At 34.9% G+C, this 144,179-nt stretch overlaps 4 protein-coding genes and 2 long non-coding RNA genes across 7 annotated transcripts; 2 read left to right on the forward strand and 4 right to left on the reverse strand.

Annotated features, from left to right (window-relative positions):
• Window positions 1–10,497: 10,497 nt before the first annotated feature.
• LOC122406350 (uncharacterized protein DDB_G0289917-like) lies at window positions 10,498–12,243 on the reverse strand. The gene has a single exon (XM_043411749.1). The coding sequence runs from the start codon at window positions 12,241–12,243 to the stop codon at window positions 10,498–10,500; it is 1,746 nt and encodes a 581-aa protein (XP_043267684.1).
• Window positions 12,244–34,467: 22,224 nt separating this feature from the next.
• On the forward strand, window positions 34,468–76,951 carry LOC122406631 (uncharacterized). The gene is made up of 6 exons (XR_006260030.1): window positions 34,468–34,738; window positions 35,025–35,219; window positions 35,322–35,518; window positions 76,342–76,559; window positions 76,653–76,802; window positions 76,900–76,951. It is a non-coding gene; the product is annotated as an uncharacterized lncRNA (long non-coding RNA).
• A 1,369-nt stretch (window positions 76,952–78,320) lies between these two features.
• Window positions 78,321–81,039, reverse strand: LOC122406630 (uncharacterized). Of its 2 annotated transcripts, XR_006260029.1 has the most exons (6): window positions 80,702–81,039; window positions 80,080–80,283; window positions 79,838–79,927; window positions 79,492–79,751; window positions 78,928–79,144; window positions 78,321–78,821 (listed from the first exon to the last, which is right to left on the reverse strand). It is a non-coding gene; the product is annotated as an uncharacterized lncRNA (long non-coding RNA). The 2 variants fall into 2 exon arrangements; XR_006260028.1 differs by having other exon boundaries at window positions 79,492–79,927.
• A 7,604-nt stretch (window positions 81,040–88,643) lies between these two features.
• LOC122406770 (uncharacterized) lies at window positions 88,644–89,236 on the forward strand. The gene is made up of 3 exons (XM_043412472.1): window positions 88,644–88,679; window positions 88,790–88,979; window positions 89,085–89,236. The coding sequence occupies exons 2-3, from the start codon at window positions 88,790–88,792 to the stop codon at window positions 89,234–89,236; spliced, it is 342 nt and encodes a 113-aa protein (XP_043268407.1). The 5' UTR covers window positions 88,644–88,679.
• A 1,072-nt stretch (window positions 89,237–90,308) lies between these two features.
• Window positions 90,309–94,893, reverse strand: LOC122406351 (uncharacterized). The gene is made up of 2 exons (XM_043411750.1): window positions 94,672–94,893; window positions 90,309–92,546 (listed from the first exon to the last, which is right to left on the reverse strand). Exons 1-2 carry the CDS (start codon window positions 94,891–94,893, stop codon window positions 92,073–92,075), a joined length of 696 nt encoding a protein of 231 aa, XP_043267685.1. The 3' UTR covers window positions 90,309–92,072.
• LOC122405857 (uncharacterized) lies at window positions 94,739–98,060 on the reverse strand. Its single transcript, XM_043410878.1, has 5 exons — window positions 97,667–98,060; window positions 96,220–97,535; window positions 96,005–96,110; window positions 95,480–95,711; window positions 94,739–94,849 (listed from the first exon to the last, which is right to left on the reverse strand). Exons 2-4 carry the CDS (start codon window positions 96,924–96,926, stop codon window positions 95,697–95,699), a joined length of 828 nt encoding a protein of 275 aa, XP_043266813.1. The 5' UTR covers window positions 96,927–97,535; window positions 97,667–98,060; the 3' UTR covers window positions 94,739–94,849; window positions 95,480–95,696.
• Window positions 98,061–144,179: the final 46,119 nt, after the last annotated feature.

Here is a 144,179-nt window from a genome sequence, read left to right on the forward strand (position 1 = left end):
TTGTGTTAAACACTGATATATCAGTAAGGAATAAGGCTCTAAACTAAAATAGATACGGCAAAAGTTGAAATGGCAAATTTATTCATTTTTCAGTGCTCTGCAATAATATGTAATCGTTAATTGTATAGCTTTTAATAATTACATAAAAAAACGTGTTTGTTGTACATTTTTCTTTATTTTATCGTCGAAAAAGTTTTTACTTTACCTGAAAATAAAACAAGATTAGAAAAATTGTCAAATATAAAATGAGTGTATCCAGGTATGCGTTCTACTCTTGCCTTAAAATACTCATGAATCATTTACCTTTAGTTTAGTTTTGTGCATCCATTAATTGTAGTACAAGCGAATAACTATCAGATGATGTTTTCCATTTTATATAAAACTTTATTCAATATATTGTAACGGTACGTTTGTGCTTGTGCACACCGTCACGCCAAGATTCGAGCAATTCGATAATAAAGAAGAGCGGGCATGAAGGAAAAACAAAAGTAAAATGAAATTAGATTGAAATGACAAATGTTTTATTCAATTTTTAATTGTTTTAAACCAAATTACAAAAATAAAGGCTTTTTATTTGAAATCGAGTTTTTCCGCTTTATTTTAATCACATGTAAAATTTTATTTCCGGTATTTTTCTCCACACAAAAAGAAAATAATTTTCGCAGAATGAATTTCGCAATGAATTTAAGCTCGCTTTTATTTGAATATTGATAGTTTCGTTTGCAATAATAATAATTCAATAATTCTCGCCAACGCTGGTCTTGATAAATTTTTAATTAATTTTGTTTGATAATTCGATCATTTGATAATTTGATAATTTGATAATTGAGCTATAATTCTTAGAAACTCACTTTTTGATTCTATACAATCCAAATTAATTGTTCCAGTGGATTTTTCTGATCGATCTCACTCTTTTGACTCGATATAATTCAAATAAATTGTTTTCAGTGAGTTATTTCGCTTTTTGAAATAATTTAATTGGCTCTAAATGACTCGCAATTGTCTCGTTATGAGAATAAAGAAAACTTGTTTGGTTTTAATGATTTTTAATGAATTTAAAAGAGAATTAATTGAATCGCCACTCAGAAAACAATGACTCATTGATGGAAAAGAATCCACCCAGAGTTCTTGAGACAGAACGAAACCGAACTGTCCCGGCCCCTCTGGCGTGGAAAGGTAGGAGTCCTACCCAAGAATCTTGTGACCGAACGAAATCGAACGGCCACGGCCCTCTTGGATAGAAAAAGGATTGGAAATCTACCAGGAATCTTGAGACAGAACGGAATCGAACTGTCCCGGCCCTCCTGGATAGATCGGAAACTCTCACCTAAGAATCTTGAGTTCAAACGAAATCGAATGAACCCGGCCCTCTTAGCGTGAGAGAGGAAAGGTGTTATTCTGTTTGAATTCTGAGTGGGATAATAGCGATGTTATTTTACTCTTTGTTTTTAGAGCTATTTTTGAAATGAGTGAAAATTCTATGTTTCTTTATTCTCGATTTTATGGCGAGTTCACGCGGCGAGATCCGGAGGCAAGACTGGCTTTTTGTTTTGGCATGCGAGTCGAGCTCTCAGGGATTCGAGACGTGACTGGCTCTTAGCGTGGCGAGATTCGAGACGAGACTAGCTACCGGAGCTTCTGCGCTCGGGTTTTTATACTCTCCCGAACAAAGGAAATAATAATAATAACGCGCTTGGACTTTGTCCCTTACTCCAATTCGCTGCGCGACTTAATCTCGAACCAGGGACTCCCGCTCTAAATTCTCTGATTGGTGTGCTAACTCCCCCGCGTGGGTCCCAATTGGCCGAGTCGAGCTGCAGTCACACTGCGCATGTGCGAGAATTTAATGAAATTTAATAAACTCAATTTTTATTGTTTTTATGCGCAATTCGTATCTTTTTCAATTGTTTTGCTATGATTCCTAACAAATTTCTAAACAATAACATTTTTATTTCATTTTAATTAATTATTTGCTCGTGACTGCGCCTATTGCACGTGCCTGTGAAAGTAGGTCATCGCGCATGCGCATTGTGCACGCTCGATCTTTCAAAGAAAAGTTTTCTTAAAAATTTAAATAATTTTATCCTGAAATTTTCACCCATTTGTTCAAAAGACGTTTCTTTAATGATCAGCATTAATTTTCTAAACAAGAAAAGGTTTATTTAATTAAAATTGAATAAAATAAAGAATTTCACGAATCTAGGGAATTTTGTGGAATGGAAATTGAGTTGGCAGCACTGAGCGCCTCGCTTCCCGAGCGCCGCTTCGCGAAGTGACAGTTTTTCAACATGGCCGCCGGTGTAAACACTCGTGCGTGCCATGTCGTTGAAATAAAGTTCTCGAGTCGGTGTTTCGCTTCAACGCCCCCCAGAACAAAAAGAAATTTTGAGACTCTAAATTGATTTTTGTTCTCAACAGAAAATAATAAAAAAAATGAAATTTGATTTGGGATAGTGGGAGGACAGGGCGATGATCTTCTTAAGATGATGATGATTTTGATGATTTGCAGTTTTGCAGGCTCGATGATCTTGATTGTTTTTCAGCTTGGCTCTAGATGACAGCGGTATTGATTTTCAGCGGAGTTCTCGATGGTGATTAGTCGCTCCAAAAATCGACCTCTCTCTCCTGCTCTTCCTCCAAGTCCATAAATTGCAGATGTTCTAATTGCCTCAGCTCAGCCTCGATTGGATCGAAAGGTTCCTGCCGTTGCTCTACATTTACCAGTCTCTGTATTTCTTCTGGTGTTGCACATTTGATGTCATCTCGAAGCGAAAATGCATATTCGCCTTCTGTAGCGTATCCACGTTGAATGAGGCTTTCCCGCAGGTTGACGTAGTGTGGAGTGATAAAAAGATCGACCTCATGTCCATCTAGGGTTGGATGATCCCTGAGGATGTTGACTTTTGCCCTTTGATTGACTAGCTTTCGTTGATAGTGAAGGCTGCAAACCATATCCCATCGATCCCCAATGTACGGTTTAATGTTGGTGATGTATGCCTTTGTACAGAAAGGTGGCACGCTGGCATATTGATGTGGTAAATTATGAAGTTCATCAACCGGATGCATGAGCGTCATCCCTCGATCAATGAGCATCAAGGTAGCTTCTTCATCCTCGACGTTGGTCAATCTCCCACGACAGGCACGGTCACCATTTATAACAGCGTACATTCGATCTGTTTTTAGAGACACCCTTTGATCGTGTCGTCTGTTTGTGAGTTCGATGAATAATTTTTCTTCGAAAATACGCAGCTCTTCAAATTTTGAAGGAGTTGTATACGAAAAGTTGGTTGGATTAAGAAATTCCAAGATTTTGACGTCATGAACGCCCTCCCAAGTCGCTGGCCATGGAGAAGGTGTTGGAACTCCCGGAATGACTTGTTCGATTCTCATTTTGAGATGGTTTTGGCAATTGGGAGTGAGCTGGTAGAAGGTTCGACTCGAGGTGTTGCTTGTAGCTCGTCTCGATGTGGACTGAAGGATCGCTGCTCCGCTCGGCTGCTTTTATACCGCTCTGGCTTCCCCCACTCCTCGCTCGGTGGTGCTGCCCTCTGGTGGCCCATGATGAGTTGATTTGGTGGTTTGGGGGATAGGGGAACGATGATTTTACCCCTACTCCTACTTTTGAGTACTGCCCTCTTATTTTCCCCTTAAATGTTTCCCTTTATATTTTTTTTTTTTTTTTTTTTTTTCTTTTTGTTCTTTCAGGTAGCGAGGTAAGTATAATTTTTCCGTTTTTCATTTCTCTTAAAATAAAATTTGTTTTTCAAGTACAGGTGAAAATTTCAGGTAAGTATCGCTTTTTATATTTCGTTTTATCATAATTTATAATAATAGTAATAATAATAATCCTTTTTCAGGTTGCGCAGAAATAAAGAAAAACACCGGAAATTTTGTTGGTAACAGAAAATAGAAATAACAATATTTATTCAATTGTTTGTTTAGTTTTCAACAATGTTCGTTTGTTTATTTTAATTTGAAACAATGATTTTTGTTTGATTCACAATAATGATAATAAACTTAGTTATTAGAATAACAATAATAAATTTTGTAACAAAAATAAATAATAAAAAAAAAAATTACTCGAAATCCTTATTCTATTTGGCCTTGAATTAAACTTTTTTTTATTATTTGGCGTTTTGCCGCCATGTCCTTTTGACAAAAATCAATTTTGCGCCCCGCCGCCTCATATTCGGCAAAACAGCAAACAAATACCCCACAATCATAATTGTTTGATTGTCTGGGAATATCCTTCTTTATTTTAATTGACCATTGATTTAGATTGAATGAGGTCTGCTTCTTGCTAGCAGCTTCCCTAATCAAATACTCCAAAATGATTGTTGGATATTCTGGATTGTCACCCATCAAACTATCGAAATAGTTTATTGTTGTATTTTTTAAATCAATAGTGACAAGACACCAGTGGGCTCCTAGATGAAGAGGAATGACAACCAGGTCGAAATTAAAAATATTGAATTTCCTTGTCCAGCGTTGGACCGCCGTAAAACCCCCCGATAATAGTCTCGAGAAGAAAAATGTCCCAAAAGCGTACGTTTTCTTATTTTTCTTTACGATCAATTCCAAATATCTGTTGATTACTTCATCATTCAGCCATCTTTTTCCTTCTAGCGTCTCTAAATCTATGTCTTTTATCGTTTGACCCTCATTTCCCTCTTTTACTTCAGTCTTCTTGTTTGCATCTTTCTTTTCTTCCTTCGAGAAGTTATCTTCTTTCTCAATTTTCTTTGTTTCTCTCTCTTTTTTTTTTTTCGACGTTTGTGATCTTTTCTTCTGTTCCGATGTTCTCGTCTTTCCCTTTTTCCTCTATGTTCACCGTTTTTTTTACTTTCTCAATATTTTTCCCTTCCGTCTTTCTTTTGAGGTTTTTATCTATCTTCTGAATGTCAATTTCTTTCTTGGTCTTGAGGTTATCTTCTTTTCCTACTTCAATTTTTCTTTGTTCTTCATACGCTTGTTTCCCCTTTTCCTCAATGATCCTCCCGCTCGTCTTTTTCTCTATATTTTCGTCATCCCTCTTGCTTTTTGGTTTTTTCTTTATCTCGATGTCATTCCCTCTTTTCTTTGTTTCGGTGCTTGTTTGTACTTGATCGTTGTTATCGTCCTCGTCTTCCCTCTTTCTTTTTGGTTGTTTATGTGCACTTTCTTGTTGTTTTTCGTTTTCCTTCTCTGCATCATCCCAATGAAATTCTCCTATCCTCCATCCCATCCATTCCTTACCATTCCTGGCAACCTCCTCCCTGTACTCTTCTCTCGCCTTTCTCTCGGTTTCCCTTCTTTTCTTTCTCCAATCCTCCGTTGAAATTGGTGTTTTAAAATTTTCCTCCTCTTGTGGAACGTGGATGATGGGCGTCAACAACTCGGGAATTGCGAATTCTCGAGGAATTTCTTCAAATTTTTTAAAAGCTCGAACAAATTCCTCGATTCGTTGCCGATTTGATTTTTTGTTTTCAGGGACATCGATGGGAATTAGTCGCCACATAAAGACTTGTGTGGACTTGTTTTTAGAAGGCGCCGTCTGTGTCCCCGTTGTTTGTTTCGGAATCTTGCCCTTTTTTATCGTTCGGTTTGCGCTTTTGAAATGGTCCACTTCTTTTATGGAATTGGATTGTTCCAATGCCTCCCAAATGCCATTTTCTCCGGTTTGCATTGAAAAATGCATTTTGGCACCCCTATCGACCGTTTGCGTTGATGCATCCATATTTCGCTATTAAATAGCATAATTTTTGTTCAAATGGGTTCGAAATGCTTAATTAAATCTTTTCAATTACATTTTACAGCAAAATTTTACCTTATTCCGTCCGTTTCTCGTGTTTTTATTCGAAAAGAATCGCTCCCGCTTGAAAGATACGCGTCGTTCGAAATTTTTGGATGAGAGTATGCAAATTTTCCCTAGATGGGTAGACTTGCATGTAAATACAGGGTTCGCTAGTCGACTTCAGCGACGGTGGCGAACATGGGAACTACATTTCAAGAACTTTTGACCGGATGAAATAAACTTTGTTTTCTCTTGTTTTGATTGTTAATTTAGATTAAATAAATGTGTTTTTTTGATAGTATTTATTGTTTTGAGCATAAATATGCATATTTTGAGTGAATAAATGTAAAAATTAGATGATTTTCTGTCAGATTTTTGACTTTTGAAACTTTTAATAGACTTCTAGGGTTTTCCTCATGAGATTAATTCTTCCTTATTGTTTTCTCGTAAAATTTGTGCAACAAGGTGAATTTTGCTATTATGATTATTTTTACTGTTTTTTCGATTTTTCTCTTGAAAAATCTTTTTCCCAAATTAAATAACTAATGTCATTAATTGTCTTATACTATTCCCAAACTATTTGGAGTAATTTGAACAAGATCTTTTTAGTAATTTTTCAGATTCATGACCTATGACTAAATTTATTTTTTCTTTTATTTTCGCTTTTATAAATTTTTTTTTCTTGTGATTTTCTTTGTTTTCTATAAAATTGATAGCGATTTGAGCTCAAAATAGCCATTTAAGGAGAGATAATCGTAATTTCGATTCTATTGAACTAATTATTATTTGATAATAAAAATTTTTACTTTTTATCGAATTTGTTTGTTATTCTTTTGTAAATAAAAGGTAGTTTATTCGTTTTCATTAATCTTCCAAATCCTGATTGTTGTTGTCGTTTTCGGCTTTATTTTTGTATTTTTTCAAGTTTGCAGCATGGTACATGCCCCTTTCAATACCGTTTTCTGGATTTTCCAGAATATAAGTCGCGGCTGCTATTTGTTTTTTGATTCTATACGGGCCCTCGTAAATTGAGAAAAATTTTGCCATTTTTTTATTGATTGGGTCGCTTACGTTGCACGCTTTTGCGAGTACTAAATCTCCTACCTGAAATTGAACCAATTTATGTTTTTGATCAAATTTTTCGGCTCTTTTTCGGCCTTTTCTCTGAATTCGATCTCTTGCAAGCATTAATTTTGCATCGATTTCCTGTTCATCTAAATTTTCGTTTCTTTCGATTTTTAACCAATTTTTCCAGATTCTTTGAGGTTTTTGATTTTTCTGAATTTCAAGGGGAGTCATTTCTGTTGTCTCGTGATAAGTTTCATTCATACAGTCTTCTATTACTTTGACCCATTTTACCCAATCGGTGTGTTTGTCTGTTAAGAATGTTCTGAAAAATCTACCGATTTCGCGATTTACTCTTTCCACGATGTTTCCCTGAGGATGTCTGATTGACGAGAAAACAGGTTGAATACCCTCACTTGCTAATTTCCCTAGCCATAAACGCGATGTAAATTGAGTACCGTGATCGAACTGTAATTTCCTGGGTTTGCCAAATTCTGGAATATAATGATTGAAAATTTTGTTTATTGTCGCTGGAGCAGTTGCGGCTTTTAATGGATACAAAACTACAAATTTGGAAAAGGCATCGATTGTAACAAGAATGTGTTTCATTCCGCCCTGAGAGGCTGGCAAAGGACCGAAAAAATCGATTGACACAATATCTCCAGGTCCTTCTGGAATGATATTTTGCTGTGCGGCATACGAATGCTGATTCGGAACTTTGTTCCTTTGACAAGAGTCACAAAAAGAGAGAATTTGTCTGACTGAATGGTACATTCTTGGGTAAGTAAAATCTTCGCTAATTATTTTCCATACTTTTTTAGCCCCAATATGACCGTACATTTCGTGTGTTTCAGATACTAAGCGCTGGAAAATCTCTTTTGGAATTACGACTTTACAAGAATTCGGATTGATTGTCTTGAATAAAATGTTATTTTTGATTTGAAATTTATCGTTTTCTTCATTTTCAACCCTTTCTTTAATTTCCCGAATTTTATTATCTCTCGTTTGCCAATCTGCAATGTTTTTGATCATGGATTCTAATTCTCTTGATGGTTTTGTAGCTAGCATTGTATTAATAATTAATTCCCTGCCTTTTCTGCCCCCCGTATCAGGTGGATTTAAACGACTCAAAACGTCTGCAACAATGTTTCTAGCTCCAGGACAATATTCAAAATTGATGTTGTAATCCTGAATAGCTAGGATCCATCTGGTTAATCGTTCGCTCAATAATTGACTATTTTTCAAGAAAGTTATAGCTTGATGATCGGTTATGACTCGAATTTTAGCTCCCAGCAAATAAGTTCTTAATTTCTTTAAAGACCATACGATCGCAAGCAATTCTTTTTCTGTTGTCGTGTAAGCTAGCTCTGGCCCTTTAAGAGTTCTACTCGCGAACATTATCACCCCTAAATCTCCATTTTCATCTTTTTGAGCCAGAGTGCCCCCCAAAGCATAATTGCTCGCGTCTGTCTGCAAAATGTACTCTTTTTTCGGATCAGGATGTTTTAATAGCACGTTATTTACGAACAAATCTTTAACTCTCTGGAAAGCAATTTTTTCGTTCTCACCCCAATGCCATTTAGTTTCTTTTTTCAACAATTTTAATAGAGGAATTGTTTCCTCGGCATGATTTCTCGTAAATTTCGTATAATAATTTATTAGACCAAGGAAACCCCTTAATTGCTTCAAATTTCGCGGAGCTGGAAAGTCATGAATTGCCTTAATTTTTTCAGGTTGTGGTTTAATCCCTTCTGTTGTTAAAATGTGTCCCAAAAACTCTACTTCTTTCCTGAAAAATTTAGCTTTTTTGAGTTTAATTGTCATTCCGTGATTCTCTAATCGTTCAAGCAATTCATCTAAGTGTTGCATGTGTTCTTCGAAACTAGTTGAAATACAAAGCAAATCGTCTACAAAATTGATTACGTGGTCACCGAGACCATGAAGAACAATATCTAAACCTCTTAACAAAGCAGCAGTGCTTGTTTTTAAACCGAATGGGGTTACTGTGAACTCGTAAACTTTACCGCGATATCGAAATGCCGTAAACTTCATAGAATCTGGATGTAATGGTATTTGCCAAAAACTGTTAGTTAAATCGAGAGTTGTCATTACTTTCGCGGAATGACATTTTTGAAAGACTTCTTCTATATTTGGAACTGATTCATGATCGTCCTCCATAACTTGATTCAATTTTCGGGCGTCAAGACATAATCTAACTGAACCGTCTTTTTTAATAACTGGGATAATCGGATTGATCCATGGACTACTGGATCTCTGAATAATACCATAATCTAATAATTTTTCTATTTCTTTGTCAACCTTTTCACGATGCATTAATGGTACCTCGTATGCATGAGCTACTATCGGTTTTTCCGATGTAATATTCAATTGATGCTCATAAACGGAAATTCGGCCAGTGTCCTTGCGAAAAACATTTCGTCTATTCCAAAGCACCTGTTTATGAATTTCTTTTTGATTTTCAGGGAGAGCGGTTTGATCTACGATTTCTTCTATCTCTTCAATTGTAATTTGATCATTGTTATTTTGATTATCATTAAAAATCAAATTTTGTATTGGCTGAACATTTTTTTCACTAATAATTTCTTTCGATTTTAATTTTGGCATCGGCTTAATAATTTTCTCTCTATTTTGAATTTCTTGGTTTGATTCACTTTCTAAATCTTTAATTTTTTCTTTGATTTGAAAAGTTTTGATTTCCCTCCTGTTAACAAAATTCCTTTCTACTTCAACAACATTTTCTTCCATTACTTTAACTTCACTTTCAACATTTTCCTCTTCATTAACATTTTTCTCAACATCAACTTCAATTACTTCTATTTCTACTTCTTCATTTTCAACTTCTTCACCAATAACTTCATCATTAACTTTTTCTCCCACTTCAATAACTTTTTCAATTTTTTTAATTCCTCCCAAAACATTAACTTCTTCAACTTCATCATCTTCAATTACTGCTCCTTCGTCAATCAAAACTGTTTCCAAATTTTCCTCCATTTTTTCTTTCTTCTCCTTTTCACAGGGTCCCACTGAGGGAATTACATCAACTACATCATTATATTTGACCTGGAGACTCATTTCTCCCAAATCAATCAAACTTTTCAAGGGTTGGAGTGAATCTACTCCCAACAATACGTCTCTTATTAAGCCAGGAATAATTAGATATTTGATAAACGTTTTTATTTTGCCAATTTGAGTTACAGCCATAATTTGATGTTTAATTTTTGTCATTTTGCCTTTAATGGCACCTTTTACCGTGACCCCCGTCACAGGCAAAAGAGGACAATTTTTCAAAATTTCTCGATTTTCGAGATAAAACTCCTCCGAAATCGTAGTCACTTTCGATCCCGAGTCAACGAGAGCTGTCACCGGAATGCCTTCAATTTTCGCATAAATTTCTGGACATTCAATAATCGGGACTGCTTCACCGTTGATCTCCTCTCCCATCAAAAATTCTCTAGTATCTGTGAAAATTGTGTTAATCGGAATTTGATTCTCACTGTTGAGGTCCATTTTTAATGCGTCGTGCGGGTAATTTTTAATTTTATTCCTTTGATTTTCATTATTGTTCTCCGTTGTACCTCGCACTTTTATATCATTTTTGTTTTCTCGATTATCGTTTTTGTTTATTGCGGGTACAACGCCTACGCGTTTCCCGCTTTCGATGTTGATGGTTGAGGTTCTTTTTGCGCCTCAATCGTTTGAATCGGTGGTTGCTGCGTATTATTATTCGCAGGTGGCCGATATCCCCCGTTGTTTTGAGGTGGTCCTCTATTTTGGTTTGGCGAACCCCAATTTTGATTTTGATTTTGTGGAGGATTGTAATTTGGGCGATTGTTTCCTCTGTTTTGCCCGCCATTTTGTTGATTCCGATTGAAATTGCTGTTATTCGGCCGCTGGTTATAGTTGGGATTGTAGCCCCTATTTTGTTGCTGATTCCAACTGTTGTTTTGGTAACCGCCACCATTGTTACTTCGGTTATTTTGGAATCCTCCGTTGTTCTGGTTCCAATTTTGGCGATTATTTTGCCAGTTTTGATTGCCGCGATTGAAATTATTGTTGTTCTGGTAACCATTGTTGTTCCAGTTATTTTGCGGAGGCATTTTGAATGGCCGTTGCTCATTTTTATCATTGTTTGGTTTTTGATTTTGAGGTTTTCCTTCCTCAGTTCCCGTGTTGACAGGCCCACTTTGATCGAGTTTTTCCAGAAACTCGATCAATTGCTCGAGGGTTTCGAACCCACGACTTATGATCGTGGCTCTAATCTCCTCGGTGAAGTGCTGAGAAAGCGATGCAACAATATCCGGATCGCTCGGTGGTGGAATCAAATCACGGGCCGCTCCGAACGTCCGAGTTGCATATTCCACTTTTGTTAATTTGCCTGGCTTTTCAGGATATTTCCCGAATTCCAGGTCTTTACGCACTCTTCGTTGCACGTCGTGACTCCAAAATCGATTTGTAAATCGTTTTTCGATGTCTTCAAAACTATTAACCTGGTCCTCGACCAGTTCCCACCATTCCTTGGCGGCTTTCTCAAGTGATTGGATGAGTAGATATTTCATTTCGGTGAACGTCGGGTTCGTCACCTCGCAATAATGTCGAAATTCATTTATGAATTTAATCGGTCGTTTATTGCTCGATCCATCGAATGTTGGAGGCTTGATTTTAATTTTGTTGGTCGATGTGATCTCGTTCCGGAACGTTTGCCTCTGTTGTTGTTGCTCCTCATCGTCATCCGATTCTTCATCTTCGTTTTCTTCCGGGATGTCCGTCAATCGTGGATGAATCCGGGTACTCTCGGTATTTGGACTGCGTAATTTGTCCGTATTTTCCAGATTTTCGACCCTTTTTTTAATTGCACTCACGTCGAGTTGGATTTGAGCAACGTTTACTTCCACAACGGCACTTTTGGCCTCGTTTTCTTGCACGATTCTAGTGAGACCCGTAACATGGCGTTTTATTGGTTCGTAAATCTTGTGAACGTCACTAGCAATTTTAGCTTCCATCACTGTTAATCTGCTTGAAAACTCTGTTTTTAATTCATGATACGCCTGGTTATTTTTCGCGACTTCGTTCGCCATGCACTGCATCTGGGATTTCATCTCTTGGATTGATTCTATTAAATTAATTAGCAACTGATTGTTTACTTCTACAGTGTTGATTTTAACCCGATCGGATTTCGGCGTGCCAAATTCCTCTAATCTTTCTTCTTTATTTTCATCAATTTTATTTTCAAAATCTTCCCCAAAGTTAGCTCTAGATTCATTGAAAATATCCCCCGCACCGGGTGGAGGCAACGTGGTCGTGAAATCGCTTTGAATATCATGCTCTGGATTTTGAATTCCCGAATCGCCAGTGGCGCTATCAATTTGTTCTTTATTTTCAGCCATTTTGAGATTTCGAATAATTTTCATGTATTAAATTTATTGACCCTTGTTTTTCCTACGCAATGCCCGTCCCTGTTCGGGCGCCAATAGTTGTAACGGTACGTTTGTGCTTGTGCACACCGTCACGCCAAGATTCGAGCAATTCGATAATAAAGAAGAGCGGGCATGAAGGAAAAACAAAAGTAAAATGAAATTAGATTGAAATGACAAATGTTTTATTCAATTTTTAATTGTTTTAAACCAAATTACAAAAATAAAGGCTTTTTATTTGAAATCGAGTTTTTCCGCTTTATTTTAATCACATGTAAAATTTTATTTCCGGTATTTTTCTCCACACAAAAAGAAAATAATTTTCGCAGAATGAATTTCGCAATGAATTTAAGCTCGCTTTTATTTGAATATTGATAGTTTCGTTTGCAATAATAATAATTCAATAATTCTCGCCAACGCTGGTCTTGATAAATTTTTAATTAATTTTGTTTGATAATTCGATCATTTGATAATTTGATAATTTGATAATTGAGCTATAATTCTTAGAAACTCACTTTTTGATTCTATACAATCCAAATTAATTGTTCCAGTGGATTTTTCTGATCGATCTCACTCTTTTGACTCGATATAATTCAAATAAATTGTTTTCAGTGAGTTATTTCGCTTTTTGAAATAATTTAATTGGCTCTAAATGACTCGCAATTGTCTCGTTATGAGAATAAAGAAAACTTGTTTGGTTTTAATGATTTTTAATGAATTTAAAAGAGAATTAATTGAATCGCCACTCAGAAAACAATGACTCATTGATGGAAAAGAATCCACCCAGAGTTCTTGAGACAGAACGAAACCGAACTGTCCCGGCCCCTCTGGCGTGGAAAGGTAGGAGTCCTACCCAAGAATCTTGTGACCGAACGAAATCGAACGGCCACGGCCCTCTTGGATAGAAAAAGGATTGGAAATCTACCAGGAATCTTGAGACAGAACGGAATCGAACTGTCCCGGCCCTCCTGGATAGATCGGAAACTCTCACCTAAGAATCTTGAGTTCAAACGAAATCGAATGAACCCGGCCCTCTTAGCGTGAGAGAGGAAAGGTGTTATTCTGTTTGAATTCTGAGTGGGATAATAGCGATGTTATTTTACTCTTTGTTTTTAGAGCTATTTTTGAAATGAGTGAAAATTCTATGTTTCTTTATTCTCGATTTTATGGCGAGTTCACGCGGCGAGATCCGGAGGCAAGACTGGCTTTTTGTTTTGGCATGCGAGTCGAGCTCTCAGGGATTCGAGACGTGACTGGCTCTTAGCGTGGCGAGATTCGAGACGAGACTAGCTACCGGAGCTTCTGCGCTCGGGTTTTTATACTCTCCCGAACAAAGGAAATAATAATAATAACGCGCTTGGACTTTGTCCCTTACTCCAATTCGCTGCGCGACTTAATCTCGAACCAGGGACTCCCGCTCTAAATTCTCTGATTGGTGTGCTAACTCCCCCGCGTGGGTCCCAATTGGCCGAGTCGAGCTGCAGTCACACTGCGCATGTGCGAGAATTTAATGAAATTTAATAAACTCAATTTTTATTGTTTTTATGCGCAATTCGTATCTTTTTCAATTGTTTTGCTATGATTCCTAACAAATTTCTAAACAATAACATTTTTATTTCATTTTAATTAATTATTTGCTCGTGACTGCGCCTATTGCACGTGCCTGTGAAAGTAGGTCATCGCGCATGCGCATTGTGCACGCTCGATCTTTCAAAGAAAAGTTTTCTTAAAAATTTAAATAATTTTATCCTGAAATTTTCACCCATTTGTTCAAAAGACGTTTCTTTAATGATCAGCATTAATTTTCTAAACAAGAAAAGGTTTATTTAATTAAAATTGAATAAAATAAAGAATTTCACGAATCTAGGGAATTTTGTGGAATGGAAATTGAGTTGGCAGCACTGAGCGCCTCGCTTCCCGAGCGCCGCTTCGCGAAGTGACAGTTTTTCAACATGGCCGCCGGTGTAAACACTCGTGCGTGCCATGTCGTTGAAATAAAGTTCTCGAGTCGGTGTTTCGCTTCAATATATATTTCCATATTATTTCCTAGAAACCTTCAATTCATGTATTCTTGTTATTACGATGTCTAGGACACATGACAAGTAGAATAGAAAACCCTGCCATGCACTTATTAGTTCATTTACCTTCGTATTATAGAATCATTACAATAATGATACTCCTCAAAGAAATGTTTGAGACACAAAGTTTTTTGCACCACGCACATGTTATAACAGCTAAATCACCACACATGTGACATCGTGGTTTCGAATTATCTCCAAAACCAAACATCACAGGATTAATAAATTCAGGGGGTACTTTTTCTATATAGCCACTTTTGTACCATGCATATTTAAATATATTAACATAACGTGGAGAAGACAGTTGATTGTGAACAAGTGACTGCAGTTTAATAATGTTATTCCTTAAATGTAGATTTATATCGCTACAGGAAAGAATAGCTATGTCTGAAAAGTGCCTTACAAAATTTTTCCATATTCGAAAACCAAACACATCTAATGGTTGTATTTGTCCTGTTGTTTCTATTGGAATAATTTCTAATACAATTTTTTCATGAAGAGGAGTTACTTCATTAACTATCCCTGGACAGTGTCCACTTCAAGAGTCGATCAAGAGCGCTCTGCTGTCACCAACATTCGGAAAATAGATTTCTGTTAGCCACTCTTTGAAATGATCTGTCGAAAAAACGAAATATTTAGTATGATTTGGTTTGCTATATTTAATTTGCCGCCCGAATATATAACTTGAATAGTTCGTACCTGATGTTAACTTTCCCGATTTTGATGCCGAAACAAAAACGTTTCTGGGTTTAAACAACGTTTTTTCTACACGTGGGCCAAAGTCACCACCGATTTCTTTTATTACAAGATATAACGGTGAAAGTAATTTTCCATCGGCCGATATCATTGGTTGAATCGTATACGAATGGGTTGTCGAAGATATGTATTAAGCAACGCATTCAATCTCTTTTGATCCTTGGTTTGCAAGAGTGCGACCGGAATGCATTTCAAATTGGAATCCACTTTGGTCCGAATTATAAATGTTTTCCAGACCAATGTCGTTGATAACAGATTTAACGTTATTTATAAACTCTTCAGCCGTTTTTGCAAGATTTTTTGAGTCTTTTAACCCAATTTTTTGATGCTTTGAATCGTGCATCGGAATTCATGAAATCTTTATGTGCGGTCAAAGCCCATCGTTGCAAATCAATATCATATATGATCTTGCCACATTCAGTTACTTCAGTGAAGCGATTTAAAGTATATTGAGATATTTTATTCAATCCCACCTTTATTTATTTGATGAGCCCAACGCTTTAATTGTGTTTTAGAAATTACTTTTCTAAAACGATATGCCACCGTACGAATATTTAAATTTTTTGTTTTTTCACTTCTCCAATACTCCACAGCTTTCTTCTTGTAATCAAATGAGAGTTCATCTTCATTTTTTGTACAATGAGATCCATCTGCTTCATCGGATGAAATTGAATCCCATTCCAATTCACTATCTTCTACACTTTCAGGCTCATGGTGTTTGAATTGTTCTTGAAAGTGTAGAGTTTCGTCTTCTTCAATTTCAATTCCCGTGTATTCGTTAATGCTTTCAATTAAAAACTCTTTAATGGTATTGGCTAATTTCATTTCACTTTCATTCACCGGTGTTTCGGGCAAATTCATCGTCATAAAATAAGTCGACAAAATATGTATGACATTCATTGGATTGATATGCATTTTTAAAAAAGTTCGTAGTATTCAATACGTACTCAACAATGCACACCTATGATCAGAGAACCTTAGAGAACGGGAACCGCTTTAAAACTAACTTAAATGTGACAACAATGAGATTATATAGAGTCTGATCTTTTACTGATATATTACTGTTTAACACAATAGATAGGATATCATAGAAAAATAAAACGTATTTTAAAAAACCCACCTCATAGTTTGATGAAAACATGTTATCAGTTGAAATTGATAAAAAAATTTGCGTTTGGGAAAATTGACTCCTTTTAATGAGCGCTTGTGTCGGAAAAAAACCAACCAATGTAGATTGATATGATTGAATTTCGAATCGGAATAATTAGGTTTATAATGGAAAAGTAGAGAAAAATGTACAAAAAAACACGTTTTTTTATAAAAATAAAATGAATAAAAAGCTATAAAATTAACGATTATATATTATTGCAAAGCACTGAAAAATGAATAAATTTGCCATTTAAACTTTTGCCGTATCCATTTTAGTTACGGAGATATCAACGAAAAACGAAAAAACGACCGATTTTGAGGAATTAATTTCACCCCTTAAATATGCGAGTGGGCAGCTAATTTTTTGTGAGTGTTTATACTTTGATGTGAACTACAAAATGTAATTTTTTCAACCCAGGTTGTGGGGGTACACTAAGGTGACTTTCCTTGTAAGTTAAAGAATTTTTAAGAATTATATCAAATAATAAGGAAATGAATCACAGCAGAATTCCTTCCTTTTCAAATGAGGTTATGAATTGATATACTTCAACCAAAACAGTGCCAAAAATATAAATCCAAGACAAGTTGCTAATTCCCTTGGTCATTTTTCGCAGATAGTGGGAGTGTATATGTCACGATTTTCCGTAAAAATAGATAGAAGAACAATGTATTATACGTCTTGTTCTACTCATCTGTGACAGTTTTAATTTTTCTTTTTTGCAGATTATTCCTACGTTTGAAGACATCTCTTGGAGAGATTTTCTTCCCTCCCTTTCCCCACTTCTCCTCTTTCCTGTTTTTCCACTTAAAAAAAAGCTGCTTCGTGCGCTATATAAAAAGCTGCTTCGTGCGCTATATAAAAAGCTGCTTCGTGCGCTATATTGAAGGCTGCTTCGTGCACTATATAAAAAGCTGCTTCGTGCGCTATATCAAAAGCTGCTTCGTGCATTGTATCGCAAGCTACTACGTTCGCTATAACGAAAATTTCTACTGGTGTTGTATGGGAATTCGCTGTTAGCTATTAACAACAACAATTGTCTATTCCTAATATGGATATGAAAAAATTAAAATTCGAAGATCGAATGATCATATCCAGAGGAGAGTGGCTCACTGGAGATCATATTGACACCTTTGGCCGGATTTTAGCGAAACATTCTTCATCTGAATTTGTGATGCAAGAAACATGGAAGGTACAATTGCCCCATAATATTACTGAAGAGAGGGCTGATCATAAATTCATTCAAATTTTGCACAGTTCAGAAGGAATCAACAATAGAGGGGGGCATTGGGTGTGCGCTTATTACGATACCCGCTCCATTTTTATATTTGATTCCATGAACAAAAAAAAGTTACATTCACATCATAAGTTGTATCTTCAGCGTCTGTTTCCGAAATATTCGTTTGATCGACAACCTGTTAAATTTCCAGTCGTGACAAATCAACCGAATTCGAACGACTGTGGAGTATTTGCTATTGCTTTCGCAATAACGCTTTTTTTTGGTGTAAAACCAGAAAAAATTGAATACGATGTGAAAAAAATGCGTCAACATTTGTTACAAATATTTGACACAGGGTTGATTAGTCATTTTCCGCGCATAGTTAAGGAAGGCGATTCTGTCAATATATGCTCATTGGAACAACTGAAAAAACGGAGACAAAAAGTATTGGGAAATATTATTCGGCGAAAAATTTCTAATCAGCATTTGCAAGGAAAGAACACAACCAAAGATCATGATGGTGTCAAGAGGAATATAATGAAACAAGAACCGACTATTATAGGCATAATAAACCACGTTCCTCACGAACTTAATCTTGCGCAAGTAGCGAAGAATTGCGAAGTCTCCAGTTTTCAACCGGTGACTTCTACTGAGACTAATAAGATGATATATAAGTCGAATAAAAAGATCTTAATCGACCCGAAAATTGTTAAAAAAGGTGAAACCTTCGACAATATGAATGGTAAAAAATGTTTAATCAACACTATAATAAAAAACACTACTGTTCCACTGGTTATTAACCATTGTGATGACAGGAATGAGTGTAAGCAATCGATTTTAATAGATTCTGTAGTTGTGAATCATCAGCAACTATCAAATGTTCCGCCTTCGGTTTGTTCTTCGCATATTATAAAAAAACAAAAAATGACAACGGAACAATGTAAAAAGCGAAAGTATCCAATGTTGAATGGTCCGGTACTTCCGCATTCCCCAAAACGCCGAAAGCTTGTAGGTAAAAATAAATCTTGTGCAGCTAAAAAAAATCACCGCGAAATTCAACAGTGCATCGATATTAAAATTAAGTTACAGAAGGCAAAACAATTATCCCGGAAGTATTACCGAATTCGTGAAAGCAATGATACTATAAAATTATCGAATACTAGAAGAGAGTACGTTAATCTATTAATGAAAAAATTACGTTCGCATTCGTTGGATCAATGTCTCTTCGAAGCTGAGTGTATTATTAAATGGAATTTAAGACTTAGGGGTAAAAAGATTTTCGCCCTCAAGCAAGCGCTGCAAAAGCTAAAACGTAGAGCTGAAATTTGTTTAACGCTCCAATCAGCCGTATTAAACTGTGATATTAACAGTAGAACAGCTGCTCTATGTGGCTCGAATAGGAAGCATACAGCACCGTCTGAACCTTACTATGAAGAAACTGCTTACGTTCATCCCAGAAAAATCACCGAACCTATTGCTTTGGATATCAAATCTAAAGCAACGAATGTTCTTCCGTTAATTGTTACAAAAAAAACTCGCCGTGGTTTTCGAGCGTGGAATTGTTCTAAGCATTGCAGAGTTCCAGATGAGATTGTTTTGAATAAGTTTGAGAAGTTTCTGACCATCATGCGTGATATATCAGTGCGTAGATTGAATAAAGTCTTACCTAAAATTCGCAAATGTACAGTGAAATACACTGATAAAATGTTGGGACATAGCCAAGCATGTTATATACAGCCTTCTCTATGCGAATCGTTGTTATTATCTTTAGAATTCTTATCACCACATTTTCCACTAGTGAGGTTGGTGAAGCGATTATTTTATACTGTATCAGCATTGCTCCAAAAAGTGATGCAGATTGATATTGTATTGAATACGACGGATGTTGCAAACTTGCAAAAATTTGCGGAAGAAGCAAAAGAAAATGCAACACATTTCCAACATACCGACGAAATACTTTTAGACGAAGATGCCATACTTCACAAGTATGCAGACGCATTCCGATCTTTTCAGAAAAAAGCTTTTAATCTTCCACATTTTCCTTGCCTTTCGTGTCAAAAGCTTTGTTGCTTGACCGATGTCAGGAAACTTGATAACTTACGCGTCGTTCCGGTTGGAAAGATTTGGGAAGATTTGAAGCTGTTCATTGCTAGTCATAAAGATTGTGATTCAGAATATATCTGTCAGTATTGTTTAACCAAGCTTCGCGCTGGTGTTATACCTCCCACATGCGTTCTTAATAATTTATACGTTCGACCTACACCTACTCCACTTAAAGATTTGAATGAATTTGAAAAAATTTTGATCCAGAGGGCAAAAGTATTTCAAACAGTAGTGAAGATGGGTACTGTACACAAAAAAAATATACCACACCGAAAAATGTTAGTTAAAGCTCAGGGGCGAGCTTTCCACTTGCCTTTACCGTTAGAAAAAACATTGGAAAAAATTTGTCCTCCGACCAAAGCAATTAATTCAGATCATGAACTATACATGTTAGTACGTGGCGTTCCAACTAAGAGTAAAAAAGTTTGGGAATCGATTGTGAACAAACAAAAAGTATTTCGCGCCCTTTTGACTCTGAAAGAACACAATATCCTATACGGTGAAATAAATTTACCAGAGCGATATTCAGATTTGCTGGACGCGGATTTACGTGAAACTGAATTCCAAATATCCCAAGAATGTGACAGTGATGAAGATGTTGATGACCCAGATATTAAGCTTGTTGGACGAGAAAAACAAAAGAAACAAGGGGACGGTATTCAAAAAGTAGGTGTAAACAAGAAAATCGATGGCCGCGCAGCGGCTTTGTTGACGCAAATGACACCATCTGATTGTTATTATGAACAGTACACTATTCAAAGAATGCACGCTCCGAAGGAGAATAAAACTGCCACAGAACTTTATCAGATGTTGAAGGTTCACGCTGAACCATTAGATAACCGATATAAGTTGTTGGATTTATTATGTTTTCCGTGCGAATATCCTAATGGTGTTAATGGAGAATATGAAGAAAGGCCTGTCCATCTTTCCTCATTTGAATATGCTAAAGTCCGAATTTTGTCACGAAACAATCAATTTCGGTTAAATCAACAATACTTGTTTTTCCTTTTGAATGCTCAAACTATTCGACAATTATCGAGTGGTATATATCATAAACTTAACGTTACCGATGGACGCGTGCGATATACTTCTGCTTCTTACTTGGATCAATTGAGAAAAGGGGAGCTGGAAGGAAATTTATCAACAATATTTTCTAAACTTCCGAATACCGAACAGTATTGGAAAAAACCGCGTAGTGATTTGAATTGCATGCTCTTTTATTATGGACCTCCAACGTGGTTTTTTACATTGAGCCCGAGTGAATGGCAATGGGATAGACTTTCTGAATTTTTACAAGAAAGGAACCCCTCAGTTGGAAGCGGAAAATCAATGAGCGAACTCATAGCTGCCGATCCCATATCAGCTGCAATATTCATTGATAATGAATTCAAAGCAATGGTAAAATTCCTCGAATCAGATGACCATCCCATCGGAAAAATTATACATTTTGTTATAAGGAGAGAATATCAGGGAAGAGGTATGGTACATTTCCATTTTCTTATATGGATAGAGGGTGCCCCTGTTCTCGGAAAAAACTCGAAAGAAGAAGTCTCTGAATTCATCAAAACGTATGTGACTTGCAGAATACCGAATCCTGATATTTCACCCATGTTGTATCGTAGAGTTACTACCCATCAATATCATCATCACAATTCCTACTGTATGCGTAGCAAATCAGTAGGAGTAAAAGATAAGGGTAGTAGTCGTAAAGTTTGTCGATTTGCATTTCCGAAACCGGTCACTAACGAGTGGATTATCAGAGATGTTCAAACATCCATTGCTGGACGGCGAAAGTTAAAGTCTAAATGCCAATTGTATGATAATCCTCGTAGTCTTGACGAAGTTAATATAAATAACTACAACCCTGCTGTTTTGACAGCCTGGGAGGGTAATATGGATATTTCATTTGTAGGAGAAAAATCGTCGGCGCTGGCTTGGTATCTTACCAAGTATTTGTCGAAATCAGAAAAAACGCATGTCGGGGAAACTTTTGAACAAATTAACAGTACGAAATCTGTAGCCAGTAAGCTATGGAATATTGGAATACGTGCATTGAACCATCGAGAATGTGGTGCACTTGAAGCAGCCGATAGATTATTGGGGTATCCGTTGTTTATGACGGATCCAGACACTGTAATAAGGTGGGTTGATATCAATATTGTCAGAAGTAGGCGAGTGAAAACCCGCAAAGTAATAGAGACCATGGACGCAGAATCTACGGATATTTTCTACGAAGGTTTGATTGAAAATTATCCAAATAGACCAATTGAATTGAACGATGTGTGTCTTTACGATTACGCAAAGTGGTATGACATTGTAAAAGCCATGCCTCAACGGAAAGACGTTGTATTTTATAAACTTAAACCAGGCTCGTATCTACGGAAACGCGAACGCGGATATTTGATTAATCATTATCATTATGATCCCATGACGAACCCTGAAAATTACTTTCACTCGTTGTTGTTATTATTCCAGCCATGGCGATGTGTGGCCGAGCTTAAAAACGGTGAAGAGACATATACTGCGTCGTATTTTTCAGTACATGCTAAATTGCCAATGGCCGCAGAATATCACGAGCGTTTAGCGGAAATTGCCAAAAACACGAAGGAAATGAAAGAATTGATACAGCAAAAAATTGATGAAATGGAAAAAGACCAAGAAAATCATCCCGTTTCTGATAATATTCCACGAGGATGTGATCCCATCGAAGCAGATGAAGCGATGAAAGATTTCGTCAATTTAGGCGCGAATGAAGCTCATAAAGATCTCAATATTAGAGAAATGATTGCAGAATTGAACGAAGACCAGAAACGTGTGTTTGATTTGGTTACCAGCACGATGGATTCTGATGAAATATTACGTTTGTACGTGAGCGGAGAGGGCGGAACGGGCAAAAGTTTCTTAATAAAAACCATAACCTGTTGGCTCAAGCAAATAAAAGGTAAGGATTCGGCTGTTACCGCTCCCACTGGGATTGCTGCTTTTAACATAGATGGATTAACTTTACATAGGTTGTTCCAATTGCCCGTTGAACATAATAAAACACCAAAATATAAGGAGCTGTCCGATGCAGCTTTAGAGGTTATTAGAGTTAATTTGAAGAACGTTGATCTTATAATTATTGACGAAATATCCATGGTCTCAAATATCACTTTAATGTACATTCATCTGAGACTAACAGAAATTTTTAACACCACTGATGTTGAAGATGGTTGGTTTGGTAAAAAACATATCATAGTTTTTGGCGATCTTTTACAATTACCACCTGTTCGAGAAGAACCAGTGTTCATGAAACTTTCGAAAGAGAAGGTTGAAAAATTGATTGGTTCATTGTGCAGCACAAATTTGTGGGGTAATTTATTCAAATATGACGAACTATCAATCAACATGCGTCAAAAAAATGATTCATCTTATCGAGAAATGCTCTCAAAAATACGCTTGGGTTATATAGATACCGAAAGTATACAAATGTTGGAGTCTAGAAAAATTGAATTGCTATCTTCAAATATTCCTGATAGAATTAGAGAATTGTGCGATTATATAAGTACATTAGCAACCGATGTAGTTTGCTTGATGCCCACAAATCGAATGTGTGATGTGTTAAATGAGGCAATGTTAGATCGGATTCCGTCAACAGAAATTAATTTAATAGCTGAAGATTTAATCGATAAACCATCAGTCAAGACTAGGGTTATAAAGATTTTACAACGGTGGGAAGATGACATAAGTCAAACTGCAGGGCTCGCTAGGGTGATCCCCATAAAAATCGGTGCCAAAGTTATGCTTCGACGGAATATCGATGTAACAGTAGGTCTCGTAAATGGAACAATTGGCGAGGTACTTTCAGTTTCCGAGTCATTGAATAAGAATTCAATTGAGAGAGTCACAATTAAACTCGCAAATGGTGCGCAATATGATATAGAGCGTGTGAGCGTTAAATTCGAAGTGATTGACGGTGTATACGTAATTAGGAAACAATTTCCTTTGTGTGTTAGTTATGCCATTTCATTCCACAAAAGTCAAGGATTGAGTCTAAAATGTGTTGTCATGGATTGTGGGAACACGATATTCAGCTGTGGCCAAATTTATGTAGGTTTGTCGCGAGTTACGTCTCTTAATGGCTTACATTTAATAAACTTCGACCCATATTCGGTTCATGCTAATCGTTTATGTATTGATGAGTACAATAGGTTGAGGAATTTGTATCGACCCGATCTTGGCGACCTAAAGGTTCCAGACACTCGGGGACCTAAAACACGCGATGTCATTTGGGCCGTCCCTAAAGGAATGACCGATGTGCAAATACAAGACAGCGAAACATGTCATCGGCAGGAAAATTCTTCCATTACCGGATTTTTGAACTCTGATGGCATATCTTGTTATGCTAATACTGTCATTCAATGTATTTTCAGCTGTGACCCCATTGTGAAATCGGTTCAGAAAGCAAACGATTGTCGACCTCTGTCGATTGCATTGGAGATTAATAAAACAAAGAATAACCCCCCATTCGCTTTAAATGAAGTGCGAAAGTTTATTGGTGACAAATTCGTTCAACCCATTCAACAAGATGCATCAGATTTCTTTGATGCTCTATGTCAAGTCGTGCCATCGATCAAAAACCTTGTTCAATGTAAACTTTTGAAAAAAGTTGTTTGCAAATCCTGCGGGTATACGACAACTTTAACGGAGGAATTTAGAAATTTTTTAACCATAGATGTGTTTATTAACACGAAAACAACATTAACGCTCCAAGAAGTAATTGATCGAAATTTAGCAGAATGGAAATCAGCTGATATTCCTTGCGACAATTGTTCTGCAATGACAAGGAATGTACGATACTCTTTGAGCTCAGTGTCAAAGATATTGGTAATTGTATTAGCATTACCGGTAGTTAATGAAAAAACGGGTAAAATAACAAAAAAACAGTGTAAAATCAAGGCTGTCCCTAGCTCTAAGATAAAACTATGCGGACATACATTTAAAGTTATGAGCGCGATACTTCATCATGGTGAACATGTCACCACAGGCCACTATACCTGCATGATCAGACATGGCCGTTCATCTTGGATAAACGTTGATGATGCAACAATTAAAAAGAGAACATGGCCTGTTAATGCCAAAGATTCTTATATATTTTTTTTGATGAGAGAGTAAATTAAACATATCGTTCGGAAAATAATTGTTAGTACGTTTTATATATTTTCTTTTTACTAACGTACAAATATAAGGTCTATACTTTCATTGTATAACGCATAACCACATTCAACTGCACAGGTTCTCCTTTTTACATTTTCAGTTCACTAGAACACTTATCAGTTGACGTGTTTGGTACAGGGATAAGGAAGAAAGACACTGACCAATTTAGCCTTGAATTGCAGAGCCACGTTTCTCATTGGACGATAAATTGTGCTTAAAGTTCACCAACTCACTCATTTGATGAAATATAACTCCAGCTGTGGTAGCTAGGTAAATACGATTTTTAAAAACCGCTGATACTCTAGCCAGCATCAAGATTCAACTTTAGTTTTCATTGTTTTTTGTAGCATGTCAACTCAAATCTTATTGGTGACACTAGTCGTTACTCGTATCATCGTGCAGAGATGGTCCAGCTACGGTAGAATAAGAAACGAGTTTACAAGCGATGAGATGTGGATTAGGCCTCTCGGGGAAACCACGTTAAAAAAAACGCGCCTGGAACTTTACCCCTGTGGTGGTGCGGAAAAGAGTTCGCAATATTCATGTCATACCTTCATCATGAGTATATAATCATAAAAAATAACTACAAACAGAATAATAATCTTAATCTTAAAAAATATACTAACAGAATAAACTCAAATCCTATAGCCACCAAAACAAGAATGAAGAATTCTTGAGAAAAAAAGACGTGATATCAAACCGTGAAAATTCCCCTAGGGAAAAAAAGGTTGGGACAAGTACATTGATGGTTCCTTGTTCGTTGATGACATTATAAAAAAATAATAATTCCATAAAAAAAATTGCATAAAAAAAATTATTCCATAAAAAAAATTATTCCATAAAAAAATAATTCTATAAAAAAAATTCCATCGAAAAAACTATCCCATAAAAAAACTTTTCAACACAACAATTAAGAAAAAAATTTATAAATCACGAAATTATATAACAATAAAAATCCACCAAAAAAAAAATTCCATAGAAAAAATTATTCCATAAAAAAAATTAATTCTATAAAAAAAATTCCATAGAAAAAACTGTTCCATAAAAAAATGATTTCAACACAACAATTGAGACAAAAATTTACAAATCAGGAAATTATATTACAATAAAAATCCATGAATAAAAAAATATTCAAATGAAACATGATCAAATACGCCACTCAAAAATATGGTAAATGTAACAAATAATGAAATCTCGTTAGAAAACATTTTAAACATCGATCCCACATTTTTCTCATCTTATTCTAAAGAAGAAATAACTAAATGAATTGAATAAGTTTCCATATGAGATACGTACAGCATTAAAATTTATGATATCAATTCGAGGCTAAGTATTTATTGACAATTCGGAATACTAATTCCTACGGAACACAACAGGAACTTGGGAAAAATTTCGTGAATCAAAAAAATTACCATTTAAGATATGTACAGTTGTAAAATTTATGATATCAATTAGTGGACAAGTATTTTATTAAACCATAAACTTCCCCTTGGGAAAAAAAGTTTGGGACAAGTACATTGATGGTCTCTTGTTTCTGGATGACATAGAAAAAAGATTCAGAACCAGGAAAAAAATTCTATAGAAATAATAAACGAAAAATTGAAAAGTTCAAAAAAATACAACAATAAAAAACCATCAAAAAAAATTCTGTAAAGAAAAATAAAAATTTTCAAAAAAGTTCATAAATATTGAACAAATTGAAAAATGTACTATCCAAGTTACATGCAGTATAAAAATGCATGATATCAATTAGAGGCCAAGTTTTTATTGATAATTTGGAATATTTATTGAACAATTCGGAAACTTTAATTGAAACTCATGATAATTATTTTCAAGAAAAAAGTTGATGAAAAAAAAGTCATAACGGAAGTTACGTGCTGTACTAAAATGTATTATATCAATTCGAGGTCAAGTATTTATCAGTTATTCGAAATATAATCTCCGGCGACAAATGAGCGTTGAGAATCCTTGTCGGGCTCACAACGTTTTATCAAAATTACTAAAAAATTAATGGAAATGAAATCATTAAAAATTCACATGAAAGTCATTCGTTACTTCAACAAGTTACACACTTTAAAGAATCGATTCCCCTCCGATTTTCAGGATCCCCTGGTATTATTCACAACATTCAACTTCGATTGGATCGGTACAAATTATGTTCAAATACGTCTTAAACGTACTTGTCCGGCCCATCACTTTTTATTCAAATTGCTCATTCGAAAACAAAGTTAATGCATGTGTTAATATTAAGGAACAGTAATTCCCGAGAAAATAATTTTCCTTCGAATCGCTCTTGTCAAAATGAAACGAAAATGAAAGATAAAGTTGATTAATCTATTTATATCATATGAAGTCAGAATTCACAACAAAATAATTTTTCTCCAAATTCCAGGAATCCACGTGTCGTACTCGACTAGTGGTATTTATCAAAATGTGTACGTGACTATAGAAAAAAAAACATTGCATGGCTGGGTAGGTTCGAAAATTTCTTGTAATGTGCCTGATTATTTCTCATTTTCATTGGTTCTTACCGAATGGTATGTGTTCACTGAAGAAAATGAGAAGTGGATATTGCTATACGAACTTGCGAACAATCAAGTTCAAATTACTTGGAGATGTTATTTTTATTTCTATCGATTTTATTATATTTGTCATTTTAGAGCAGCCCTGATTTGTTTTCGAATGAGCAATTTGAATAAAAAGTGATGGGCCGGACAAGTACGTTTAAGACGTATTTGAACATAATTTGTACCGATCCAATCGAAGTTGAATGTTGTGAATAATACCAGGGGATCCTGAAAATCGGAGGGGAATCGATTCTTTAAAGTGTGTAACTTGTTGAAGTAACGAATGACTTTCATGTGAATTTTTAATGATTTCATTTCCATTAATTTTTTAGTAATTTTGATAAAACGTTGTGAGCCCGACAAGGATTCTCAACGCTCATTTGTCGCCGGAGATTATATTTCGAATAACTGATAAATACTTGACCTCGAATTGATATAATACATTTTAGTACAGCACGTAACTTCCGTTATGACTTTTTTTTCATCAACTTTTTTCTTGAAAATAATTATCATGAGTTTCAATTAAAGTTTCCGAATTGTTCAATAAATATTCCAAATTATCAATAAAAACTTGGCCTCTAATTGATATCATGCATTTTTATACTGCATGTAACTTGGATAGTACATTTTTCAATTTGTTCAATATTTATGAACTTTTTTGAAAATTTTTATTTTTCTTTACAGAATTTTTTTTGATGGTTTTTTATTGTTGTATTTTTTTGAACTTTTCAATTTTTCGTTTATTATTTCTATAGAATTTTTTTCCTGGTTCTGAATCTTTTTTCTATGTCATCCAGAAACAAGAGACCATCAATGTACTTGTCCCAAACTTTTTTTCCCAAGGGGAAGTTTATGGTTTGATATCACGCCTTTTTTCTCAAAAGTTCCTCATTTATGTTATGACGGTTATAGGATTTTAGTTTAAATTTCTATGAATTATTTGCTTAGTACATTTTTATAGATTCCATTCTCATACGAACATTATTTATGGGATAATCTTTTTCATGAAATTATCAGCAAATAAGGGACCATCAATGTACTTTTCACAACCTTATTTTCCCTGGGTATGATGTTCGGCTTATAAAGTTGGTTTCCACCATAGAAAACCAATTTTTCGTAAAAATTGTAGTGAAAATATTTCGTCACAAGTCTGCCCTTGAACTATGGCGATTTTTTCTCTTATACTGTAATATGTTATGCCTATTAGGAACACAACAGCATGGAGGAATCCGGGATGAGGCCCGAGAAATTAATTTCGGTTTATAATGTTGGTTTCCACGTAAAAGACCAATTTTTCTTCAAAATTGTACTGAAAATATTTAGACACTGGTTTGGTCTTGGATTTTGGTGATTTTTCTCCTTGTCTTCTAATATGTTTTGTATAATAGGAACCCAAGAGAGTGAAGAAATGCGTCTCGTGGGCTGTAATATGATTTTCGGCTTATAACGTTGGTTTCCGCGACAAAAGATCTATTTTTCGTCAAAATTGTACTGGAAATATTTCGTCTCCTGTCTGTCCTTGGCCTTTCGCGATTTTTTCCAAGTCTTCATACCAAGAAAGAACTGATGTAAAGATTTCCTTAATAGAACAGATTTTATTTATCCCTGTTCTTCAAAATTCAAATGAAAGATAGATCAAATTCATAACACGAAAAATCCAACAGATTTGCCCACTTTAAATGTCGTATTTGCATTCTGAATCTAGAGATTTCATTTCATCCAAAACGTGCCCTCAATGAAATATATTTCCAAAGTTTGCAAGTGGCCGCTGAGGTCCAATTATCCACAGTTTGATAGTTGCTGAAAAAACGTACCCGAAAACTTCTAACATTTATTATGCCAGAACTCAAAGCAGCAAAAAAAACTAAGCGAACTTTATTCAACAAAGCAACAGAATTCAAAGACGTATAAGGTACCTGCATTGGTTTTGGAGGAAAACCATTTCAGGACAATTCAGAAATGAAATTAGAAATTCGGAAACTCACAATGGAGTAGAAAAAGGAAAATTGATGTAACTAGAAAAGCGGAAGACTTTTGTGATGAATTTTCTAGATTACCTGATACGGTTGGAGTAAATAATTTGAATGATTGGCACACATGCTGCAACACAGAAATATCAAAGTTTGGATGTATTCGCTGTATATCAGTCATACAAACTTCAATACTATTTGAAAAGGAACACTTAAAAACTTACCGAACCAAGTTCCATTACATATTACCATAATCAAAGATAAGGGGTGATCCGTCGCATGTATATATATCCACAGAAATTTCAGAGTTCCCAGGTATCTGCTGCGGTTCAATGTATCTGCGCAATGAGCTTCGAAGACAGCAATTTCAATTCTATTCATAAATGAGCAACTGAAGACTTTTATAATCAATTTTTTACTTCATATAGATGTTACAGTTACAGTCAAAATGTAAAATGAATGGCACAGTATTTAAATTGTATAGTTTGCAGATTTTTGCAGTATTTCAATGATCCGAATCTACAGCATTATAATGAAAAGTTGTCAAAAGTCATGATGTTGCATTAAAATGACATAGCGCACATTGCGTTCAGCAATTCTGTAAGTTTCTGGGGATGTTGGTAGGCATCATATTTGATCGCATCCAAAACTGAGCAACAGTAGACTTATCGGAATGAATTTTTTTTATAATAATTCCATATTTGTAGTTTGCAAAGTGGAAATACTCAACATACATGTCATTCTATAAGTTTTGTTATCAAAATTTGTGTTTGCATACCGCATTCCTAAGATACGACTTTTCATATCATTAGCAAAAAAAGCATCCAAAGGCTTTCTGGAAAAGTTTCCAAATTTATCACTCAACAGACCTAATGGGAAAAGAATAACTACACATTATACCAAGACCAGATTTTTTTTTGAAAATCTGATTTACAAAATGTGCAATTCAAGATCATGATTAGAAACCTCTCGAATCATGTTACCACAATCATCATGAAGGAGTAGAAAATCATAGAACACATATTAGGGAACGAATTAATAATATGAATCGATCCGCTGCAAAACTGATGGCGTGAAAACAAGGATCGGAGAGACGAGAGCCAAACTGAATATCAAGCAAAATATGGGGATGTTTAAAAATAATGATGACACAAGAAATAAATTAGAAAACATTTATTCAAGTAAAGTTTCTAATATCATTCTAACAATTCCGTGTGTTTTTGTTCTATTTATTCGTATGTATAACCTATTTACACATGATATATAACCACGCCAGTGACGATATATTCGCACTGGAGAATATTTCTCGTAATCTGGTTTAATTGAAGGATTATTTCAGTCAACACTTATTTCCAATCGAACGAAATAATGAAATCTTGAAAAGTTTCGTTGACATATGCATCGCGCATTTTTTATATTCTTTTTCACACACACATCACAGACTACATTTACGCGACCGATTTGATACCGGTTTAATATATCACAAATAACAAAATAAATAGTAATATGCACTTCTTTAGATGACGAAAATTATTTTTTTATTGATCCCGCACGCACTTCGTAATGTCGAAACTCTGTTCATACGATCAAAAACTGACACATGGTTTGTACATATATATATATATATGGGTCGAATTTATGACTGCTGTTACCAGCTGTGCTGCGCCGTGTGCTACGTTCTGAAGTTAACGTCAGATTTCCAATCATCAACAACTAATTTCAACAACCAATCACAACGTCTAAAAATGGATGTCGTCAGATCCAACGAATCAGAAACTCGAGAGCATCAAAGTGCCTTTGATGGTGTTTATAAATACAGACGCATATATTCTTGAATGTGTTGGTAACTTCTGCATAATCTTGAGCCCGTGCAAAGTTTTTTCTCAGCAATCACAACACCGATTATGCTGATTTAGGGCAGAATCGAAAGAGAATTACTCAACTGGCTTAAACTTCAATTTTCAAGTTGCTAAATGGCTCCTAAGCTTCGTAATTCAATAAAATCACATGCCAATTTTACCCCCACCACGGCGAATCGTTTTATTCAGAGAAAGTATAGTCTCGGCGAGAGTCTCGGGCCAGCAGACGACAGGGCTGTCAATGTACTTGTCCCGAGACTCTACCGAGTCTCTTGATAAATTCGCAATTTAACATTATAACATTATGGTTAATATTCTAAACCAGTAGTGTAATAGTATTAGAATAATTAATTTTAATACGCATTAATAATACTCGTCCGGCTCAATTCGTTTTATGGAAATTAGAAGAACAATCGGTAACTATAAAAAATCTTGAAATCTTGCTTTCTAACAATTAGAACGATGCCAACTCATTGTTTTAATAATCAGAACATATACAATTTTGTTTGAATGCGAGTTGAAAATACTCTTCCAGCCCAAGCAACAATGAAGTTAGAAGTTAGTTTCCGACAGCAGAAACTTATAAGGAAACCGAAGCCTTCCTGTCCATGACTTTTTGCTAAAATGGCTAATCCAAAAAAATCACATTAAAGGTAAAGCCATTTATTATTCTTTGACAGTAGAGACTGCTAAGAAAATCAATTCTTCTCTGACTTTCAGGACCCCCATGGTATTATTTACTACATTCGACGTCGATTGGATCGGTACAGATTTTGTTTAAATACGTGTTAAAAGTACTTGTCCGGCCCATCACTTTTCATTCAAATTGCTCATTCAAATAAAAATCAAAGAAGAGCACAAACACTGACGCTGCGCGCTCATTTTACTTTGGACATCTGACCGGTGCTCGGTGGTACCGATTCACGGCAACAGATAAAGGCTCTACATCAAGAGACTCGGTAGAGTCTCGGGGCAAGTACATTGACAGCCCTGTCGTCTGCTGGCCCGAGGCTCTCGCTGAGACTATTTATCTCTGAATATAACGATTCATGGTAGTTTCGATATATCGAAATATATTTTTCAAGACAGAGTGCTCACTAGAATTTACTTCTCTCAGAGTTCTAGGGTACACTTGTGGCGTACTTATCTTTTGACGCTCAATTTAACGAGTTACAATTGTGTACATGATCATAACAAAATGGAATTGTATAGCCGAATCCGCTTGCAAATTTATTAAAATGCGTTTTATTATCAGCTTAATGGTCTCAGCAATAGTATAGGATATAGTTCTTATACCGAATAGAATTGGTTTGCTAAATAAAGAGAAAAGTACAAATTGTTATCATTGCAATATCAACTGGGGGATTATCTTAGATGCTCGAAAACTTTTATTATACAAAGTGTGTTTTTTTACTGAATAAACAAAACATTCCCTTGTATATTACAAAAAATCCTTTTCTATTTCTCTTTAAATCAGTGCAGTCAAGTTAAAATTACCTGAGATTAATCTCATTTCTCTCTGTATGTAACTTGTGATCGATCATTTCTAGAGGAGAGCCCTGATTTTTATTTGAATGAGCAATTTGAATGAAAAGTGATGGGCCGGACAAGTACTTTTAACACGTATTTAAACAAAATCTGTACCGATCCAATCGACGTCGAATGTAGTAAATAATACCATGGGGGTCCTGAAAGTCAGAGAAGAATTGATTTTCTTAGCAGTCTCTACTGTCAAAGAATAATAAATGGCTTTACCTTTAATGTGATTTTTTTGGATTAGCCATTTTAGCAAAAAGTCATGGACAGGAAGGCTTCGGTTTCCTTATAAGTTTCTGCTGTCGGAAACTAACTTCTAACTTCATTGTTGCTTGGGCTGGAAGAGTATTTTCAACTCGCATTCAAACAAAATTGTATATGTTCTGATTATTAAAACAATGAGTTGGCATCGTTCTAATTGTTAGAAAGCAAGATTTCAAGATTTTTTATAGTTACCGATTGTTCTTCTAATTTCCATAAAACGAATTGAGCCGGACGAGTATTATTAATGCGTATTAAAATTAATTATTCTAATACTATTACACTACTGGTTTAGAATATTAACCATAATGTTATAATGTTAAATTGCGAATTTATAATAAAATACTTGTCCACTAATTGATATCATAAATTTTACAACTGTACATATCTTAAATGGTAATTTTTTTGATTCACGAAATTTTTCCCAAGTTCCTGTTGTGTTCCGTAGGAATTAGTATTCCGAATTGTCAATAAATACTTAGCCTCGAATTGATATCATAAATTTTAATGCTGTACGTATCTCATATGGAAACTTATTCAATTCATTTAGTTATTTCTTCTTTAGAATAAGATGAGAAAAATGTGGGATCGATGTTTAAAATGTTTTCTAACGAGATTTCATTATTTGTTACATTTACCATATTTTTGAGTGGCGTATTTGATCATGTTTCATTTGAATATTTTTTTATTCATGGATTTTTATTGTAATATAATTTCCTGATTTGTAAATTTTTGTCTCAATTGTTGTGTTGAAATCATTTTTTTATGGAACAGTTTTTTCTATGGAATTTTTTTTATAGAATTAATTTTTTTTATGGAATAATTTTTTCTATGGAATTTTTTTTTTGGTGGATGGATTTTTATTGTAATATAATTTCCTGATTTGTAAATTTTTGTCTCAATTGTTGTGTTGAAATCATTTTTTTATGGAACAGTTTTTTCTATGGAATTTTTTTTATAGAATTAATTTTTTTTATGGAATAATTTTTTCTATGGAATTTTTTTTTTGGTGGATTTTTATTGTTATATAATTTCGTGATTTATAAATTTTTTTCTTAATTGTTGTGTTGAAAAGTTTTTTTATGGGATAGTTTTTTCGATGGAATTTTTTTTATAGAATTATTTTTTTTATGGAATAATTTTTTTTATGGAATAATTTTTTTTATGCAATTTTTTTTATGGAATTATTATTTTTTCCTTGTTTAGACGCAACTTGAACAATCGTCGGCTAACATTGCATAGAAAATACTATCGAATTGATTCATTTTATACCCGACAATGAGGTCAAAGTTAAAGTTGCTAAAAGATTGAAGAGACAAAAACGCAAAGCAAAGTAAGTCATCATTAAAAATATTAATAACAGTATCTCATTTCTTTCAGAGTTTAGAAAAAAAATTTTTATAAAAATTAAATAAAATGAAGTTGAGAATTTTTAAAAATACAGTAAATTTCTACGTTTCAGGGGAAAAAAATCACGAGGAATTCATCCTGGAAGAAGGTTCATTTCTTAAAAACGAAGTGAAACGTCTCGCGGTCACTAAAGCCGCGTAGAAAGCCAAAGCAATGGATTTGGTATTGAGCAATGGTGGTGAAGCTCGGTTTAGCCAATTTCCAAGAAAAAAGTTCATGTTCGGTAGAAACTTGAAAGAAATAATATGAAAGATTTGTATCGGCGTGAACATTAATACTTCGAAATTACATTCTATAATCCTCAAAGACAAAGATCGAGAAGCCGAAGTCTTGAGTATGATATCTGCACAAGGACATCGTATAGACGTGAGAGCAATTTGTTTATTTCAATTCTGATAATTTGGCGTTCGCAACAGCTAGTAGAGATTCTGTTAAATTGTGGAACATTTAAATAAGCATTCGATAAGCCTGTATAAATTCATTTTATTAGCGCAGTTGAAACCCATTTATTTTCTTGAAATTACGAATTTAATAAGGTAATAGAAATTTCGATGAAAACTCTGACAAAAATAAATGAGAGTGAAAATTACCGGGTACAAAAAGAAAAGTTATGAATGAAAATCATGTGAAAAAAATAATTAACATTTTTCAGACCATCTTTAACGTGTCTAAGAACGGTCGAATGTGGCTACGCGTTGACAGTGACGTTCATGCCCAGTGATAGACATTTGATAGTGGGTTTAAAGAATGGAAAAATGTTGGTCATCGACATCGCCTTGGGTGACGTTTTGGAAAAAATTCAAGCACATACGAAAGAATTGTGGAGCGTCATATTAACCTAGATATGGTAAATTGAATAATTATTACTCATAATTTAATCAATAGTTCATTGTCAACACTCTCAAATTGTCTCTCAAAGATTAAAAACCGTATTATTTTGTTTTTACAGGGATTTTGACGGAACTATTCTGCTTTTGCCGTATTCAGCAGTTTGTGAGATCTTGCAGGCACTTCCAAAATTATTGTGGGGCGAATCATAAATAAAATTGTGTGTGAAACTAGCACTCAGGCTCGTTCACGTTTGTCACGGTACCATCATCACGAATGCTCTGCTTTTACCAGTCTTGGAAGAAGTCAGAAATATGGGTATAAAAAGCATTACGTATTTCAGGGTAAATTAATGTTGCCTGTGATTAACAAATATTCATTCACTTTTGACTTTCCCTTAAATTCCGCTTTTAACCGAAAAACGTTGACCGAAATTCGTACTTTTTTTTCTGACGTAAAATTTGTTTTTTCTTATTACAAAATAGCAACATTTCTTTCATCACAAAGTTATTCCACTCTCATTAACGTGATAGATTTTTTTTGTCATTTTTCTCGTATTTTTTGTTGAGGATAAATCGTGTCTTATAATACCTAATTTTTTTTTAAATGAAATTCCAGTGCCCCCACTGATTGCATTAATAACCGATGAATACATTGAGGATTTTTATTCTCTTATGGTGGAGGCTGTGAGGTAATATCTGCGTAACAAGGAGTGATTGTCGAAAATTGGAAATTATTTGAAAGTAGCAAAACAAAGAGAATTCGAATTCGAAGTATGGACATAATACAGGAAAATTTCGTAAAACTGAGTGCACCAACGAAAACAAATCATGAAGACTTTGGAATCTTCAAAACAAACGGTGAAAATCGAGTTGGAATTAATGAAAAGGCTTTTTCGGCAGAAAACGTGATTTTCTTGATATTCCTCCGTTTAACTTCTTATTATAATGTATATTTGTATTTCAATATTTTACTGCATTGCCAATGCGTATTTAGATTCAAATTGTGGATACATCAAAGAAGTGTTACAAGTATAAGTTTCTTACAGAAATCTATTGTACCATTTAGATACACCAATTAAAATACTCTGGCATGTAGTCGGGAATTCGATAATTATTCGTTCGAATGTAGTAAGTTTTCCGACTTCAACGCAGTTACTTTTTCATTTAACCGAGCAAAATCCTCAGTTTCGTTCACTGCCTGCTATCTATTGCGATAGACGATTTTCGAAATAAAAATCAGCATTATCGAAACAGGAGCAATTGCATTGGGTAGGCGATTTATGTACGTACATCTATGACGTTGGTCACAAGTTGTTCCCACAGGGTCTTGACTTGAATATGTCACGAACTTGGATAATAATAATTATTATTATTATGATGATGAGAATTACTGTTTCGTTATATTAGAAGAATCAAAAAAATAAATTTTTATTCTTCTCGAAACACCAATGAGTTCAATTTATATATTATTTATTTTTATTATTCTACATGAATAAAGACTAAGCGAAAAAATAACATATAGAAAGAATGGGTTAATAATTTTCGAACACAGTAAATTTTATTCAACAACTCATGCGTGACTACGCAAAATGAGTACATGATTGTTTTCATATAGAAATTTGAAATCCCTTGTAGTCAATCTCATGAAAAAGTAGATTTATTTCTTTCAAGTTACTCATTGAAATAAATTCATTTAATTATACAAAGAATCACAAACTTGGATAATAATTATAATAATAATAATGATGATGATGAGAATTGCTGTTTCGTTATATTTTTCCATATATTCTCCAGTCTTGCTATCAACAGAAATACATATTCGGATTACTGTTATTTTCAATACTCTTTTTTGACGCACTTTGACTCACATAATTACGAAATTTGTCTCCCAAATATTTGTCCCGATACGGATTTTACTTATTTTGCTGCATGAAAACTCAGACTCTTCGCAACATCTGTATTGACTATCACGGCTGGTGACGTTTCGCCTACCGGAAGTTTGTTTGTAATGCTATATACTGATAGATACCACCCTCTACATCAAGTAGTCTTATTCAGTTACTGATTCATCAATCGAATTGCTTTTGAAAACGTTACCATCGTTTGGTAACAAGGACTCGGCAGGAATTTTCCTTTTTCACTCAGTCACGTTTATTCTCTTCCATTATTGTTAATTGATATTTCATTCATTTCACTTTCACAACGTTGCTTTTTTACTTTTAAGGAATTAATGCCGTTCATAAGGATTTAAAACCATAGTATAAAAATAAAAATCAAATATCTCATTAAATCAAAAGTATAGATGTAGCTGACTGTTCGGAAATATATTTCAAAATATTATCAAATGAATATTTAAATTGAATGATTAAAAATTACGAATTAATAACAATCAGTATAATCTTGACTAAGAACTAAGACAACACGGGATAGGGAGATTGAAAAATTGTGAAAATAGAAGATTTAAACTTTGTTTTTATATATTTTTTTTATTTTCTGTTTTGCAAACTGGGACATTTCATGAAGAGCCTAAAACAGATAAGAAAAAAAACAATGAGAATTTTAAGCAAATAATTTTCATTTACAAAAAATAACATTGTGTACGTATGTGTTCACCAATGTTAATTATTTTCTCACCTCGTCCTCGACCTCCACGACCACGCCACTGGTGTCCGCGGTAACGTTGCGCGATTATTTCGCTCGTTCGCTCGTTGAGGCGGGCAGGAAAATCAATTTTTTTATTTTGCCGCACCCGCCAGCCAGCTCTTGTGTTCCGTTCTAAAATTGACAACAAAATTTTTTAATAGATTTTAGAAGAGAAACAAAAGTAATTTTAACCTGACATAAACTGCCCAATGAATATAATAAAAATTATATAACGAATAGAAAGCAAAGACCGATATAGGAAACTAGAAGTTTCTTTGCTTGATGTATAATCGACACAATGATAACATAACAAGTACTATGTTATATTGAACCAAATGTGCCCTACAAAAATGTACAAGCATCTTGGTTTTCATTTTGGGTATAGCGCAAGCATCGTAGAGGGTACTTCGCAGTAAAAAGGTCAAACCGAACAGTATATCGCAATGCCTGAAATGGAAAACCAAGATTTACTATTTCGGGGTTATCATGAAAATAGCATGAGAGAGTTTACGCTAAGTTTAAAACCCTCGTTTGCTGATAATTCCATCCATGAAAAAAACTTTAAAATAAAATTTTTATAAAAAATGGGCAAAAAAATTATTTTATAAAAAAAATACAGAACAATTCGAAAAAAATTTCACAAATCTTGAAAAAGCATTATCTTTAAAAAAAACTAAACTGTATCTATTTTTTAAAGTGTTAAAAGAATCAAATAACAAGTAAAAAATAAAAACCGAAAAATCGCGCTTGAAATCATTTTGGAAACCATGCCTCATTCTTCTTATTTGATTCGAAGGGCTAAACCAATTAAAAAAAATTCCATCTAATTTACGTGCAGCATTAAAATCTATTATATCAATTCGAGGCCAAGTATTTTCTAATAAATTGAAAAAAGTTACCATTTGAGTTACGTGCAGCACTAAAATTTATGATATCAATCGAAGGACAAGTAATTTATGAGTAACTCCAAATTTCAACATTATGGAACTTTTTTAAGAAGCTTTTAAATCCAAAAAAATCACATGCAAGCTAGTCATTTCTTACTCTATGATGGCAGAGACAATCGATTTTTTTCAGACTTTCAGGAGCTACTGATATTATTCACAATATTCGACGTCGATTGGATCGATAGAAATTATGTTTAAATATGAGTTAAAAGTACTTGTCCGGCCCATCACTTTCCATTAAACTTATTATATTTAAATAAAAATCAGGGCTTTTTTAGAACTGTTGGAGCACAAATATTCATGCAGAGGGAATTTAGAGAGTTATCTTCAAGTAATTTTCTCTTAATTGCACTAATTTAATAAGAATGGAAACAAATTGTCCTGTAATATACAAAAGATGTTATTGTGCATCGATAAATAAAAAACATTTTGCACATTAAATATGTTGAAGCTTCCAAAATAACTCCCCAGTTTGTATTGCTATGACGGCAGTTTTTACTTCTCACTTCTTCCAGCGAACGAATTTCATTCGGCATAACTAACCTAAATCGCATTTCAATAAATTTTTAACCGGATTCTCCCGTACAGTTTCGTTTTTTTTATGATTGATTTTTATTTGATTTAAATGAAAAGTGATGGGCCGGACAAGTACTTTTAACTCATATTTAAACATAATTTCTATCGATCCAATCGACGTCGAATATTGTGAATAATATCAGTAGCTCCTGAAAGTCTGAAAAAAATCGATTGTCTCTGCCACCATAGAGTAAGAAATGACTAGCTTGCATGTGATTTTTTTGGATTAAAAGCTTCTTAAAAAAGTTCCATAATGTTGAAATTTGGAGTTACTCATAAATTACTTGTCCTTCGATTGATATCATAAATTTTAGTGCTGCACGTAACTCAAATGGTAACTTTTTTCAATTTATTAGAAAACCCTAGGGAAAAAAAAGGTTGGGACAAGTACATTGATGGTCCCTCGTTTGCTGATAATTCCACCCATAAAAAAAACTTTAAACAAAATTTTTTTTTAATTGTAAAAAAAAATTATTTCATAAAAAAAAATACAGAACAATTCGAAAAAAATTTTACAAATCTTGAAAAAACGTTATGTTAAAAGAAAACTAATCTGCATCTATTTTTTAAAGTGTCAAAAGAATCAAATAACAAGTAAAAAATAATAAACCGAAAAATCGCGCGTGAAATCATTTTGGAAAGCGATGCCTCATTCTTCTTATGAGATTCGAACAGCTAAATCAACTGAAAAAAATTCCATCTAATTTACGTGCGGCATTAAAATTTATTATATTAATTCGAGGCCAAGTATTTTCTAATGAATTGAAAAAAGTTACCATTTGAATTACGTGCAGCACTAAAATTTATGATATCAATCGGTGGACAAGTATTTTATTAGTAACTCCAAATTTTGACATTATTAAATTGTTCTAAGAAGCTTTCAAATCCAAAAGAATCACATGCAAGCTAGTCATTTCTTACTCTATGGTGGCAGAGACTTATAAGAAAATCGATTCTTCTCAGACTTTCAGGATCCTCTGGTATTATTCACAAAATTCGACGTCGATTGGATCGATACAAATTATGTTTAAATATGTGTTAAAAGTACTTGTCCGGCCCATCACTTTCCGTTTAAATTGTTTATCCAAAGAAAAGTCAGAGCTTGTCTAGAACTGATGGATCACAAGCATTCATGCAGAGGGAATTGAGAGAATTATCTTCAAGTAATTTTTACTTAATTGCACTAATTTAATAAAAAACGGAAACAAATTATTCCGCAATATAGAAGGGATATTATTGTGCATCGATAAATGAAAAAAATTGTACATAATGTATATGTTCAAGCTTCCAAAATAACTCTGCAGTTTACATTCGATGCGGGCAATTTTTACTTCCCACTTATTGTTCCAGCGAACGAGTTCCATTCGGAATAAGAACTAACCTATACTATTATTAAGAATATTAAATTAATAATGAATCGCATTTCAACAAACTTTTAACGAGATTCTGCCGTGCCATTTCGTTTTTTTATGATTGATTCTTTATTGAATGAATAGTGATGGGCCGGACAAGTACTTTTAACACATATTTAAACATAATTTGTATCGATCCAATCGACGTCGAATTTTGTGAATAATACCAGAGGATCCTGAAAGTCTGAGAAGAATCGATTTTCTTATAAGTCTCTGCCACCATAGAGTAAGAAATGACTAGCTTGCATGTGATTCTTTTGGATTTGAAAGCTTCTTAGAACAATTTAATAATGTCAAAATTTGGAGTTACTAATAAAATACTTGTCCACCGATTGATATCATAAATTTTAGTGCTGCACGTAATTCAAATGGTAACTTTTTTCAATTCATTAGAAAATACTTGGCCTCGAATTAATATAATAAATTTTAATGCCGCACGTAAATTAGATGGAATTTTTTTCAGTTGATTTAGCTGTTCGAATCTCATAAGAAGAATGAGGCATCGCTTTCCAAAATGATTTCACGCGCGATTTTTCGGTTTATTATTTTTTACTTGTTATTTGATTCTTTTGACACTTTAAAAAATAGATGCAGATTAGTTTTCTTTTAACATAACGTTTTTTCAAGATTTGTAAAATTTTTTTCGAATTGTTCTGTATTTTTTTTTATGAAATAATTTTTTTTTACAATTAAAAAAAAATTTTGTTTAAAGTTTTTTTTATGGGTGGAATTATCAGCAAACGAGGGACCATCAATGTACTTGTCCCAACCTTTTTTTCCCTAGGGGAAGTTTATGGTTTGATATCACGTCTTTTTTCTCAAAAGATCCTTATTTATGTTCAGATGACTATAAGATTTTAGTTTAAATATCTATGAATTGTTTATAATTTTCGGCGTATAACGTTGGTTTTCACGAAAAAGACCTATTTTTCGTCGACATTATACTGAAAATATTTCGATAGAGGTTTATTCTTGGATTTTGGTTATTTTTCTCTTTGTCTTCTAATATGTTTCGTCCATTGGGAACTCAAGAGCATGGAGCAATGCGTGTTGCGGGCCGAGATATGATTTTCGGCTGATAACGTTAGGAAAAATTAAGGAAAAGAGGAAACATAGATCAAATTCAAGACACAACAAATCCAACGGAATTGGCCCTTTTTAAATGTTGCTTTTGCATTCTGAATCTAGACATTTTCGTGTCATTCAAAACGTGTCCCCGATGAAATATATTTCCAAAGTTTGCAAGTGACCGCTGAGATCCAATTATCTACAGTTTGATAGTTGCTGAAAAAAGGCACCTGGAAACATTTATTATGTCAGAACTCAAAGAAGCAAAAAAAACTGAGCGTACTTAATTCAACAGGAGCAACGGAATTCAAAGACGTTTAAAGTATCTGCATTGGTTTTGGAGAAAAACAATTTCAGGAGAATTCAGGAATGAATTTAAAAGTTTAAAAACTCAGAATAAAATAGAAAACGGAAAATTTAGGAATTTAGAAAAGCTGAAGACGTTTGTGATGAATTTTTGAGATTACATGTTACGGTTGGAGTAAAAAATTTAAATGATTGGCACACATGCTGCGACACAAAAATATGAAAGTTTGGAGGTATTCGCTTCATACCGCAGTAATACAAACTTCAGTAGTATTTAAAAAGAAATACTTTAAAACTTGCTAAACCAAGTTCTATTACTCATTCTCATAATCAAAGATAGGGGGTGATACTTAACACACATATTTATGCACAGAAATTTCAGAGTTCGCAGGTTCCGCTGCGATTCAATGTATCTGCGCAATAAATTTTGAAGACAGCAATTTAAAATCTATCGATAAATGAGCAACTAAAGACTTCTGTGATGAGTTTTTTACTTCATATATATGTTACAGTTAGTTTTAAAAAGTAAAATGAGAGGCACAGTATATCAATTTTATAATTCGCAGATTTTTGCTGTATTTCAATAATCCAAATCTATAGTATTATAGAGAAAAGTTGGCAAAAGTCATGATGTTACGTTGAAATGACATAGCGAACATTGTATTCAGAAATTCTGTATGTTCCCATGGATGTTAGCAGGCATTATATTTGATCGCATCCAAAACGGAGCAACTGTAGACTTAGTGTAATGAATCTTTTCACTAATAATTCCACATTTGTAGTTTGCAAAGTGGGAATACTCAACATACATGTCATTTCATAAGTATTGTTGTCAAAATTTGTGTTTGCCTACTGCATTCCAAAGATTCGACTTTTCATATGATCAGCAAACAAAGCATCCAAAGACTTTTTGGAATAAGTTTCAAAATTTGTTACTCGACAGACCAGGTGGAAAAAGAATAACTACACTTATATCAAGACCAGAAACTGTTTTGAGAATCTGGTGTACAAAATGTGAGATTGATGATCATAGCTGGAAACCTCTTGAATCACGTTACTACAATCAGCATGAAGAAATAGTAGAAAATCATAGGACACATATTAAGCAATTAATTAATTATACGTATCGATCCGCTGCAAACCGATGGAGTGAAAACAAGGATCGGAGAGGGCAGAGCCAAACTGAATATGAAGCAAAATATGGAAAACATGAGAAATAAATTAGAAAACATTTATTCAATTAAAGTTTACAACATCATTCTAACAGTTCTGTGTGTTTTTGTTGTATTTATTCATATATATAATCTGACGCCTTCATATATATAACCTAGCCTACTGACGATATATTTACACTGCACAATATTTCTCGCACTCTGTTTTAATTGAAAGATTATTTTAGTTAACGCTTATTTCCAGTCGAACAAAATCATGAAATCTTGAAGTTTTCGTTGACATATGCATCGCGCATTTTTTATATCCTTTTTCGCACACATATCACAGACTACATTTACGCGGCCGCTTTGATACTGGTTTAGTATATCACAAAATTTAACGAAATAAATAGTAATATGCACTTCGGTAGATGACGAAAATTATTTTTAGTTCTCCCGCACGCACTTCGTAACATCATAACCCCAAACGTCAACATGACGTGAAACTTCGGCTGGTGACTTTCGAGCTCTCGGCATGTGACGTCAGTCCGCGACACCGCCGCGAAGTTAGACCGAGGGACATGAGGCCTTTGATGGTATTATATACAGACATGTCAAATTTCTAAATGTGTTAGTAACTTTTGCATAATCTTGAGCCTGTGCAAAGTTTTTTCTCAGCAATTACGCTACTGATCGTGTTGGTTTCGGGCTCATTCGAAAGAGATTTTGAAATTTAGTCTCCAAACTAATTTTCGCTTAACAAAACATCTCTTGAGCTCCGCAATGCCAGAAAATGACATGCCAGTTTTACCCCCACCACCGCGAATCGTTTTATTCAGAGAAAAGATAGTCTCGGCGAGAGCCTCAGGCCAGCAGACGACAGGGCTGTCAATGTACTTGTCCCGAGACTCTACCGAGTCTCTTGATACTTGGCCTCGAATTGATATAATAGATTTTAATGCTGCACGTAAATTAGATGGAATTTTTTTTAATTGGTTTAGCCCTTCGAATCAAATAAGAAGAATGAGGCATCGGTTTCCAAAATGATTTCAAGCGCGATTTTTCGGTTTTTATTTTTTACTTGTTATTTGATTCTTTTAACACTTTAAAAAATAGATACAGTTTAGTTTTTTTTAAAGATAATGCTTTTTCAAGATTTGTGAAATTTTTTTCGAATTGTTCTGTATTTTTTTTATAAAATAATTTTTTTGCCCATTTTTTATAAAAATTTTATTTTAAAGTTTTTTTCATGGATGGAATTATCAGCAAACGAGGGACCATCAATGTACTTGTCCCAACCATTTTTTTCCTAGGGGAAATTTATGGTTTGATATCACGTCTTTTTTCTCAGAAGTTCCTTATTTATATTCAGTTGACTATGGGATTTTAGTTTAAATTTCTATGAATTATTTATGATTTTCGTCTTATAACGTTGGTTTTCACGAAAAAAGACCTATTTTTCGTCAAAATTGTACTGGACATATTTCGTCACAGGTCTGTCCTCGGACTTTGGCGTTTTTTTCCCTTGTACTCTAATACGTTTTGTCAATTAGGAACCCAAGAGCACGGCCGCAAGCGGGTTGGAGGCCGGGATATGATTTTCGGCGTATAGCGTAGGTTTCCACGAAAAAAGACCTATTTTTCGTAAAAATTGAACTGGAAATATTTCGTCACAGGTCTGTTCTTGGACTTTGGCGATTTTTTTCCTTGTACTCTAATATGTTTTGTCAATCAGGAACACAAGAGCACGGTCGAAAGCGGGTTGGAGGCCGGGATATGATTTTCGGCTTATAACGTTGGGTTCCACTAAAAAAGACTTATTTTTCGTAAAAATTGAACTGGAAATATTTCATCACAGGTTTGTTCTTGGACTTTGGCGATTTTTTTCCTTGTACCTTAATATGTTTTGTCAATTAGGAACCAAAGAGTACGGTGAAAAGCAGGTTGTAGGTCGTGATATGATTTTCGGCTTATAACGTTGGTTTCCACGAAAAAAGACCTAAATTTCGTCAAAATTGTATTGGAAATATTTCGATAAAGGTTTGTTCTTGGACTTTGGTGATTTTTCTCCTTGTCTTCTAATATGTTTTGTCCATTGGAAACTCAAGAGCATGTAGCAATGCGTGTTGCGGGCTGAGATATGATTTCCGGCTTATAACGTTAGTGAAAAGAAAGGAAAAGAGAAAAGATAGATCAAATTCAAGACACAACGAATACAACAGAATTGGCCATTTTTAAATGTCGTTTTTGCATTCTGAATCTAGACATTTTCGTGTCATCCAAAACATGCCCCCGATGAAATATATTTCCAAAGTTTGCAAGTGGCCGCGGAGATCCAGTTTGATAGTTGCAGAAAAAAGGCACCAGTAAACATTTATTATGTCAGAATTCAAAGAAGTAAAAAAAACTGAGCGTACTTGATTCAACAAAGCAACGGAATTCAAAGACGTTTAAGGTACCTGCATTGCTTGTGGAGGAAAACAATTTCATTTCAGGATAATTTAGAAATAAATTAGGAAATTCAGAAATTTAGCATAGAATTTAGAAAAAGGAAAATTAAGATAATTAGTAAAGCTGAAAACTTTTGTAATGAATTTTTGAAATTACATGTTACGGTTGGAGTAAAAAATTTAAATAATTGGCACACATGCTGCGACACAAAAATATCAAAGTTTGAAGGTATTCGCTCCATACCGCAGTAATACAAACTTTAATACTATTTGAAAAGAAATACTTTAAAACTTGCTGAACAAAGTTCCATTACATATTACCATAAAGATAGGGGGTGATACTTAGCACATATACTTATCCACAGAAATTTCCAAGTTCGCAGGTATCTGCTGCAATTCAATGTATCTGCGCAATGTGTTTGGAAGACAGCAATTTCAAATCCATCCATAAATGAGAAACTGAAGACTTTTGTAATGAATTTTTCACTTCATATTTATGTTACGGTGCGAGTCAAAAAATAAAATGAATGGCAAATTATATAAATTTTATAGTTTGCAGATTTTTGCTGTATTTCAATGATCCAAATCTATAGTATTAGAGTGAAAAGTTGTTAGAAGTCTTGATGTTACATTAAAATGACGTAGCGCACATAACTTTCAGAAATTCTGTAGGTTTCCATGATGTTGGCAGGTATTATACTTAATCGCATCGAAAACTGAGCAACTGTACACTTATCGTAATGAATGTTTTCACCAATAATTCCACATTTGCAGTTTGCAGAATAGGAATACTCAACATACACGTCATTTCATAAGTATTGTTGTCAATATTTGTGTTTGCCTACCGCATTCCGAAGATTCAACTTTTCATATTATCAGTAAAAAAAAGCATCCAAAGATTTTTTGGAACAAGTTTCAAAATTTATTACTCGACAGACCAGGTGGAAAAAGAATAACTACACTTATATCAAGACCAGAAACTGTTTTGAGAATCTGTTGTACAAAATGTGCGATTGATGATCATAATTGGAAACCTCTTGAATCACGTTACCACAATCAGCATGAAGAAATAGTAGAAAATCATAGGACACATATTAGGTAACCAATTAATAATATGCATCGATCCGCTGCAAACCGATGGAGTCAAAACAAGGATCGGAAAGAGCAGAGCCATAGTTAAAAAGAAAAAAGACAGCGCAATTGAAAGAGAACAGAAATCAAAATTGTTTCATGTATCTGTGCATTAGTTTCTGAAGACAGTAATTTCAGATCTATTCAGAAATAAATAGGTGAAGACTTTAGTAATGAATATCTTCGTTAATATATTCCAGTCGGAACCAAAAAGTTAAAAGATTGGCATACCTGCTATTTCACAGAAATATCAAAGTTCATAGGTACTTGCTACGTACCAGTTATACAGACTTTGGTGCTATAGGGAAAAACACTTCAAAATTACATGAACCACATTTCTGAAACTTATTATGACACATTCAAAAAAAAGTGACAGATACGATGCATGTTGAAGCAAGCAAAATGCTGTAATTTAGTATGTCTCCATGGTTATCCGCAGACATAATATTTGATCACATCCAAAAATGATCAGGTGTAGACTTACAGACATGAATTTTTCAACCCACAATGCCAATCGCAAACATGGTCTGGAAATATTCAATATATATGTCGCTTCATCACTTTGTCGAACTTTAGAGGTGTTCATTGCATTTCGAAGATACAAATTTTGATATCATGAAAATTAAGACTTATTGAAATAAATTTCCAAATTTATCATGTAACAACTCAAGTGAATATATCTATGCATTTACATGGCCCAAAGATTTTTCAAAACTTGGGTGTATGACCAAGCAATCATGAAGGCTTTTTGTTATAAATATTTCAAATTATCTTGTTGAAATTAATATAAAAAAATAGAAATACGAATATCTCTCGTATTGTCTGGAGAACAAATAGAAATTGGTATGACAATACACTGTAAGCTAAGGAGGTGGAAAAAAGGGACCGGTGAACACAGCCAAACTAAATGAAAGAAATTATTACAACAATACATTGAATTATTTGACCAAAGTTTTTTGAAATTTATTTGAATTCGTTTACACACAACCATCCACCTCTTTAATGTAATTACACAACATAGAATTTCTGTTTGGAAAGAACGTTTTAGAGGTTATAATGAACGAACGTTTTTTTTCTCACTGTTATTATTATTATTATTCAACACTAATTAGTCACGTCATTAATAATATCGATTCCTTCCACTTTTCAATAACCACTTTTATTTTTCTACACTCTGCACGCAACAGCACTCCGGCGGTCATAACCTCAAACGTCAACATGACGCGAAATCTCGCAAATTTGCTATCTATGTATATATTACGATATCGAAGTAGAACAGATAATTCTTAATTTTCACGACACATTATTCACGTTGTCACTTCTCAACATTTTACTCACTCTCAGTACACTGTATGAGATCAATTAATCCACTTTTGAGGTTTTATTTATTATAGATATTATTGTCGTGAATTGGGCTCGAAACTTAATGAAACTTCTTTTATGAAAAAATAAAATTGATTATATCCACTGCTATTTCCAATAATGTTTTATTTATTTAAACGAAATTTGCAAATCTTGCACCGTTGATCCACGGGGCTACGATCGCAATCACTTTATAATAACATAACAGACGATAACAGACGGTATACAAGAAAACATTGAGGTCTATCAGAAACTTTCTCATCGGCGATTGGTCGAGACGGATAGATTCTCACCGGTGATTGGTTATGATGGGCATCAAGAAGCCCTTGTATGTATCGGTCTGAACCCATATACGGATACGTCAGCTGCGTAAATGTGTTGGTACTTTTTGCATAATCTTGAGCCCGTGCAAAGTGTTTTCTCAGCAATTACGCCACCGATCATGCTGATTTTGGGCGCCATCGAAAGAGAATTTCTTAATTAGCTGAAAGTTCAATTTTCAAATTGCGACATAACTTCTGAGCTTCGCAATTCAAGAAAATGACATGTCGATTTTACCCCCACCACCGCGAATCGTTTTATTCAGAGATAATATAAGTCTCGGCGAGAGCCTCGGGCCAGCAGACGACAGGGCTGTCAATGTACTTGTCCCGAGACTCTACCGAGTCTCTTGATAGTATATTACACACCTAGGGAAGGAAAGTAGACTACTTCAACCCGCGGGCAGAATTGTCACCCGAGCCGAAGGCGAGAGTGATAAGCACGCGGTTTGAGGTGATCTAATTTCACTCCCGTGGAGTGTATACGATTTTTCTGTCCGACGCAGGCGGAATGCGGCAACTTCGGCCCGGAGGGCAGAAAAAGAAATTATGCACCTTCACCGATCAAAACCTAGAAATTGAACGAACGAACGAAAATAACAACGCGACTATTTACACGAACGAGAAAAATCTAGTACTCCGACATTATTATTCCTGATGAGGGTACGCTTATGAGTGATGACTTACCAACAACAAAAAATTGAACTTTACTAAATAAGTTTTACTCTTTCTCGTTGCACAACTTGTCTATTGTGCCACAAAGCGAAATACCAGAAAATAAAAAGTGAGGTTATAACAGTGAAAAAGGTAAAATAAAATTTGAAGACATGCAGCAAAATAATCAGAAAGTTAATGAATGTCAGAACTCCAGTTATTGCTACACAGTAATGATAGAAAAATCGTCAACAATTAATGTCCGATGAATCGCTTTTCTTCATCATTTATATTCCTGTATATCGCTACCCGTAACAACGGTTTTGGCTATTTCTACCAATATTTGTTAGGATTTCTTTCATCCACGAGAATGTTCATTCAATTAATTAGCTCACTATAATTGTTTCAACTTAATTCGACTCGCTTTGGCGTATATTATTTAGTAAATAAAAAATTTAGGCATAACGAAATTTAAAAATATTTCAATATAAAGGAAGAATTTTTTCCTACTATACAAAAATAATGAACTGAATTTCTTAATAATTCATTTAAACTATCAATGGAAAATATCCGCATAAATGTTGGTGTCATTTTTTTCATATTTTTGGTTGATTAAAGAAATTAATTTCATGAAAATTTTAGGTTTTGTCGAAATTTGTTAAGTTGTTAAGTAAACTATTAAATTCCAATGTACACAGGAAGAATTGCATTTCACTACAAATAACGAACGAAATTTCTTAATAATTCATTTATACTGTCGATAATTTATCACTGAAAAATATCTATTATCTGTATAAAAATTGGTGTCACCTTTTTTTTTATTTTTGGTTGATGAAAAAAATTAATTTCATGAAAATATAACTAGTAAACTATTGAAAAATGTAGTCATTATAACACAACGATTCCATAGGGACTGAAATTATTTATGTCGTGTCACAATTTCCTATCAATATATGATAGTTTTGCCAGAAAGTGAAAAAAAAAATGCAATTTATATAAAATAGAGGATTGACCTTGAAATTATAAAAGTACAATTCATTCATAAAATTATTAGAGACCTCTTTCATAGAGCTTCTAAATTCCTACAAAAATCCGTTGCAAATATTACTGAACGTTCACTTGTTTGTGTTTAAATAAAAATAAAATGGCGATAAACGGAAATTAATATTAATAAAAGGCTCATATTCAAACCAGTATCCTATTTAACGTTTTCGCAGTTACTGTAGTAATATAAAAATATTATGCAAAACAAAAATTTCACACCGAATAGCAATTGAACCACTTGCTACAAAATATAACTTGGCGTAAAATATCAGCTATATGAAAACCATCCGTTACTTGTTTTACTCTATAAAATAAGAGACTCCACAGTCAAATTCATGATAATCCTGAATGCTCTCAGGAAGCTCAATCGACTTGTTTTAATTTGATAAACTTAACAAATTTCCAAACACAAACATTCCAAATTACCAAAAGTTTTATCTCATGACCAATCAAAATGCAAATTTGATAGTGCAAAGTGTGTTGTCAATAAAGTTCTTATGGTATACCAGGCAATGGAACAGGTTTATTTAGGGACTGATTTACCTAGGGAAAAAAAAGGTTGGGACAAGTACATTGATGGTCCCTCGTTTACTGATAATTCCACCCATAAAAAAAACTTTAAACAATTTTTTTTTTAATTGTAAAAAAAATTATTTCATAAAAAAAAATACAGAACAATTCGAAAAAAATTTTACAGATCTTGAAAAAACGTTATATTAAAGAAAAACTAATCTGCATCTATTTTTTAAAGTGTCAAAAGAATCGAATAACAAGTAAAAAATAATAAACCGAAAAATCGCCCTTGAAATCATTTTGGAAACCGATGCCTCATTCTTCTTATTTGATTCGAACAGCTAAATCAATTGAAAAAAATCCCATCTAATTTACGTGCAACATTAAAATTTATTATATCAATTCGAGGCCAAGTATTTTCTAATGAATTGAAAAAAATTACCCCTTGAATTACGTGCAGCACTAAAATTTATGATATCAATCGGTGGACAAGTATTTTATTAGTAACTCCAAATTTTTACATTATTGAATTGTTCTAAGAAGCTTTCAAATCCAAAAGAATCACATGCAAGCTAGTCATTTCTTACTCTATGGTGGCAGAGACTTATAAGAAAATCGATTCTTCTCAGACTTTCAGGATCCTCTGGTATTATTCACAAAATTCGACGTCGATTGGATCCATACAAATTATGTTTAAATATGTGTTAAAAGTACTTGTCCGGCCCATCACTTTCCGTTCAAATTGTTTATCCAAATAAAAATCAGGGCTTGCCTAGAACTGATGAGTCACAAGTATTCATGCAGAGGGAATTGAGAGAATTATCTTCAAGTAATTTTTACTTAATTGCACTAATTTAATAAAAAACGGAAACAAATTATTCCGCAATACAGAAGGGATATTATTGTGCATTGATAAATGAAAAAAATTGTACATAATGTATATGTTCAAGCTTCCAAAATAACTGTGCAGTTTACATTCAATGACGGCAATTTTTACTTCCTTCTTATTCTTTCAGCGAACGAGTTGCATTCGGAATAAGAACTAACCTATACTATTATTAAGAACATTAAATTAATAATGAATCGTATTTCAACAAACTTTTAACGAGATTCTGCCGTGCCATTTCGTTTTTTTATGATTGATTCTTTATTGAATGAATAGTGATGGGCCGGACAAGTACTTTTAACACATATTTAAACATAATTTGTATGGATCCAATCGACGTCGAATTTTGTGAATAATACCAGAGGATCCTGAAAGTCTGAGAAGAATCGATTTTCTTATAAGTCTCTGCCACCATAGAGTAAGAAATGACTAGCTTGCATGTGATTCTTTTGGATTTGAAAGCTTCTTAGAACAATTCAATAATGTAAAAATTTGGAGTTACTAATAAAATACTTGTCCACCGATTGATATCATAAATTTTAGTGCTGCACGTAATTCAAGGGGTAATTTTTTTCAATTCATTAGAAAATACTTGGCCTCGAATTGATATAATAAATTTTAATGTTGCACGTAAATTAGATGGGATTTTTTTCAATTGATTTAGCTGTTCGAATCAAATAAGAAGAATGAGGCATCGGTTTCCAAAATGATTTCAAGGGCGATTTTTCGGTTTATTATTTTTTACTTGTTATTCGATTCTTTTGACACTTTAAAAAATAGATGCAGATTAGTTTTTCTTTAATATAACGTTTTTTCAAGATCTGTAAAATTTTTTTCGAATTGTTCTGTATTTTTTTTTATGAAATAATTTTTTTTACAATTAAAAAAAAAATTTGTTTAAAGTTTTTTTTATGGGTGGAATTATCAGTAAACGAGGGACCATCAATGTACTTGTCCCAACCTTTTTTTTCCCTAGGGGAAGTTTATGGTTTGATATCACGTCTTTTTTCTCAAAAGATCCTTATTTATGTTCAGATGACTATAAGATTGTAGTTTAAATTTCTATGAATTGTTTAAAATTTCCGGCGTATAACGTTGGTTTTCACGAAAAAAGACCTATTTTTCGTCGAAATTGTACTGAAAATATTTCGATAGAGGTTTATTCTTGGACTTCGGTGATTTTTCCCCTTGTCTTCTAATATGTTTCGTCCATTGGGAACTCAAGAGCATGGAGCAATGCGTGTTGCGAGCCGAAATATGATTTTCGGCTGATAACGTTAGGAAAAAGAAAGGAAAAGAGAAAAGATAGATCAAATTCAAGACACAACGAATACAACAGAATTGGCCATTTTTAAATGTCGTTTTTGCATTCTGAATCTAGACATTTTTGTGTCATCCAAACCATGCCCCCGATGAAATATATTTCCAAAGTTTGCAAGTGGCCGCAGAGATCCACTTATCTACAGTTTGATAGTTGCAGAAAAAAGGCACCAGTAAACATTTATTATGTCAGAATTCAAAGAAGTAAAAAAAACTGAGCGTACTTGATTCAACAGAGCAACGGAATTCAAAGACGTTTAAGGTATCTGCATTGATTTTGGAGAAAAACAATTTCAGGAGAATTCAGGAATGAATTTAAAAGTTTAAAAACTCAGAATAAAATAGAAAACGGAAAATTTAGGAATTTAGAAAAGCTGAAGACGTTTGTGATGAATTTTTGAGATTACATGTTACGGTTGGAGTAAAAAATTTAAATGATTGGCACACATGCTGCGACACAAAAATTTGAAAGTTTGGAGGTATTCGCTTCATACCGCAGTAATACAAACTTCAATAGTATTTAAAAAGAAATACTTTAAGACTTGCTAAACCAAGTTCTATTACTCATTCTCATAATCAAAGATAGGGGGTGATGCTTAACACAAATATTTATGCACAGAAATTTCAGAGGTCGCAGGTATCTGCTGCGATTCAATGTATCTGCGCAATAAATTTTGAAGACAGCAATTTAAAATCTATCCATAAATGAGCAACTGAAGACTTCTGTGATGAGTGTTTACTTCATATATATGTTACAGTTAGTTTTAAAAAATAAAATGAGTGGCACAGTATATCAATTTTATAATTCGCAGATTTTTGCTGTATTTCAATAATCCAAATCTATAGTATTATAGAAAAAAGTTGGCAAAAGTCATGATGTTACGTTGAAATGACATAGCGAACATTGTATTCAGAAATTCTGTATGTTCCCATGGATGTTAGCAGGCATTATATTTGATCGCATCCAAAACTGAGCAACTGTAGACCTAGCGTAATGAATTTTTTCACTAATAATTCCACATTTGTAGTTTGCAAAGTGGGAATACTCAACATACATGTCATTTCATAAGTATTGTTGTCAAAATTTGTGTTTGCCTACTGCATTCCAAAGATTCGACTTTTCATATGATCAGCAAACAAAGCATCCAAAGACTTTTTGGAATAAGTTTCAAAAGTTGTTACTCGACAGACCAGGTGGAAAAAGAATAACTACACTTATATCAAGACCAGAAACTGTTTTGAGAATCTGATGTTCAAAATGTGAGATTGATGATCATAGCCGGAAACCTCTTGAATCACGTTACCATACAATCAGCATGAAGAAATAGTAGAAAATCATAGGACACATATTAGGCAACCAATTAATAATATGCATCGATCCGCTGCAAACCGATGGAGTCAAAACAAGGATCGGAAAGAGCAGAGCCATAGTTAAAAAGAAAAAAGACAGCGCAATTGAAAGAGAACAGAAATCAAAATTGTTTCATGTATCTGTGCATTAGTTTCTGAAGACAGTAATTTCAGATCTATTCAGAAATAAGTAGGTGAAGACTTTAGTAATGAATATCTTCGTTAATATATTCCAGTCGGAACCAAAAAGCTAAAAGATTGGCATACCTGCTATTTCACAGAAATATCAAAGTTCATAGGTACTTGCTACGTACCAGTTATACAGACTTTGGTGCTATAGGGAAAAACACTTCAAAATTACATGAACCACATTTTTGAAACTTATTATGACACATTCAAAAAAAAACTGACAGATACGATGCATGTTGAAGCAAGCAAAATGCTGTAATTTTGTATGTCTCCATGGTTATCCGCAGACAAAATATTTGATCACATCCAAAAATGATCAGGTGTAGACTTACAGACATGAATTTTTCAACCCACAATGCCAATCGCAAACATGGTCTGGAAATATTCAATATACATGTCGCTTCATCACTTTGTCGAACTTTAGAGGTGTTCATTGCATTTCGAAGATACAAATTTTGATAACATGAAAATTAAGCACCCAATGACTTATTGAAATAAATTTCCAAATTTATCATGTAACAACTCAAGTGAATATATCTATACATTATTACATGGCTCAAAGATTTTTCAAAACTTGGGTGTATGAACAAGCAATTGTGAAGGCTTTTTGTTATAAATATTTCAAATTATCTTGTTGAAATTAATATAAAAAAAATAGAAATATGAATATCTCTCGTATTGTCTGGAGAACAAATAGAAATTGGTATGACAATACACTGTAAGCTAAGGAGGTGGAAAAAAGGGACCGGTGAACACAGCCAAACTAAATGAAAAAAATTATGACAACAATACATTGAATTACTTGACCAAAGTTTTTTAAAATTTATTTGAATTCGTTTACACACAACCATCCACCTCTTTCTTTAATGTAATTACACAACATAGAATTTCTGTTTGGAAAGAACGCTTTAGAGGTTATAATGAACGAACGTTTTTTTTCTCATTGTTATTATTATTATTATTCAACACTAATTAGTCACGTCATTAATAATATCGATTCCTTCCACTTTTCAATAAACACTTTTATTTTTCTACACTCTGCACGCTACAGCACTCCGGCGGTCATAACCTCAAACGTCAACATGACGCGAAATCTCGCAAATTTGCTATCTATGTATATATTACGATATCGAAGTAGAACAGATAATTCTTAATTTTCACGACACACATTATTCACGTTTTCACTTCTCAATATTTTACTCACTCTCAGTACACTGTATGAGATCAATTAATCCACTTTTGAGGTTTTATTTATTATAGATATTATTGTCGTGAATTGGGCTCGAAACTTATTGAAACTTCTTTTATGAAAAAAATAAAATTGATTATATCCACTGCTATTTCCAATAATGTTTTATTTATTTAAACGAAATTTGCAAATCTTGCACCGTTGATCCACGGGGCTACGATCGCAATCACTTTATAATAACATAACAGACGATAACAGACGGTATACAAGAAAACATTGAGGACTATCAGAAACTTTCTCATCGGCGATTGGTCGAGACGGATAGATTCTCACCGGTGATTGGTTATGATGGGCATCAAGAAGCCCTTGTATGTATCGGTCTGAACCCATATACGGATACATCAGCTGCGTAAATGTGTTGGTACTTTTTGCATAATCTTGAGCCCGTGCAAAGTTTTTTCTCAGCAAATACGCCACCGAGAATGCTGATTTTGGGCTCGTTCGACAGAGAACTTCTTAATTAGCTTAAAGTTCAATTTTCAAAGCCGTACATAACTCATGAGCTTCGCTATTAAAGAAAATCACATGCCAATTTTACCCCCACCACCGCGAATCGTTTTATTCAGAGAAAGTATAGTCTCGGCGAGAGCCTCGGGCCAGCAGACGACAGGGCTGTCAATGTACTTGTCCCGAGACTCTACCGAGTCTCTTGATATTGATTGATATATATTGAGAAAAATAAGGTAATGCTGAGTTCCGCCTACACAGTCAACTACCTTGATCAGCCAGCTTCAAATTACTAAACTTGAACTTATGCGGTACTGAAAATTTTCATCGATAGGCTGATCAAATAAACTTCTCATATAGTACCTGGCGATTTGACAGGTTTATATAGCAACTGATTCATTACATTGATAAATAATTTAAGCACATAGATTTTCCTTATCTACAAAAGTTTGGTACGGTGAACACTAGAAATTGGATGAAGAGTTCTTGAAACACTAAAGCATTTAGCATAAGGGGCGATTGAATAAAAATAAGGTAATGCTGAGTTCCGACTACACAGTCAACTACCTTGATCAGCCAGCTTCAAATTACTAAACTTGAATTTATGCGGTACTGAGAATTTTCATCGATAGGCTGATCAAATAAACTTCTCATATAGTACCTGGCGATTTGACAGGTTTATATAGCAACTGATTCATTACATTGATAAATAATTTAAGCACATAGATTTTCCTTATCTACAAAAGCTTTGGTGCGGTGAACACTAGAAATTGGATGAAAAATGCTCGAAACATTAGAGCATTTAGCATAAGGGGCGATTGAAAAGAGTATACTTAATGAAGAGGTAAAGACTATGGAGGTTTGAGCTGTGCACTTGTTATTTGATCTATTTAGATAATAATAAATAAATTACCTTTTATCAGAAATAGAAGGGTCCAGGACGTTGGAGAAACAGAACCGGAGGCTTACTTGATAATGGAAGAATAGTGAACTGATCAAAACAGTTATTTACCTGGAGATAAATGTAAATTACAGAAAAGTCAATATCATTCGAATCATGCATGCACAGTATTTGTTTCCTTCATTATCAGAAATCGAAAAATATTCAATTTATCGGCTATAATTGTAGTGCAATCAAAATATGACTCACTCAGAAACATTACTTCTATGTATTCACTGTCACGTCCGGAGGGGCGTGAAGGAAAGGTTCGGGTGTTTGAGCGTCGAGCGGCAAACGCTATGTCCCATAGACTTTTCCATTCAGCATGTATACGCAGAGCGTTATTATATAGATATACTCGTTCGAGTATCGTGGGCGCACGCTGAGAGACCTCGAGAAGTCTTGCTTTTGTCTAGTTGCGATTGAGGAAAGGTATTAAAAGTCGTGGACAAAGAGATCTAGGATTCCTTATACACTCTTTAATGAAAATAGATTTTTAGTAAAATACAGTAGTAGAGCATGATAGAGAGATCTAGGATTCTCTATGTATTCTGGATATTGCGTAAGTTACAATAAGTGATACGATTCGGTACGATACGTGGTACGTTACCGGAGAGGTGTCTTCAACTCGTCGATGCGCGGTCGTTATTAGATTTCGCGATCGGTCGTAAATATTTGAAGTCACTAGTCGAGGCGATTGGAGGAATGTTTAAAGTCTCGAATCGGAGCAAAAATACCTTAACACCTTCGTTGCTGGAGTCGACTCGCTCTCTTCTACGGAAGACCTGGAGTTCGTCCAGAGGTTAAGTATAAGACGGCTAACCGAATGACAACCGAACTACTGCGAACAGTATAAACGCGACTCTAGGTACAGAACGGAATGCAATTTGTACCGCAAATCTTGGCCTTTTTATAGGGCTAGATTTGGGTCAAATAGGTGGGGTTTGTTATCGTTACCTTGGGCACAAGTGTTCAGAGTTCTATTTTTCGGTCCTTATAAGGAAAAAACATCTGTGTAATCAATCGATGAATCCCCGAAATTTAGGGCAGTAGTGCTCGGATGGGAGTTTCGTAAAACCCAGAACACTTGCGTCAGGCACGTGTCTTTGGTAATGATATGTTTATGCGTTATATTCGGTGTTTTGATTAGGTGATATGCGCACTTAGTTCGAGTTTGTTTTAGTTAAGTTGCAAAAGAAAAATAAAATAATAAAAATTTAACGTCGGTTGTGACACCTCCCCACTTAGATTAGGCACCGTCCTCGGTGTCTGTAAATTCATGCATATTGAATATTTTTTTCTTTTTTAAAAAAACATGTGAAAATATGTTTGAATGGTAATGGTAAAGGGTTAAATTTTTGTTGGTTCAGAAGGCTTGCATCCTATATAGGTCAGGAGTTTGGGTTGAGCGAGGGGTATAGGTATTTGTGGATTTTGTGGCACGTAATTAGTGATATTATTCCTCTCTCTCTCAGGCTTTAGACGGCTGAATGGTCGATGCAACGAGAGGGTACTAGTGGAATATATATATATATACCCTGGTATAGATATACTTCCACGTTCAGTGGTTTCTGCGTGTCCCTTTTATGGACGACAGACTCGTTTTCTTTTGACGACGCTGAGCGATCTTAGTCGCGTCTTTTAATTTTCGGTGATGCAAATGATCTTGCATTTTAAGGATGCCTATGCCATAGTGGAGATTCGAGGTGAGTTTACGACGTGTATTACGGCCAGAGTTGGGATGAATGGTGCGGAGGTAGGTAGAGATGCTTTGCCTGAACTATTATTGAATTTGGAAGTATCTGAGAATTCGATATGCATAAATTTTATACCTAAAATTAAGAATGGAAGATTTTACACTAAAAAATATTGTTTAAACATCAGGTAAAAGACTTATTAACTAGGACGTTGAGGTAAGTATATATGTAAAATACGAAATACGTGGATTGTGGTTTGTTTCAGACGGTGGTTTGTGTTGACATCTCGTGGAAAAAGACCGGATGGGGCGTGGGTGGAACATCGTAGTTGTCTTCTTTCTTGTATGTTGACTGCAGCGGCTCTCCTTGCTCAGGTTGATCGTCGTCGTCATCTTCGACGGGTCATGCGATTTTTCGACGTCGGGTGCAGTTTCTTTGGGTGTACCATAGGATGGGTGATCGCAGCAAGTAGATCAAGAAGCCCGAGGCTAGGATTATTTCTCCATAAATGGCCATTGTGGTATATCGGGTCTGTCCTTGTTGCTCTCATTTATGCGAGGCGATCTTCCAAATGATATCGGCATATGTGCTGCATCACTTGTACGTTAGACAAAGTCGGTTGGTGATCCTCGAATGGTTTTGAATCTATGAAGGCGGTAAGTCGCCATTCTGTGCGTGTAAAATGGACCTCGTGCATTGGTTCATAATAGGTTCTTGCGCGGTGGATGATTTATTGGATATCATGTGTCTTGAAAGTCCATGCATCTTTTAGTCCGAGTGTAATTAATAAAAGGCGAATCCGAGTAAAATCCTTTTGTCTAAAAGAAAATAAATTTATGTGAGATTCGAGCAAAACTGGTTTTGATGTTGTTCAAGCGTTATTGTTAGTGGGTTATTGGGTGTTCCCTTTTTCTTTCGCTTAAGATGTGAGGGTGTATGGTGGTTGTGTGTTAATGTTGGTTTCCTCGTGACTCGGTTTGGCTGTATTGTCCTTGTATGCAAATTCTTGATTATTACGGTCAAATAGTTTCGTCGTTGGAGTATTTTTATTTATTTGAATTTTTGACTTTATTATTTCTGTGGAAACTATTGATGGTTTTCGGTTAAGGCTCGGTTGTAAAATTGGATTATTGAAATAAATGTAGTGATCCGCGTTTGGATTAGTTAGTCGCGCGTGGAGTTTTCGTAATTGGTATTTTCTTCCCGCGCGGCGTTTCCTTTGACCCATTGTAGCAAATATCGACAGTAATTATCGCCAGCACTTTTGTGGGACGAAAATCTAGGAGAGGGGGTGCGGAAGTGCAAACGTTTCTGCAACGAATCCCGTATTCCGGAGAGGAGGGTAGTCAAGAGTGCAAACGTTTCTGCAACGAATCTTGACGAAAGGTAGATTCGCGGGAGTGCAAACGTTTCTGCAGCAAATCCCGTGTTTCGGACAGGAAGGTGGTCAAGAGTGCAAACGTCTCTGCAACGAATCTTGACGGTGAGATGGGACCACGAGTGTGCAAACGTTTCTGCAGCGTAACTCGTGGGTTTGAGGTATAAGGGTTGGGACTGCTGATGTTTTACTTCTCGATATTTCTTTTACAATGGTTAAATTAGTTTAGTTGTACGCTATTGGTGATTTCAACTGTTGGGCAAATCATCAATTCGTTTCCTCAAGAAATATGTAAAATAATTGATTCCCTTTTCAAAATTTTCAGAGTTGGTTGTGTAGATACCTGCGGTTGTGAATCTGTATTGTTGATTGAAGACGCGACGAGAAGTTTTACTGTGGACTTGGTTATTTAATTAATGACTTGTACTTATTGAGTGATTTTGCTTCGTGAACTTTGTGTATGACTGATATATGATGTGTCGCTTGGAAAATTTCTGATGATACTGAGTGTGATCGAGAATTTTATTGCTTTATATACTTCATTTTATCCCTTCCTTGGAGGATATATGATAAGAAGCTCGGTTATTAACCTGTACCTTAGAAAGAAAATTTCGAAAGGGCTATTGGTGCAGCAGGTTACATATGTGGTTATTAGGCATACCGTTCAAATCCCTGGTATGATGCAAGTTAATGTTTGTTTTATAGAGCGTTGGTAACGTGTCTTCGCTCAAAATTTTCTCCTTTCCTTCCTTCTCTGCATATGTTATTAGGAGGCGCGTGGAACGTCTCCGCACGTGTGATGCGATTGTAAAAAAAAATTTTTTTTTTTTGTTTTCGACGGTGAGTTAGTTAGCCCAGGTGTTTTCACGTTTTCGAGAGTTCGCGCTCTCGAGTCTGTTAGATATAGCGTTCGACAGACTTCCTCTCTTTTGTTTGTTTCCCAGGTCGTTCGCCTAGTTTGAATTTTTCGGTACTGCATCGCATCTCATTTTCCGAAGGTTTCCGTCTTAGCGCAGGGAAGTATCACTGTCTCCCTCTCTTGTGTTGAATGGTTTGAGTTTGTCTACGTGTTTCAAAAGTCTTTTACCCTCTGATGTCTCCAATATGACGTTGTGGCGGTCTAGTAGCTCGGAAATTTGGTAAGGGCCGACGTAACAACTGTCGAATTTCCCTTTCTTAGGTTCTTTTATTGCATACACTATATCGCCCGGTTTAAGGTTGGCGGGGTGTATTTTTCTGTCATAATATCGTTTTGAGCGGTGTTTCGATCTGATTAGAGATTTCGAAGCTAATTGTCTCATGTCCTCAAGTCGGCTAGTGAGCTCGCATAAATAGTCGCTGTAAGTTTCTGTTTTCTCTGGTGGAGGGTAGGAGCTTGGAATTCGCGCTGCCCTTCCATATACTAATTCGAACGGCGTAAATTTGGTTGATTCGTGGACGGATGTATTGTATGAGAACATAGCGAATGGAACTAATTTATCCCAATCCTCAAATTTATTTATGTAATGTTTAATGAATTCGGCCAGAACTATGTGGCTTCGTTCTAAAGAACCATTCGTTTGAGGATGATAAGCGGAAGTGGTCAAATGTTTTATTTTGAATATTTTTGCGAGGTAATGAAATATTTTTCCAACAAATGATCTACCTTGATCACTCAGGATTATTCTTGGAGTTCCGAACTGAACGATTAGATTTCGCGCGAGGGCGTCGGCTATTGTTTCAGCTTTTATATCAGGTATCGGGACCGCTATACAGTATTTTGTCAGATTGTCCTGAATGGTTAGAATGTGACGGTTTCCGTTGGGAGTTTGTGGTAATGGTCCTACTGTATCGATAGAAATTTTGTCAAAGGATTCGGAAGGTGTGTCAGTAATAATCATTGGTTCACGGGTTTTTATTCGAGTTAATTTCTGTTGCTGGCATTCCGGGCATGTTCTTACGTATTCTGTGACGTCTTCCTTCAAGCTTGGCCAGTAAAATCGTTCGCGTATACGTTTGTATGTCTTTGTAATACCCTTGTGTCCCCCAATTAAACTTTCATGGTATTCTGAAATTATATCCTTACGTATAGCTTCATCAGGTATTGTTACGTTTCCGCGGCAAATAGTTATTGTGCAGTCGCATTCGTTTAAACATTCTTCTAGTAAATCAGCGATAAAGGATTGGCTGAAATTTTCTAGCATATCTCCGGGTTTCGACATTCGTAAAGTTTTAATTTCGTATTTATTTATTGTGTCCTTTACTGTGGCCAATATTTCTTTGAGTTCCTGAACGGAAAACGTTTCAAAATGTTTATTTGTGAGTACCGCGCTCAGTATTTTATGGTTTCCCTTATTCGTGACTAAAACTTGTTTACGTTTCGGTTTCTTAAATTTTATATCTTGCGCGTCGATTTTGTCGGTTTCAATGAGTAGTCGCGAAACAATTGTCGTAAATTCGCAATCGGCTGAAATGAAGTGTAGGTAATTGCCCTTGTGGTAAGTTAAATTTTCGTTAGTCGTTGTTATTTGCAAGAGTTGATCGTCATTTTTCATGTTTGGATAAAATAGTTCTGGAGGTATTGTTCGGGAAGCGATCTTTTCAGGGTCCCTAGCGGGTATTTCTTCTATTATCTCGGTATGGCTTCCTTCGGATTCGCTTTCTGAATTACCAAATTCTAATGGCGGGCATGCTATAGGCTGTCGGGGTTCCTCTTCGCTACTTATTATTTCGTCGCTGCGTATAACGGCCGGTGTTGATCTACTTACAGGATGTCTGAAAGTTATCAACGAGTCTCGCGTGTTCCCGATTTCATTATTTCCATTTTCGGATTCGGTAACTTCATCAGTCTGTGTGCCACAATTAATGTTAGCTTCATTGCTTCCTCGGGTCGAGTCCCACCAGTATTCGTCCGGTCTGACTCCGTCGTTTATTTCTACGATAGCTTCCTTTGACGCTGGTGCCGATGCTCTTTCAGTTTCGGTATCCGGTGTTTCTAATGATTGGTCTATATCGAATGCAAATTTTAAAGCGTCGGTGAATCGTTTCAAAGGTGGAGCGCTTACAGATTTCTTTGTTGTCGTAGGAACGGTTCTCTTCTCGGCGAGGCTCGGGAAAGCGCTGTTTCGAGCCCGCGCGGTCGGGGGTCTTTGTTCGGCGCTTGGAGCGGGAGCAGTTTTCATTGCGGCGGACTTCGTCCGTGCCGGTGGTACTCTTACTGGGACTACCGGTGGTGCTTTACTAATGATTTTACGATTCCTAACTCGTTCAGCAATTGTACTACCGGGTACGTTTGATTCTTCTAGCACTGTTGGCAAGGGTTTTCCTCGTCGTTCGGGCAATCGATCTATTTTTATAGATGGTTTAGAAGCGGCAGCTTTGCGAGGGGCTACAGTTGTAGTTGGTTTTCTCGCCGCTGACGAGATAGGCAACACGGTAGCGTCTGGGACGACGGGGTTTCGAGAGAGTGCATCTGCATTTGAATTAAGTCGTCCGGGTTTGTATAGGAAAGTATATTCGTATTCTCGTAGTCGTATTCTCCATCGAATCAATCTTTGGACGGGTAATTTTACTGAATCGATCCATTTTAAAGGTTCATGATCACTAACGAGAGTGAAGGGTCGGCCGTATAAATATGGCCTAAAATCAAGAGACTCGGTAGAGTCTCGGGACAAGTACATTGACAGCCCTGTCGTCTGCTGGCCCGAGGCTCTTGCCGAGTATACTTTCTCTGAATAAAACGATTCGCCGTGGTGGGGGTAAAATTGGCAAGTGATTTTTTTGAATTACCGAAGTTATGAGTCATCTGAGGCTTTGAAAATTGAACTTTCAGCTAATTAAGAAATTCTCTTTCGATTGCGCCCAAAATCAACACGATCGGTGGCGTAATTGCTGAGAAAAAACTTTGCACGGGCTCAAGATTATGCAAAAGTTACTGACACATCACGAGTTCGACGTATACGTATACGCGTTTTGACGTAGTTAGTGGTAGTAGAGTTGTTGCCTCTACGCATTCTGATTGGCTCAACGATGTCGGCTCCTCCAGCTGCTAGGCCGACCGCGGGTGAGGCTCAAGTGTTAGAAGGCCTAAAATAGCGAACAGGCATTCTGTATATCTATATATGCGTTATACAGAATGCCTGTTCGCCATTTTAGGCCTTCTAACTTTTGAGTCTTACCCCGACCGCGCTCAGACTCCGTAAATATTATATATATATATAAACCATGTGTCAGTTTTCGATCATCGTATAAACAAACGGAGTTTTGTCATTATGGAATGCGTGTGGAATATATAAAAAAAACTTTCGTCATCTAACCAAGTGCATAGTACTACAACCTGTGGAATGCTAAACTAAACCGGTATAAAAGCAGTCGCGTAAATGTAGTCTGGTGTGTGAAAAAGAATAAAATAAAAAAATACGCGGTGCATGTCGACGAAACTTTTTAAGATTTCATTAATTCGTTTGACTGAAAATAAGTTTATCATTTATATCATTTGTGAATATAGGTTATAAGATATCAATACATCGATACGCACATCCGAAACCACCCGAGACTTGTTTTCATACTGAACGTCATTTTGACAGGTGAGGTTATGATCCCCAATGTGCTGTTGTGTGCGGACTCTAATTAATAAATGAAAATGGTTAGTGAAAATTGGTTAATGTATATTTTGTTAAAACTTGTGGTATACTAAACCGGTATAAAAGCGGCCGCGTAAATGTAGACTGTGATCTGTGTGTGCAAATAAAACATATAAAAAAATGCGCGGTTCATATATATGTCAACGAAACTTTTCAAGATTTCATTATTTCGTTCGATTGGAAATAAGTGTCAACTGAGATAATCTTTCAATTAAACCAGAGTTCGCGGAATATTGTCCAGTGTAAATATATCATCAGTTGCGTGATTACATATCATGTGTAATAATGTAGGTCATATATACGAGTTCCCTTTGATAGCTGTGTGGTAACGAACCGGCCGGGGTTTGACGTTACGAAGTGTGGGACAAATGTAGCAAACGTTCGCATAGTTAGTGAATAATATAAATAAGGCAAATCAGTTTATCAAAATAGGTCTGGAAGTTGTAAGAAAAAATGTTCGTCAACCTATAACGTCAAATTTTCTTTTTGCGATCTGAAATATTATGGTTGATAATTAATAAAACAAGAACACACGGAACTGTTAGTATATATATAATGTAAGAAACTCCAATCGAATAAATGTTTTCTAATTTATTTCTTGTGTCATCGGTATTTTTGAATATTCCCACATTTTGCTTCCTATTGAGATTGGCTCTGCTCTTTCCGATCCTTGTTTTGACTCCATCGGTTTGCAGCGGATCGATACATAGTATTAAATGGTTGCCTAATATGTGTCCTATAATTTTCTACTATTTCTTCATGCTGATTGTGGTAACATGATTCAAGTGGTTTCCGACTATGATCATCAATCGCACATTTTATATATCAGATTCTTAAAACAGTTTCTGGTGTTGATATAAGTGTTGTTATACTTTTTCCACCTGGTCTGTCGAGTAATAAATTTTGAAACTTCTTCCAAAAAGTCTTTGGATGCTTATTTTGCTGATGATATGAAAAGTCGTATCTTGGGAATGCTGTATGCAAACACAAATTTTGATAACAAAACTTATGGAATGACATGTATGTTGAGTATTTCCACTTTGCAAACTACAAATATGGAATTATTATAAAAAAAATTCATTCGAATAAGTCTACTGTTGCTCAGTTTTGGATGCGATCAAATATAATGCCAACCAACATCCCCAGAAACTTACAGAATTGCTGAATGCAATGTGCGCTATGTCATTTTAATGTAATATCATGACTTTTGACAACTTTTCATTATAATGCTGTAAATTCGGATCATTGACATACTGCAAAAATCTGCAAACTATACAATTTAAATACTGTGCCATTCATTTTACATTTTGACTCTAACTGTAACATATATATGAAGTAAAAAATTGATTATAAAAGTCTTCAGTTGCTCATTTATGGATAGATTTGAAATTGCTGTCTTCGAAGCTCATCGCGCAGATACATTGACTCTGAAATTTCTGTGGATAAATATATATGCGACGGATCACCCCTTATCTTTGATTATGGTAATATGTAATGGAACTTGGTTCGGCAAGGTTTTAAGTGTTCCTTTTCAAATAGTATTGAAGTTTGTATGACTGATACACAGCGAATACTTCCAAACTTTGATATTTCTGTGTTGCAGCATGTGTGCCAATCATTCAAATCATTTACTCCAACCGTATCATGTAATCTAGAAAATTTATCACAAAAGTCTTCCGCTTTTCTAAATACTTCAATTTTCCTTTTTCTACTCCATTGTGAGTTTTCGAATTTCTAAATTCATTTCTGAATTGTTCTGAAATGGTTTTCCTCCAAAACCAATGCAGGTACCTTAAACGTCTTTGAATTCTGTTGCTCTGTTGAATTAAGTTCGCTTAGTTTTTTTTGCTGCTTTGAGTTCTGGCATAATAAATGTTAGAAGTTTTCAGGTACTTTTTTTCAGCAACTATCAAACTGTGGATAATTGGATCTCAGCGGCCACTTGCAAACTTTGGAAATATATTTCATTGGGGGCACGTTTTGGATGAAATGAAATCTCTAGATTCAGAATGCAAAAGCGACATTCAAAGTGGGCAAATCTGTTGGATTTTTCGTGTCTTGAATTTGATCTATCTTTCATTTGAATTTTGAAGAAAAGGGATAAATAAAATCTGTTCTATTAAGGAAATCTTTACGTCAGTTGTTTCTTGGTATGAAGACTTGGAAAAAATCGGCAAAGGCCAAGGACAGACCGGTGACGAAATATTTCCAGTACAATTTTGACGAAAAATAGATCTTATTTCGTGGAAACCAACGTTATAAGCCGAAAATCATATTACGGCCCACAACACGCATTTCTTCATGCTCTTGGGTTCCCAATAGACAAAACATATTAGAAGACAAGGAGAAAAATCACCAAAGTCCAAGACCAAACCAGTGCCGAAATATTTTCAGTACAATTTTGAAGAAAAATTGGTCTTTTACGTGGAAACCAACATTATAAACCGAAATTCATTTCTCGGGCCTATCATCCCGGATTCCTCTATGCTGTTGAGTTCCTAATAGGCATAACATATTAGAGTATAAGGAAAAAAATCGCCAAGTTCAAGGGCAGTCTTGTGACGAAATATCTTCACTACAATTTTTACGAAAAATTGGTTTTCTATGGTGGAAACCAACTTTATAAGCCAAACATCATACCGAGGGAAAATAAGATTGGGAAAAGTACATTTATGGTCCCTTATTTGCTGATAATTTCATGAAAAAGATTATCCCATAAAAATTGTTCGTATGAGAATGGAATCTATAAAAATATACTAAGCAAATAATTCATAGAAATTTATACTAAAATCCTATAACCGTCATAACATAAATGAGGAACTTTTGAGAAAAAAGGCGTGATATCAAACCGTAAACTTCCCCTAGGGAAAAAAAGGTTGGGACAAGTACATTGATGGTCTCTTGTTTCTGGATGACATAGAAAAAAGACTCAGAACCAGGAAAAAAATTCTATAGAAATAATAAACGAAAAATTGAAAAGTTCAAAAAAATTTAACAAAAATAAAAAATAATCGAAAAAAATTCTGTAAAGAAAAATAAAAAATTTTCAAAAAATTCATAAATATTGGACAAATGGAAAAATGTACTATCCAAGTTACATGCAGTATAAAAATGTATGATATCAATTGGAGGCCAAGTTTTTATTGATAATTTGGAATATTTATCCAACAAATCGGAAACTTTAATTGAAATTTATGATAATTATTTTCAAGAAAAAAGTTAATGAAAAAAAGTCATAACGGAAGTTACGTGCAGTACTAAAATGTTATTCGAAATATAATCTCCGGCGACAAATGAGCGTTGAGAATCCTTGTCGGGCTCACAACGTTTTATCAAAATTACTAAAAAATGAATGAAAATAAAATCATTAAAAATTCACATGAAAATCATTCGTTACTTCAATAAGCTACACACTTTAAAGAATCGATTCCCCTCCGACTTTCAGGATCTCCTGGTATTATTCACAACATTCAACTTCGATTGGATCGGTACAAATTATGTTCAAATACGTCTTAAACGTACTTGTCCGGCCCATCACTTTTTATTCAAATTGCTCATTCGAAAACAAATCAAAAACGAAGTTAATGCATGTGTTAATATTAAGGAACAGTAATTCCCGAGAAAATAATTTTCCTTCGAATCACTCTTGTCAAAATGAAACGAAAATGAAAGATGAAGTTGATTAATCTATTTATATTGTATGGAGTCATAATTCACAACAAAATCATTTTTCTCCAAATTCCAGGAATCCACGTGTCGTACTCGACTAGTGATATTTATCAAAATGTGTACGTGACTATAGAAAAAAAAAACATTTCATGGCTGAGTAGGTTCGAAAATTTCTAGTAATGTGCCTGATTATTTCTCATTTTCATTGGTTCTTACCGAATGGTATGTGTTCACTGAAGAAAATGAGAAGTGGATATTGCTATACGAACTTGCGAACAATCAAGTTCAAATTACTTGGAGATATTATTTTTATTTCTATCGATTTTATTATATTTGTCATTATAGAACAGTCCTGATTTGTTTTCGAATGAGCAATTTGAATAAAAAGTGATGGGCCGGACAAGTACGTTTAAGACGTATTTGAACATAATTTGTACCGATCCAATCGAAGTTGAATGTTGTGAATAATACCAGGAGATCCTGAAAGTCGGAGGGGAATCGATTCTTTAAAGTGTGTAGCTTATTGAAGTAACGAATGATTTTCATGTGAATTTTTAATGATTTTATTTTCATTCATTTTTTAGTAATTTTGATAAAACGTTGTGAGCCCGACAAGGATTCTCAACGCTCATTTGTCGCCGGAGATTATATTTCGAATAACATTTTAGTACTGCACGTAACTTCCGTTATGACTTTTTTTCATTAACTTTTTTCTTGAAAATAATTATCATAAATTTCAATTAAAGTTTCCGATTTGTTGGATAAATATTCCAAATTATCAATAAAAACTTGGCCTCCAATTGATATCATACATTTTTATACTGCATGTAACTTGGATAGTACATTTTTCCATTTGTCCAATATTTATGAATTTTTTGAAAATTTTTTATTTTTCTTTACAGAATTTTTTTCGATTATTTTTTATTTTTGTTAAATTTTTTTGAACTTTTCAATTTTTCGTTTATTATTTCTATAGAATTTTTTTCCTGGTTCTGAGTCTTTTTTCTATGTCATCCAGAAACAAGAGACCATCAATGTACTTGTCCCAACCTTTTTTTCCCTAGGTATAATATCGCGTACACAACGGCAAGACATTCCTTTTCGGTCGTGCTATAATTTCTTTCTGCTGAATTGAGTAATCTTGACATGTAAGCTACCGGTTTATCTTCTCCAACCTTTCCTTGACTCAATACTGCGCCTATCGCGTAATTCGAAGCGTCGGTAGTTAGAATAAACGGTTCTTCAAAGTTTGGATATTGTAGTATTGGAGATGAGCACAAGGCGTTTTTCAGGTATTCGAATCCCTCTTGTTGTTCGGGTCCCCATTTAAATTCACTGCTTTTCTTTAGTAGGTCACTCAAAGGTTTGGCTCGTTCAGAAAAATTTTCTATGAATCTTCTGTAATATCCAGCTAGACCGAGGAATTGTCGGACGTTTGTTACGGTTTTAGGAACAGGAAATTTTTCAACAGCTTCCGTTTTCTTAGGATCGGGGCGTACGCCTCCGTCGCTAATTATGTGACCGAGATATATCACTTCGGTATTTAAAAATTCGCATTTATCCGGTTGTAATGATAATTTCGCGTTGCTGAGTTTATTAAAAAGTCTCCTAACCTTTACTCCATGTTCTTCTAAAGACGAGGCAAAAACTACAATGTCATCTAGATATACGAATAATTCGCTGTCTTGCAAACCGAGAAGGACTCTATCCATTAAGCGTTGAAACGTAGCAGGGGCATTTTTAAGTCCGAATGGCATTCTAGCGTATTCATAGTGCCCGTTGGGGGTGCTGAAGGCAGTCTTTTGTCTGTCTTTAGGATCCATCTCAATTTGATGAAAGCCGCTAGCTAAATCGAAGGTTGAAAAATATTTGGCTCCTCCGAGTCTATCGAGAATTTCGGTGATGTTTGGCAACGGATACGCGTCGCTTATAGTTTTCGAGTTTAGTTCACGGAAATCAATTACCATTCTCCACCGTTTATTTCCCTTTGAATCGGGTTTCTTGGGCACGATCCATAGCGGAGAGTTGTAGGGGGAAGTTGAGTTTACGATAACTTTGTTTTCGAGTAACTTATTGATTTGCTTATTGATTTCTTCTTTGTGAGCCGGGGGAAATCTATATTGACGTATGGTCACGGGTAATTCATCTGTGGTGGGAATACTGTGTTTAATTTCTGTGGTGGCAGGTAGTCTGTCGCCAGGTAGATGGAACAGATGTGGGTATTCTTTTATTAAGTCGAGTACATGCTGTCTCTCTTCGGAGTTCAGGTGGTCTAGTCTGAGGCTCTCGCGTATTCTTTGATCTCTATTTATGGGGTTTTCGTCTGCGCTTCCATCACTCGCGGGTTCGAAAAAATCCTCGGAATCGTAGTATTCAAATGGGATTAATTCCTGAGGGGGCACGTCTACTTGGGCATCTTCCTCATAAGAATTGATGGCATAAATATAACACGTCCCGTTATCATTCGTGACGACTGCGTTTCCCATAAAAATATTTTCAGGAGTCTGGATTCTAGGGAGGAATCCCGTTTTTAAATCTGGATTTAGTACTTTGATGGGGACTTTCATGCGTGTTCTGGCTCTGAGGATAAAGGTTGATCCTTCGTTATTTTGTTTTATGTTAAATGTTGTGTTTGGAGCTTGTATTACATTTTCGGGAAAATTTTCAAATGGGATAGGCGTTATAGGTTTTGACGTAGTGACTAATGTATTATGGTGAAAGGATAGTTCTGCTTTTTCATTTTGAAGAAACTCAATGCCTATTATTCCATCTGCAGGGATTGCAGCATTTTCGTTGAGGACTTGGAATTTAACGGGTTTGTCGAAAAGTGTTAACTCCGTAGAGCCAAGAGTTTGAATTTTGTCGGGCGTTATGCCTGATAGTGTTAGAAAATCGTGTCCCGCGATTATACACCTTCGCTTTAATGTAGGTAGTTTAATTATGTTTATGTCGGCTCCCGTGTCTATAAGAAAACGTCCGAAGCCGTTCTCGAGTTCCGGGGCTCGAAGGGTAATTATTGGGGACCGTCCTTGTCCACAGGTCCATCTAACAAATCTCCTGCTGTGAGAAATTTCACGGCAGTGGGACGCTGGTTCTGGCGATCGCTCGTCGATGCGTCCGCTCGACGGGCGTCGTGAGAGTTTAAATTATCCGATGTGTTGCTTGGTCGGGGAGACGTTGGTCTCATCTCTTGGAATGAATTTTCGCGTTTGAATAAGGAGTTTTGATACATCCCGTGTGGAGTTTGATAGTTTGGGGGGTATCCGTTGTACGGTGGGTACATCGGGGGTCCGTAGGGGACCGGCGGATAGTATTGGGGTCCATAAAAACCGTTTGGTGGGTAACTGTAAAAATTCCTTGGAGGTTGATTTCTGATTGGAGGTCTTCGCGCCGGGAAATTTTCGCGCATTGGTCTCGGTTCGCGAGGCGGAGGTGCGTCGCGACGGAAAATTCTACTGAAGTTTGAATTTCTGTTATCGAAGTTATCTTTGTTTTGGAAAGAAACTCTGCGGTACCCATTGTTACCGTTATTATATTGGGGCGCACGATCTTGATCAATTTGAGTGTACCTTAGTGAATTCGAGTTTCGAGCATTTGCTCCTTCCATGTCTCTTTCTATGCGTTGTACTACTTTGAATGCGTCTTCTAGTGTTTGGGGATCTTGTACGCTGATGGCGTATAATAGATCGTCTGAAAGGCCTCTTTTAAATGACTCTAATGCTACTCCGTCGAGCATGGGTAGCATTCGGTTTGCTTCAGCTTCTGTGAATTTATCTTTTAAAGCGGCGATAGCACTTGTTCGTAATCTTTTTATTCGGGTATAATAATCGAGAACTGTTTCGTCTCTTCTTAGTCTGACAGACTGAATTTCAGCACAATAATATGGGTATGATTTCTTAGGTGCAAAATATTCTTTCAAAGCTGTAGACAATTCTTCTACGGATTCTATTCTTTTATCGGCTACTGCGTCGCGAGCAGTTTCTTTAAGTTTGGAACAAACGCCTTTAAAAAATGACGTTTTTAAGCCTTCTGGCACAAATGTGAAACCATTCTCTACGTCTTCTATAAACGATTTGAGGGGCATATTTTTGCCGTTAAAACTTGGCACATGCATGAGTGCTTGTTGTAAGGCCATACACTCGCCCATACTCGTGAGCATGGCGTCGGTGATGGCTTGATGATGAGTAATGTTTGCAAGTTCTGCCATTTTTATTTATTTGAAGAATTTTCTTTTAATTTCCCTTTTATTTGTTAATACTTCGTTTTCAATTTTAATTATTTAATTCCTGGTGCAATTCGATATATGTATTTTTCCTTTTTGATTTTCGTTATTTGAAAAGTGTATAATTGTTAGTTTTTCGTTTCATCAGTAGCAACTAGAATTAAGCGTTCAGCGCACTAGTATCCCACCGCTGTCACCAAATTTTTATCTGTCACGTCCGGAGGGGCGTGAAGGAAAGGTTCGGGTGTTTGAGCGTCGAGCGGCAAACGCTATGTCCCATAGACTTTTCCATTCAGCATGTATACGCAGAGCGTTATTATATAGATATACTCGTTCGAGTATCGTGGGCGCACGCTGAGAGACCTCGAGAAGTCTTGCTTTTGTCTAGTTGCGATTGAGGAAAGGTATTAAAAGTCGTGGACAAAGAGATCTAGGATTCCTTATACACTCTTTAATGAAAATAGATTTTTAGTAAAATACAGTAGTAGAGCATGATAGAGAGATCTAGGATTCTCTATATGTTCGTGATACAACGTAAGGTGTTAGTAAAGTACAATCGTAGAATATGATAGAGGGATCTAGGATTCTCTATGTATTCTGGATATTGCGTAAGTTACAATAAGTGATACGATTCGGTACGATACGTGGTACGTTACCGGAGAGGTGTCTTCAACTCGTCGATGCGCGGTCGTTATTAGATTTCGCGATCGGTCGTAAATATTTGAAGTCACTAGTCGAGGCGATTGGAGGAATGTTTAAAGTCTCGAATCGGAGCAAAAATACCTTAACACCTTCGTTGCTGGAGTCGACTCGCTCTCTTCTACGGAAGACCTGGAGTTCGTCCAGAGGTTAAGTATAAGACGGCTAACCGAATGACAACCGAACTACTGCGAACAGTATAAACGCGACTCTAGGTACGGAACGGAATGCAATTTGTACCGCAAATCTTGGCCTTTTTATAGGGCTAGATTTGGGTCAAATAGGTGGGGTTTGTTATCGTTACCTTGGGCACAAGTGTTCAGAGTTCTATTTTTCGGTCCTTATAAGGAAAAAACATCTGTGTAATCAATCGATGAATCCCCGAAATTTAGGGCAGTAGTGCTCGGATGGGAGTTTCGTAAAACCCAGAACACTTGCGTCAGGCACGTGTCTTTGGTAATGATATGTTTATGCGTTATATTCGGTGTTTTGATTAGGTGATATGCGCACTTAGTTCGAGTTTGTTTTAGTTAAGTTGCAAAAGAAAAATAAAATAATAAAAATTTAACGTCGGTTGTGACATCACTTTAACCATTAATGCGTCTCTCAAAAATCAGTCCCACGCTAATATTCTCTTGAAACTTCAATCATTTGCAAATAAATGAAACTTCAGAATGTCAAAATATTGAAACTTTCTGAAAAAATGAGAGTGAAAAGAAAGGATAGGGGCGTTACGATTATATGAATACTTACAAATTGTATATCTAATAAAAGTGTTTTATGCTGTCCACACTATTATCACATAACACCGTTATCGCATTTACATATTACCGTAACTAATAAAACGATTAAATGAATGCAGTCTTGATTTACTCGTAAAAAGAAACACAATAAATTTATGAATTTTCATGAGTGTACAAAGCCACTATGATGAGCAAACATTTTTTCACATTTTAGGTCAGGTTTTTTCCGACAGGAGGCGACCAAGAAATTTTGAATTTGCATGAGAAAAGAGAGAAAGAGAAGAGAAAGAACGTGAGACAGAGAGAAAAGAACGCGAAGGCAATTGCAAAAGGATGTGAAAAAGTGTAAGCAGGTACAAGAGAGTGAAAAAGAGTGTGAATGGGTGTAAGAGAGTGCGAGAGAAAGTGGGTGGGTTCAACAGAGCGAGAAAGTGTGAAAGTGTGCACTATTCGCTGAGTGCGAAGTCGTGGTGGGGGGAGTCAAATCGACACCAGCGTATGCAGTGGTCAATTTTGGCGTTAAAGGACGCTGTTTTAGGCGGTCCATACATTGCGCAATATCGATGACTAACAATACGTGTATTGAATGTGTATTGAAACATTGCGCAATGATTAAACAAATGTTTGAGTGAACTTAAATTTATAGCGCGCCATACGCCATACAAACCAATTGTGCAATATTATTGAACGTGTATAGATCGCCTTAGTTCATGTATTTATTGCCGCTGCATTCGCGCACATAGCGAATAGTGCGAGAGAATGCAAAACAAGGAGGTGTGAGAGGGTATGAGAGATTAGGAGAAGGTGCGGAAGAAAGGAAGAGTACTAGAGTATACATGAGAAAAATGGAGACGAAAATAAAAAAGTGCATGAAAAAAGACTGCAAGAGAAAATGCGAAAGAATGTGAGAGAACTCTTGATAATTCTTTCGCATTTTACCCAAATTAGGAACAACATTTAATTTAAAAAAAAACGCAACGTTGCAAAACTGAAGCGAAAGAAAGGTAAAGTGAACGAACAATCAATTAAACGGAAATACGTAACGGAAAAAACAGGAAATTCCTGCCGCGTCTCAAGATTTATTGACCACCTGTTATCGACCGATGGTAAGACTATCTAATTCTGAGGGCAAGTTTATAACTTGGACGCTCATACCGTTAAAAGCGTTCGTTTAAGCTTAAATGCTTTCGACTTGGAGGAAATAAAAGGAGAATAATAATTTAATGATCGAAATGTTTCCTCAATAAAGAAGAACTAGATATAGCATCATTGATTAATTCGATTATTTTTTTATGAAGTTACCATCTGTCGGTAACAAGTGGTCAGTGAACGTCAGCGTAGCAGGGATTCCCCGCTTATTCTTGGTCGTACATTTCCCATTTCATAGTTGTTTTTCGGTTCGCTTTAACTTTACTTCATTAAACTTTTAGAATTAAACTTCTCATTTCGAATTACGAATCTTCTTTATTTAGCTATTAAAAAGACCCGCTTATGGCGGTTTTTTTAGGCCCGTTTTCTCCAACGTTAATCTGAGTTTAAACTCGGTTCATTCTATCTCAAAACTATATGAAAAAAATTGATCTGAGTTTGAACCGCATTGAAGGAAACGGCCATTAATGTGTTAAGTTCATCTCGATTGTTTAGCCACCTTATAAGTGAAACCCCTTACACAAAATGAGTTTTTTTTATTTAAAATGACTTTTACCGAAGTTGTTAAGTTCATCTTGAGTCGAGATGATTGTATTTACGTAAATAACTCATGTAAACGACGTTCACTTATGAATGTTTTCTTCGCCGTAATTTAATCTCTGTTCAATTTATTTCACATATTATTTCGACATAGGATTAATTGAGTGTAAACTTGGAATAATGTTAGAGAAAAACGGTGTTTATCTCAACTGTTTAAGATAAACGTAACGACAACATTCGAGATTAAATGCCACCTGGTGAGAAAAAATTTTCAATCTGATACCCTATCTTAAAGGGTCATACTCCCGCGTTCCATCACTATACGCACTAATCATCCACTAATTCTACACACTAACCCACCGAAGTAAGTAAGCGTTCTTTAAATTTTTTTATCATAAATAAATAAAAATAATTAAAAAATCTCAATGCCATCGTCATATTAATTTTTATCGTTTATTACAGGAAATTGAAGCAGAGAAAAAATGGTTAACGACGCACCCGAATACGAGCGGCAAAAGGGGTCAACAACGGCGAGCAGGCCGTTGGTGAGGCCGGACTATGAGGCAATGCTCAACCGCCCTCGCCCCAGGAACATGAGTTAGCCGGGCAGATCGGCGAAGACGATGCTCAGCCGGGACAACAAGAGCCTCAACAGCAACAAGCTGTTAAGAAAAGAAATCGTAAGCATAGAAATATTTAAAAAAATGTATTTTCAAAACAATGAAGGTGTTAAGCGTCATTTATTTTCAAATTCGGTTTTCAATCAATTTCAGATCGGGGCGTTCGAGCAGGGTAGCGGGTCCGTGAGGCCAAGAAAATTGATTTTATGGCCCGCTTAACTGAGAAAATGGGTCAAATTGTCGCCGAAAGGCACCACGGCCGCAATTGGCGAGGTGGACGTGGTGATCAACGTCGTGAACGAGGTAAGAGAAAATAAAAAAATACACTATCGAATTGTTCTTTGATGTATGTAACAATTATTTCGTCAGTTTTTTTGATTGTTTTCTTTTTCTGTTGCAGGATCTTCATAAATTTTCTAAAAAATGAATCAAAACATAATATACTTTGTCTCTTTTTGATATGACTTTGATTTTGTCTCTCTTGATATCCAATGTTTTATGTTAATAAATAATATAGAAGCTTAAAATGCCTTCGTGTTTTTATTTGAGTAAAAATTTAGTTATGGGGCTGCTATAAAAGAATAAAAAACGTTTTCACCATCCAAACTGATGTTGGAAATCACTATACCATCAGAACTGCTTTAAGTATTGGTCTTAAATTTTGGCAAATTTATGTTTCTTGTTAAAACATTCAAGCAATTGCTAATTCCTTCACAGTTGCTTACAAAGAACCAAGATAAGAAAACCCACCAAAATCTGTTCTCGGCACATAAGAAACATGATCCGACATAGTTCAATACTCACTAGTTATACAACAGTCAATGTTGCGGTGCACTTTCTCCAGTGTATTATAATTTTTTATATGAAGCTTCTTAAATCGATAAATTAAATTATAAAACTGTAAAATACAAAGTGAACGATAGATACAATCGATGGACACAGTCTATTCTTTCAATTTCCTAAATGCCCTTGCAATATAAACGTGACGTCAAGGTTTAATATCTGAGTCTGTAATCGTTATATAAATCCTCCAAAATTATGAGTTAATAAAGACCATTTAAAACGCGAGTCTCCAAAAGCTTTTGAAATTTCATTCGTATGTTACCCTACCTCTTCCAAAAATGTAGTGGCCTGAAAATGAAAAAACAATATTATCCTCTAATCATTGAAACCGTTGAGTCCCCGGAGAAATTTTGTCAAACTTATGCAACCTTTCAAATTCTAATAAGAACAAATTTAATCATACATTGATTTAAAGAATCGAAATATGACAAATTTGTCGGAAATGATTTTCAGATTTCACGGACTAACCCGTACTTTCTATAAAAAGATCAATTTTTTTTTAGAAATTCGTGGTCAAAATGGAAAAGGAGTGCTCATAAGACGGTGAAAGAAACTACAAAACAATTTATTGCATTTCTCAAGCGGTTGCAGAAACATTTAAAAATAACAGAGAATTAAGAACTTTAGCGGATAAACTTTCCAATTTATAATTAATGAATTTGCTATAGGAAAATTCTCAACTTCCTTGTTTTTTAACATCGCTGGTATTTGACTTGGAATTTCTCCGATTTTTGATGATAGCCTATTGGTTGTGTTGATTTAAAAAAATAAGATTTTTGTTGAAGCCTTCAACGATGAATTCGCCGTTCGATTGATCGTATTTGGTAATACCTAATCGGTGGTACCTCAATACCATCGAATAATGAGAATTTCGAGATTCGTCAGATTATAACTGATGTGAACGAAAGAAGCATCGGTGACTCTGCTGCAGATTGAGTTATCAAAGGGTCGACTGATTTGTTAGACATCAAAGTTTTACGCTCGTAATTTTATCGGACGATGGCAATCACAATAATTCAAGTTTCAAATTTTCTGCCGTTGGCAAAGATCCCAACGCGACTTCATCGATCAACGTACTACCGAAATTAACGTGATTCCAATATTTCGTTTGCTTTCTTATGTAGCTCAGAACGTTAATCAATGGCACTGATTCTGATGCTTGCTTGACTGAGCCATTGTTCGGATAAAACTTTTTGTACAGTCCTGAATGAAAATTAATTTGACAATCTAATAAACTAAGAAGATTGAAGTTTGGACATATCGAAATAAATCTGTTGAATAAAGCACGTCGCTTAAATATCTAAACATCGATTCAAACCCAAGCTCAGTTGAACCAGGAAATAGAAATTCGATTATTTGTCGTTCACGTTTTTCTCGTTGTCCAATAATTGCCCGAGCATGAAATACTCTAGACAAGCATTCATGGGTAACACTCGTAAATTTTTACACTGTCTAAAGTTTCTGCCTGCGTTAGCAAATCTGCAAAAGAGAATACTCGTTAGTGAACCTGTGCATTTTCGCGGTTTCGTAAAAAAAAAGATTCTTCCGAAAGGTAGTAAATAAATAAAAAATTTGTGGAGAATACCAAAACTAGATGTTTCATGTTGGCTCCAAACAGATCCTAAATAAATTGGTAAATTTCTTCTGAGCTCCACTTCTTTCAATACGAAATAAAGAATCGGTACTTTTTTTTTGATACTGATACAATTGTTTTCAGATCATCTTCCGAGTTTGTTCTCGCAATCAAAACTTCTTTGCCTATGTACTTGCTCTCGAGAGATACAACGAGATTCCATGACAATCTGCAAATAAATGCATAAATGTTACATATATGAATCAGAAATATGTTTCCATTGAATAAATCATTTGGCGTCTCGATCAATCGAGAGAGAGAGATAAAAATAACATTTTTAGAGTCCCGAATTGAAGATTAACATGTTTCTCCCCGATTTCAAAACTTTCTTTGGAATTCGTGAAAACTATAATATCATGTTTTGATATTTTAACCGCATTCTTTTATACTCTGTTTATATTTATTACATTTATATGATCGTTCACCGCTTTTCTTTGGACAGTTTTGAAAAAAAAAATTAAAGAATAAAACCAAACCAATAAATATAGAAAGCTCTTTGGCTGTCAAAAAACTTACTGTCTGATGGTAGTGGCTGTGTTTACACTGAATACGATAGCAAAGTCACAATAGGAACCAACAATGAAATCGCTTAACTATTCGGACTGCCCTCGTGATCAAGTATATAGAATCGCCACTACGTAGAAACATGTACATTCCTTCCATCGATGCTTGACTCTCAATATCCATATATCCATATCCTTCCATCGATACTTGGCTCACAGTATCCATATCACCGTCAGATTTGTAAGCTTTCACCGTAGTCAATGTTCTCTCGACTGTCAAATGGAGATATATTAAATTTCTCTACGATGCAAACATTTTTCACTAATATCTAAGTTTGAGCAAACTTCTGACGCCGAACAGGCAAATTTGAGGAACTGTACAAGACGCCAGGCTTTGGTACAATCCAATCCGTTTCATCCAGCACCAAAAGCGAAAATATAATTCCATTCTACAATAAAAAATGTTATATTCTCTATTATTGTTTGCACACTTTTTGTCCTTCAGGTAGTATGACATTGCTACTATTTTACATATTATGATGTCACAATCTGTTAGATTCTGTGATTTGAGTCAATTTTTTATCATCACGTTACCACTCACATGCTGTTACATCAGAGCCAAACGTCTCATTGTCTAGGGCATCATAATCCTCTTCCTCTTCACAGTTATATCCTCTTCTTCAATTGGACAATCTATATCCTCTTCTTCAATTCGACAATCTATCAGCATTCACTCGTTGCTTTCTTAAAATAAAAGATCTCAAACTGACAGGTGAACTATACTCGTTGCCGGACAAAATACCACCTGTAATTTTGAAGGAGAAAAAATTAATCAAACCCTGACTACAACAGGGTATGTTATGATTTTCATTGATAAACATATCAAATCACCGCGACACTTTCCATTACTAATCGGAGGTTAAAAACATTTTAGCTAGTTATTGGAACTCTGTGTTAAAGGAGTTAGAAAATTTTCAAATATATAAAATGTATCAAATTAAATGAAATCTTTTTTTTTACTGTTGATTTTTTTTCATTGTATATGTGAGTGTTTTTATATTTACTGTATCTAAGTGGAAACGGTGTATGACTACTTTCATTCTAAATAAATAATTTGAAATTGAATTTATTTGCTTTAACTACTTCAATCCATAGTTAATACTTTGATTACATGTATTGTCATACATCAATAGATAATAAAAGTAATGGTTAAACAGACGTACCTTGCCTATATAATGTTGTAAGCCAAGGTTCGTTGGTTGTTAAATATGAGCTGTCAAAATACAGTTTTCCTGCATAGAATTGGAATCACAAGAAAAGGCAAAAAGTCACGACCGAAAACGACACAAGGATGATACTTTTTTAGAACTTTGATTTATGTAAATTGCAGCAGGTTATGTTTTACTCCGGTTGTTATAAGTGGTACAGTATGTACAATTTTTATTGTTTGTTTATATTGGTCATTTATTATCGTCCTTTGGTGAGAAGAGTTGTTAAGAATTAATGGATATTAATTCTATCAAAAGAAACTCGAAAAGTTTTTTTCACGTGGTCGACTTTGTTTACATTCTACTTGGACGCTGACAGCGTTAATAGCGCTATTTTGCGTTCGACTTGCGTTGTAAACGCTACAAGCGTTTAGATGGGTGCGTTTAGAATTGTATTCTCAACGCTCCCCACATCGCACCAAGTCGAACATGACGTGAACGCAACCAGCGTCACCGCGTTCACTTCAAATCGAACACGTTTTAGCATTATTAGCGTTATTAACGCTATTAACGCCGTCAGCGTCCAAGTAGAATGTACCCTTTTTCGGTTTTTTCAGTCACTTGGTCATTTTACATCTGGTATTAATTCTTAACTTTACGTCTAGTATTCTTAATAACGATAACGCTAAAGTTTGCAATGTTGGAGTTCAACAAAATGATGTAAAAAAACTCCTAATGATTCCACTAATTCTCCAATCTTGTTACCTGCCAAATTTGAAATTCGTAGTTTTTCAAGCTGCACCGATATTTCGTGAAATAAAAAATAATTGGCGAATTACAAATGTTTTTTCCTTCATTTCGTTGGACTCCAACGTTGCAAACTTCAGCGTCGTTAATAACATGCACCACACCACCAGTTTTTAAAATAACAAGATATATATTATTCCACTTCATTAAACGATGTTTTTGTATCTCACCCGTACTTCGTCATGATGAAACTCCGTGTGTTTACTATCAAACACTAATGCCCGTTTTCTCCAACGTTAATCCGAGTTTAAACTCGGTTCATCCTATCTCGAAACTATATATATATTATTCCACTTCATTAAACGATGTTTTTGTATCTCACCCGTACTTCGTCATGATGAAACTCCGTGTGTTTACTATCAAACACTAATGCCCGTTTTCTCCAACGTTAATCCGAGTTTAAACTCGGTTCATCCTATCTCGAAACTATATTTAAAAAATTGAACTGAGTTTGAACTGCATTGGAGAAAACGGCCATTATACGTTGTTTTTCGTTTTTTATGTATATGTACACTTTTAGCCCTAATCCCTCACTTATTCAGAAAAATTTTCCAGCAAACGTCACAGAGCAACAAAGGTTTCTCGAATGATCCTGCAATTATTAAGAGATTATCATCTGTTTTTATGCTAGCTCGGGTTATAAACTTAAAACAGTTTACGCGTACAAGTGCATGCATTGTATCTATACGATGAACTGCACAAATTCATTTTCAACATTACACACAAGCTTGGCGTGCATGGTTTTCAATCGGAAGCTCGGGAAGAGACAATTGTTCAAATTTACTATGAAAACAATAATTAATTAGAATTGTATGAACGAGTGTGAAAAAAACCGATCCCCCAATAAAATAAGAGGGGCCCTGTTATATAATGATTTGGTAAACAATACAGATGGTGAAATTTGTGGATAAAATTGAACAATTAAACGAACGGATAAAGAAATGAAATCAATCAATCCCTTTATATGCCTTTATCTTGTACGGATAGATACGGCCATTCTTTCATGCCCATACGCATTTTAATTTATCCACGCGTCACTTTCACTCGTTTGTCCGTACACTCTTTTTTTTTACCAAATGGGCAGATGATTGGATGAATTACACAAGTATTGAAATGGATGAACAAAGAAGTAAGCTGTGTAAACATTGATTTGAGAAAAGAAAACGCGTTGAATACGAAACATTTGGAGTAATGAATTTATCAGTCAAACTAGTCAAGAATAGATATTTTTCTTTATGTACATAGCGCGGGATCTCACGTCGAACTACTCAATAAAATAGTTGGATGGAAAAGGGATGGCAAATTAAAAAACAATTACATGAGAGGATCATCAATTTTTCTTCAAATATATGGACGGATGAGGCATTCCTTCGCCGAGCTTCCGATTGAAAACCATGCACGCCAAGCTTGTGTGTAATGTTGAAAATGAATTTGTGCAGTTCATCGTATAGATACAATGCATGCACTTGTACGCGTAAACTGTTTTAAGTTTATAACCCGAGCTAGCATAAAAACAGATGATAATCTCTTAATAATTGCAGGATCATTCGAGAAACCTTTGTTGCTCTGTGACGTTTGCTGGAAAATTTTTCTGAATAAGTGAGGGATTAGGGCTAAAAGTGTACACGAATGAATTCCACAAGAACCTTAATTCATTCACTGTACTTGGCTACGTTAGAAAATGATCTCATTTTTTTTATTTCCAAAATTCAGAATTCCTACAGGAAACGTAATTCATTCACTGTATATGTTATAATAGATCTCATATTTTTTCACAGTTAAACATTTTTTTTAATTTATTTATTGACAATGCGAATATAGAAAATCATTTAAAACGACGGTCACGACCTTTTAATACTTGGCGTGCCTTTTTTACTTTTTGAAGTTTTAATATTTACTGATTTCACTTCTTTTTGCGAGACGTGACAACTATATAGGAATCGTATTTCATTCACTATATTTGTCAACTTCAGGAAACGATTTCATTTTTTTTTTATATTTTGACGTTTTTTATTGATAATGCAAATATAGAAAATTATTGGAAACTACGGTCGCGACCTTTTAATAATTGGCGTTCGTTTTTTACTTTGTCAATTTTTTTTTTCTGATTTAGCTTATTTTTTAGAGGCGTGACAATATTTACTTAAGAAAAAAAATACATTCCTCGTCTTCGACGAAAATTTTTAAAACGATTTGTTTCAAGTTGAGTGCTTTTCTCTATGTGCCAAAAGCAATCGACACAGCCAATTTTTCTATGTAGACGGACGAAAACTGTGCGGTTATGTTCATGTGAGTTGAAACCTTTTACAAGCAATAATGGTGACGATTTTGATTATCCATTCAGCAAATCGAATTTTCCAATGAAAGATTGGGAAATTCCTATGCAATGGGATGATATTTTCATTTTCTATTCCTTTTTTTGAAAAGCTCCACTTGTTTACTTGGAAAAATGATTTTTGAAACTATCTTCTTCTCATTCATGGATTCCATGTTGACATGGATACTGTCAATGGTTTGCAATGTCCAAGGAGATGTTTTCATGGTATTCAATGTCTAAGACCACAGCTTTATGGTTATTGGTGTCCAGTGATATTTTTTCATGGTCTTCTGTAACGTCTGAACCTGCATCGTCAATGTAAACTATTAAATCGCAGATCTAGATATCGATAACTATGAGGAAATATATCGTAAACCATTGCACTGTTTACCTAAATATCGGGAAATATAAAATTGTCGAATATATATTGAAAAAAACGAAGGCATCCACCTAGACATCGAAAACCCTATAGTCGCCAAACTAGACATCGAAAACTATAGAGCCGACGAACTAAATATCGAAAACCTTAGAAAAACTCACCACACTATCGGAAACTATGGAGCCATTAACTTTCATATCGGGAACCATGGACAAATTCACCTTAACATCGGAAACTATGGAGCTATCGACCGGGATAGTGAAAACTATGAAGTCGTCAACCTAGTTCACGAAAACAATGGGAAAACATACCTGGAGATTGAAAACTACGGAGCCGTTGATCTAGACCTCGAAAAGCATGAAAAAACATACCAGGACGACGAAAGCCATGGAGAAATATACCTAGCCATCGAAAACCATGGAGCTGTCGACGTAGACATCGAAAACAATGGAACCGTCGACCTAGACCATGAAAACCATGGAGAACCATAACCAAACATCGAAAACTATGGAATTGTTGACCTAGCATCAAAAGCCATGACGGAATATACCTGGACCACGAAAACCATGAAGGAACATACGTACACATTTAAAACTATGAAGAAATATACCTGGACATCCAAAACCATGGAGGAATATACCTAGACATTGAAAAATATGTAGACACATACCTAGACATCGAAAAGTATGGAGTCATCGACCTAGATCACGGAAATGATGAAGAAATATACCTAGAGAACAAAAACCATGGAAACTCAGACCTAGCCATCGAAAACTGTGGAACCATCAACTTAGACCACGAAAACCATGAAGAAACATACCCAGACATCGAAAACCATGGAGGAATATACCTGAACCACGAAAACCATAATGAAACATGCCTAGACATTGAAAACCATGGAGGAATATACCTGGACGACGAAAAACATGGAGGAATATACCTGGACCACGAAAACCATGAAGGAACATGGACCACGAAAACCATGAAGGAACATGGTTTTCGTGGTCCTTCATACTTGGTCATTGAAAACTGTGGAGCCGTCGACCTCGACTGCGAAAACCATGAAGAAACATAACTAGACCACGAAAACCATAGAAAAACATATCCATACATCGAAAACCATGGAGGAATATACCTGAACCACGAAAACCATGTAGGAACATATCCAGACATCGAAAACCATGAAGGAATATACATAGACATCAAAACCCATGGAGGCATTATCCTAGACCACGAAAACCATGAAGAAACATGCCTAGACATTGAAAACCATGGAGGAATATACCTAGACATCGAAACCCATGGAGGAATTATCCTAGACCACGAAAACCCGAGAGAAACATACCTGGACATCGAAAACTAAGGAGCCGTCGACCAGAATTTTATATTTTTTTATTTTTATTATTTATTATTTAATGTTATTCGTATTATTCAATTTTTTTATTTTATTATATTATTATCATTTTATATTATATATTGTATAATATAATATATATATTATATTATATATTAATTATAATAAAATATTTATTATAATAATATTTTATTATTAATTAATATTAATAAATAAAATATATATTATATATCTATATACATATTTTATGCGCAAACCAGGAGCTGGTATTGTCCCCGCTGTGCGCCCATTCTCTGTCTCTCTCGCTCGGCGACGCAGAAGGAGAGGGGGTAGCCGCGTTCAGCGTAGTACGTGACGTAGAGTGTGACAAAAGTAAGAAATCGTGCAAAGGACGTAAGTCCAAATGTAAACAAGCGTAACTTACGCCCCTCTGTCTCTAAGAAAATGAAAATCCCGAAATGATGGATTTTAAATCACTAACGTTACATATCTCAGGATCTACTGGACGGATTTACTTGCAACAAAGACCAATGGAAAGAGAAAAATCGAAAAAAAATCGTCACAAATTTTTAAGTTCTTTTATGAAATGGTTTATTTGTGAGAGCCATTTGAAAATTCTGTGACGTCATAAAACCGGCATATTCGCGTATATAAGAGTAGCGGCAGGGCTCGCGCTGGCTTTTCTTTTGCGCTGCAGTTTTTCCTTTTAATACTTGGCGTCGAGCCGCTACCGCGTCTCTTGATCTATATAGGGACCGTCCGTGCGTGAACTATAGCAGCACTACCGTCGATGAGCGCGCTCTCTCGTGTTTGAATGGGCAATTTTTCTGATGATATTTTGACTGTAAATCATTGAAAATAATTAATTTTTCGGAAAAAAATAATGATTAAAGTAATCAAATACAGTTTTTGTCCGATCAACAATGATCGCATTCAAAATCAAAATGACGTAAAAGGAAAAAAACTGTTTGAATCGAATGACGTTTTAAATGTCGTCGAAACAGAAAGTTTAGTGGATGAATTGACAGTGTTTAACCTTTTGATCCATTTGGTCCGTTTCTCACTTTTCCATGGAGAATGGACTGTGCCCTCTGGGAAATAATAACTGATATTTCAACGTCTCGACGTCGAAATTGTGCATTAGAGCATTCTCGAATGTAACTCGATCGATTTTTTCAATCGAGACATGATAAAATATAATAATTTTATTCTGTTAAATAATGCGAAAAGTAATAATTCCCATATGCGCCTGCTTTAAATTGCACCTAGGAAGTTTTGGAATTGGCCGCCGCGTAGTGACACTGTAGACGCTGCGCACGGTCCCTATAACATGAAGTCTGAACGGGGTTTCGGTCTACAGCTGGAAAGTATTACTCAAAAAGTAATTATTTACGATAGCTCCTGGATTTGTATTAAAAAAATCGAACTTTAAAATTTTTTTTTGAAAAAACGCCAATTTTTTAGGTTTTTTTTTCAATTTTCTCCGTTAATTATTAATCGATTGGGTTGTTCCAGGGCTCATCCACTTCAAATTTTTATTCTCTACATTCCGTATTTCGCTTACTTTTCCATAGCGCCATTAATTTTCGTTTTAAAAACCAAAAAATTTTCAATCGAGAAAAAACATGACATTACAATTGTTGCATAAACGCAATCCCTATTCATTAACAAATATGTAAAAGCATGCAAAAAATAATAACTCGAGGATACGGTGTATCTGCTGAATCGGATAAAGCTAAAATTAGTTTCATAAAATGTTAGAAATTTTTACAATATAAACTTACAAACAGTTTCTATAGTTTTCTACAATAGTTTATGATATTTCCAATAGCTAGCGACCTACGAATTTTGAATTTTGGGAGAAAATATGAAATGACAATAATGTGCATTTATTCAACTCTTATTCACTTACGAAGATTAATGAATATTAATTCGAATTGGTATCGTACTAGTTGTTTAAGAAATGATGATCCGATGATTGGTGGTGCGTTCAGAATCAAGCACAGTGAGAATTAAATTAATACACCACCGAATTGTCCGATGAAGTTACCATCGGTCGGTAAAAAGTGACCAACAAACGTAAGAACGTGACAGGGGTTCCCCGATTTCGTTCCATTACATATTTCTTTTTCAATTATTGTTTATTATATTGTTTTTTTTGCCAATAGAACGGTATTATTACCACTGTACTACTTACGAATCCTTACTTTGCTATTTTTCTTCACTATTTGTAAGCGACGTTTACCTAACGTTTCACATTTCGAGAAAAAAGTTTATTGAATGAAATAGCAATAATTTGTATTAATCCGGTCCCGATTCATTCACAAATATCAAAAAGTGTGATCCCTGTTTATAATAAACAAATAGTCACTGTAATATAATGTAATATAATACTAAAAGTAATATTTTTTCTTCACTATTCGTAAGCAACATTTACCTAACGTTTCACGTTTTAAGGAAAAAGTTTAAAAATAAAAATAGCAATTCGGTCCCGATTCATTCACGAAGATAAAAAAAAGTGTGATCCCTGTTTATAATTAAAAAATACTACTGTAATATATCTCGAACTTTTTCCGGTAGGCGAAGATTTACAAATTGTGTTTGATAAAAGATATTGGTGATTTGAGGTATCGGTGATTTGAGGAAAAAGTTTAAATAAAATAAAATAGCAATAATTTGAATTAATCCGGTCCCGGTTCATTCACGAAGATAAAAAAGTGTGATCCCTGTTTATAATAAACAAATACTACTGTAATACAATATTTTGAACAAATTTTGATCGTTATAAATATCTCGAACTTTTTCCGGTAGGCGGCGACTTACAAATTTTGTTTGATAAAAGATATCGGTGATTTGAGGAAAAAGTTTAAATAAAATAAAATAGCAATAATTCGAATTAATCCGGTTCCGATTCATTCACAAAGATAAAAAAGTGTGATCCCTGTTTATAATAAATAAATACTACTGTAATACAATATTTCGAAAAAATTTTTTCGTCATAAATATCTCGAACTTTTTCCGGTAGGCGGCGATTTACAAATTTTGTTTGGTATATCTGATCTGAGTGATTTTATTAACAATAACCGGTGAGATACGCGTGAAGCCATTTACGCAACGACCGTCCTCTGCGAAAGACGTAAGTAGATCTATAGTAAAATATTGTAGTGCATGTTTTTATTATAGTGCATGTTTTTTTGGTTTTGTGAAAATTTGCTATTCGTAGAAATTATGGAGTGTTTTTTTCAGATGGAAACAGTCAACAAAGATTTGGGAAATCTCCATGTGACCGGCGATCATCACGTCCCGGACGCCTCATCCACTCACCCCGAGGATCTTGCCTCGTCTGGGTCACCAACTGGATCAACAACCCCAACGGAAACAACGTCGCCGAGACCTGTGGCAACGGAATCCGAAAATGATCGTCAACCACGTAATCGTAAGTATTAACGACAGGGCTGTAAATGTACTTGTCCCGAGATTCTACTGAGTCTCTTTGTTACAGTTATTAATTTTTTCTTTTATTTCCTTTTATTTGTTACAGGTCGTGGTAAGAGAGCTGGTTGGAGAGTCAAAGAAAACATGCGGATGAGGCTTCTTAATGATCTCCAAAATCGTGCGGTGAACTATATGGTCGCCCGAAATGTAAGGGCCATGAACCATCGTCGCGAAAACCGTAAGGATACAGCCGGATAATATGGCCACAAAAAAAAAATAAAAAAGTTTGTTTCATTCTTTCTGTGTTGTTTCTTTGTTGACCCCTTCCGGCCCCCTCTAAATTATAACAAGCAGAAAGATTCTGCATTTTTTTATCTAGCATTGCGCTTGATCCGACAACTGTCCGGATAATTGTCTCGCTGAGAAAAAATTTATCTGGCATTGCGCTTGATCCAACAGCTGTCCGGATAATTGCCTTGCTGAGATTAAATTCATCTGGCATTGCGCTTGATCCAACAACTGTCGGGATAATTGACTTACTGAGAAAAAATTCATCTGGCATTGCGCTTGATCCAACAACTGTCGAGATAATTGCCTTACTGAGAAAAAATTCATCTGGCATTGCGCTTGATCCAACAACTGTCCAAATCGCTGAGAAAAAATTCATCTGGCATTGCGCTTGATCCAACAACTGTCCAAATAATTCCCTCGCTGAGAAAAAATTCATCTGGCATTGCGCTTGATCCAACAACTGTCCAAATAATTCCCTCGCTGAGAAAAAATTCATCTGGCATTGCGCTTGATCCAACAACTGTCCTGATAATTGCCTCGCTAAAAAAAAAAAATGCTTTGCTGAAAGAAAAAAGAAAATTGCCTCGCTGAGAAAAAAAAAGTGCTCCGTTGATCAAAAGAAAAAAGTTGCCTCGCTAAAAGATATAAAACCTTTGCTATTGATAACCTGAAAGAACGATGAACGTTATATTTTTATAGACTATTTTCAAGTCACTTATCCCAGTTATATTCCACTTATTATTGACACAATCTTTCCCATGGTTATTATCCTTATATATGACTAAACACCAAATAGTGGTCAAGATTTTCTCCTGTTAAAAAAGGAAAATATAGTTATAAGTTATTTGATCAATATTGTATACCAAATATTTTACGGAATAAAATAAAAATTAATCAGAACTACTGGATGATAGAAAATGATCGAGATTCAACTTTACGATTAAAAAAGCATCAACACTCCTTTCAACAACACTAAATATCATTTTTTTCACCATACTTTACATGTGATTTGTAATTTACAAATCTAATTAGTTTTCAAGTATACATTTGTAATTTACAAATTTAATTAGTTTTCAAGTAATTTCCTTCTTCCATTAATCAAATGTCGAGTATAAATCTCTAATAAAGAGCCAATAGATGGTTGAACCAATTCGTGTAAAAAAAATGGCAAGAATGTTGAAAAAAATCGATTTTAATATGTAGATGTTCAGGGCTCACAAATACATTAAATTCGTATAAAAAAATGGTAAGAAATATTGATTTGGCGAATTCACTATATCCATTTTTAACAAGTTCGCTGATTATTCCATTCGCTCTTCGTTGCTATTGTCGCTGTGTCCGTAGTTGCTGTTGCCGTTGCCACCGCCGCCGCATATTTGTAAAGATGAAGAATCAACGGTTACGGGACTCGACGACGGTCTTTCCAACAAATTAAATATCGAACAAATCATCGTTCTTTGCGGTGAAGCGATATCATCATTTCCAACATCTTTCCAAAAGTTTGTTTCTCATTTCAAGAATTTTTCCATCGTTTTGTCTACTGGCTCTTTAGAATCAGGATTTTCCAATAGAATCGTTTCAAAGACTTTTTTGTCATCATTCAAAGTTTCCACTGGTTTTTCATTCTCGAACACTTGAGGATCTAGCTTTTCAGAAACTACGGACTCCTCGCTATTAGTGATATTTTTGAAGGAAATCAGAGTAAAGTCTCAACACTATGACAAAACGTTATTCTCGGCTTGTACTTTTTCCGATTCATCGGGATTGATCATGGCCTCCGTGGGGTGATTAAATTTTCTCTCGGAACCGATAGCCCCGAGTGTCTGTTGACACTCGTTGGAATCTTCACAAACGTCGCGAGGCTCGAGACCGCAACATTCCTCGCTCGAATCTCGCTTACCCTGTGAAATTTCATAGAAATCTCGAGATTGTTGAAAACATGCACGATTTACGGTGGCCTCGTCATCGATAACTTCGAAGCTCTCCGGAACGTTGGAATCTTGAAATTCTTTAATATAATCATTGAATACGTTGTCGGCGTAAGTGAATTTTTTGTGGTACATTTGTCTCGCTGTAATCGTTATTATCGGATCTCTCGTTTTGAAACACCGCTTCCTAACGATTCTCATCGATATTTTGCATACTTTCGATATCGTCGCTCGTTAATACGTAAATGTCTTTGTCATTGTTGTCCCAACAATTGGATTGAACCCGAAGCGTACGAGAAGTAGGAGGAACGGAATGCAGCAGCGAGGCCGGTAAAGGCGGAAGCGGAGCTTTCGTTTTTTCCTGCTGATTAATTTGAGAAAATGGACCGTTGAGTCCTGCTTATTCAAATCCGTACATATCGAGTAATTTTTTACCACTCGGTATTATCTGATATTTCATAGCCCTCTCGCTAATCTTTGCTTTCGTAACATTATGAGCGTTTTTCTCAGCAAGTCGTTCCGGATTGTGAGCCCAGGGTGTATTTGGCTAGAGGATTTCAACCGTATACCCGCTTTTAACAGCCATCGTCACATACGGGCGCATCTCCCACGCTTCAATGTTCGTATTATCAGTAATGATCGGTGTACGTTCATTCCTCATTGTCTCAGCGGCTCTCGATTGATTGAACATTTGAGCTTCCGAGAGTTTTAGCGGGTGGAATTTATAGAACCCTCTTCGTTCGAGATTAACGAAGAAATCGTCGGTACTGTACACGTACGAGGCAGTGTTTCCACCGAGGCTCGTCGCGATCAGATTATTGGCTAAAGTTGTTTTTCCGCTTCCGGATAAGCCTCTCAATAATACGAGAATTTTATTACTGTCCATTATTTCCACTGTTATTCGAGCAAATGCATTGAGGAGTCCTCGGAGGTGATGGTGTGCTTATCATGTGTATTTCCAGTTTGCTGGCACGCGGAGGTGCTTGCGTTGAGGGCGATAAAAATTGAGACACGCTGCTCATTATCGCGAATGTTATTAGATTTATTTTGTAATCGCTCGTCTCATCCTCTATAACAACATCCGCGTCGTCGTCGACGACGTGTTCCTCCTCCTCCTCCTCCTCCTCGCCTTCGTTCTCATCGTCTGAGCCGCTCATCCCGTTCAATCGATATTGAACTTTCAACTCGCACAATGATTCCGACTCATTTCTTCTCAGGTCTATTTTATTATTGTTGAAACCGGCGATCCTTTGATTCGTCTCTGACAAATCCGTGAACTCCTCCGGACTAATACGTTGCTCAAAATGATCCCAATGTTTTATTCTCGTCTTTCTTGCGCTGTGTGTCTCGGCAGGGTGTCAGTTGGACACCGTGCAATTCTCCATCGTGGCATTTGCCCCGTGCTATTCTCCACTGTGTAACTCTCCTACTGTGTCATTTGCCCCCGGTGCCAAATGCCCAACCGGGCATTTGCCCCGTAGTTCTATTGACCACCGTAGCAGTTCGACATTTCCCCGACGCTCAAGTATTCCCACTTTTCGCACCGTCAGGCTCAGCCATCCCCACCATGCCCGATATGCCTTCGTTGTACATCCCCTCTACTGTGGCAATTGGACACCGTGGCAAATGCCCAACCGTGCATATGCCCCGTAGGACTATTAGCAATTCGGCATTTTCCCGACTCACAGATGTCCGTATTCCCTATCAGCTGTACTTTCCGAATAGAATCACCCGTACCCGATGAAAAACGTCATTCGCGAGAAAATAGAAAAATTTTATCGTTTGGTAACGATTAAGAACACATCCTAGGCAAAGTATTGTTCACTTAATAAAAAGAATTGGCAAGTCATGGAAAGATCGTGTGAGAAGAAAATTGTTTGACGAATAACTGGAAAATTATTTATTGTCATTAGACATGAAATTATATTTCGTAAAAGGATGCTGGATTCTTTTTTGAATTTCTTTCGACTATCAACTTATTTTGAAATGTTTGTGCAATAATGTATGCAAAATAAAAATTTTCCTCTATTGAATTTTTTGCAAAATTTTGTAATCAACTTTTGAACCAATAATATTCCGTATGATAATTTACAAGAAATTTACTTCATGGAACGATTAGTAATTAAGATTTTTTAAAATATTCTTTATATGTAGAAAATCAAATTAGAAATGAAACCATTATAAAAATATGCAGAAGCTCTGTGAAAATCACAGAACCACGAAGGTTCATGCGTACTTTTTGAACGCGAATTAATCTTTACAAATCTTGAAAATTGCACGACCTTCTGGTATTTTTCCTCAATTGTCCTTCAATAGTTGAAAATTATTCTTCGTCAATCAATTTTTTTTATAATCAATTTCAAACCATTACGCGGTATCGTAGAAACCGTTTCAAAGTCTGGCAAACTACTTTGAAAAAGAGGGCAGACTATTTTTTTTTACATCAGAGGTTGCAATAGCAATCAAGTTATGGGACAAAAATGGTTACGGAAAGTTCAAGTCCTCGTTGCAAACGAACAACGTACAAGCATCTTCATCAGCAGAATCTTGCAAAAAATTTTCCTTGCAAAAAGTATTTCATTGATTGGTAAAAGAAAATTTTTTGATTTTCACAGAGCTTCTGCATATTTTTATAATGGTTTCATTTCTAATTTGATTTTCTACATATAAAGAATATTTAAAAAAATCTTAATTACTAATCGTTCCATGAAGTAAATTTCTTGTAAATTATCATACGGAATATTATTGGTTCAAAAGTTGATTACAAAATTTTGCAAAAAATTCAATAGAGGAAAATTTTTATTTTGCATACATTATTGCACAAACATTTCAAAATAAGTTGATAGTCGAAAGAAATTCAAAAAAGAATCCAGCATCCTTTTACGAAATATAATTTCATGTCTAATGACAATAAATAATTTTCCAGTTATTCGTCAAACAATTTTCTTCTCACACGATCTTTCCATGACTTGCCAATTCTTTTTATTAAGTGAACAATACTTTGCCTAGGATGTGTTCTTAATCGTTACCAAACGATAAAATTTTTCTATTTTCTCGCGAATGACGTTTTTCATCGGGTACGGGTGATTCTATTCGGAAAGTACAGCTGATAGGGAATACGGACATCTGTGAGTCGGGAAAATGCCGAATTGCTAATAGTCCTACGGGGCATATGCACGGTTGGGCATTTGCCACGGTGTCCAATTGCCACAGTAGAGGGGATGTACAACGAAGGCATATCGGGCATGGTGGGGATGGCTGAGCCTGACGGTGCGAAAAGTGGGAATACTTGAGCGTCGGGGAAATGTCGAACTGCTACGGTGGTCAATAGAACTACGGGGCAAATGCCCGGTTGGGCATTTGGCACCGGGGGCAAATGACACAGTAGGAGAGTTACACAGTGGAGAATAGCACGGGGCAAATGCCACGATGGAGAATTGCTCGGTGTCCAACTGACACCCTGCCGTGTGTCTCAAGGCAGTTGAGCGTCCTCCCTTCATTCTCGCGCAAACGTGTTTTCCCCTTCATAAGCTTGTTCACAACAGCACCCTGTGAGACTCGTTGCGAAAGCGTGGTGCTCGATAAAGAGACTTTGCTGGTGGATCGTCCACCGTTTCGCTGAGCGTTATCAAACCCTCGATTGATGGTTGTACTGAAAAACAATTGACAATAAAAGACTCTTTCAATTTTCGCCATATCTAAATACCCTCCCCAAAAGAGATTTTCTAAGTTTTTGAACAAACATGCCTCATCCACGAAAATAAGTTATTCCCAGCATCTCCCCCCACTCACACTAATTTTATGAATATTTATCTTAAATCTTAAATACATGATTTTCGGTTCATTCCAGCAGCGAGCCTCCACATTATACGTGTAAATGAGTATATATGTAGGTTCGAGGCTGAAAGGATTAAAAAATAATCGCCGGCAGCGTTTATACAAGTGAATTACTTTGTACTGCTCTTGATGAAATAACAAAGTGAATAAAAACGTCCATGTCGAAGAGAACGTACGGAATAATGAATGTTGAAAATTTTTTCAAGTATTTTTAATAATTCCAGCCGAAAAAGGACAATTTTACAAAAATCAGCAAGAAAAATTCTTTTCTACTCTTAGCTATACTTGAAAATGACTTTGGCGAAAGGCTGAAATAATCCATAGTATAATAAAAAGTGTGATGACGTTTGTGCTCTAGATATTAACCATCTACTTTTCGTTCAGAAAAATTCTCTTAAATATTATATCTTAAATATTATATAATATCCAATGATAAAAGACTCACATTCCCAATTTACAATTTTAAACAATAGAAAGAATAACTGCTGATTCAAGGGTCGAATGAAATATTTCGTTGAGTTTCTTAAGAATCTCTTGTTGCGACTCTTTGATGTATCTTTTGTGTCCATTGGTTTTGCGGAGCTTTTTGTTGATGTGGCTAAAGACACTGGTGGCCATTGATCATTCGAAGCCATCGTTCTATGTGGAATTCTACACTGATCTTACACCGGTTCATCCTGTACAATAAACATGTTACATCAGATTTTGTTCAAACATTTATTACTTTTATTAGGTGTATTTGATTAATCAATAGATCCTGGCACAACGCAATTTATATTCAAAAATGTTTATCGGCCGCTGCTCAATAACTTTTTTTTGTTTAATCTGCTGGACGCAGTCATGTGGGTTAATGTTTGATTATAAAGCTTTCTCAAAAGTTATATCTTCAAAAATGTTTTATTTGATTCTATAATGAGAAAGCTTATTTTATCTTACTGAATTAGAAATGATTTTTATTGATATATATAACCTTGGAGGAATTGACACGGAGATGTCGTTCGATGAATGCAACCCCCTCTTCCTTATCTTTGTAAGTGTATTCTTCATCCACGCTAACAAAAGATTTACTATGAGACCTGTGGAAGAATTAATTATAAATAATTTAGAAACTGAAAATTATAAAATTATTCAATTACATGTCGAAATGATGATATAACTAAGTAAAGGGATACAATATGTATTTACCACAAACTTATTTCTCTCGGCTCAGCCTCGTGTGGTACCCAACACAAACTCGATTCGTTGTTGCTGTCATCCGAATGAAACATTTTAGTCATGTAAAGATTTTCAGAGTTTTCGAGGAAAGAAATTGAAGCTGGCAAAGTGGGACTTCTATCCTTATGAGCTTTATCAATTTCTAGTAAAATTTTCGCCTGTTTGGCAACTTGATTTTTATTCATAGTTGGATTAAATTTTTGCTCGAGGAAATAAACCTTGAATGGATTTGATGATCCAGGACTTTCTAAAAGATCATAATTTTTTTCCTTGTTTTTATACAACATAAAAATCGATTCTGTTTCATGGTAAGTTGTTGCATCTGATTTTTGGTGACCATACTGTTTATTCTCGTTTTCTTTATTATCTAGAATGGATGAATTTTGCATTTTAACTTCAGAGCTAATTTCAGGATATTCATCATACATTCGATTCGCCAGCTTGATAGAAAGATGTTTGGCCTTATTTTTGTTGATGGCTCTACATTCCTGTAAGAAATCTGTATCCGGTGAACGTAAATTCATTGCCGTGTCAGGAAATCTGTTAGATATTTGAAGCTTTGCCTTTTGTTCCCCTTGCATACTTGATGAACATTTTTTATCTAATATCTGGAATGATTCTTGAAGAAAAAGATGCGTAAGTGCTCTGCTTCTCGTAGAACCAGCATTACTTTTCATTGTTTTTTGTGTATTCCGCGGATCTAACTATCATTTTTGGCTGAATATTCATTGTCCGAATGGAGTAATTTCTCATTAAATTCAATGGCGCATTGGTCATTGAATTCTTTGTGTTCGACGGTTTATCGTTAATGGTAAAAATATTTTAATTTGGTGATTTGCTAATTATCAAAATGTGGCCATCTTTTTTGTGACGCGGCGTTTTTTTCGTACTTACGGTATTATTACCGCTTTTCAAAATTCTTTTTCTAATATAGGTGTTTCCGTCATACGCGGACCCCGTTTTGATCGCAAGTCCGTTCGAGAATCCGTCAATGATATTACTAATGAGAAGCTTCTCTTCATCAAAGTTTTGATCGCTGTTTAGATTCACAGGGAATTGCGGAATAGATTTTCCTCTGTGGCAGCGACGGATGGTCACATTATTGTAGAGCCTATTAAAAGTTTCAAATGATCTGGAAACTGATTGTTCATCGTCACCGAAAATGAAGCATTGGTTTTTTTTGTTTGATTCACTGTTCTTTGTTTCCAATTCTACAAAGCTCTTGGGGAAATTATCCGAGAGCATATACTCAGCGATGACATTCCTCTCTTTAACGAGAATGTAATCTGCACATGAGAAAAAATTTAATTATCCACTGATAATGATAATAATAAAAAAATATATGATAAATAATATCTTTGGAATAAGAGTAAATACACAATCTAAAGATATGATGGAGGAAAAATGCAGAAGCTACCTCGCGTCAATTTGTAGTTGGGTCTCTCATCCATGTCAATCTTGGTGATGTCGTTACTGGTGCAGTAATTTCCAAGTATGGCAATGATGTGGTAATAAGCACCATCAAAGGCGTAATGAAACGAGCTGCGACCTTTGTCATCCAAACATAATGGACACCTCTATGTGCTAACAACAACTTGAACACCCCAGCTCTTCCCCAAGCTGCGGCAACATAGACGGGTGTCATCCCATCAACAGATCTAACGTTTGGATTACCTCCATGATGAAGGAAAAGTTTGGTAACGCATTGTGCGAACTCTTCCAATTTGTTGCCAATCGCAAGATGAAACGCCAAAATTCCATGATTCGGAATTACAACGTTTGGATCGGCACATTTAATAGAGAGGAGTGTTTGCACTTGTCTAGAAAAAAAGATTATTCTTATAGTATTTACTTTATATACTTTATAATAGCAATTGCGAAGGAATAAAGATTCTACAGAATATATTTGTTTTTTATGCATATAAATCCAGATTAATAAAATACTTGCCAGACCGTTGAAACATCAATCCGAATTGTTTGAATTCAATAACCAGTCTGCGGTTATTGGATCAAGAAACTTGCACGACGATGTTATTCTGCAGCAATGTACAAAATCTTGTACGTTTCCTTGAATGAAAAAACAGCGAACTGTCAGGCTTGATGTAGTTAGAAATGCATCAAAAAATCCAGCCTTTCTTTAATGAATAACCTTAGATTCTACAAAATACAGAAAAGATTAAATTCTACAGTGATTATCAGATTATCAATATCTTCAAAACAGGAACGTTTAGATATAATGAACATTCGGAGATACATAAGAGTAATATCGAATGAACATAATAATAAATACGAACCAAATATGTGCATCGCTCGACGAAGCGGAGAGGATTCCATGGACACCATACCTTTATCTCGACTGTAATTTTTAAACCTCCTACGATGTGAAATTGCCATCGGCTTTTCAGAATACAATGCGCCTTGGCCAAAGGACACGTCACTTAATCACATTTGTCCGTTTGCAAAACCATTTCCTCGTTTTAAAAAAATACCAGTAACTCGAAATATGCCGGGTGTGTTTATTCCAAATAAAACTCAGCTATGTCTTTCGTGCACGAAAGAATTGCGACCGGGATATAGTTCTACACTGGTATCTAGAAGACAAACTATTTGACTCCAGTTTATCGGGAGCAACTTTAATCGCGCTTGAGCTTTTTCATTACCACCATTATTATTTTATATTATTAGTGAACACTAATTAATCACGTCATTGATAATAAAACTCCTTAGCTTTCCGCAATCTTCCCTGAATTTTTTGTTGAATGTGATTGGCCTAGAAATTTTCTCACCCTTCATTGGTTGCAACAAAATTTCTCTCACCGGGGATTGGTGATCGAGGGGTCCAAGGTGCCTATGTTTGTAGCGGTCAGAGTACGCGTATACAGATACGAAAATCATGAATGTGTTAGTAACTTTTTGCATAATCTTAAGTCCGTACAAAGTTTTTTCTCAGCAATTACGACACCAATCATACTGATTTTGGACTCATTCGACACAGAACTTCTTAATTAGCTGAAAGCTCAATTTTCAAATCCTTACATAACCCATGAGCTTCGTAATTAAAGAAAATGACGTGCCAATTTTACCCCCACCACCGCGAATCGTTTTATTCAGAGAAAGTATAGTCTCGGCGAGAGCCTCAGGCCAGCAGACGACAGGGCTGTCAATGTACTTGTCCCGAGACTCTACCGAGTCTCTTGATGTACAAATTGATGTTTCTCCGCTTAGTGTGAATACAAAGAAGAAAGCAACACAAAACTAACTGAAAGTGATTAGTACTATGGTCCATTGCGTTAAGTGTACCCTACTCAATTAGATGAGCACCTTAGTTTTCTATTTTTTAGGTAGTGTAAGCATCATAGAGGCTGCTTCCCAATAAAATAGAGCCGAAGTGAATAGGTTGTACCGCAGTCTTGACTGTATAACAAGCGGGCATGTCACACCATGTCCAGGTATGTTCTTATGGAAAGGATGGTTTATCATGTTGACGCTGAGACTAAAGTACCATAGATGCATTCTAATCAATGGAAGCATTTTTGGTGCAGTACAATACTGTGCTCACTTCTCATAATTGGTATTGTCTTGTACTGTGCTCGATTATGTACTAGAATCGATTATATATCTTTTCACTTACTATTTTTTTTTTCTCAGGCTCCTCATTGTTGAGCTGCTCCTGAGGATGTTGCTGGGGTTGCTCCTGAGGATGCTGCTGGGGTTGCTCCTGAGGGTGCTGCTGGGGTTGCTCCTGATGCTGTTGCTGTATTGGGGCTCCAGCACGTGCCTCGTCCTCGCCGCCGTTTATTATAATATTTTCGGCCATTTTTCTCGTTGTAATGATCTAGAATGATAATATTTTTCTTTATGAAAATTCATGTAATAACGCTACCGAATTCGAATTATTAAATTTGTTCAAATCCAACAAAGGTTACTTACGTCTTAACTGGTCCGTTGATTTCGAAAAAGTGAAACCGTCGGGTAAGTGTTTCTTTGATAGGAGTGTGAATTATGGAATTTCTTCTCCCCAGATGGCACTGTGTACAATTTTCACTTTGCCGGGGATGTTACATTCTCGTTAAACCGTTAAAGATCAGTGAATAGAGCTTTATAGTTTTTAAATAAATGATATATGTTTACATTTAGTTTTCATCATCATCATCATATATAGATATAAAAATGTTTAACAGTTATTCTGATACACGCCGTGGAAGACGCTAAAACTCGTTCGTATTAACTTGACGTTCAACATTTTTCATTTTTCTCTATTTTCCGATCTTTTCTTCATTTTGCTATAGTGGTATAGTGTTCGAATTTTTTGATTTATTTCTCATGGAGGCGTGGCTGAAATTATATAATCAAAAAGAAGTCGAAAAACAATTTCCGACTATTTTCTTTATCTAGCTGACGAACCCATCTTTGTCCACGTCACTGTCTATTGAAAAAAAACTTGACTGAAATTTATTTGAGATAAATATTTATTTATTGCGATGAAAATTTGTTTGTCATAAAGATTCATATTTTTCCAATGTCCTTAGAAATATCAGGACCTGAATTATCTCAACTGTATAATCGCACTATATATGTGTAGAATATCTTGGTAATGACTCCAACGCCCGCCGCTTAGGGGCGCTCAGCGCCAACTATTTCGGTTGTCACGAGCCATGGAGGTTGCTAAAACTCACAAGTATGAGCTTGCGCAGGCAGCTTAAACTTGGCTCTCTCATTTCCACTTTTTATAAAATTGTTTCCAACATTCATCATTTGACCGTTGTTTTGATGACTGAACGATTATAATTTTCCAATAAGTTACCATCGGTCGGTAATACGTGACCAGTACATGTTGGGATGCGGCGGGAATTCCCCGTTTAGACTCTGTTTTGTATGCTCTCTTTTATTGTTGTTCATTGGTTTATGAAAGCGTGGCTAAAAAAAAAAGGATCCAATGATAAGTGTATTCTACGTGAAGTGATATATGTGAAGTGTGTAGTTTAGTTCAAAATTCTACGCTAGATGTTATATTACATTAACTATATTTCTATCAAAAAAACTTTAAACAGTTTTGATAAAAAGAGAAGTATCGGATGTGCAAGCAATTGTAATAAGTTATGAAAAAAATTGTACGGTAAGTTTTAACAAAGCTCAAGGCTTATTGTCTTAGCACGAGAGAAATAAACCACTTATGCAACTGATCGATCATCTTATAGTTAAAATTGCTACCATATTTTTTCTATGTTCATGAATACAAAATTGATTTATTATTCCAGCAAAATAACTGATCGATACCGAGTCCCTTGATAACATAACAAACATTTTTTGTAATCTTTCATCGTTAATTTCAAATATATTGTAATGAAAATACCGTCAAACCTTGGAGTTAAAAGAAAAAGAAAAATTCAAAACAGGGGTGTACCTGCATTGAAATAGGAGCTACATCGCAATCGTAATAAGGACAGATTGTTCCAAGTTCTATATACTGGCAGGTAAAAGCATTCAGGGCGGGTTGTTCCAACTTCTAGGTAGCTTATCTGGCGGGTAAAAGCATTGACTTGTAGACCTTTAACTGTCAGATAGGCTTACCTAGAAGTTGGAACAACCCGCCCTCACTTGTATATCTTTCACTGTCAGATAGGCTTACCCAAAAGATGAAATAACCCGCCCTAAAATCGAAATAAAGGTGTCGTGTAAACGTGGCCAATGTTGGATGTACATTTTTGATCGGTAGCACCCTATCGGACAAGGTCCAAACTAATATAAAGTGTTCGCTAACGGAAGTTTTATTTATGCCATGGCTAACATTTGTTCGTTGTAAAAACTCGTGTTAATAACTCGTGTGCATATTTTCTATCTTTAAATGTCAGATAGGCTTACCCAAAAGATGAAACAACCCGCCCTAAACTCGAAATAAAGGTATCGTGTAAACGTGGCCAATGTTGGATGTACATTTTTGATCGGCAGCACCCCATCGGACAAAGTCCAAACTAATATATAAAGTGTTCGCTAATAGAAGTTTTGTTTATGCCATGGCTAATTTTTGTTCATTGTAAAAACTCGTGTTTATAACTCCTGTGGATATTTTCTTTGTTATTATCGTGAATAAAAAATATGTATTTAATTCATTTCTCGAAATTTTTTGATTTTACATAGACGCGTCAGTGAGGAGTGATAATTCATTATCTGAGTTTCTTCACATAGGTGTGTTTTTACCTTCAATTCGTTCTATCAAATTGTATTTGATATGCGTCCGGTAATTGTGTGATGATCTGGAAGTGTTGATTATACAGTTATTTTTGCATGCCCTTTTTCTAAATTTCCGTATTTTATACGGTATGAAAAAACAATCGTAATTTTTTATCGTTCACAATGAGTTCTTTTATCATTCATCAATAAGTTAATAGTAATTCTTTAACAATGAGTTTTTTGATATCATTTATTAATAAGTTAACCAAATTTTTAAAGTAATAACGTAGTATTGTCGATCCATTATCGTGAAATAATGAGTGATGAGTGATTCAAACATGTTTTCTTAATTACTATAACTTTCATATTCTTTTTGTTTGTGTATAAAGCTAAAGCACTTTTTGGAATTCATTGAGGTTGTTGATTTACTTGTGATACTCTTTACAGGTTTTTTTTGTACCGTGACAGCAATAAATAAAAGGACATAATAGTTTTCATTAGAAAACCCCCTCATCGATCATCAAAGGTAATCTAAAATTTCTCCTAAATGTTTTATTTAGGATCTGATTCTAATAGATAAACTGTCAACTGAAAACTATTTTATATCAAAAGACTGTGTTTTTTAAGTATTTATCTTCATAAGCATTTGCCAGTTGAATGGACAGAATATTTAAGCACGTCTGTTTTTGATGCGTTCTTTGATTTGGGCCCCCTTGTAGATAATCTAATTAAATCGCGGATGATTGCTTTTAAGTTACTAGTTGAAAAAATACTGACAGACTATGGATAGGAATTTTGAATTACTCTATAAAATTTGAACGAAGTATAGTAGTTGATCATTTTTGAATGTTAAAACTGCTCGATTTGCACAGAAAATTCCTCATATTTTCTTGTTTTTGTATTCGATATGATGTGTTCGATCATGCTCCATTAATAAAAATTTGACAAAAAATAAGACGTAAGGCATAAAACATTCTGATTAAAACATCATTAGCCCATGAGAAAAATACAAAAGTTTTCACATACTTTCTTTCATTGTGTATTGGGATCGACATCCAAATGTATGGTATGGGATAATAGCGAAGAAACATTTCACTCTGAACATATTGATCATGAACGGATTGGTGATATAGCTGGTTTCTATATACTTTTGCTATGAAATTATCATCGATGAATCAGAAAAACTAAAAAACAAATTTTGGTTCTTCTCCGCATAGGAATGAGTTCAAATTATATAGCATGAATAAAGATATACTTTTCCATGAAATTATCATTGATGAAACAGAAAAACAAAAAAACAAATTTTGATTCTTCTCTGCACACGAATGAGTTCAAACTGTATAGCATGAATAAAGACTAAATTAAAACATTCCAATCAAAACATCATTAACCCATTGTAAAAATACAAAAGTTTATCCTTTTGTTACATATTGAGATTGAAATTCATATGTATAGGACAGTGGCTGAACATTCTGATCATCAACCTATTAGTGATTGAGCCGGTTAGTATTTATCTTCATAAGCTTTTGCCAGTTATTCTTTGATGATGATTCGGGACCCTTTGTAAATAATCTAATTAAATTGCTGATGATTGCTTTTAAGTTACTGGTTGAAAAAATACTGACAGACTATGGATAAGAATTTTGAATTACTCTATAAAATTTGAACGAAGTATAGTAGTTGATCATTTTTGAATGTTAAAACTGCTCGATCTGCACAGAAAATTCCTCATATTTTCTTGTTTTTGTATTCGATTTGATGTGTTCGACCATCCTCCATTAATAAAAATTTGATAAAAAATAGGACGTAAGGCATAAAACATTCTGATTAAAACATCATTAGCCCATGAGAAAAATACAAAAGTTTTCACATACTTTCTTTCATTGTGTATTGGGATCGACATCCAAATGTATGGGATAATAGCGAAGAAACATTTCACTCTGAACATATTGATCATGAACGCATTGGTGATATAGCTGGTTTCTATATACTTTTGCTATGAAATTATCATCGATGAATCAGAAAAATTAAAAAACAAATTTTGATTCTTCTCCGCATAGGAATGAGTTGAAATTATATAGCACGAATAAAGATATACTTTCCCATGAAATTATCATTGATGAATCAGAAAAACGAAAAAACAAATTTCGATTCTTCTCTGCACAGGAATGAGTTCAAATTGTATAGCATGAATAAAGACTCAATTAAAACATTCCAATCAAAACATCATTAACCCATCGTAAAAATACAAAAGTTTATCCTTTTGTTACATATTGGGATTGAAATTCATATGTATACGACAGTGGCTGAACATTCTGATCATCAACCTATTAGTGATTTAGCCGGTTAGTATTTATCTTCATAAGCTTTTGCCAGTTATTCTTTGATGATGATTCGGGACCCCTTGTAGATAATCTAATTAAATTGCGGATGATTGCTTTTAAGTTACTGGTTGAAAAAATACTGACAGACTATGGATAAGAATTTTGAATTACTCTATAAAATTTGAATGAAGTATAGTAGTTGATCATTTTTGAATGTTAAAACTGCTCGATCTGCACAGAAAATTCCTCATATTTTCTTGTTTTTGTATTCGATTTGATGTGTTCGACCATCCTCCATTAATAAAAATTTGATAAAAAATAGGACGTAAGGCATAAAACATTCTGATTAAAACATCATTAGCCCATGAGAAAAATACAAAAGTTTTCACATACTTTCTTTCATTGTGTATTGGGATCGACATCCAAATGTATGGGATAATAGCGAAGAAACATTTCACTCTGAACATATTGATCATGAACGCATTGGTGATATAGCTGGTTTCTATATACTTTTGCTATGAAATTATCATCGATGAATCAGAAAAACTAAAAAACAAATTTTGATTCTTCTCCGCATAGGAATGAGTTGAAATTATATAGCACGAATAAAGATATACTTTCCCATGAAATTATCATTGATGAATCAGAAAAACGAAAAAACAAATTTCGATTCTTCTCTGCACAGGAATGAGTTCAAATTGTATAGCATGAATAAAGACTAAATTAAAACACTCCAATCAAAACATCATTAACCCATCGTAAAAATACAAAAGTTTATCCTTTTGTTACATATTGGGATTGAAATTCATATGTATAGGACAGTGGCTGAACATTCTGATCATCAACCTATTAGTGATTGAGCCGGTTAGTATTTATCTTCATAAGCTTTTGCCAGTTATTCTTTGATTTGGGACCCTTTGTAGATAATCTAATTAAATTGCGGATGATTGCTTTTAAGTTACTGGTTGAAAAAATACTGACAGACTATGGATAGGACTTTTGAATTACTCTATAAAATTTGAATGAAGGATAGTAGTTGATCATTTTTGAATGTTACTTTTTCTATGAAATTATCATCGATGAATCAGAAAAACAAAAAACAAATTTTGATTTTTCTCCGCATAGGAATGAGTTCAAATTATATAGCATGAATAAATATATACTTTTCCATGAAATTATCATTGATGAATCAGCAAAACAAAAAAACAAATGTTGATTCTTCTCTGCACAGGAATGAGTTCAAATTATATAGTACGAATAAAGACTAAATTAAAACATTTCAATCAAAACATCATTAACCCATCGGAAAAATATAAAAGCTTATCCTTTCATCATGTATTGGAATTGAAATCCATATGTATAGGACGGTGGCTGAACATTCTGATCATCAACCTATTAGTGATTGAGCTGGTTTTATACTTTTTCTGTGAAATTGTTGTCGATGAATCAAAAAAAATAAATTCGACTCTTCTTGATACATAAATGAGTTCAATTTATATGTTATTCTGCATGAATAAAGACTGAACGGAAAAGTAACATATAAAAAAATGGATTCATAATTTTCGAACACAGTAAATTTTATATTCAACAATAACTCATGAGTGACTACACAACATGATGAGTACATTATTGTTTTCATATAGGAATTTGAGATCCCTTGTAGTCAACCTCATGAAAAAGTAGATTTATTTCTTTCAAGTTATTCGTTGATATAAATTCATTTATACGTAAATGGACGCTTTTGCGTACGCTTCCCGTACACAAAACCCCCATTTCCGCACCTGGTAATATAAAATTTCGTATAACACGCGTACGAAAAACTTTTTCTGACTCGTGTGATTGCAGGCCGAGCCGAAGGCGAGGAAAGTCAGAAAAAGATTTTTCGTCCTAGTTTTATAATGTACTATTAATATAGATTTTCAAGTTTTCATCGATATGGGTTCTATTTAATTCATTCCGTAAAATATGAAAAAAGTTCATTAACAAATACTGGCAAAAAAAAATAGGCCAGTAGGAATTTCGCAGAAAGTATTCCGAGCGAAACCTCATTAATTCATTTGAAAAATCCATTTCAAGATTTATTATATTGTATATCAAAAAAATTGATTGAAATTCCTTCAACAAGTCTGTCTGTTTTCTTCAATGTTTCAAAAATAAAATTAAACAAAATTACTATTTAATCCTCGCTATTTAACTTTTAGTGCGGTTCGTATACTCGTCACCGGGTTATCCTAATACTTTTGGCCCGCTATTTTTTATAAATATCCATCATACACGCAGCTATTTTCTTGTTCATTAGAATTTTTTTTTGTAATTATTGCTGTATTATAAGGATCAAAATTTTATGAGTAAAAAATTGAAACGGATGCGATTATGTGACTATTCAACTCCACAAGTCTTTATTTTATTATTGCTACATTCATGCTCAAAAATATTGCTTCAGGTCTCGATTTGAAATGATCTTTTTTTTAAGTGAATTTCTATTTTAAGTGAATACTCTATGACTACGATTGAACAGCACTTTTATTCCGGCTTTGTAACGCCCGATGCAATAAAAACTGGCGTTAAAATTCGTGTAAACGATACTTAACACTCAGAATAAAGGTGCCTGTCCACGTGAGAGTAAATTCTGAGAGTTGCTCTCGAGAGTACTCTCACGACTGTTTTCATGTGAGAGTATTTTTATGCAAGTTTTACTCTCACGAGCAGTTTACTGCTCGCAACGAGAGCTGCTGTCGCAAATTACTCTTAGGACCATGTCCATTGGAGAGCATTAGTAGCTTCTCAATGTTCCATCGTAACTCCTCAGTATCAGCTGAGATGTATTCTCGTAAGCAACGAACTGCTGCAGCAATAATTGTATTTGAAATTCTTAAAAAAAAAAATAAAACTAAAAGAAGCTGCTGGGTCAAATCATGGGTGTCGAAAAGACAAAAACTCGGCGTTACTAACAATCTAATTTGTGAATTAGAAATCGAAGACAAATACCAATTTCGAAATTTCATTCGAATGACCGCAGTGCGACTGGAAGAACTAATAGAATTAGTCGGTCCAACAATTGCAAAAAAAGATACGCCAATGAGACAAGCCATCCCAGTAAGAGAACGCATGCTGGTAACCCTTCGCTTTTTAGCATCAGGTTGGTATAAAAATATGTATAATATTTATAACTGCATTATTTTATTATTTTTTACAAATTGATACAATTTTCTGCATCCGCAAAAACATTACATTAATTGAAAAAGAAATTGAAAAAAGATAGCCTCGTCTGCATTAAAACGCCGTTTACAAAATCGATCCGATTTGCGCTTGTTGTTGGTAATGCATATTCGTTATGAGAAAATATATAACTTTTCAAAATTGTACGGACGTGTTCCAGGTGATTCCTACAGCAGTCTACAATTTTTATTTCGAATACCCGTGTGTACAATTAGTCGAATAGTGACTGAAACTACGAGAGCTATATACGACGTCTTGAAGAGAGAATATTTAAAGGTAAATAAAATAGTTATATCAATTAATCAAGAGACGCGGTAGCGGCTCGACGCCAAGTATTAAAAGGAAAAACTGCAGCGCAAAAGAAAAGCCAGCGCGAGCCCTGCCGCTACTCTTATATACGCGAATATGCCGGTTTTATGACGTCACAGAATTTTCAAATGGTTCTCACAAATAAACCATTTCATAAAAGAACTTGAAAATTTGTGACGATTTTTTTTCGATTTTTCTCTTTCCATTGGTCTTTGTTGCAAGTAAATCCGTCCAGTAGATCCTGAGATATGTAACGTTAGTGATTTAAAATCCATCATTTCGGGATTTTCATTTTCTTAGAGACAGAGGGGCGTAAGTTACGCTTGTTTACATTTGGACTTACGTCCTTTGCACGATTTCTTACTTTTGTCACACTCTACGTCACGCACTGCGCTGAACGCGGCTACCCCCTCTCCTTCTGCGTCGCCGAGCGAGAGAGACAGAGAATGGGCGCACAGCGGGGGCAATACCAGCTCCTGGTTTGCGCATAAAATATGTATATAATTATATAATATATATTTTATTTATTAATATTAATTAATAATAAAATATTATTATAATAAATATTTTATTATAATTAATATATAATATAATATATATATTATATTATACAATATATAATATAAAATGATAATAATATAAGAAAACAAAAAAATTGAATAATACGAATAACATTAAATAATAAATAATAAAAATAAAAAAATATAAAATTCTGGTCGACGCCGCTGGATTTTTCGAGGATGTCTAGGGCGATAGATCATGGGTTTTGGAGGACTAGGTTTAGGTACATTCTATCGCGAATTTCGATTTCTAGGTGGACGACCCCATAGTTTTTTATGTCCAGATATATTCCTCCATGGTTTTCGCGATCGAGGTTGACGGCTCCACAGGTTTCGATGTCCAGGTATGTTTCTCCATGGTTTTCGTGGTCTCAGATAATTCCTCCATGGTTTTCAATGTCTAGGCATGTTTCTTCATGGTTTTCGATGTCTGGATATGTTCCTACATGGTTTTCGTGGTCCAGGCATATTCCTCCATGTTTTTCGTCGTCCAGGTATATTCCTCCATGGTTTTCAATGTTTAGGCATGTTTCATCATGGTTTTCGTGGTTCAGGTATATTCCTCCATGGTTTTCGATGGCTGGATTTGTTTCTGCATGGTTTTCGTGGTCTGGGTATGTTTCTTCATGATTTTCGCAGTCGAGGTCGACGGCTCCACAGTTTTCGATGTTCAGGTATGTTTCTCTCAGGTTTTCGTGGTCGAGGATAATTCCTCCATGGGTTTTGATGTCTAGGTATATTCCTCCATGGTTTTCAATGTCTAGGCATGTTTTATCATGGTTTTCGGGGTCGAGGTCGACGGCTCCACAGTTTTCGATGCCCAAGTATGCTTCTCCATGGTTTTCGTGGTCTAGGATGATTCCTCCATGGGTTTTGATGTCTAGGTATATTCCTTCATGGTTTTCGATGTCTGGATATGTTCCTACATGGTTTTCGTGGTCCAGGTATATTTCTCCATGGTTTTCAATGTATGGATATGTTTCTTCATGGTTTTCGTGGTCTGGGTATGTTTCTTCATGGTTTTCGCAGTTGAGGTCGACGGCTCCACAGTTTTCGATGTTCAGGTATGTTTCTCTCGGGTTTTCGTGGTCGAGGATAATTCCTCTATGGGTTTCGATGTCTAGGTATATTCCTCCATGGTTTTCAATGTCTAGGCATGTTTCTTCATGGTTTTCGTGGTCTAGGATAATTCTTCCATGGGTTTTGATGTCTAAGTATATGCCTTCATGGTTTTCGATGTCTGGATATGTTCCTACGTGGTTTTCGTTGTCCAGGTATATTCCTCCATGGTTTTCGATGTATGGATATGTTTTTCTATGGTTTTCGTGGTCTACGTAGATTCTTCCATGGTTTTCGTGGTCCAGGTATATTCCTCCATGGTTTTCAATGTCTAGGCATGTTTCATCATGGTTTTCGTGGTTCAGGTATATTCCTCCATGGTTTTCGATGGCTAGGTATATTTCTCCATGGCTTTCGTCGCCTTGGTATGTTTCTTCATGCTTTTTGAGGTCTAGATCAACGGCTCCGTAGTTTTCAATGTCCAGGTATGTTTTCCCATTGTTTTCGTGGACTAGGTTGACGACTTCATAGTTTTCACTATCCCGGTCGATAGCTCCATAGTTTCCGATGTTAAGGTGAATTTGTCAATGGTTCCCGATATGAAAGTCAATGGCTCCATAGTTTCCGATAGTGTGGTGAGTTTTTCTAAGCTTTTCGATATCTAGGTCGTCGGCTCTATAGTTTACGATGTCTAGTTTGGCGACTATAGGGTTTTCGATGTCTAGGTGGATGCCTTCGTATTTTTCAATATATATTCGCCAATTTTATATTTCCCGATATTTAGGTAAACGGTGCAATGGTTTACGATATATTTCCTCATAGTTATCGATATCTAGATCTGCGATTTAATAGTTTGCATTGACGAGGCAGGTTCAGACGTTACAGAAGACCATTAAAAAAATATCACTGGACACCAATAACCATAAAGCTGTGGTCTTAGACATTGAATACCATGGAAACATCTCCTTGGACATTGCAAACCATTGACAGTATCCATGTCAACATGGAATCCATGAATGAAAAGATGATAGTTTCAAAAATCATTTTTCCAAGTAAACAAGTGGAACTTTTCAAAAAAAGGAATAGGAAATGAAAATATCATCCCATTGCATAGGAATTTCCCAATCTTTCATTGGAAAATTCGATTTGCTGAATGGATAATCAAAATCGTCACCATTATTGCTTGTAAAAGGTTTCAACTCACATGAACATAACCGCACAGTTTTCGTCCGCCTATATAGAAAAATTGGCTGTGTCGATTGCTTTTGGCACATAGAGAAAAGCACTCAACTTGAAACAAATCGTTTTAAAAATTTTCGTCGAAGACGATGAATGTATTTTTTTTCTTAAGTAAATATTGTCACGCCTCTAAAAAATAAGCTAAATTAGAAAAAAAAATAATTGACAAAGTAAAAAAAGAACGCCAATTATTAAAAGGTCGCGACCGTAGTTTCCAATAATTTTCTATATTTGTATTATCAATAAAAAACTTCAAAATAGAAAAAAAAATGAGATCGTTTTCTGAAGTTGACAAATATAGTGAATGAAAGACGATTCCTATATAGTTGTCACGTCTCGCAAAAAGAAGCGAAATCAGTAAATATTAAAACTTCAAAAAGTAAAAAAGGCACGCCAAGTATTAAAAGGTCGTGACCGTCGTTTTAAATGATTTTCTATATTCGCATTGTCAATAAATAAATTTTAAAAAATGTTTAACTGTGAAAAATATGAGATCTATTGTAACATATACAGTGAATGAATTACGTTTCCTGTAGGAATTCTGAATTTTGGAAATAAAAAAAAATGAGATCATTTTCTAACGTAGCCAAGTACAGTGAATGAATTAAGGTTCTTGTGGAATTCATTCGTGTACACTTTTAGCCCTAATCCCTCACTTATTCATAAAAATTTTCCAGCAAACGTCACAGAGCAACAAAGGTTTCTCGAATGATTCTGCAATTATTAAGAGATTATCATCTGTTTTTATGCTAGCACGGGTTATAAACTTAAAACAGTTTACGCGTACAAGTGCATGCATTGTATCTATACGATGAACTGCACAAATTCATTTTCAACATTACACACAAGCTTGGCGTGCATGGTTTTCAATCGGAAGCTCGGCGAAGGAATGCCTCATCCGTCCATATATTTGAAGAAAACTTGATGATCCTCTCATGTAATTGTTTTTTAATTTGCCATCCCTTTTCCATCCAACTATTTTATTGAGTAGTTCGACATAAGATCTCGCGCTGTGTACACAAAGAAAAATATATATTCTTGACCAGTTTGACTGATAAATTCATTACTCCAAAAGTTTCCTATTCAACGCGTTTTCTTTTCTCAAATCAATGTTTACACAGCTTACTTCTTTGTTCATCCATTTCAATACTTGTGTAATTCATCCAATCATCTGCCCATTTGGTAAAAAAAAGAGTGTACGGACAAACGAGTGAAAGTGACGCGTCGATAAATTAAAATGCGTATGGGCATGAAAGAATGGCCGTATCTATCCGTACAAGATAAAGGCATATAAAGGGATTGATTGATTTCATTTCTTTATCCGTTCGTTTAATTGTTCAATTTTATCCACAAATTTCATCCATCTGTATTGTTTACCAAATCATTATATAAGAAAAAACGGAAACAAATTATTCTGCAATATAGAAGGGATATTATTGTGCATCGATAAATGAAAAAAATTGTACATAATGTATATGTTCAAGCTTCCAAAATAACTCTGCAGTTTACATTCGATGACGGCAATTTTTACTTCCCACTTATTCTTCCAGCGAACGAGTTCCATTCGGAATAAGAACTAACCTATACTATTATTAAGAACATTAAATTAATAGTGAATCGCATTTCAACAAACTTTTAACGAGATTCTGCCGTGCCATTTCGTTTTTTTATGATTGATTCTTTATTGAATGAATAGTGATGGGCCGGACAAGTACTTTTAACACATATTTAAACATAATTTGTATCGATCCAATCGACGTCGAATTTTGTGAATAATACCAGAGGATCCTGAAAGTCTGAGAAGAATCGATTTTCTTATAAGTCTCTGCCACCATAGAGTAAGAAATGACTAGCTTTCATGTGATTTTTTTGGATTTAAAAGCTTCTTAGAAGAATTTAATAATGTAAAAATTTGGATTTACTAATAAAATACTTGTCCACCGATTGATATCATAAATTTTAATGCTGCACGTAATTCAAATGGTAACTTTTTTCAATTCATTAGAAAATACTTGGCCTCGAATTAATATAATAAATTTTAATGCCGCACGTAAATTAGATGGAGTTTTTTTCAGTTGATTTAGCTGTTCGAATCAAATAAGAAGAATAAGGCATCGGTTTCCAAAATGATTTCAAGGGCGATTTTTCGGTTTATTATTTTTTACTTGTTATTTGATTCTTTTGACACTTTAAAAAATATATAATAATAATTTTTTTTATGAAATAATTTTTTTTACAATTAAAAAAAAAATTTTTTTTAAGTTTTTTTTATGGGTGGAATTATCAGCAAACGAGGGACCATCAATGTACTTGTCCCAACCTTTTTTTTCCCTAGGGGAAGTTTATGGTTTGATATCACGTCTTTTTTCTCAAAAGATCCTTATTTATGTTCAGATGACTGTAAGATTTTAGTTTAAATTTCTATGAATTGTTTATAATTTTCGGCGTATAACGTTGGTTTTCACGAAAAAAGACCTATTTTTCGTCGAAATTGTACTGAAAATATTTCGATAGAGGTTTAGTCTTGGACTTTTGTGATTTTTCTCCTTGTCTTCTAATATGTTTCGTCCATTGGGAACTCAAGAGCATGGAGCAATGCGTGTTGCGGGCCGAGATATGATTTTCGGCTGATAACGTTAAGAAAAAGAAAGGAAAAGAGGAAAGATACATCAAATTCAAGACACAACATATCCAACAGAATTGGCCCTTTTTAAATGTTGCTTTTGCATTCTGAATCTAGACATTTTCGTGTCATTCAAAACGTGTCCCCGATGAAATATATTTCCAAAGTTTGCAAGTGGCCGCTGAGATCCAATTATCCAGTTTGATAGTTGCAGAAAAAAGGCACCCGGAAACATTTATTATGTCAGAACTCAAAGAAGCAAAAAAAACTGAGCGTACTTAATTCAACAGAGCAACCGAATTCAAAGATGTTTAAGGTACCTGCGCATTGGTTTTGGAGAAAAACAATTTCAGGAGAATTTAAAAATGAATTTAGAAATATAAAATCTCAGAATAAAATAGAAAACGGAAAATTTAGGAATTTAGAGAAGCTGAAGACGTTTGTGATGAATTTTTGAGATTACATGTTACGGTTGGAGTAAAGAATTTAAATGATTGGCACACATGCTGCGACACAAAAATATGAAAGTTTGGAGGTATTCGCTTCATACCGCAGTAATACAAACTTCAATAGTATTTAAAAAGAAATACTTTAAAACTTACTAAACCAAGTTCTATTACTCATTCTCATAATCAAAGATAGGGGGTGATACTTAACACACATATTTATGCACAGAAATTTCAGAGTTCGCAGGTATCTGCTGCGATTCAATGTATCTGCGCAATAAATTTTGAAGACAGCAATTTAAAATCTATCCATAAATGAGCAACTGAAGACTTCTGTGATGAGTGTTAACTTCATATATATGTTACAGTTAGTTTTAAAAAGTAAAATGAGTGACACAGTATATCAATTTTATAATTCGCAGATTTTTGCTGTATTTCAATAATCCAAATCTATAGTATTATAGAGAAAAGTTGGCAAAAGTCATGATGTTACATTAAAATGACATAGCGCACATAACATTTAGAAATTCTGTAGGTTTCCATGATGTTGGCAGGCATTATACTCAATCGCATCCAAAACTGAGTAACTGTAGACATATCGTAATGAATGTTTTCACCAATAATTCCACATTTGCAGTTTGCGGAGTAGGAATACTCAACATACACGTTATTTCATAAGTATTGTTGTCAAAATTTGTGTTTGCCTACCGCATTCCGAAGATTCAACTTTTCATACTATCAGCAAAAAAAACATCCAAAGACTTTTTGGAACAAGTTTCAAAATTTATTACTCGACAGACCAGGTGGAAAAAGTATAACTACACTTATATCAACACCAGAAACTGTTTTGAGAATCAGATATACAAAATGTGCGATTGATGATCATAGTCGGAAACCACTTGAATTACGTTACCACAATCAGCATGAAGAAATATTAGAAAATCATAGGACACATATTAGGAAACCAATTAATAATATGTATCCATCCGCTGCAAACCGATGGAGTCAAAACAAGGATCGGATAGAGCAGAGCCAAACTCAATAGGAAGCAAAATATGGGAATATTCAAAAATAATGATGACACAAGAAATAAATTAGAAAACATTTATTCGATTGGAGTTTCTCACATTATATATACTAACAGTTCTGTATGTTCTTGTTTTATTCAATATCAACCATAATATTTCAGATCGCAAAAAGAAAATTTGACGTTATAGGTTGACGAACATTTTTTCTTACAACTTCCAGACCTATTTTTGATGAACTGATTTGCCTTATTTATATTATTCACTAACTATGCGAACGTTTGTTACATTTGTCCCGCACTTCGTAACGTCAAACCCCGGCCGGTTCGTTACCACACAGCTATCAAAGGGAACTCGTATATATGACCTACATTATTACATATGATATGTTATCACGCAACTGATGATATATTTACACTGGACAATATTCCGCGAACTCTGGTTTAATTGAAAGATTATCTCAGTTGACACTTATTTCCAATCGAACGAAATAATGAAATCTTGAAAAGTTTCGTTGACATATGCATCGCGCATTTTTTTATATTTTTTAGCACACACAGATCATAGTCTACATTTACGCGGCCGCTTTTATACCGGTTTAGTATACCACAAGTTTTAACAAAATAAATATTAACCACTTTTCACTAACCATTTTCATTTATTAATTAGAGTCTGCACACAACAGCACTTTGGGGATTATAACCTCACCTGTCAAAATGACGTTCAGTATGAAAACAAGTTTCAGGTGGTTTCGGATGTGCGTATCGATGTATTGATATCATATAACCTATTTACAAATGATATAAATGATAAACTTATTTTCAGTCAAACGAATTAATGAAATCTTAAAAAGTTTCGTCGACATGCATTTCATTTTTATTTTATTCTTTTTCACACACAGATCACAGACTACATTTACGCGACTGCTTTTATACCGGTTTAGTTTAGCATTCCACAGGTTTTAATACTATGCACTTCGTTAGATGACGAAAGTTTTTTTTATTTATCCCACACGCATTCCATAGTGTCAAAACTCTGTTTATACGATGATCGAAAACTGACACATGGTTTATATATAATATAATATTCACGGAGTCTGAGCGCGGTCGGGGTAAGACTCAATAGTTAGAAGGCCTAAAATGGCGAACAGGCATTCTGTATAACGCATATATAGATATACAGAATGCCTGTTCGCTATTTTAGGCCTTCTAACACTTGAGCCTCACCCGCGGTCGGCCTAGCAGCTGGAGGAGCCGACATCGTTGAGCCAATCAGAATGCGTAGAGGCAACAACTCTACTACTACTAACTACGTCAAAACGCGTATACGTATACGTCGAACTCGTGATGTGTCAGTAACTTTTGCATAATCTTGAGCCCGTGCAAAGTTTTTTCTCAGCAATTACGCCACCGATCGTGTTGATTTTGGGCGCAATCTAAAGAGAATTTCTTAATTAGCTGAAAGTTCAATTTTCAAAGCCTTAGATGACTCATAACTTCGGTAATTCAAAAAAATCACTTGCCAATTTTACCCCCACCACGGCGAATCGTTTTATTCAGAGAAAGTATACTCGGCGTGAGCCTCGGGCCAGCAGACGACAGGGCTGTCAATGTACTTGTCCCGAGACTCTACCGAGTCTCTTGATAACAGGGCCCCTCTTATTTTATTGGGGGATCGGTTTTTTTCACACTCGTTCATACAATTCTAATTAATTATTGTTTTCATAGTAAATTTAAACAATTGTCTCTTCCCGAGCTTCCGATTGAAAACCATGCACGCCAAGCTTGTGTGTAATGTTGAAAATGAATTTGTGCAGTTCATCGTATAGATACAATGCATGCACTTGTACGCGTAAACTGTTTTAAGTTTATAACCCGTGCTAGCATAAAAACAGATGATAATCTCTTAATAATTGCAGAATCATTCGAGAAACCTTTGTTGCTCTGTGACGTTTGCTGGAAAATTTTTATGAATAAGTGAGGGATTAGGGCTAAAAGTGTACACGAATGAATTCCACAAGAACCTTAATTCATTCCCTGTACTTGGCTACGTTAGAAAATGATCTCATTTTTTTTTATTTCCAAAATTCAGAATTCCTACAGGAAACGTAATTCATTCACTGTATATGTTACAATAGATCTCATATTTTTTCACAGTTAAACATTTTTTAAAATTTATTTATTGACAATGCGAATATAGAAAATCATTTAAAACGACGGTCACGACCTTTTAATACTTGGCGTGCCTTTTTTACTTTTTTGAAAAATACGAGGACACAGCCATGAAATATAACAAATTGTTAATAAACTTTACATTTGTTGAAAGTTAATTTGCCTGTCGAAAGTCAAATTTGAAGTAGATGTTTGATTGTATTGTGTCATATCGTGGATAAAAATTTCGGATGGCTGTGGTTGTGTTATTGATGATGGCGATGGTGACGGTGTTGGCACTAAATACGGCGATGGACATGGCGCTTCATAGCGCAATGATGTTGGATATGGCGAGGGAACTACAGATACGGAAGTAGAGTCGCTGATATCGTCTTCGTCGGCAATACGGGATATCACTTTTCTAATTTCCGATTTCAGTCGTCTTCTATTAGCATCAAACCGTAAACTCTTGAGCTCCATAGCTACATATTGTCCGAAACGTTCATTCTCATCTGGCTCCTCCTGCATTATTTCTAATGCAGATTTCAATAGTTTTGAATGGTCATCATCAAATTTTCTGTTTACGTTTAATTTACGTTTTGAGCCCGTTTTTTGAATTATTTCTTGTTGTTCAATAGGGTTTTTACTCCGGTCATCGATGTTTGTTTCCATCTCTTGAGTTTCGTCGTTGTTTATATCGCCATCATGAGAATTGTCTTCTTCATCGCCCTAATGGAACGCATAGCATAATTCTATTGGCTGCCGTAGATGCGAATTACAAATTTATGTATATAGATTTGGGCTGTAACGGACGAGCATCTGACGGTGGTGTTTTCGACAATTCGTCTCTGAAAAAAGGTCTGGAAGAAAACACCGTACGGTTACCACCGCCGAAACCTTTGCCTGAAAGAGAAATTCCAGTTCCCTATGTGTTTGTTGCAGATGATGCATTTGCAATGAGATCCTACATTTTAAAACCTTATCCTTTCCGTAATCAACCAGCGCCAAACCGAATATTCAATTATAGGCTCTCAAGAGCACGTAGGATTGTCGAAAACGCATTTGGAATTATCGCCAATAGATTTCGAGTTCTGCGAAGAACTATTAATCTTTGCCCTAGTACGGTAGAGAATATTGTACTTGCGATATGTACATTGCATAATTTCTTATTATCGACAAAAGAATCAACTTCAGCTTATTTTTATCCTGGATCTATCGATACTGAAGATACAGAAAATCGGAATATTCGGCCTGGAGATTGGCATAATAATAACCCAGAAAACTCGTTTTTTTCTTTGCGACAAGGAACGGCACACAATTATACTACTTCTCAAAAAAATGTAAGGGATGAGTTTAAAGATTATTTCCTAACTGGCCCTGGAGAAGTTTCTTGGCAATACAGACACATCTAATTGTAAGAAATCGCAACAAATGTATTTTATATTAATACTAAATATTATTTGTACGAAATAAACAGAAATAATACTTGCAATGTTTACAATGTTTGATGTGGTAGATCTATTAATAAGTCCAGGGATCAAAAATTGAAGTGCAGAGAAGTATGGCCAAGTGCTTTTATAAACTTCATCTGTGCCACTTCCACTTTTCTTTTTTTTAATTTTATTCAGTTCTTGCGAGACCTAACAACAAATAATTATTCAATCGAATTAGTATTATTATTTTTCAAAAATATTTCTCTATTTTTATATAATATTTTTTTTGTAATAGTTACTATATAAATTTATACATATAGCATATATTTACTTACCTGGTTTCGCAAATTATGCAATTTTCGTTGTATTTCTTGTTTCGGACTATCGAATTGTAGAGCTATTTTCGACAGCACCTCATTTTTTAGTTCCCTGTTGCGATACCCTTTGCATTTAATATTCCAAAGAACTGGATTTTTTTCATATTCCTCAATTAATGCACACGTGTCCTCTTTGGTCCACGTGCGTCGTGCCATGGCTGTATTCTGAGAGAGCTGTCACAATACGGACTGCAGTCGAATTTTTGAGAGTAACTATCTGATAGAGTTTTTAAGTGTGTCCACTTGAGAGTAAGCTGCCACGAAAGAACTATCGGCGAGTTTGACGTGACTGTCTGCGAGTTACTCTCAGCAGCGTGTCCACTGGCGAGTACTGCTCTCGAGAGCGACTCTCGAGAGTATTACTCTCACGTGGACAGGCACCTTAACTATTCCGGATGTTAAGTACCGTTTACACGCATTGTAACGCCGATTTTTACTACATCAGGTGCTACCACACCGGAAGAAAAGCACCATACAAATGTAGTAGTTTTTCTATCAAATCATTTGAAAAATCATGCTATTGAATAAACTATTCATAGGTGTTGAATATATCAAATTTTTGGTCAATTTGCTTCCCCATTTCAGTCATTTATATTATGAGTTATTCATTATAACATCGCTAATGATTCCCAGACAATTTTGAATTTCATGATTATTATCGCTAAATGACTTCGTCCAGCCTTTTTTCATTATCCACGATTTGTTTATCAACTTATCACGATACTGCATTTGGGGAAAAATGTGAATTTGAATAAATTCCTATAAAAAAATTACGAAATCAACTGAAAATTATTTCAACACAATAATTGAGAAAAAAATTACAATTCGGAAAAAAAACATTATATTAAAATAAAAATCTAAATCAGGAAAAACCATTATTATAAAATCACGTAACATGAGAGCAATTTTCGATTCTAAGAAACAAATCTGAAGAAAGTATGTTGTTTGCTTGCGATCAGTTTATACTATCCTTTTTCAAATAAAAAGAAAAACTTATTTTCGCTAAAAACTCTGAAGAACAAGAAACGGAAAATTTCAAGCGAGAAATAGGTTGTGTTAAATTTCTTAGGTGTGAATTTCTATGTGAAGAAACATTGTTCACAAGTTTTGCAAATAGCGCATTGGCATTTCCGCAGCCCCGCCGGAGGCCCCGATCGAAAGCACCTTACAAAATAATTTTTCCGGGGTATTCGGTCAGATGTAAATAAAAGTTGAAATAAGCTACTATGAAAAAGAGTTTGAAGGCTATGTGATGTACGAATTTATAAAGAATCATAAAACAAAAAAAAACATAAAATTAATTAGAACAGAATTCTTTCACTACCAATTAACATATCGATTAAATTTATTTAAATTAAAATTCTAGCCAAAATAAGGTGAGAAAAATCTCTCTGAGATTGGTTTGTAATTTTTCAAGATTTTTCCACGGAAAGTTATAACTTTCCCATGTCACGATGTTGGTTCAATAAAGAAAAAGAAACAAGAACTATTCCACCTTTTGTTGTATCAATTTCTGACAATTTTGATTTCTTTCTTTGCAGGTTTTCCTGGTGTCTAGAGATATTCCACGGTGATTTTTTCCCTTCCTCTCTTTCTATTCCTTCCTCCTTCCTGTTGCTTGACTTTTTTATAACTGCTACGAGCGGTATAATAAAAGCTGCTATAAGCGCTATACTGAAAGCTGCTTCGTGCGCTGTATTGAAAGCTGCTTCGTGCGCTAAATTAAAAGCTGCTTCGTGCGCTAAATTAAAAACTGCTTCGTGCATTGAATTGAAAACTACTTCGTGTGTTATTTGAGAACTTGCCACTTTTAGTTTAATTTTCGAAAAGCATTTCGAAATTAATTATGACATTGCTAAAGATCGAAGATCGGAATATTATAGCTAATGGTGAATGGCTTACGGGGGATATCATCGATACTTTTGGTCGGCTTTTAGGGCAACATTCCGATTTCGAATTTGTTATGCAAGAAACACGGAAGGTACAATTGCCCCATTATATAAAGCCAGAAAGCCCTGGACGTAAATATATTCAAATATTGCACAGTTCGGATGGCCCCAACAATCATGGGGGGCATTGGGTATGTGCTTATTATGATACTTTTTCCATTTCTATCTATGATTCTTTGAACAAAAAAACGTTACATAGTGATCATAAAAAGTTTCTCCAGCACCTGTTTCCAACATACTCGTTCGACAAGTCTCCGATTAAATTTCCACGTGTCACGAATCAACCGAATTCTAGTGATTGTGGTGTGTTTGCCATAGCTTTCGCAGTATCGCTTTTCTTTGGTGTTAAGCCAGAGAAAATTGATTACGATGTAAAAGCAATACGTCAGCATTTATTGGAAGTTTTCGACACCGGGTTGATTGGTCATTTCCCTCGCATAATCAAAGGCGGTGATACTGTTAAAATTTGTTCATTGGATCAGTTGAAAAAACGACGACAAATGCGATCGAGAAATTTATTTGTCAGAAAACAAAAAAAGCTCTCCAATGACGTAAGTACAGCCAATGCTGATGATCATGTGAATGTAAATTATTCTCAACAAGAAAAAATTAATAATTTGACAGTCAATCATCTTTCTCACAAAGTTGATCCTTTTTTGCATTCAATTACAAACTGTAATGTGCCGAGTTTTTGTGATACTGAAAACAAAAAAATGCTTCGTATACATAGTTCTCGGGTTATTGCTAAGCCACATTTGGAAGAAGGACGTAAGCTAAGTAGTAACAAGCCTCCCAAAGTCGTGAGGTTCAATGAAAAAAGTGTTGTCGTCTTAGGTAATAAGATGATCACAATTAATGCCATCAACACAAAGACTAATGAATTATTTGATACAACGAGCCTTAAGCAACATTCAGAAATTCTTGTCGTTAATACAGTAGTCACACCTCTCATTATCGATACGGTAGATAGCGAAAAGATTAATCCTAGTTTTACTCATAATGTTGAATTTCAACAACCAAGTTTCCATCAATCAAGTTTTATTCCTATTGATATGGAAACTAATGAATATTGTAAAAAACATGATCATATACTTTCAAATAATGTTCATCAAAGCATTCAAAATAATCATCCCATGAATGAGTGCAAAAAGCGGGAGACATCGACTGCTCTTGATATGGAGATGGAGAATCTTCCAAAGCGCCCTAAACTGTTAGCTTCAAATTCTATCAAGTCTTATGCAAAAAAGAATAATCACCGGCAGTTTTCTCAACAGATTGATGTGAAACTTAAGTTACAGAAGGCTAAAGCTTTATCCCGGAAGTATTACCGAATTCGTGAAACTAATAATACTATAAAATTGTCGAATAATAAAAGAGAGTACGTTAATCGATTAATGAAAAAATTACGTCCACAGTCGGTTCAAGAATGTCTTTTCGAAGCTGAGCGTATTATTAAATGGAATTTAAGATTTAGAGGTAAAAAGATTTTCGCCCTCAGGCTAGCGCTGCAAAAGTTAAAACGTAGAGCTGAAATTTGTTTAACGCTTCAATCAGCCGTATCGAACTCTGATATTAATAGTCGAATAGTTGCTCTATGCGGCTCGATTAGAAAGCATACAGCACGGTCTGAACCTTTCTACGAGGAAACCGCTTACGTTTATCCTCGAAAATTCACCGAGCCTATTGCTTTGAATATCGAATCTAAAGCAGCAAATGTGCTCCCGTTGATCGTTACAAAAAAAACCCGCCGTAAGTATCTAGCATGGGATTGTTCTGAGCACTGCAGAGTTCCGGACGATATTATTTTGAATAAGCTTGAGAAGTTCCTGATCATCATGCGTGATATTCCTATGCGTAGATTGAAAACAGTCTTGCCTAAAATTCGCAAATGTACAGTGAAACACACTGATAATATGTTGGGTCATAGCCAAGCATGCTATATGCAGCCTTCTCCCTGTGAATCATTATTGTTGTCTTTAGAATTCTTAGCACTACATTTTCCACAAGTGAGGCTGATGAAACGAATATTTTATACCGTATCAGCATTGCTCCAAAAAGTGATGGAGATTGATATTGCTTTGAATGTGACGGATATTGAAAAATTGCAAAAATTTGCGGAAGAAGCAAAAGGAAATGCAACACATTTCCAATATTCGGATGAAATATTATTAGACGAAGATGCTATACTTCACAAGTATGCAGACGCATTCAAATCGTTTCAGAAAAAAGCTTTTAATCTGCCACGTTTTCCTTGCCTTTCGTGTCAAAAGCTTTGTTGCTTGACCGATGTCAGGAAACTTGACAACTTACGCGTAGTTCCAGTCGGAAAGATTTGGGAAGATTTGAAGCTCTTTATTGCTAGTCATAGAGACTGTGATTCAGATTATATCTGTCAGTATTGTTTAACCAAGCTCCGCGCAGGTGTTATACCTCCCACATGCGTTCTTAATAATTTATACGTTCGACCTACACCTGCTCCACTTAAAGATTTGAATGAATTTGAAAAAATTTTAATACAGAGGGCAAAAGTATTTCAAACAGTAATAAAGATGGGTACTGTACATAAAAAAAATATACCACACCGAAAAATGTTAGTAAAAGCTCAGGGGCGAGCTTTCCACTTGCCGTTACGGTTAGAAAAAACATTGGAAAAAATTTGTCCTCCGACCAAAGCCATTAATTCAGATCATGAACTATACATGTTAGTACGTGGCGTTCCAACTAAGAGTAAAAAAATTTGGGAATCGATTGTCAACAAACAAAAAGTATTTCGTTCCCTTTTGACTCTGAAAGAACGCAATACCCTATACAGTGAAATAAATTTACCAGAGCGATATTCAGATTTGCTGGACACGGATTTACGTGAAATTGAATTTCAAATATCCCAAGAATTTAATAGTGATGATGAAGATGTTGATGATCCAGATAACAACCTTAATGAGCAAGGTAAACAAAACAAACAAGACGGTATTCAAAAAGTAGGTTTAAACAAACAGATGAATGGCCACGTAGAGGCTTTGTTGACACAAATGACACCGTCTGACGGTTATTATGAACAATACACTATTCATCAGATGCACGCTCCAAAGGAAAATAAAACTGCCACAGAATTTTACCAGATGTTGAAAGTTTACGCTGAACCATTAGATAACCGATATAAATTGTTAGATTTGTTATGCTTTCCGTGCGAATATCCTGATGGTATTAATGGAGAATATCAAGAAAGGCCTGTTCATCTTTCATCGTTTGAGTATGCTAAACTCCGAATTCTGTCACGAAATAATCAGTTCCGATTGAATCAACAATACTTGTTTTTCCTTTTGAATGCTCAAACTATTCGACAATTATCGAGTGGTATATATCATAAACTTAACGGTACCGATGGACGCGTACGTTATACTTCTGCTTCCTACTTGGATCAATTGAAAAAGGGGGAGCTGGAAGGAAATTTGTCAACAATATTTTCCAAACTTCCGAATACCGAACAGTATTGGAAAAAACCGCGTAGTGATTTGAATTGCATGCTATTTTATTATGGACCTCCAACATGGTTTTTCACATTGAGTCCATGTGAATGGCAATGGGATAGACTTTCCGAATTTTTACGAGAGAGGAACCCGTCACTTGGAAGTGAAAAATCATTGAGTGAACTCATAGCTGCCGACCCATATCAGCTGCAATATTCATTGATAATGAATTCAAAGCAATGTTAAGATTCCTTGAATCAGATGACCATCCCATCGGAAAAATTGTACATTTTGTTGCAAGGAGAGAATATCAAGGAAGAGGTATGACACATTTTCATTTTCTTATATGGATACAAGGTGCCCCCGTACTCGGAAAAAACTCAAAAGAAGAAGTCGCCGACTTTATCAAAACGTATGTAACTTGCAAAATCCCAAATTCTAATGTTTCACCTATGTTGTATCGTAGAGTTACTACCCATCAATATCATCATCACAATTCTTACTGTATGCGTAGAAAATCAGTAGGAGTAAAAGGTAAGGGTGGTACTCGTAAGGTTTGCCGTTTTGCATTCCCAAAACCAGTTACAAACGAATGGATAATCAGAGATGTTCAAACCTCTATTGCCGGAAGACGAAATTTAAAATCAAAATGTCAATTATATGACAATCCTCGTAATCTTGATGAAGTTAATATAAATAATTACAATCCTGCTGTATTAACCTTATGGGAAGGTAATATGGACATCTCATTCGTTGGAGAAAAATCGTCGTCTTTGGCTTGGTATCTTACCAAGTATATATCGAAATCAGAAAAAACGCATGTCGGAGAAGCTTTTGAACAAATTAACAGTACGAAACCTGTAGACAGTAGGCTATGGAATATTGGATTACGTGCATTGAATCATCGAGAATGTGGTGCACTCGAAGCGGCCGATAGATTATTGGGGTATCCATTGTTCATGACGGATCGAGAAACTGTTATAAGGTGGGTTGATATTAACATTGTCAGAAGTAGGCGGGTGAAACCCCGCAAAGTAATAGAGACCATGGACTCAGAATCTACCGATATTTTTTACGAAGGCTTGATTGAAAGTTATCCAAAGAGACCAGCTGAATTGAACGATGTATGTCTTTACGATTATGCAAAGTGGTATGACATTGTTAAAGCCATGCCACAACGGAAAGACGTTGTATTTTATAAACTTAATCGAGGCTCGTATCTACGGAAACGCGAACACGGATATTTAATTAATCATTATCGTTATGATCCCTTAACAAAGCCTGAAAAATACTTTTACTCGTTGCTGGTATTATTCCAGCCATGGCGATGTGTGACCGAGCTTAAGAATGGTGAAGAGACATATACTGCGTCATATTGTTCAGTACATGCTAAATTGCCGATGGCCGCCGAATACCACGAGCGTTTAACGGAAATTGCCAAAGACACAAAGGAAATGAAAGAATTGATTCAGCAAAAAATGGATGAAATGGAAAAAGACCAAGAAAATCATCCTGTTTCGGATAATATTCCACGAGGATGTGATCCCATCGAAGCAGATGAAGCGATGAAAGATTTCGTCAATTTAGGTGCGAATGAAGCTCATAAAGATCTCAATATTACAGAAATGATTGCAAAATTGAACGGAGATCAGAAGCGTGTGTTTGATTTGGTTACCAGCACGATGGATTCCGATGAAATATTAAGGTTGTACGTGAGCGGAGAGGGTGGAACAGGCAAAAGCTTCTTAATAAAAACCATAACCTGTTGGCTCAAGCAAATAAAAGGTAAGGATTCGGCTGTTACTGCTCCCACTGGGATTGCTGCTTTTAACATAGATGGATTAACTTTACATAGGTTGTTTCAATTGCCCGTTGAACATAATAAAACACCAAAATATAAGGAGCTGTCTGATGCAGCTTTAGAGGTTATTAGAGACAATTTAAAAAACGTTGATCTTATAATTATTGACGAAATATCCATAGTCTCAAATATCACTTTAATGTACATTCATCTTCGACTAACAGAAATTTTTAACACCACTGACGTTGAAAATGGTTGGTTTGGTAAAAAACATATCATAGTGTTTGGTGATCTTTTACAATTACCACCCGTTCGAGAAGAACCAGTATTCATGAAGCTTTCGAAAGATAAGATTGAAAAATTAATTGGTTCATTGTGCAGCACAAATTTGTGGGGTAATTTATTCAAATATGACGAACTATCAATCAACATGCGTCAAAAAAATGATTCATCTTATCGAGACATGCTCTCAAAAATATGCTTGGGTTATATAGATACCAAAAGTATACAAATGTTGGAGTCTAGAAAAATTGAATTGCTATCTTCAAATATTCCTGATAGAATTAGGGAATTATGTGATTATATAAGTACATTAACAACCGACGTAGTTTGCTTGATGCCTACAAATCGAATGTGTGATGTGTTGAATGAGGCAATGTTAGATCGGATTCGATAAACCATCAGTCGAGACTAGGGTTACAGATTTTACAGAGGTGGGAAGATGACATAAGTCAAACTGCAGGACTTGCTAGGGTGATCCCCGTAAAAATCGGTGCCAAAGTTATGCTTCGACGGAATATCGATGTAACAGCAGGTCTCGTAAATGGAACGATCGGCGAGGTACTTTCAGTTTCTGAATCTTTGGATAAAAGTTCAATTGAGAGAGTCACAATAAAACTCGCAAATGGTGCGCAATATGATATAGAGCGTGTGAGCGTTAAATTCGAAGTGATTGACGGTATATACGTAACTAGGAAACAATTTCCTTTGTGTGTTAGTTATGCCATTTCATTCCACAAAAGCCAAGGATTAAGTTTAAAATGTGTTGTTATGGATTGCGGAAACTCCATATTCAGCTGTGGTCAAATTTACGTAGGTTTATCACGAGTAACTTCGCTCGATGGTTTACATCTAATCAATTTCGACCCATATTCGATTCATGCTAATCGTTTATGTATTGATGAGTATAATAGGTTAAAAAATTTGTATCGACCTGATCTCGACGACATAAAAATTCCAGATACTCGGGGACCTAAAACACGCGATGTTATTTGGGCCGTGCCTAAAGGAATGACCGATGTACAAATACAGGATGACATAACATTTGATCAGCAGGAAAATATTATTACTGGTTTTTTGAACGTTGATAACACATCTTGTTATGCTAATACTGTGATTCAATGTATTTTTAGCTGTAACCCCATTGTGAAATCGGTTCAAAAAGCGAATGATTGTCAACCTCTGTCGATTGCATTGGAGATCAATAAAACGAAGAATAACCCACCTTTCGCTTTGAATGAAGTTCGAAAGTTCATTGGTGATAAATTCGTTCAACCAATCCAACAAGATGCATCAGATTTCTTTGATGCCGTATGTCAAGTCGTGCCATCGATTAAAAACCTTGTACAATGTAAACTTTCAAAAAAAATTCTTTGTAAAGCCTGCGGATATACGAAAACTCTGACAGAGGAATTAAAAAATTTTTTAACCATAGATGTGTTTAACTCGAAAACAACTTTAACTCTCCAGGAAGTAATTGATCGAAATTTAGCACAATGGAAATTAGCTGATTTTCCTTGCGATAATTGTCCTGCAATGACAAGGAATGTACGATACTCTTTAATCTCAGTCTCAAAGATATTGGTAATCGTATTAGCATTACTAGCAGTTGATCAAAAAACAGGTAAAATAACGAAAAAACAGAGCAAAATCAAGGGTGTGCCGAGCTCTAAGATAAAATTGTGTGGGTATACATTTAAAGTTATAAGCGCGATATTTCATCGTGGTGAACATGTCACCACAGGTCATTATATGTGCATGATTCGACATGGCCGTTCATCTTGGATGAACGTTGAGGATGCAATTATTGAGAAGAGAACATGGCCTGTTAATGCCAAAGATTCTTATATGTTTTTCTTGTTAAGAGAGTAAATTGATTGAACATATCATTTGTAAAATAATCGCTAATATATGGAGTTCTATAATTTAATTGTACATCGCCTAAGCATATCGAACTTCACAGGTTCTCCTTATTACATCACTAAAACATTTATCAGTGGAAATATTTGGTTCAAGGATGAGGAAAAAAGGGACCGAGCAATTAGCCTTGAATTGCAGAGCCACGTTACTTGATGGAAAATGAATTTTGCTTGTAGTTCACCACCTTACTCATATAATAAAATGCAGCTCCAGCTGTATTAAGAAGGTAAATACGTTTGTTTTATTATGACTGATACTTTGGGAAGTATCAATATTCATATTTATTCATTGTAGCATGTCGACTTAAATCTTATCGAAAATTCCAGTCGTAACTCGTATCAACTTCCAGGGATAGTTCAACTATGGTAGGAATAGCAATGAATTTGTAAGCGATGCGATGTGGAATAGGCCTCTTGGGGATACCACGTTAAAAAAAACGCGCCTGGAACTCTACCTCTGTGGTGGTGCGGAAAAGAGTTTGCAATATACAATTTTTATGTTAGGAATTTTTGTACCATGAGCATAAAATCTATAGAAATTTACTACGAAAATGACTCATAGAAATTTGAATGAAAATTCTATAACCATTGAAACAAGATTGAAGAACTTCAGAGAAAAAATACGTGATATAAAACCGCAAAAGTTCCCCTAGGGAAAAAAAAAGGTTGGGACAAGTACATTGATGGTTCCTTAATTCCGTAGAAAAAAATTATTTCATAAGAAAAATTATTCGATAAAAAAATTGTTCCATAAGAAAAATTATTCCTTAAAAAAAATTACTTCATAAGAAAGGTTATTCCATAAAAATAAAAAAAATTATAAACCCCCCTGAAAATTATTTCAACACAACAATTAAGAAATAAATTTACAAATCAGGAAATTATATCAAATTAAATAAAAATAAAAATCTAAATCAGGAAAAAAACATTATATAGAAAAAAATCAAAAAAACGTTAGCAAAAGTCAAACACACCACTCAAAAACATTGAAAATGAAAAATAAAAAAATCTCGCTTGAAAACGTTTTAAACAGCGATGCCACATTCTTCTCATCTTATTCTGATGAAGGAACATATAAGTGAATTAAAAAAGTTTCGATCTAAGTTACGTGCAGCATTAAAATATATGATATCAATTCGAGGACAAGTATTTAATATTAATTCGGAATACTAACTCTTACGGGACATATCAGGAACTTTGGAGAAATTTTGTGAATCAACAACTTTACCATCTAAATTATGTGCAGTTGTAAAATTTATGATATCAACTAATGGACAAGTATTTTATTAGCCATTTGCAGTTTTAACTTTATGGAATTGTTCTAATATGCGTTAAGAATACTCGTCTAGCTCAGGTTGTTTTATGGAAATTAGTAGAAAATCAGCTACTATAGAAAAATCTCAAAATCTTGTTTCTAATAATAAGAAGGATGCCAACCCAATTTTTTTTAATAATCAAAACGTTGAAAATTGTGTTTGAATGAGAGTTGAGAATACTCTTCCGGCCCAAGCAACGGTGAAGTCGGGAGTTACTTTCCGACAGCAGAAAATTATAAAGAAACCGAATCCTTCCTGTCCATGACTTTTTGGTAAATGGCTAATCCAAAAAAATCTCATCGAAGGTAAAGTCATTTATTACTCTTCGGCGTTAAAGACTTCTAAGAAGATTGATTCTTTTCCGACTTTCAGGATCCCCTGGTATTATTCACAACAATATTCGACGTCGATTGGATCGGTACAAATTATGTTTAAATACGTGTTAAAAGTACTTGTCCGGCCCATCACTTTTCATTCAAATTGCTCATTCAAATAAAAATCAAAGTAGAACAAAACGCTGGAGTTGCGCGCTCGCTTTAGTTCGAACATCTAACAGGTGCTCGATGGCAAATATAACTTGATATAGAGGCTTCCCATTTTTCAATATATCGGAAGGCATAGAAAAAAGATTTAGAACCAGGAAAAAAATTCTATAAAAAAATAAACGAAAAATTGAAAAGTTCAAAAAGTTCAACAAAAATAAAAAACAATCGAAAAAATTCTGTAAAGAAAAATAATAAAATTTCAAAAAAATTCATAAATATTGAAGACATTGAAAAATGTACTATCCAAGTTACATGTAGTATAAAAATGTATGATATCAATTGGAGGCCAAGTTTTTATTGATAATTTGGAATATTTATCCAACAAATTGAAAACTTTAATGAAATTCATGATAATTATTTTCACGAAAAAAGTTAATGAAAAAAAGTCATAACGGAAGTTACGTGCAGTACTAAAATGTATCAAGAGACTCGGTAGAGTCTCGGGACAAGTACATTGACAGCCCTGTCGTCTGCTGGCCCGAGGCTCTCGGCGAGTCTATACTTTCTCTGAATAAAACGATTCGCGGTGGTGGGGGTAAAATTGGCATGTGATTTTATTGAATTACGAAGCTCAGGAGCCATTTAGCAACTTGAAAATTGAAGTTTAAACCAATTGAATAATTTTCTTTCGATTCCGCCCTAAATCAGCATGATCGGTGTTGTAATTGCTGAGAAAAAACTTTGCACGGGCTCAAGATTATGCAAAAGTTACCAACACATTCAAGAATTTATGCGTCTGTATTTATAAACACCATCAAAGGCACTTTGATGCTCTCGAGTTTCTGATTCGTTGGATCTGACGACATCCATTTTTAGACGTTGTGATTGGTTGTTGAAATTAGTTGTTGATGATTGGAAATCTGACGTCAACTTCAGAACGTAGCACACGGCGCAGCACAGCTGGTAACAGCAGTCATAAATTCGACCGATATACATATATATATGTACAAACCATGTGTCAGTTTTTGATCGTATGAACAGAGTTTCGACATTACGAAGTGCGTGCGGGATCAGTAAAAAAATAATTTTCATCATCTAAAGAAGTGCATATTACTATTTATTTTGTTATTTGTGATATATTAAACCGGTATCAAAGCGGCCGCGTAAATGTAGTCTGTGATGTGTGTGTGAAAAAGAATATAAAAAATGCGCGATGCATGTATGTCAACGAAACTTTTCAAGATTTCATTACTTCGTTCGGTTGGAAAGAAGTGTTAACTGAAATAATCTTTCAATTAAACCAGAGTACGAGAAATATTGTCCAGTGCGAATATATTGTCAGTGGCGTGGTTATATATCATGTGTACATAGGTTATATATACGAATAAATAGAACAAAAATACACGCAACTGTTAGAATGATATTAGAAACTTTAATTGAATAAATGTTTTCTAATTTATTTCTTGTGTCGTCATTATTTTTAAACATCCCTATATTTTGCTTGATATTCAGTTTGGCTCTGCCCTCTCCGATCCTTGTTTTCACCCGCTCAGTTTGCAGTGGATCGATTCTTATTATTAATTCGTTCCCTAATATGTGTTCTATGATTTTCTACTCCTTCATGATGATTGTGGTAACATGATTCGAGAGGTTTCTAACCATGATCTTGAATTGCACATTTTGTAAATCAGATTTAAAAAAAAAAATCTGGTCTTGGTATAGTGTGTAGTTATTCTTTTCCCATTAGGTCTGTCGAGTGATAAATTTGGATACTTTTCCAGAAAGCCTTTGGTTGCTTTTTTTGCTAATGATATGAAAAGTCGTATCTTAGGAATGCGGTATGCAAACACAAATTTTGATAACAAAACTTATAGAATGACATGTATGTTGAGTATTTCCACTTTGCAAACTACAAATATGGAATTATTATAAAAAAAATTCATTCCGATAAGTCTACTGTTGCTCAGTTTTGGATGCGATCAAATATGATGCCTACCAACATCCCCAGAAACTTACAGAATTGCTGAATGCAATGTGCGCTATGTCATTTTAATGTAACATCATGACTTTTGATAACTTTTCATTATAATGCTGTAGATTCGGATCATTAAAATACTGCAAAAATCTGTAAACTATACAATTTAAATACTGTGCCATTCATTTTACATTTTGACTCTAACTGTAACATCTATATGAAGTAAAAAATTGATTATAAAAGTCTTCAGTTGCTCATTTATGGATAGATTTGAAATTGCTGTCTTCGAAGCTCATTGCGCAGATACATTGAACCGCAGCAGATACCTGCGAACTCTGAAATTTCTGTGGATAAATATATATGCAACGGATCACCCGTTATCTTTGATTATGGTAATATGTAATGAAACTTGGTTCGGCAAGTTTTTAAGTGTTCCTTTTCAAATAGTATTGAAGTTTGTATGACTGATATACAGCGAATACTTCCAAACTTTGATATTTCTGTGTTGCAGCGTGTGTGCCAATCATTCAAATCATTTACTCCAACCGTATCATGTAATCTAGAAAATTCATCACAAAAGTCTTCCGCTTGTCTAGATACTTCAATTTTCCTTTTTCTACTCCATTGTGAGTTTTCGAATTTCTAAATTAATTTCTGAATTGTCCTGAATAGGTTTTCCTCCAAAACCAATGCAGGTACCTTAAACGTCTTTGAATTCTGTTGCTTTGTTGAATTAAGTTCGCTTAGTTTTTTTTGCTGCTTTGAGTTCTGGCATAATAAATGTTAGAAGTTTTCGGGTACTTTTTTTCAGCAACTATCAAACTGCGGATAATTGGACCTCAGCGGCCACTTGCAAACTTTGGAAATATATTTCATTGAGGGCACGTTTTGGATGAAATGAAATCTCTAGATTCAGAATGCAATGTTGTGAATAATACCAGGGGATCCTGAAAGTCGGAGGGGAATCGATTCTTTAAAGTGTGTACCTGGTTGAAGTAACGAATGACTTTCATGTGAATTTTTAATGATTTTATTTCCATTAATTTTTTAGTAATTTTGATGAAACGTTGTGAGCGCGACACGGATTCTCAAGGCTCATTTGTCGCCGGAGATTATATTTCGAATAACTGATAAATACTTGACCTCGAATTGATATAATACATTTTAGTACTGCACGTAACTTCCGTTATGACTTTTTTTTCATTAAGTTTTTTCGTGAAAATAATTATCATGAATTTCATTAAAGTTTCCAATTTGTTCGATAAATATTCCAAATTATCAATAAAAACTTGGCCTCCAATTGATATCATACATTTTTATACTACATGTAACTTGGATAGTACATTTTTCAATGTCTTCAATATTTATGAATTTTTTTGAAATTTTTTTATTTTTCTTTACAGAATTTTTTCGATTGTTTTTTATTTTTGTTGAATTTTTTTGAACTTTTCAATTTTTCGTTTATTATTTTTATAGAATTTTTTTCCTGGTTCTAAATCTTTTTTCTATGTCATCCAGAAACAAGAGACCATCAATGTACTTGTCCCAACCTTTTTTCCCCTAGGGGTTATATCAATTCGAGGTCAAGTATTTATCAGTTATTCGAAATATAATCTCCGGCGACAAATGAGCGTTGAGAATCTTTGTCGGGCTCACAACGTTTTATCAAAATTACTAAAAAATTAATGGAAATAAAATCATTAAAAATTCACATGAAAGTCATTCGTTACTTCATCAAGGTATACACTTTACAGAATCGATTCCCCTCCGACTTTCAGGATCCCCTGGTATTATTCACAACATTCAACTTCGATTGGATCGGTACAAATTATGTTCAAATACGTCTTAAACGTACTTGTCCGGCCCATCACTTTTTATTCAAATTGCTCATTCGAAAACAAATCAAAAACGAAGTTAATGCATGTGTTAATATTAAGAAACAGTAATTCCCGAGAAAATAATTTTCCTTCTAATCGCTCTTGTCAAAATGAAACGAAAATAAAAGATAAAGTTGATTAATCTATTTATATTATATGGAGTCATAATTCACAACAAAATAATTTTTCTCCAAATTCCAGGAATCCACGTGTCGTACTCGACTAGTGATATTTTTCAAAATGTGTACGTGACTATAGAAAAAAAACATTGCATGGCTGAGTAGGTTCGAAAATTTCTAGTAATGGGCCTGATTATTTCTCATTTTCATTGGTTCTTACCGAATGGTATGTGTTCACTGAAGAAAATGAGAAGTTTATATTGCTATACGAACTTGCGAACAATCAAGTTCAAATTACTTGGAGATATTATTTTTATTTCTATCCATTTTATTATATTTGTCATTATAGAACAGCCCTGATTTGTTTTCGAATGAGCAATTTGAATAAAAAGTGATGGGCCGGACAAGTACGTTTAAGACGTATTTGAACATAATTTGTACCGATCCAATCGAAGTTGAATGTTGTGAATAATACCAGGGGATCCTGAAAGTCGGAGGGGAATCGATTCTGTAAAGTGTGTACCTTGTTGAAGTAACGAATGACTTTCATGTGAATTTTTAATGATTTTATTTCCATTAATTTTTTAGTAATTTTGATAAAACGTTGTGAGCCCGACAAGGGTTCTCAACGCTCATTTGTCGCCGGAGATTATATTTCGAATAACTGATAAATACTTGACCTCGAATTGATATAATACATTTTAGTACTGCACGTAACTTCCGTTATGACTTTTTTTTCATTAACTTTTTTCGTGAAAATAATTATCATGAATTTCATTAAAGTTTTCAATTTGTTGGATAAATATTCCAAATTATCAATAAAAACTTGGCCTCCAATTGATATCATACATTTTTATACTACATGTAACTTGGATAGTACATTTTTCAATGTCTTCAATGTTTATGAATTTTTTTGAAATTTTATTATTTTTCTTTACAGAATTTTTTCGATTGTTTTTTATTTTTGTTGAATTTTTTGAACTTTTCAATTTTTCGTTTATTTTTTTATAGAATTTTTTTCCTGGTTCTAAATCTTTTTTCTATGCCATCCAGAAACAAGAGACCATCAATGTACTTGTCCCAACCTTTTTTTCCCTAGGGGAAGTTTATGGTTTGATATCACGCCTTTTTTCTCAAAAGTTCCTCCTTTATGTTATGATGGTTATAGGATTTTAGTATAAATTTCTATGAATTATTTGTTTAGTACATTTTTATAGATTCCATTCTCATACGAACATTTTTTATGGGATAATCTTTTTCATGAAATTATCAGCAAATAAGGGACCATCAATGTACAATCTTATTTTCCCTAGGTATGATGTTCGGCTTATAAAGTTGGTTTCCACCATAAAAGACCAATTTTTCGTAAAAATTGTAGTGAAAATATTCCGTCACAAGTCTGCCCTCGAACTTTGGCGATTTTTTTCCTTATACTCTAATATGTTATGCCTATTAGGAACTCAACAGCATGGAGGAATCCGGGATGAGGCCCGAGAAATGAATTTCGGTTTATAATGTTGGTTTCCACGTAAAAGACCAATTTTTCTTCAAAATTGTACTGAAAATATTTCGGCACTGGTTTGGTCTTGGACTTTGGTGATTTTTCTCCTTGTCTTCTAATATGTTTTGTCTATTGGGAATCCAAGAGCATGAAGAAATGCGTGTTGTGGGCCATAATATGGTTTTCGGCTTATAACGTTGGTTTCCACAAAATAAGATCTATTTTTCGTTAAATTTGTACTGGAAATATTTCGTCACAGGTCTGTCTTTGGACTTTGGCGATTTTTTTCCTTGTACTCTAATATGTTTCGTCTTTTCGGAACCCAAGAGCATGGAGAAAAGTGTGTTGCGGGCCGAGATATGATTTTCGGCCTATAACGTTGGTTTCCACGAAAAACAACAAATTTCTCGTCAACATTGTACAGAAAATATTCCGTCACAGGTCTGTCCATGGAGTTGGGCTATTTTTTTTCTTCTACTCTAATTTGCTATGCTTATTGGGAACCCAAGAGAATGGTAGAAAGCGGGTTGGGGGCCGAGATATGATTTTCGGCTTATAACGTTGGTTTCCACGAAAAAGGACCTATTTTTTGTCAAAATTGTACTGGGAATATTTCGGCACTGGTTTGTTCTTCCACGTTGGTGATTTTCCACCTTATCTTCAAATATGTTTTGTGTAATAGGAACCCAAGAGAGTGAAGAAATGCGTCTTGTGGGCTGTAATATGATTTTCGGCTTATAACGTTGGTTTCCGCGACAAAAGATCTATTTTTCGTCGAAATTGTACTGAAAATATTTCGTCACCTGTCTGTCCTTGGCCTTTGGCGATTTTTTCCAAGTCTTCATACCAAGAAAGAACTGATGTAAAGATTTCCTTAATAGAACAGATTTTATTTATCCCTTTTCTTCAAAATTCAAATGAAAGATAGATCAAATTCAGGACACGAAAAATCCAACAGATTTGCCCACTTTAAATGTCCCTTTTGTATTCTGAATCTAGAGATTTCATTTCATCCAAAACGTGCCCTCAATGAAATATATTTCCAAAGTTTGCAAGTGGCCGCTGAGGTCCAATTATCCACAGTTTGATAGTTGCTGAAAAAAAGTACCCGAAAACTTCTAACATTTATTATGCCATAACTCAAAGCAGCAAAAAAAACTAAGCGAACTTAATTCAACAAAGCAACAGAATTCAAAGACGTTTAAGGTACCTGCATTGGTTTTGGAGGAAAACCATTTCAGGACAATTCAAAAATGAATTTAGAAATTCGAAAACTCACAATGGAGTAGAAAAAGGAAAATTGAAGTATCTAGAAAAGCAGAAGGATTTTGTGATGAATTTTATAGATTACATGATACGGTTGGAGTAAATGATTTGAATGATTGGCACACATGCTGCAACACAGAAATATCAAAGTTTGGAAGTATTCGCTGTATATCAGTCATACAAACTTCAATACTATTTGAAAAGGAACACTTAAAAACTTGCCGAACCAAGTTCCCTTACATATTACCATAATCAAAGATAAGGGGTGATCCGTCGCATATATATTTATCCACAGAAATTTCAGAGTTCGCAGGTATCTGCTGCGGTTCAATGTATCTGCGCAATGAGCTTCGAAGACAGCAATTTCAAATCTATCCATAAATGAGCAACTGAAGACTTTTATAATCAATTTTTTACTTCATATAGATGTTACAGTTAGAGTCAAAATGTAAAATGAATGGCACAGTATTTAAATTGTATAGAATGCAGATTTTTGCAGTATTTTAATGATCCGAATCTACAGCATTATAATGAAAAAGTCATGATGATACATTAAAATGACATAGCGCACATTGCATTCAGCAATTCTGTAAGTTTCTGGGGATGTTAGTAGGTATCATATTTGATCGCATCCAAAACTGAGCAACAGTAGACTTATTGGAATGAATTTTTTTTATAATAATTCCATATTTGTAGTTTGCAAAGTGGAAATACTCAACATACATGTCATTCTATAAGTTTTGTTATCAAAATTTGTGTTTGCATACCGCATTCCTAAGATACGACTTTTCATATCATTAGCAAAAAAAGCATCCAAAGGCTTTCCGAAAAAGTTTCCAAATTTATCACTCGACAGACCTAATGGGAAAAGAATAACTACACACTAAACCAAGACCAGATTATTTTTTGAAAATCTGATTTACAAAATGTGCAATTCAAGATCATGGTTAGAAACCTCTCGAATCATGTTACCACAATCATCATGAAGGAGTAGAAAATCATAGAACACATATTAGGGAACGAATTAATAATATGAATCGATCCGCTGCAAACTGAGCGGGTGAAAACAAGGATCGGAGAAGGCAGAGCCAAACTGAATATCAAGCAAAATATGGGGATGTTTAAAAATAATCACGACACAAGAAATAAATTAGAAAATATTTATCCAATTATAGTTTCTAATATCATTCTAACAGTTGCGTGTATTTTTGTTCCATTTATTCGTATATATAACCTATTTACACATGATATATAACCACGCCACTGACAATTTATTCGCACTGGACAATATTTCTCGTACTCTGGTTTAATTGAAGGATTATTTCAGTTAACACTTATTTCCAATCGAACGAAAAAATGAAATCTTGAAAAGTTTCGTTGACATATATGCATCGCGCATTTTTTATATTCTTTTTCACACACACATCACAAACTACATTTACGCGGCCGCTTTGATACCGGTTTAATATATCACAAATAACAAAATAAATAGTAATATGCACTTCTTTAGATGACGAAAATTATTTTTTTATTGATCCCGCACGCACTTCGTAATGTCGAAACTCTGTTCATACGATCAAAAACTGACACATGGTTTGTACATATATCAAGAGACTCGGTAGAGTCTCGGGACAAGTACATTGACAGCCCTGTCGTCTGCTGGCCCGAGCTCGCCGAGACTATCTTTTCTCTGAATAAAACGATTCGCGGTGGTGGGGGTAAAATTGGCATGTCATTTTGTTCAATTACGAAACTCCTGAGTCATCTGAGGCTTTGAAAATTGAACTGGAGATTAATTAATAAATTCTGTTTCGATTCCACCCACAATCAGCATGATCGGTGGCGTAATTGCTGAGAAAAAACTTTGCACAGGCTCAAGATTATGCAAAAGTTACCAACACATTCTAGAATTTATGCGTCTATATTTACAACACAATCAAAGGCACTTTGATGCTCTCGAGTTTCTGATTGGTTGGATCTGACGACATCCATTTTTAAACGTTGTCATTGGTTGTTGAAATTAGTTGTTGATGATTGGAAATCTGACGTCAACTTCAGAACGTAGCACACGGCGCAGCACAGCTGTTAACAGCAGTCATAAATTCGATCGATATACATATAATAATGTACAAACCATGTCTCAGTTTTTGATCGTATGAACAGAGATTCGACATTACGAAGTACGTGCGGGATCAATAAAAAAATAATTTTCGTCATCTAAAGAAGTGCATATTACTATTTATTTTGTTATTTGTGATATATTAAACCGGTATCAAAGCGGCCACGTAAATATAGTCTGTGATGTGTGTGTGAAAAAGAATATAAAAAATGCGCGATGCATATGTCAACGAAACTTTTCAAGATTTCATCATTTCGTTCGATTGGAAATAAGTGTTAACTGAAATAATCCTTCAATTAAACCAGAATACGAGAAATATTGTCCAGTGCGAATATATTGTCAGTGGCGTGATTATATATCATGTGTACATAGGTTATATATACGAATAAATAGAACAAAAATACACGCAACTGTTAGAATGATATTAGAAACTTTAATTGAATAAATGTTTTCTAATTTATTTCTTGTGTCGTCATTATTTTTAAACATCCCCATATTTTGCTTGATATTCAGTTTGGCTCTGCCCTCTCTGATCCTTGTATCCACCCCATCAGTTTGCAGCGGATCGATTCATATTATTAATTCGTTCCCTAATATGTGTCCTATGATTTTCTACTCCTTCATGATGATTGTGGTAACATGATTCGAGAGGTTTCTAACCATGATCTTGAATTACACATTGTGTAAATCAGATTTTCAAAAAAACATCTGGTCTTGGTATAGTTTGTAGTTATTCTTTTCCCATTAGGTCTGACAAGTGATAAATTTGGATACTTTTCCAGAAAGCCTTTGGTTGCTTTTTTTGCTAATGATATGAAAAGTCGTATCTTAGGAATGCGGTATGCAAACACAAATTTTGATAACAAAACTTATAGAATGACATGTATGTTGAGTATTTCCACTTTGCAAACTACAAATATGGAATTATTATAAAAAAAATTCATTCCGATAAGTCTACTGTTGCTCAGTTTTGGATGCGATCAAATATGATGCCTACCAACATCCCCAGAAACTTACAGAATTGCTGAATGCAATGTGCGCTATGTCATTTTAATGTAACATCATGACTTTTGATAACTTTTCATTATAATGCTGTAGATTCGGATCATTAAAATACTGCAAAAATCTGTAAACTATACAATTTAAATACTGTGCCATTCATTTTACATTTTGACTCTAACTGTAACATCTATATGAAGTAAAAAATTGATTATAAAAGTCTTCAGTTGCTCATTTATGGATAGATTTGAAATTGCTGTCTTCGAAGCTCATTGCGCAGATACATTGAACCGCAGCAGATACCTGCGAACTCTGAAATTTCTGTGGATAAATATATATGCAACGGATCACCCGTTATCTTTGATCATGGTAATATGTAATGAAACTTGGTTCGGCAAGTTTTTAAGTGTTCCTTTTCAAATAGTATTGAAGTTTGTATGACTGATATACAGCGAATACTTCCAAACTTTGATATTTCTGTGTTGCAGCGTGTGTGCCAATCATTCAAATCATTTACTCCAACCGTATCATGTAATCTAGAAAATTCATCACAAAAGTCTTCCGCTTGTCTAGATACTTCAATTTTCCTTTTTCTACTCCATTGTGAGTTTTCGAATTTCTAAATTAATTTCTGAATTGTCCTGAATAGGTTTTCCTCCAAAACCAATGCAGGTACCTTAAACGTCTTTGAATTCTGTTGCTTTGTTGAATTAAGTTCGCTTAGTTTTTTTTGCTGCTTTGAGTTCTGGCATAATAAATGTTAGAAGTTTTCGGGTACTTTTTTTCAGCAACTATCAAACTGCGGATAATTGGACCTCAGCGGCCACTTGCAAACTTTGGAAATATATTTCATTGAGGGCACGTTTTGGATGAAATGAAATCTCTAGATTCAGAATGCAAAAGCGACATTTAAAGTGGGCAAATCTGTTGGATTTTTCGTGTCTTGAATTTGATCTATTTTTCATTTGAATTTTGAAGAAAAGGGATAAATAAAATCTGTTCTATTAAGGAAATCTTTACATCAGTTCTTTCTTGGTATGAAGACTTGGAAAAAATCGCCAAAGGCCAAGGACAGACAGGTGACAAAATATTTTCAGTACAATTTTGACGAAAAATTGATCTTTTGTCGCGGAAACCAACGTTATAAGCCGAAAATCATATTACAGCCCACGAGACGCATTTCTTCACTCTCTTGGGTTCCTTTTACACAAAACATATTAGAAGATAAGGGGGAAAATCACCAACGTGGAAGAACAAACCAATGCCGAAATATTTCCAGTACAATGTTGACGAGAAATTTGTTGTTTTTCGTGGAAACCAACGTTATAAGCCGAAAATCATATCTCGGCCCCCAACCCGCTTTCTACCATTCTCTTGGGTTCCCAATAAGCATAGCAAATTAGAGTAGAAGAAAAAAAATAGCCCAACTCCATGGACAGACCTGTGACGGAATTTTTTCTGTACAATGTTGACGAGAAATTTGTTGTTATTCGTGGAAACCAACGTTATAGGCCGAAAATCATATCTCGGACCGCAACACACTTTTCTCCATGCTCTTGGGTTCTTAATAGATGAAACATATTAGACTACAAGGAAAAAAATCGCCAAAGTCTAAAGACAGACCTGTGACGAAATATTTCCAGTACAATTTTAACGAAAAATAGATCTTATTTCGTGGAAACCAACATTATAAGCCGAAAATCATATTATGGCCCACAACACGCATTTTTTCATGCTCTTGGATTCCCAATAGACAAAACATATTAGAAGACAAGGAGAAGAATCACCAAAGTCCAAGACCAAACCAGTGCCGAAATATTTTCAGTACAATTTTGAAGACAAATTGGTCTTTTACGTGGAAACCAACATTATAAACCGAAATTCATTTCACGGGCCTCATCCCGGATTCCTTCATGCTGTTGAGTTCCTAATAGGCATAACATATTAGAGTATAAGGAAAAAAATCGCTAAAGTTCTGTGACGTGGCAATTCTGCTCGTCACTTAAAAATGTATAATTCGTCAAACATGGCTCAGGGGAAGGCGTTTTTCGACGTTGTCAGAATTCCTCTCGAACGAATACTCCTCAAAAGTCTCAAGCGATAAAGAAACCAAAATTATGAATTTTATTTTATATTCTTTTTTTTTGTTTCACATTTAAACATTTTATGGGCGAGTGACGAGTTTCGAAAAATCAAGGAAGAAGCGAGAGCAGAGAAATTGGGCAGTTCAAATATAGAAGATCGTCCGTCATTTCATCGTAGATCTCGTTGGTCATCGAGTACGAGATTCAAAACATCGAGCGGTGGGACGCTAACTCAAAGCCCTCACCCCGAACCGTCGAACTCGCGGTGCGTCTACCAGCACCGAGATCCAACGTCGATATTGTCAACAACGAATTCTCGAACGTCGACAATTTGAAATAATGAGGGCGAAATTATTCGCGAAGATTCTCGAAGAACCCGTTAACAACTCGATCAAACGAGGAGGCTAAGGGTGGGGGGTTAGGTCCCATACTACCGCGTTATAGAAAGTTCGAATCGATCTCGTTACTCGAAATCCGGACCACAACGAGGAAGGACGCATTCTCTTGAGCCTCATCTTTTGCCTCCGAGAAGCCAACGCCCCGAAATCGAATCGTAATTCCGAAGATAATTGCCGGAGTTACCATTTCTGAAACCATTGCGGTGAGCCGTTGCCTCGTTCATAATTTTGTCTCGTTTTGGTATTATTTTGCGCGCAAATTAAAATCGGTGAAACATCGGAAAATTGAACGATATCGAATGGTTACTTTGTCGCACGAGTGAATTGAATTCTAACGTCCTTTTTGATTTATTTGGTCATCAATAGTAAATTTCTTATCGTTGCGGAATAAATAGAATTGCCGAGAGGAATTCATTAAATTAAAGATTTACATCCGGATCAGAGTCCTAGGTTAAGAATTATCGTAATTTCGTATTCTGTCACCGAGAACCAGTGTATCGTAATTTCGTAGGCTACGCCTTACTTTCGTATCGTAAATTGTATCGTTTATTATATCCGAGAACAGATGTTCAACAGAAGTGACAGTTGTTAATCAAATATTATATGACGGAATTATCAACCGAAAAATTTGGGAAATTTATAATATTATCTTTGTTTCTTATTTTGTTTTCTAATAAATTGTATTTGTAATCCCAGCTCTGCATTCCCGTAATTATTTTCCTCTAGAAGGCTCACGCCTCTCTACCGAGAATATCTAAAGCTAGTCCGGTCAACTCTCGAGCCTATTTCCTTTGTTTAAGATCTATAAAAAATTTGTTGAGGAGAATACCTCGACTGGCGCCCAATAGCAAAGGAATTGGGATAATTTGTCGCTTACCTGGGAAAAAGCGTTACAGTTCAAGGGCAGACTTGTGACGAAATATTTTCACTACAATTTTTACGAAAAATTGGTTTTTTATAGAGGAAACCAACTTTATAAGCCGAACATCATACCTAGGGAAAATAAGATTGGGAAAAGTACATTGATGGTCCCTTATTTGCTGATAATTTCATAAAAAAGATTATCCCATAAAAAATGTTCGTATGAGAATGGAATCTATAAAAATGTACTAAGCAAATAATTCATAGAAATTTATACTAAAATCCTATAACCGTCATAACATAAATGAGGAACTTTTGAGAAAAAAGGCAAGATATCAAACCATAAACTTCCCCTAGGGGAAAAAAGGTTGGGACAAGTACATTGATGGTCTCTTGTTTCTGGATGACATAGAAAAAAGATTTAGAACCAGGAAAAAAATTCTATAAAAATAATAAACGAAAAATTGAAAAGTTCAAAAAAATTCAACAAAAATAAAAAACAATCGAAAAAATTCTGTAAAGAAAAATAAAAAAATTTCAAAAAAATTCATAAATATTGAAGACATTGAAAAATGTACTA

The sequence above is a fragment of the Venturia canescens genome, chromosome 2, assembly GCF_019457755.1.
Source record: "Venturia canescens isolate UGA chromosome 2, ASM1945775v1, whole genome shotgun sequence".
Taxonomy (NCBI): Eukaryota; Metazoa; Arthropoda; class Insecta; order Hymenoptera; family Ichneumonidae; genus Venturia; species Venturia canescens.

Excerpts from the sequence above, each read along its gene's own strand:
- LOC122406350 (XM_043411749.1), bottom strand. The coding sequence starts at position 12,243 with ATGGCTGAAAATAAAGAACAAATTGATAGCGCCACTGGCGATTCGGGA.
- LOC122406770 (XM_043412472.1), top strand. The coding sequence starts at position 88,790 with ATGGAAACAGTCAACAAAGATTTGGGAAATCTCCATGTGACCGGCGAT. Across the intron at positions 88,980-89,084 it reads TGATCGTCAACCACGTAATC|GTCGTGGTAAGAGAGCTGGT; the intron begins GTAAGTATTAAC and ends TATTTGTTACAG.
- LOC122406351 (XM_043411750.1), bottom strand. The coding sequence starts at position 94,893 with ATGGCGAAAATTGAAAGAGTCTTTTATTGTCAATTGTTTTTCAGTACA. Across the intron at positions 92,547-94,671 it reads GGAGGACGCTCAACTGCCTT|GAGACACACAGCGCAAGAAA; the intron begins GAGACACACGGC and ends TGACACCCTGCC.
- LOC122405857 (XM_043410878.1), bottom strand. The coding sequence starts at position 96,926 with ATGAAAAGTAATGCTGGTTCTACGAGAAGCAGAGCACTTACGCATCTT. Across the intron at positions 96,111-96,219 it reads CCGAGAGAAATAAGTTTGTG|GTCTCATAGTAAATCTTTTG; the intron begins GTAAATACATAT and ends ATTCTTCCACAG.